The 144,179-nt window shown below is 39.6% G+C and overlaps 1 protein-coding gene across 4 annotated transcripts; it reads left to right on the top strand.

The window, feature by feature from the left end:
• Positions 1-53,890: 53,890 nt before the first annotated feature.
• LOC118236549 (protocadherin-19-like) lies at positions 53,891-117,566 on the top strand. 4 transcript variants are annotated; one of them, XM_035435030.1, is made up of 5 exons: positions 53,891-57,538; positions 61,881-61,995; positions 89,387-89,445; positions 90,896-91,068; positions 114,977-117,566. In XM_035435030.1, exons 1-5 carry the CDS (start codon positions 55,317-55,319, stop codon positions 115,525-115,527), a joined length of 3,120 nt encoding a protein of 1,039 aa, XP_035290921.1. In that variant the 5' UTR covers positions 53,891-55,316; the 3' UTR covers positions 115,528-117,566. The 4 variants fall into 4 exon arrangements, with proteins under 4 accessions (XP_035290921.1, XP_035290920.1, XP_035290919.1 ...); XM_035435029.1 differs by having other exon boundaries at positions 54,111-57,538; positions 61,863-61,995; XM_035435028.1 differs by having other exon boundaries at positions 54,113-57,538; positions 61,881-62,208.
• The last annotated feature ends 26,613 nt before the right edge of the window (positions 117,567-144,179 follow it).

Below are 144,179 nucleotides of genomic sequence, written 5' to 3'. Positions count from 1 at the left end.
CTCCAAATGGCACCAAACCTCTACAAATTGGAATATTGCGTATGTATTTTTCCCCCAGCCATATTCCACTTCCAGATGCTAATTCCATTGAGGGTGGTATAGCTATTGTGTATTATAAACTAATAAAGTTAAAACACAGAGTTTATCTTTTCCACTCATTGTTTGGTTACAGGAACACTGAATGGCTGAGTTGAGCAATCTCAGGATGTCGGAGTCACAACATGTAGCAGCAATTATTAAAGAAATAATTCTTTGAGTAGCAGGTCTTTGAGGAGAACTTGTTGGCACGATAATTATTTGAGTGCAATTCTGTGAGCTGCAGCAAGTGTAGCATGCAAAATGCAGTCCAGGCAATCAGGAGCACCTGAGACGTCTGACTGTCAGTTTAAAAAAGACACTCCATTAGTGACGTGTATCTGTGATAAGTTGAGTTTGAGAACATGTGGTGATTTGTGTATGCAATCAGTTGAATATGAGAACATGTGCTGAAGCCGACCAATGGTTAGCTGCAGCAAGTTTCCTGACCGAGCTTGCTCTGTGCATTTCATGCATGTCACTCATAAATTCTGTCTTCTGCGGAACTTACAAGAATGAAAGTAAATTTATGCTTTTCCTTACAAATTTTGCAGAGAAGACTAAGTAAAGCACATCTGTTCATTTGATGCTCATAACTCATTGAATTTTCATGAGTGTTACATGCCAATGGTATAAATCACACTCAGACGATTCAGTCAAAACCTTTGAGTATCAAAGGTGCTAGTGGGTGGCTCATAATGTTAGGACATTTTTATAGTGCATGGATTGGCCTTAATGGCATCACCTAGGGAAGAAAGGAGTTCAGTTGTCTGGGAATATAGCATCTCATTACTAACTAGCATTGATCGGGTGCCTGTTGCTCTCCTGTTGCGCTCTATGTGAAATGTCCTACTCCAACTTGTAGACTCTGGTGTGATGAGGAGTGATAGCTGACCATGTCTTTTGGATGATTGACAGAGGACGATGCAATGAGCACTCCCAAGGAATATGATTGGGCATTCATATTTGGGGAGGAAAAAAGCATACACAATAAATGCAACTTTTTCTTAATACAAACACAAGGTGTATGTTTATTGTTGTAACTATCCCAGCTGTGTTTATGAAGAAAGAAGAAAAAAAATGAATGCTCACATTTGATTGGGAGCTAAAGAGAAATCTTGATTGAATCTAGGTCTCTAATAGGCTTCTTTGAAACATCACAGACAGCTGCATATTCAGCAGTGTTAAATACATTATTTAGCACAACTTTTAACCATTTTATCAAGAATTGTAAATCTGTTATGAATCCTCTTCAACTATTTATGAATATAGTCCCATTTTTATTGAAGGGATGATGTATGACTGTCATTTTTTTTTTTTTTTAGATCATCAACTACAGGAAATGTGGTGGTGGGTGGAGACCAGAGGATGAGCTGAGAGACTTAATGCGGTGAAACAAAGAGACAGCAGACTGTTTTGCTGACAATAATAAATTCCTGTGTCCCAGTAGCCTGAAACACATTCCCATTAGCACTCACTGCACCAGATTGCTCAAACAGCACCAGATAGATCCTCTGCCCTGCTATCATCATTTGTGGCACTCAGAGGAATAAAATTGATGAGTCCATCTTCTGTTCATTATTGCAGTGATGGACCAGATTGCTGACTGCCCTCATAGGCAGCTTAATGACTCGGTGACACAAATCAGAACAACCCGTTCTTCAGACTCAACCGTTTATTACTGCCCCCCCACAATGCTCCCGGATGCACTTGGATAAAGTGTATCACTGCTTAATGCCTTAATCATGCTAATAAATGCAACTAAGGAGAACTCTTTTGTGTGGCACTCTGTATATGTATTTGTGTTGGTGGAATGTTGTATTTTTCAACAATGTCCTGTAGGGCAGTTGGGCAATCTGTTTCTCTCCAGTCCTCTCTCTGAACAGTTTATTTCTATGTACCCTCCCCCCCTCCCCCCCTAAATGTTCATATATCCATTTACTCTAACATTCCAGCACTATTTTCCACTTCCAATCTGAATTTCTAGACCTTTCACCTCTGACACCACCACGTCTAGGATCAAGGCTGTAGATGACACTGAGCAGGTTACTATATAGCTGAAGCATAATCCCAAATGTCTACTGTCTCATTTTTTAATGCAATTAAGTGGATTATACTGAAGTTAATTTAGCATATCTAAGGTTGCACATAAACTGGTATGCAGTCAAAACTACAAAAAAAAAAAAAAAAAAACTTGAAATACAGTATCACTCACTAAAATTTTTTACGAATAAATGCTCATACTATAATTTTGTCTGTGTTTTGTTTTCTCTTTTAGGTGGCATAGGTGACTTTCAGTGCAGGAAAAACCCTGGTAATCCCCTCTAAACACCTGTATTATTAGTCTAGTTATAACCGACGTATGAATAATAATAGTCAAAATATTTACGTCTTGTTTGTCAGCTCATATAACTGTATATGTTTAGTGTTTTGTTGTATTGGGTTTCTCTATTTAGTATTATAATCATAGGTCTGGTTATTTCTAGCGTCATTTCTTATTGTTAATATAATTTTTATAAAGAAATTAATCATTAATAATTATTTCTTATACATGCTTGATCGCTGTTCGTCTCTCAGACGGAATGATACGCTAACAAAGTCAGATAGAGACAAATGAATTCAATAAGTGTGGAGGGTGAATTCCCTCAAAGCAGCACATAATAATTTTACATGTTAAGGTTGATACAGGGTTATCTAGTTATTCTGGGTTCAGTATCCAGAGTGCTGAGCCACTAACAGGGCAACTGAAAGTGATTCCTAAACACTGGCTTTTAAAACATTGAATTTCAGCTGAGTAAACTATTCAGTAAATTAATTCCAATTCAATTTTAAGTTAAAGTTAATTAGACACATTATCAACCCAACAGTCCTGAAACACAAAGCTCAGTATTTCACATTTCTTTGTCATCTGTTCAGACATTTGTCTGTCTTCTGGAAATGGAATGAAAAAATGCACTACTATCTATGCAAACCAGGAAGCAACGTTGCTAATAATTAGAGCCTATTCCCTTTCGCTGTCTGCTGTGTGTTGGGCTGACATTGTAAATGTTCTACCTTTAATGGGGATGGCATCTCCTCCAAACTGGCTTAAAACGTCTGCCTACATTCAGCCTGCCATGGGTCCACACAATGACATGTCTCAGCTGATAATGGAGGGAACGGAGCCTTCCCATCGCATTCCCGAAATGCAGGACAGTGGCGCAATAAACCCGTTTACCTGAAATAAACCTGCTAATTAAGAGATGATTTGGACCAAGTGGCTTACAGCCCATCAAAACTTTGGGACTTAATTTCCTTTTGAAAGGATGGAAAGATGGTGCAAACATAATCCCCACATTGATGATGTAATCCCCATGTTGGAGATGCATACATTACAGCATGTATTTCAGATCTTCGACTTGCTGCTGTAATCCTGATGTGACTCTGCTGAAGTCTCACGACTGTTGTCTGGTCAGTTACACCTGATACATTCTGATTTGCCCTTGGCACAATGGCAGCTGATCTTCTCTGTAGCATATCTTGTTAATCAGGCTTTGAAAACAAACCTCTTTGAATCATTTAGCTCTTGCTGGGAAAGGGCTGATGTTTTCTAAGGTGAATTAAGGATCACTACTCTACACAGTCTACATATTGATAAGGGTTATAAGAATGTATTGCAAGGGGGATTTTGTGAAGTATTTCAGTTAAGGCTAACAGAATAATTACCATCAGTCTTGTTGAGAGTAATAAGCAAAGGTCTCCCTGTGCCAGTAATCTACCGAGAGATATCTGATTAGTCTAATTATTCTGTTGTTTATTAATCCCTGAATGGAAAGGTGACTTAAAATGTGGGAACCACAGAACACAAATGACCAGGGACTCTCCATTTAAGATTCCTCCTTCAGCAGTGAGTGGATTTATTCCTTGCTGGTGTTCTGGAGATCTCGCCTATACTGCATGGGTCAGGGCTATATCTGCCAAGCTAAATGATGGTTACTCATTTATAGGCCTGTTGGAGGAAAGCGGTGCTTTGGCCGTCTGGGGTTTCTTTTTCCACAAAGGTGTACTGCTGCTTATTTTGTTACCCACCGAGGATAAGGCAGACAGCACCTCCCACTGAGTAGCAGTGAGAGCGGGCAAAGCTGATTGTTTTACTGCATCAGCCAGCATCGGTCGGGGCTTAATGTACTCTCCAAAATGGGCGGTCCACAAGAGGACTTTCTGCCATACAATTTTGATACTTTTCAAACTGACCTCCAAACCACCTTTGATAGATAAGGATGGAAGCCCAGCAGAGTGGAAGGTGATAAATCAAAACAATCAATTAAAGTTTTTGGTAATTATGCAGCCCTGTAACCAGGGCTTGTTGATGCACTCATGCTCCTCTTTGTCGAATACCATTCCTCAACGAGGGTGCCCCGGTCAAAGGCTCTGTTTCTGAAGCCCCTGCACACCTATGCAAAACAACCCTGCATATAAAAGACTCAAGATCCCAGTGGCGTGTCACCTTAGTGCAGACTTCTCCTGTCTGGGTTTCTCTGCTGAAAAAAAAAAACCTGTTCCAAACAGCAGCTGCATTTTAATGGATTTTCTCTTAGAGGCAATGAGACTGGATATTGGTGCTTTGGACTTTAAGTGATATGCCAAACTTTCAACTTGATAAATGTTTGATGAAAAAAAAAAAAAAAAATCTGCATTGACTTTTTGTTCTTTTTCTGTATGGCAAATTGAAAACTGTTAGTTTTTCGGCAGCTACTAAAGACGACCCTGCAATCAAGTTCTGAGAAATTGAGTCCAGAGCCTTTGCTTTTATTGTTCATTTAGCTTCAATTAAATTCAAAATGAATATGCTAATACACACCCCTGTATTGTACTCGGAGGGATTACTCCTTAATTATTGCATTATCATTAAGTTCAATCTCCTGCAGATGATGTTGTTGTGTGCAAAGCATTCTAATGCACACTGTGCTTGCGGAATATCAATTCCCTCATCTTTTGATGGATTTGGCTTGCGCTGAAAATGGTCTGATCTCATCTGGTCAAATGAGACAACCGATTATTACATGATTGATAACACGCATTCTCTATAAATTGCTCAGTCAATCTAGACGACGTGAACTTCATGAAACTCACATTGTAACTGGACCATTATTGAAAGCTCTTTGGATTGTTTTATCATTTACAGCCACTTAAAACAAGAATAATACACAGGAGTAATGAAAAGCATGTCTTTTTGATCTTGGAAGATTGGGGTATCTTGAAAAGGCTTCTTGCAATACAGCTTCCATAGTATGCTAGTGATGTCTGTGAGTTGTGAACTCATTTCATTTGAAAAATTTCACTCTTGTTTTCCTTTCCTACAAACAAAACTGGAAAAAAAAATTGAAATACGATATATTATGCAAATGCAACACCAGCTATTTCGATGTTTTAATTCTAAATGATTCTGAAACAGAAAGAGCTATGATATAGAACTGTTTTTTAGTGAGTTGCACTTTAAGACTGAAGAGAAGAGCTGACCTGTTGACTGAAGGTTGGGAGAAGCTAATTCAATACACTAAACACACAAAATTGGGGGAGTTGTTGGGGGGGGGGGGGGGCATTCGATCGTATTTACATTGTTGAGACTGCAATTTCGGGTGGGTTTTACGGCAGATTTAACAGTAAAATCTGTAAGACTCATTTAGATTTCATTTTTTCTCTCCCTTCAGCTAAAGGGCATCTGCAATTCATATTTGAAGTTGCATGCGCTGCTCAAATAGGACAAGGGCTATTAAGCCTGGGAAGTCAGCAACACTTTAAAGCTGGCTCTGGAAAACTTTTAAATGAACTCAAAGATTGGGACATTAAATCTCCTTCTGTAATGCCTTAAGCCCCGGGGCACTGTGGGATGCTGGAGGTCGAGGCAGGTAAGCCGGCGGGGCAGATCATTACAGTGTCCACACGGCACATCTGGGTGCTGTTGAGGGACTCTGCTCTGACTCGCGCCACCAGAGGGCTTAAACTACCTGGCAACCCTGTGTATTTCCAGACTGCGCGCAGAGAGTATGACTGACAGCCGACTCATGATGCAATCTATTTATTTCTCCTTCCCTAATTTATCACCAGTGCAGCAGAAGAGGTAGAACGTACAGCCTCTGCCATCACGGGCCATTAGGATAGATCGACTTTGAACAGTGCCATGGGATAATCCGCCAGGATGTGGCACACAACATTCTTACGAAAACACCGCCAGATGACTAGGCTCTCACCATGTGAAACCAAGAAAGAATGAGTTCTTCTTTTGGGGAGCATAGGGGACTCTTCAAATCTTGCATATTCAAGCTTTTTTTTTCCCTAATCCACTCCTTAATACAATTCTTCAGCTCTCTTGGAAACATTTCCCTTCATATTTGGATTACATTCCTTCATGTACCTAATTTAAAGAAATCACAATCGATTTCAGTTATTTCCTACGGCTTTAAAACAAATCTAACAATGAAGGAGCTAAAGATTAACCGGTTATGAGGGAGGGATGTGGAAAGATTAAATCTGACAGTGAAAGGATAACAAATTGGACACTTTTCTGACAATGTAAGGTGCTCCAACAAATTGCATGGAGAGAATTTGGATGATTATGATTATCTCCTCACTGCGTTGAATGGAGAGAGACTTGCATTCACTGGCACCAGCAGTCATTGATACTGGCATGAAACTGTTAACTTAATCCCCTTGATTCAGTCAAAGATGATTAATGAGTCTGCTTTGGTGGCAGTGCCTGCTACAGGCTAATCTTTATTTTGTCTCATTTTGCTGTTATTATTAATTGTGTCAACTTCCCAGACACTCCAGGAATTCCTTTCATCTTGAAAACAGATGAATTATTGCAGGGGCAAGCCGACAATTCTTCCCATGCTAATTTTAGGCTGATCCACACATGTAGGGGCTCATCTTCAAAAGCTGTGTTGAAATTTTTTTTCATTTGATCACTATATTAATTTCAATTCTTGTGACATTATTAAATTAAATGGATATATAGCTATACAGTATTAAGTGGGCATATATACTGTATATACACACACATACATACACACTGTACACACACACACACAAACATACTGTATATATACATACATATAAACCAAATTGTTTTTTTTTTTTTTTTAAATAAACCAACTGAAAGGATGAGAACTTATAAGTACATGGGTTTTTTAATAGATGATGGTCTCACTTTTAAGTTTCATATAGATTCCCTTGTAAAAAAGGTTAGGCTTAAGTTGGATTTTTATTTTATAAACAAGTCCTGTTTTTCTATTGAGGTGAGACAGAGGCTAGTCTCAGCTACTTTCTTAGTGGTTATAGATTATGAAGACATTTTATATATGCGTGTACCTTTAGCGTCATTGCGTCGACTAGACATGGTGTATCATGGGGCACTGAGGTTTGTCACAAACTACAAATTTTTGACACATCACTGTATTCTTTATAGGAGAATGGACTGGCCCTCCTTGGCATTACGTAGGCTATGTCACTGGTATATTTTCATTTACAAGGCCATATTGAAATTGCTTCCATCTTACCTATGCATGTACATTGTCCAGCAGACAAATGGAAAATACTGGCTTCGCTCACAAAACAGTGTTTTATTGTCTGTGCCAAAGGCTCGTACTGACGCTGGCAAAAAAGCGTTCCAGTTCTCAGCTCCTTCAGCGTGGAATGAGCTCCAGAAAGAACTTAATTTACAAGAGCTTGTATCATTAAATTACTTTTAAAAAAGGCTTAATGTTATGGAGGAAAGTAAAATTTGTAATTGCTTTGACCATTAGTTGCACTACAGACTACTCATGTGTAACCAGATTGTGAAACTTTGAACATTGCTGTTTGTCTGCTTTTACAGTATGTTAAATGTTGAAATATTGTTGTGTCTGTAATCAACTGCTGCTTTTCCAGGTCTCTCTTGAAAAAGAGATTTCTAATCTCAATGAGACTAACCTGGTTAAATAAATGTTAAATAAATAATAATAATAATGATAATAATAATAATAATAATAATAATAATAATAATAATATATACAGTATATATAGTATATTCATGTATGCATTAAAATACATGCATATTTACACACACACACACACACAAATAAATACAAATGGAACAGCCCTCAATTAGCTATTGAAAATTGAAAGAATGTTATTTACTTCTGATTTATTTAATATTTTAAATGACAGATTGGTGAGTACTATTACCAGTAATTGTTTGCATTACCCTTTAAAGCTAAATACTAGACTAGGGATGCGCAATTATTCCTTGCTGCTGGGTTTGCTGGTTTATGTTCTGCCTCATTGCTTAATTGTGAATCAAAGTCATTATCTGAATTGAAAGTCAACTCACCCCATACTCCAGAAGCTAATCTGTCGCTAATTAAAAAGTAAATATGAAAGAACTACTGCCTTCTGGGAGTTCTTCAAAAGGTACAGCGAGATTATGAGCAGAGGGATGTTTTCAAGATATATATATATATATATATATATATATATATATATATAATTTATTTATAATTATTGTTATTATTAATATTATTATTATTTAATTTTTTTGTGGAACATTCTACACCACAGAGCAGGGGTATTCAAATCGGATACTTCAAATCAGAAATCTGATAGTCCAGTTAACTATCATTTTACATCAGTGAACTGACTTGATTGGCCAGAGATTTCACTCATGTGGCATTACAGGCAGTGCTGTAGCTGGGTGGGGAGGCAGAGGAGGTTGAAATTCTGAACCAAACTGAACAAACTTTGGAATGGACAAAATTGTTGACCAGAGGGGGTTGCAAATTAATTGTCCATTCAAACCTGAACCCCTAGGGAAAGTGAAGCTTCATGAATAAACCTAATAATGGGTGGAGAGACCACGTGTTGTCACTTAATGGCTTGTCTCAAGCAGTTATATCCTAAAAAGACTACAGTTAGTTATAATCAATCAGTGAGTCATTGATGAAATATGATGGCTCCATCAATTGTGTGGTTTATGAACTCGGGCTCTCCCATCACTATCACTTGCACCTGCTGCGAATGATTATTTTTCCTGGCTAGGAGGTTTTGGCACTTTGTTTAATTTGTTCTGTAAAAAAAGGGCACGCAGTTGGCACTGGATTATAACACTTCTGTATCATGCTGATGTTTGGCAGGGGAGCGGTGCCATATTCTTCCATCATACTGTGTTGGCCACTTATGTTTCTATGCAGCAGTGGGCCAGTTTACATCCACTTTTCTGCATTGTAAACACGCACAGAAAATAAACGGCATCGCTTGACAGTAGGTTGGCTCAAAATCACAAACAGACAGGAGCAGCAACAGACGCCCGTGCCAAGGCTACCCACACCCCATCCTACATATTGCCCTATCCCTAGTGAGTTGAAGGTTGAACCTACTTGTTCCCTGACAAGTTTAATCCCCACTTTAAACGTTTGTGTTTAAACACTAATCAGCGGTGATCAGTCTTTGAGGGATCAGAGTGGGCTTGGTCTAATTTATGTAAGCAGTGAGATTAAAGCTTAAGACAATCCGATCTTGCCATTTAAGTGATTCCTTTTTTCCCCAGTGGCCTGGTCTCTGTTTGAACTTCACACATATTTCCCTTGTTTTCCGCTGCTTGCTGTGGCAATTTAAAATGCACACCTTCTTTCATATCTGTAACTGATTCATTATTGAAGCTAGGTGACAGACCAGAAAACAAACCTTGTTATTAAATAATCACATTTTCGCTCCAGAGATGGCTTGTACATCTCACTTATAGATCGTAGATAACAGCTTACACACTGCAATCAAATAATTGTGATGAGACTGTAAATGAAATCAACATAAACTCAGCTACATACTTGTGAAAGCTCTGCAGAAGAGAAAGCCAGAAATACTTTTATTTATTTATTTATTTAAACAGTAAAACAAGGTTCTTTTTTCTGTGACATTTATGATATTTCATTATGTTATCAGCAGTGAGGGAAATATAAGGGGTTGATATCCTGGTTATATAATTGCACATAACCCTCACATTTAAAAATGAAAATAGAAAACAGGAGTGTTACATCAGATCACACAACTGAGTTTATTGATACCAAGGAAATTTAATTATAAGAAGCAGAACTACTAAGTATACTATTACTTATAATAATATAATAATAACTAATGCAGAGTACGCTATTTTCAAAGTACAAAATAAAACTGCAGATAAGATAAAAGACAAAAGACTGTAACATGTTTTATTCTATGTTTTGATTAAATTATAATAGGCAAAACTCTTTACATTCATTATTGAATTCCAAGAAAAACAGCACTTACTAGGGAGCAACTAGATATAAAACATTCTCACACATAATAAATCACATCTAAGGAATATGTATAATATTAATTAATTTCCACATTTCTTAATTACACATTTTCTATTTACATCTTGCATGCACTTTGGCATCTAACCTGTAAGATTATGTACTTACTGTTGTCTAAACCTGTAGGCTTATTTAAGTCACTCTGGATAACTGTCTGCTAAATACCTACATGCAGTATACATATAAATGTTCCCTTATCAGGCAGTGGCTGCTGTGTTTCATAGAACTCGGAAATACGGTCCATGTTTATATCTTTGTTCTGTAACAGTCATGCGGCTGTAGGATACTCTTTTTCTGTAACATTTTCAAATATGGTGCTGTAGGCCCATAGTTGTATGTATAATTATTGCTTGCATGAATCCATAGTGACAGAAGCAGCACGTGAGATTTAGGATTATAAAAGATTCTGGTATCATAGAAAAGACTATGGTGGTACCATTATGAACAAAAATCCAGCAACACAAGCATAGACAGATGAGGAACTTGTTATGAGTGAAGTATTATTTTGGCTTTGGATACCAGATAATAAAGGGGTACCAGAGAATAAATGAGCCCTCCTGGGTTCTTATCTGGTGACCAAGAAAGAATACATAAGCTATACAGAATTGCTGTGCATGTTTAAAAATCTGGAACCTGTTGAAAATTTGCCCTTGTCAAGGGGATGGAAACAGCAATAAAGTCTACCACTGAGAGCATCTCTATGATTACAAGTAGAGCAATAAAATCTGACAGTGATGGGATCTCCACCATTACAAGTACAGTTATAAAGTCAAACGCTGATGGGATCTCCATGATTACAAGTTGAGTGATAAAAGTCTTTACAATTACAGTCATAAAGTCTAACTCTGACGGGGTCTACACAATTACAATTATGGTCGTAAAGTTGAACACTGACAGGATCTCCAAGTAGAGTGATAAAGTCTAACACTGACGGGGCTCCACAATTGCAATTACAGTCATAAAGTCTAACACCGGCAGGATCTCCACAATTACAAGTACAATGAAGGGAACTCCACTGTAACGAGTACAGTGATAAAGTCGATCACAAATGAGATATTCACAATTACAAGGACAGTGATAACACAATTAGAAGTATTTTCTGTTTGTCTCATTGGAAACTTCAGTACTGAGGAGTCACAGAGGGACAGGAAGACAGTCTAATAGACATGTTGATACCGGAGGCAGTGTGGACTCATTGAACATGCCGGCATGAAGCATTCACACAAACAGAAGCCCAGAAGGGGATTTTATGAGGATTCACTAAGGCGTGAGACCCCCCTGTCATTTAGAAAGTGCCAAGATCCAGCCCCAGTCCAATATTATTTGAAGAGAATTTCTCCTCTAAAAGACACAAACTTAAATCATGAGTTTGTGAACCAGGCCCTTGGCATTCTCCATTTGACATACCTGTGTCTGCAGAGGAAGGAGCGTTCATTTTAAGGAGTAAACAGATCACTCTGCCTTGCCTTCAAAACTTTGCAGAGCAATAGAGAACCTACACTGTAAGAGCACCATTTTGGTGACAACACAATTGAAAATGCGCCTAGGCACGAGTGGAATTGCAAGTTTTGCTTTACGCAAACAGAATATTTTTCACCTGTGGCACGTTTGGTAGTTTTGTGGTCTGCAGTAGACCCATTTATGTCAACACGGTTTTGGCAGCACAATAGGGGGTGCTTCAATGGAAACATTTAAAACCAACCAAGATCTGCTTTTGACCTAAATCCAGGTGCATTGCGCTATTTTGGTGGTGTTATGAATGCCCCACACATGAATTAATGAACGCATAAAGTTGGATTTCAGTTTGACTATTTGAAGTGCAGGATGTGTGCAATGCAGTTATGCAGGCCAATGCTCGCTATTTAGGCGATACATTGGATATCTTGTGTTTATAGTAAGGCCTTTGTGAGATACAATACAATTGGATAGGGCAAACCTGTCCATGGTGCATACAATATTACATTGTTACTAAGTAGCCTGCCTGCTGTGGTTGACCTGACTGACTTTGGACCAATCAAACCTGAGAGTTCAGTCAAGCCATTGTATCGAGAATTGAGAGTTCAGCCAAGCCATATAATTTCCAAATAAATTGGCAAAATCCAATGGCTGTTACATTTATGGAGACTTTTTACTCAAACATGCTGAAGATGTCTCCTCTTAAGAATTGCCTTTCTGATCTTGTGCCAGAAAAAAAAAGTTAACACGGCTTTTTACAGACATTAAAAAACAGATGCAATTAACTTTGCTGCAAGGGCCACCAGCCATGAAAAATGATCTGTAGCAGGACATAAATATGTCTATTTAAATATTTTTTGTTTAGGCCAGCCAGTTTGGAATTTACATTTTTGGAGGCATTTCCAGCTTCAAGCAGAGGTCAGTGTGGGACAACTGGCCTTGGCACGTGTATAATATAGTGCCCAAAGGTATATATTACACTACTGGCTGGACTAAACAATTATTGACTACAACCATCAGCTCTGTTGTTAAAAGTAGTAGTACATTTAAATCTTGTAGAGGCATTCGATAGCTGTTGCACTGAAACTGGAAGCTGTAATAATCTGTCATGTTCTGACTCATCAAACTCTCTTTTAAGTTTCAAATTAACAAAATTTAGTTGAACACACCCTAATTTGCCAAAATTTTTAGTTACAGCTAGTGTTTGAAAATTGTGCCCTGACTGTGAAAATGGGGCACAAAGTCTATAACAAACGATAACCAGTAACTCATCCTTACATAAATAAAAGATGCTCAGTAAAAGGCTCTAAAAAGGGTTTAGAAATCATTTGCAGCTCAAATCTTTGAAACACGCCTCATTGGTGCTGGAGTTTGGAGGACCTTGTTAATCGATCAGACTGAAAAAGAAGACTCAGGAAATGTGTTTGTTGTGGCTACTGTCTTCTTTAAAAGAAATGAAATCAAAGGTTAAAACTGATAACCCTCCTCAAATGTGTTTACAATGAATGGCCTCCACCATAAACTAATGTGATAAGCGTGCAATGCACCAATATTGAACAGATAAACCATTGTCCTGGACAGTCACTTTTCAGTTTAAAGATTTTTTCACACGCTATAAATTTTGACAAAATCTTTATCACATGGTAGATTTTCAATAAGTGCTTTTCACAGCAAAGGGACCATTGGTTCACAGAGACAAAATGATTTAAGGCCAGAGATAATTTTCAACTCCTCCATCATTCGTCGATGGCAACCACTTTTTAATATAGTTTTTAAGTGATTCCTCATACACACATCTTTACCTTCCCAAGACTTAACTGGAATTTTTTAAATGATAAAGTTCCCATCAGAAACTGCCTGTTCTGATCATGCAGTGAAGATGATGGTGATGGAAATTAATTCATTTCATTGGCCCTATTGGCTTTAGCTGTGTACCCACAAATCCCTTCACATTTGACTAGGCTGTCTTAATGCAGTGAAAGTTTTTACTATATAAATTTGCCACAAGCCAAAGTGAAATGATGGTGACCAAAAAGGGGATGAAATGGTAATTCCTATATTATACAATAATCTCTGATATAGGGTAAAAAAAATGCCTTCTGGAGCTGAGCCAGAAAAAAAAAAACAAACAAACAAAAAACCATTACACTCAGAGTACAGTTCACTGTTATTTTAGTTTTCCCCTTCGACTTCAAATTATTTACTCTGAGAGGACAGAGAAGATTGCTTGCCCTTCCTCTTCTCTAGTAGAACATGAGAACACAGTAACTGATGGACCATGACTGCAAAAAGCAGCTTGGAGCAGTAACAATTAGGCCTATAGTTCACAAAAGAGTACATATTACAGAAAGAATGTGCACAAAAGGTTTTTCCAGGACACTAATGGTCCTACTGTTTTTTTGCATCCAGTGTAAACCTACTCAGATGTCCAGTTTAGATTAAATTGTACCTTTGCAAATAGCCATATGCCTTCCCTATATGTAGTACTTTAGAAGTAAACTTGCCATAGATTGCTTGGGGGCCTGTACCTCGTACAGCATACATTACAGGCTTTTCTGTCGTTGCATGCTTACACAAGATATATTGGCCAAATTTAATTGGAAAGCATTTATTGGTAGCTCACACTTCAAGCTATGCCCCCCAGCACACGCTGTTTCCTTTAAATCATGCTCCATACTATGGTTTTTCTGCACAAGTCTACAAGCCTCCGGCAGCATACACACAGAATTTTGTAAAACCAGGCATAAACCATAGGTAGAGAGGTTTCAGAATTGTGAAGAAACAAGCTTTGCCACCTTTGCTTTACTGGTCACACCCCTTAATGTTTGCCATCAATAGACATACTTTTTGTTTCATAATCCTGCCTATCCTACAGTATAAATTTGAGGAGCATCTAACATTGTGTACATTTGTCACTTGTCATGGACTACCTGAAATACAAACAAATAGTGCATATATCGTACAGTATTCTGGCCAAACCCCATATGTACGCCACACCACCAAAAAAAAAAAAGCGCTCCCTGCTGCACGTGGCCAACCCGCTGCACATCTTGTAGGAACTTAAAACTTCTTATGCTTATAGTAAACATCTGGGGTGACAACTTTTGCAAAGGAATAATCACTGGTGCATACATCGTGCTGGCTGCACCCTCCTAAAATGCATCTTATGCATTTCATCTCATTTTTAGAGATTCTGCTTCACCTGAAGCTCATATAGTATTCTTTGCACACACACAGTCAAAATGTCATCCTGTTTCCATAGGTCTATGTTGTCGTACTAGGCAGACCACCTGGCCTGGCGGCCATCTTACATGTGACAAATACGCGTTCCATTTCAAGCCATATCTCCTGATCTTATGTTCACATAAAGTTAACACTTTTGCACAGATGCTACTAATGTTACCTCTGAAAGGCACTGCACCTTAAATATATCAGGTCATAATGTGGGTGTGCAGAGTGTGCTGGCCACGTCCTCTATGAATCACCATTATGCATTTCATATGATTTTTAGACATTCTGCTTGATCTGAAGCTCATATAATCTTCAAACTTTGCACGCACTGTTTTTTTTTTTTTTTTTTTTTTTTTTTTTTTAATGTTTCAGTTGTATGTAGCCTCTTGTCTTATTATTTATTTATTTGCTCACCATAGCTCAATTCACCCCATAAGTATGGGCACATTTATCTCAAGAGCACAGGAAAAGAGCTGAGAGGTTAGTCAAAAACAGTCCTATCTCAGAGTTTGAATTATGTATAATAATACCATGGATTACTTATATCCTTAATTGATTTAAGGGTCAATTAAGGATCGGGGCGACATAGCTCAGGAGGTAAGAGCGGTTGTCTGGCGCTATATAAATGCAGTCCATTTACCATTTGATTTACAAACTAACAGGGCAAGGACTGGATACTGGAATTTAATATTGTTTTTACTAATTGTTGACACATTTCACCTGAGGAAATACATTGTGACAGCAAGGGTTTTACTAGTAAGGAATTTTAGCAAGTGTTGTCTTAGATAACAGATAATTTCTTTTTAAAGTAAAATTTAAAATCTTTCCAAAAGGTAACACTTAATAACTTACATAAATTTGTCCTTGACAATTCAAAGATGAATGCTTGCAGATGCAAAGGACATTCATATTCCTGCCTTCAGCAGTTAGGTGGCTTTATGCATGCCATTCTGCTTGCATTATATACAAGTGACTGTCATAGCAATCTCACGTGATGTTTCAAATCCAGTGTATTGTGCATTTGAGTCCAGTTCAGCACTTACGCTTTTAATACCTCTATTACTTCAATTGTCCTCCTCTTTCAGGTGACGATATGCATATGGACTTGACAGTTTCATATAGCATCCGCCTCTGTCAGGTTGGAGTGTTTAATTCCAAACAGGCACCGGTAATCCCTGCCATATCTCCTTGATGCCAAGCAAGCTGCTATTCCACGCAGGTCTGGAGGAGGATAGTCTTAACAAGCACAGTGGAACAGACACTTTAATTAAAAACTACAAGTTCCAGTTGGAGGTGGAGTCCAAAAATAATTTCAGTTACATAAATAAACAACGATTGCTGCCATTTATTTGTTGTGTCTTCATATACAAAAAAATTAACTCAATCAGCGGGGGTTGTCGTGGCCCTTGTATGCAATTACTAATTTGGTGTTTTCAATCAGTGCATTCCGCTCTCTCAATACTTGATTACTCACAGGTTTGGTGAGTAAAGTGAATAATAGTGTCTGATTCAGTAGGCTCATGCAATGTATTTAAACTGACACAATATGGTAAATCACATAAGTCAAGGAATTGTACATGGAAATAGGCCTTGCTACAGTTTTCCCATTTCAGATGTTCATTTATATATGTACCAAAGTATGCACTGGAAAATTTCAGGAGCTTCAGTCACAAAGACTGCTCAACTGGCTTGTGTTTCAATAGGAACAGTAAATAAATTGACATCTGCATTCAGATCATATGAGAAAGACATCAGTAAATAGGGTCGGAAATTGTGGTCGCAAGCGCACATTCGAAGACCGTGATGTTTGTGCATTAGTGTGAAATGTATGGAAAAACAGAAGAGCAACTCTTCCTCAGGTGACTCAGAATGTCAATGCAGGACATGATCAGACTGTGTCAGCAAGAACGGTCTGTCTACAAGTACATAGTAAGGGATATTATAGTAGGGTTGCAGTGCATAAACCCCTCATTACAAAGATCAATGAACATTTGAGATTTCAGTGCTGAAAAACCCATAGGCACTGGTCTACAGAGATATGGTCAGAGTAGTCATCCTCACCATATTCTCAACAAGTGGGTACGTGCATGTGCCATACACCAAGAGAACAGTAGAGGCCTGAATGCTTGACCCCTACAGCGAGTGGGTAAGGTGGCTCTGTTATGCTGTGTACAGCTGCACTCTTGGATGCAGGATTTATGAGTTGAGTTGGATAATTAGGCCTGCATTCTACAGGCTGAACTTTGTGTTTTGCTTTTAAATTTTCATTATGAATTTTGCCTGTTATCTTGGCAGAATGAGTCATACAGGCTCTCTATTGACTTAGCATCTTTCAATTATTATCTTGTCAGATCTCAGAAAAGAGAAAAACAAAACGAAGGGATATATTGCTATACATTGAACATATTGGATTCTCAAGAAACATGGTGATAAATAACATTCATGCAGTGAGTGTGCATCATGTACAGTGAATGTGTGACTATACTGTATCTACCTGTCTATTCTAACAAGAAAACTGTCTGTATCTGTCCAACCAAAAACCAACCAACCAAGATCTGTCGGCTACCTGTACTATATTTTCTCATCACCACTATTTGAACCTGTATCTCTACCTGGAAAAGCAATATAAAATTACAGTAGGCTAAAAGTAAATATACATTTAAGCAGATTATTCAACTGTCAATTCTATTAATTTCCCTAACTCAATATTTCACTCACTCACCACACGCACACACACACACATACAAGTGTGATGGTGGCAATGGGGTGCATTGCTCCTTAAAAACTTAAAAATAACACATCCACCCCACAATTATCTGAAAAACTGCAAGACCACAGTGTATAGAATCTTTTCAGCACTAAAACCTAAAACCCATGCATACCAGCATGTAGCTGCATTTGTAAATCAATTGAAAATGGGAAACATGTCTTTCATTGTTGGAGGTTATCATTATTTCCGTAGCAGCAGGTGTTTTTTTTTTATTCTTTATTTATGTGATTTGCTTTGTTGCTGTTTCAGATTGCAATCTTCGGTACATTTCTGTTTTGGCAAACCCTGTAGGGATTGATTCAGCATTGTTCAAACAACAGAGGCTGCAGTCCTGAACAGACTACTCCTGTCTCTACTCAACCTCTCCATGAGGCAGGAATTATCTTGAGTCCTCCCCTTGAGCCTGCTTAACTCCCCGGTACATTTACATGCAGGCAATTAACAGATACTCTTTTGCTGAGCGCCTAACATAAGTGTATACAAAAAGGTTTAGGCAATGAAAAGCTGGTGCCATGTCATTAGGGTCACAACCTATAGTAGCCATTAATACATAACTTAAATAGAAGTCGTAAACACATGGACCTACAATGTAAAGTTAAGTGCCATGTGGTGTTAGTGGGAAATTGATGATAATGTAGAGCTTCAAGGAGGAAATGGGGATGTTGTTTTAATGTAATGGCTAGGGAACTCAGCTGGTAACCTAAAGGCTGCAGATTCGATTCCCGGGGTGGACAGTGCTGTTGCACCCTTGAGCAAGGTAATTAACCTGAATTTCTTCAATGTATATCCAGCTGTATAAATGATTACTATATATAATGCAATGCAAATTGGATTAGTACTGCTAGACAACATCGGTGATGTCCGCACAGATAAAGCCTTTCTCCTTATGTGGGGGCATGTCTGTTTGGCTGTTCCCGGACGTATTCGTTACACACTACTACCCATCACGAAAAAAAAAGAAATTAATAAATAAAAAATAAAAAAACAACACAACACAACTCATGTGATGTTATATACCTAAAAGAAAGAAAATATGTTTTTAAGAATATTTCTAAGACATGCCAAAACACATATGAAAAAATAAAATACTGCCCAAAGCCAAAAACGAGAAACATTATAAAAATGTACCACCCAAAATAGATGTAATTTGCATCAAATAATGACATGTTGATCCGGATGGTAATATAATTATCAGAGGACCTTGGAGTTCGGTGAAAAACTTTTTTCACCAGAATTATTATTCATGTGCCCAGGCAAAAATCACTGACATGTTCATTCTGTTGTTCTGATATTTCAACATACTTAGCAAGTTACCTACCTACCAAGGGGTATTGCACATACACACATCATATTTATGTCATGTTTCTCGTGTTTAGTGGCATACCCATACATTTATGCTACCTAGTTTTTTTGAAGGTTTTTAATTGCATGTTTTTCATTATTATTGTGATTTACATTTTATTCCATTTGTGATGTTAATGTGACCTAAGTTGAACTGTAGTATATGAAACTAGCTTATATGAAACAAATAGTTATAAGTATTGCTATTGTTATCCAAATCACCAAACATTGATTGTAGTTAGAAAACACACCGATAAGTTCAAGCACACACTTTAAGGCATATTTAATTAGTGATACACTAATTGACCATTGTATCAGGTACACATACCATACACTGTAGGTGTACCTATACTGCCATACCGCAAATAAGTAATGAGTCATGATACATCAGTTTTAGCTCTACCATTGCACGCAGAATTTAGGTGATGAAGATGGCGTATAACATAACATATACACTACTCTGTACAAACCATGTCAGGCTGTATTGGCCTTATTCATGTAGACCTGCTTCAAGCAATAGGACAGCACAATCTTACTGTTTTTGGCTCTCTTATGTAGGTAGTTTATGGAGATGAACTGTTTAAATAGATATTTCCTATAAAACATCAATGGTAGGATTTTCTGATGGTGGAAATTAGGCCACAGAGTATTGAAATAGAGTATTGGTCTAAGGGCAATATGTCACAATTAACAATATTTGTAAAAAAAAAAAATAATAATAATGGTAGTTTAATGTTGGAAGCATTGTCTTGCAGTTTGACTATAGGAAAGAAATAGCCTTAGGCTCTTTGGCTACAAAGTCTCTGGGAATCCCAGGCCAGAACATTTTTGAGATTGTTGGATGAATGAATGAAAATAATAATGTAATTGGAAACATTTTTTGATAAGGAACAAAGGCCTACTGACTTTTTTTGGCTACTGAAGAAGCACTATTTACTTGTGGTAGTATTTTCCGATAGGGCAGCAAAAAGCAATAGTCACGTTTACACGCACTGTAGTGCTATTACTGTCTATACATATATATATATATATATATATAGTAAGATTAATCAATAGTTGGATTAAACCCATTTACATGTTTCCGCAAAAAGAGACGTTTTTGTAATACTCCCATTTACATGTAAATAACAGATAATTTGATTAAACTGCAGTAGCCCTATGCACACACCATTAAATGCAATCTATGAAAACATTATTTTTAAAATTGTTGCGTTGTCTTTCTTTGGTGAATTATTAAAAGGCATATAAACACCGTTTTATAAAATCGATATGGCACCATGAATATAGCCACGGCTAGGTGGTTTGCCAGGGATCTTTCATTGCTATCAAGGTTTTAGTTGAATATGATTTGAATCTGACGTGTGATTCCAAACATTTTTTATTAAACCACTACAACATGACTGCTTTTATTTATTTGTTTTTTAATGGCTCAAGTGTAGTGCATCTTACAAGTTGTATAAAACTGCATTGGGTTTATGATTAGACTGTTTACAAAACATGCATTTAACTTTTAAAATTTACAGAATGTTCAACTGGGTAGCATGTCCACTGATAGTCAGGGTGCTGTTAATACTTTCCGTCCACCATAGTCCCAGGCTTGCAAAACCTCCCTGTGTTTGATCAGCTTTTCAAGTAGGCTTAATATTGTCCGCTTTGACAATGAGAGCTGATCTATTCTTTTATGTCCAAAATGGGTCTCTATCTCTTGCAATTCAAACTCACAGATTCTTCCAGAACAGACTCCTTCCTCCTAAGAATTTCAATACATTTGCCATCCCAAGGGTAAGCCAACAATCTGCATTGAAGCAAATGTAAGCCGTCCCAAGCAGATTCAAAATTGCCTCCTTTAATTCTAATAGCACCCCACCCATAACCTCCTTCTCCCCATTATAATCGCATAAGATGTGCATGGAAATCAGAGAGAAAAAGTAGTTTTTCTTTCTTTGAAAGACCAGACAAATTTTTTTTTTCTGTGCATGAGAGATGAGAGATGGGTGTTCAAACCTGCCTTAGATGTCCTAAAAACGTTATGGCTGCTATAGCTATCTCAAGAAATTCTACAGTCGTTGCAGAAGCAAAATAGCACAAAATATTTTGGTGCTCACTACCTTCTTCAAAATAACCCCACAAGGGATTTTGTATTGAAATTAAATGTTATTGAAATTGCGGCCAACCGCTGTCTTGACATCATCCCAATTGTTCAATTCTGATTTGTCCAAGTTATGCCAGCAAAGAGATGCTAATTTTCTGAGTACTTGGCTAGACTGGTAAACCTAGTATGAACAGCCAGATTTTTACATGAATGTCTTGTATATATTGCGATATAAAACATTTTAGTTTTGTGAATGGGTGTTTTTTTTTTATTACCGTATAAAGGGGATGTGCCTTGTCAATTCCGATGTTACAAATATATTGGAATTCTGAAGGTCTCTAGGTTTGAAACTGATAAAGTACGTCTGACACATACAGTGTTTTGAGAGTACATATTTCATTAAATATTGCATCTCACAATATATGAGTAAATGTGTGCAGTGTACAGTTTTACTGTACAAATACCATTAAATATATGTTCATGCTGCTGAAGAAGATAACAACATCCTAAAAATAGCACACGATGATGCGTTTCTGTCAAATGAGAGTGATTACACATTTTCATGTATGATGTCATGAATGCAACAATGTAATCAAATAATAACATATAAGTCACTAGCTTTCCAGAAAATAATGTTAGTTTGCTATAATATGCTTTTAAAAATTGGATTAAAGCAAACTACTATTATTTTCTGGAAAGTTATTTTATTTTATTTGATTATATTGTTGCACTCATGACATGATACATGAAAAATAAGCTGTCAAAATATGTTTTTTGAAAGAATCGTCCAAACGGGTGTGATCTCCCTTGAAAGAGGCAGGAGATTCATTTTGCTGGGATGATGCAGCAAAATTATGAAGCTCTAATGGTTTGACTGGCAAAATCTTTAACCCAAAGCATTGAAAATGCTGCCTCCACAGATTCAAATGTAATTACTCTAAGCAAGGTAAAATGTGCTCACCCTGTGATATATCTGGCTGTCACATGAATAAGCAAAATTTCCCAGTCTCCACTAGAGAACGTTAGAAAATGCATTCATTACGGGAAAGAGGTGTGTGTGGGGGGTGGGGGGGGGGGGGGGTGGGATGGAAAGGAATGGAAAACATTAGAATGGAAAACATGGTGAGGTATAATTAAGCCTGATCATGCTGATCATTAGGACCAGCAGATCACTGCTGAGTGTAGGTGCAAGCAAAAAAAAAAAAAAAAATACAGAAAGTTCTGCTTCAGGATATCGGCCCTTATTCAGACAAACTGCAGGATTTTTAGTCCTTAATATTAAGCAATCAAGTTCATTTATAATTATTAGCAATTAGGTTAATCTATGATAATTATTTGCAGAACAAAAGTTTTTACAGTATATTTAAGGGAACATATTGGGTTATTGGGTTATGACTGGACTAGCACAAGTTCATTGAAGTTCCTACTAAAATACGCATTGTGGTTATGTGGAATAATGGCCAAACTTTGACCAAGCATACCCCTGATATATAGACTCCTCTGTAATTTTTTGCATTTCCTCAACCAAGAGGTCACAATTTAAAGGGTAGTTCTGACACTCAGCTTGCCTTCCAAAACATTCTGTTCCACAGCTGTAGACATATGTCACGAGAACAAATTCTTGTGAATGATTAAATACAAATGCCTATTTCATTCTGTGAGGTGAAGTTATTCAAGAGTTAAAATTGATCCATAAGAGGAAATGTTATTTTAGAAGAAATGCATTCTAGTACATTCCTGTCATTACTGAATACTTATCATATTGCTTTTTTTTGGCAAAGACTTGTGGCTTTCCTCCAGTCGCATTGTAAAATAATTTAAGGAGCACAGCTTCTCCAACTGCCTGTGGAAATGAAAACATGCTGGAAACTAGACAAAATAATATATTTCTGAAAGTCCTTTTGTTCCAAAACTAATTTGTCTGGGAAATAAGGTGTCTTGAGCAGTTAAAGCAATATCACTGAAACTGGCAAATACATAAAAACAAGTAACTGTACAATCCTAGACTGAAACACTATTTTCAAGGTACTTATTTTCAGTGTTTGAAAAGTGTTGTTACCCAGTGTTCAGCTGCTCCAGAAGTGTATGCAGTGTAATGGGGGGGTGGGGGTTAGTGATAGTCAGGCTTGAAATTCCAAGGGTTGAAATTCATAGACCCCAAGTTGTACAGTAACCCTGCAGGGGGGTCTGCATACGCCCCCGGAAGAAATTTTCTAAAAGAACAGCTTGAAATGATAATTTATGATGAATTCTAAAGGGGAACTACTACAAATTACTGATCCATAAGGCTGGGTGTTTGTCACAGAAAATATTGGCTGAAGTGGTGGCGCAGTCATGGAAATAACATAATTTTTTATAAAATATGGTCTAAAAAACTAATAGATCATATATGCAGCAGTAGGAAATGATTGAAATAACATGCATAACTGTAGGAAACAGTAACAAGTACTTGGATTTTTAAAAAAATCAGCAGGCAGCATCTTTTTTTGCCTCAATTTAACAGAACGTATTGAGCATTGTCTCAGTGTAAATCTACAGTGTAAGATTGCTTTTCAATTGTTAAATTTTAATTGTACAGCAATTTCTACTTATGCTTTGATGTGCTATATAAACATATTATTATTATTATTATTATTATTATTATTATTATTTTATTAATTGTGTTGCTAAAATAAAACAGGGTTGCTGTGTGTATTTCTTTAAAATTTGTTTTGGCATAATATGTTGTACATTATGAGGTTTGAATATCTGATGTTAACATAATGGGGGAATGAGCGCTGGACATCAATACTGTTGACAGGGGCTGTCAAAAATCTGATTGCACAACTGACAAGTGTGAGAATCTTGATCCCAGCCAGAGTACTGTAAACATTGTCATACTTTGTTTCTCCCAGTCTTTGGCAATAGGTTATTGTTAATATGCCTAGACCAAGACAAACAACACAGCATGTTAAGGTTGACAGTTACCATCCAAAACTTCCAGAAAATCAAGATACACATTAAATTGTGGGAACAGAAAAAAAAAAAAGTCCTGGAATCCATGGCACATGCAACTTCAATGACAAACACCCATCCTTACTAGTATATCCCAATCACATCATTAAATCCCCATCTCATCCAATTATTTTTCTCATCGTCAAGTTATACTATTTGGGGGGGGGGGGGGGGGGGTTATTTGGCCTGTTTTGTTATATTGGGGGGGTTGTAACCCCTGTATTTCTTCCCCCCAAAAAATTACATCCTTTTGTGGGTGACTCATCAAAGGCCTCACTGAGGTCCATTAGAATGTGGATTTTAAAAAGCCATCATTGCAGTATGTTAATAAATCATTCTTTACCTTGACAGGGGCCTTTTCCTGATTGGAGGGGCTTGAAAAGATTATAGCTGGACATAAATTTTTGTAATTGGGATGCAACCACACGCTCCAATATTTTGGCCATAATTGGGAGATTGGAGACAGGATGGTAATTACTGAGGGTATTTCAACTAAAGCTGGGATGTTTCGGGATGGGGGTGGTGACTGCAGCAGTCATAAAAGCAGTTGGACACCTGATCTAGAGATTAACTAAGTGAAATAGCATAGGACAGGAAGGCAGGCCTCAGTCAGTACAATAGGAATGGACCGAGTATGTTTGTATATATAGGTATGTATGTTCTAGTTTAACCCAAGAACAAACATGAGCATGATAGAATTGTCAATGCAGGCATATGCAGTAAACACTACAATGCTATTTCCTTACAGTGGCAGCAAACAAATTTCATAGTTATTTGCTGCATATTTTATGCAATTTTTATCCCTTTATGTACCACAGCAGAAGGCATGCCTTAATGTGATTGATTGTTTAGAGGCCTGTTCATAATGATCATTTTCTAGGATTCCATTTTCTCAGTTTTGACATCAACTGCTAATTCAAGAGAAGTACACTTGTCGCGTACACACAAATCAAGCATGTACAAGAACAAAAACAACAAGGACAAAAACAACAGCAGTGCAACCTGCAGACTTAATTAAACAATCCAAATAGGAGTCCAATTCATTGGTATAACAGAAAAATCTGAAAAACAAAAAATCTTAAATAAGAATATTAGCATTTACCATATTTATTTGATGTTTAAGTTGAATAAAATGTAATTCTGTAATTCCTCTCGATGATTGATTTCTCATTACTGAACAGAAGATTGTTTCTGTTATTTTTGTCCGCACAGCAGTAAGCTTGAGGTGTCCTTGATCATTTTTTTGTCTTATGAAGATGTTACACTTAATAATAGATAACCACATTAGTGCACTGAAGCTACACCTGTAAGCCTAGTGTTTTATATTGTATATTGCCTTCACTTTTAAATTGATGTGGATATCAAAGCAACAGCTGTGCAGCACAATAAAAATAGGAAATGTTATTGAACTAAACGTTGGCTGTTCTCTGAGAACAAATAGGTAATATTATTTCATAGAGAGAACTCTATGTAAAATAAAATCATGCTACAATAATAACAGCAAGGGTATGGCATGTAGGACTTGTGAAAGATATTGAATGCCAGAAGCACCATACTTAATTTTTAACCAATGTTCATAAATCACATCAAGTATGTCATACCAAGTTGCACATACCATTTTATTTTCCTTGCAAGGCTACTAATGCTCTCTCTCTCTCTCTCTCTCTCTCGCTCTCTCTCAATCTCAGCCACATGATTCTTGAGTTATTTTAAATAAAGTGCTGGCTCACAGCTACAGACTCATTTTGGAAGGTACATTTAATATGTTGGTAAACTACATGAAGCAAATGTGTTTATGTTTTCAGAAGTAAATTAATATAATAAGGGAAAGGAAACTTCGGAGAAAGTAGGGTCACAAAATTACTAAGTAGTGCATGCTAATAATCTTTCAACTTTAACATCACGTTCCATTTAGCACTGTGAACATTCAGCTAAAATATGCAATGTGTTTCTCCGGCTATTGATATTGGTCCCTAGCATTCGAACAGCAGTCGTATCCAGAAAAAAAAAAAAAAAAAAAAAAATTCATACCAGATAATTGGAAGAGACAATGAGCAGCATAGGAGAGGTCTGAGTCTCAGTTTAGAAAAGGTGCTTCATTAGTGATGCATGCATGTGATTGGTTTAGTGCAGGAATATGCGGTTGCCGAGGCCAACCAATGGTCGGCTGCAGCAAGAGATTTGTGACCGAACTTGCTCTGTGGATTTCATGCACGTTACTCATTCATACAATATGAAAGCCAAGACTTCATTTTATCAAAAACAAATAAAACCCTGTATTTTTTACTGAGCTGGCATGATTACAAGGTAAGCTGAAATCATGTAGCTACCTGTTTGACCAGAGTTGGTCTTGAGATGCAGAAAACACTGAAGTCTGAAGCCCTTTCTCCTTAGCCAGCACTATGGCTATTATCCGCTGGTTACAGTCGGCACTGGCTCAGTTGGGATTTCAACAGCCCAAAATGAAGTTTTGACATACTATATGGTTTCTATACAAATGTGCCATTTTGACTTCTGACTCAAAATGATAGAATGCATCAGATTATATATACAACATCCAACAGTTTTTGAAGCATTTTGAGATGCAGAAGGATGTTGATGCCAGTAATGACTTGGCTGAATATATTGATCTTCTGAGAGGGTCCTGACGCAAGACTGCTCTAATCGCTGTTGGTCAGGAGTTGAACCTGTCTCAGTTTATTGTGCCTGCAGACCCTGTATATCATCAGCTGGTCCACCTGAAAGAGCTAGGACACTAGATATAAACATTTATCCATGGTATCGTATCGCTTGATAGTAGACTTTTTGCTTCGCCTTTTCAATAACACATGATCATATATTGTGATCACATAAACAATTCCTATGTTTAAAAACCATAGGAATGTGTGTGTACTGTGTTAAAAATTCTAAAATTATAAACAGATCTTTTTCTTGAGGAAGAAAAAGTGTATATATTTTTAGTTCCGTTCATAAATACATATGGAGAATTATAGGTACCTAGGTGTTTTAAAAAATATATATTCACAAACATTCATGTGTATGTATCCACCATTAACGTGTTTATTTATTTTCATCTTTTCTATCACTGCAAGGATATAATTTGTTATAGGAATCAGATTGTAGATACAGTATACATTTGGTACTGTAATATAACTGCCCTTCAGAAATGGAGAACAAACCTAAGAAAAGATTTAAGATCAGGTTTCCTTTAAGTCATTTTCATGTTATGCAGTTAACATGAATAAAAAATTGATCAACTTTTAAAAATGTTGTGTTTTCGACAGCTCTGTCTCTGATTTGAACTTGGGGCTTGTTTCACGGAAGTTGCGTGAGATCTGCGAGATGCGATAAATTTCTCATTCTCATTTTGAATTGTTTCACATGGAAATCGCAATCGCAAGCCAAGAATGAATGTCTCAAAGTGCATTCATGTAGGCAGTCATAAAATCGGCAGTCATTCTCATCGCCCTGCCTCACTCTGGTTTCATATTGAACTTTTGTGTTTGTGTGCAACATTGTAAGCAAGGTTGCAAGGTGTTTCTGGGGAATGGAAAAATTTGTCTCACAGTCAGATTAAATTGGAAATGCATGCTGCAATATAAAAATGTTATTTGACCCATTAGGTCTCCCCAGTAGACTTTATTTAGCCTCCACTTCATATTAACGTTGGGCGTTTTGCAATTTGTAATATTCAAATAAAGCCCACGCACTGTCAGCCAGAAGCCATCCATCACTAATGTCACCTGTGACAAAGCAGTGACTCAAATCACATGTGCTCCTGGTGCAGCTGTTGTGCGTGGTCCCAGAGTATTTAACCACGGCATCTAATACTCTGTATTTAGCATCACATTCAGTATGTTTATCGAGTGGTACCCTTTCCTACACATATAAAAGTTTCACTTGATGTCTGTGTTGGGGCTTGAGAAACTGAATAAAATCAGTATTTGGTAATGTTGTGGCTTTCAGTACCCCAATGATGTGTATCATTGTAAATGCTGGGTGTTTGGTTAACCTTAGTGTTAAAATAAATTAAAATTCAGAGGATACATTTCTACACCACTGATAAATTAAAAATTAAATTATTCACAGTACTGTGTGAATTATGCTTTTTATTTAAATTTGTGCTTTGGACCGTTTACGTAGTTGCAAATTGCTTACGTGCCACACATCTGTTGATTTATATAGCACATCCAGGACGATCCCCAGGAGGCAAGCCTCTGTTTCAAAATAAAATGAATTTGAATCATCATTTATTTTCCCTATGACTGCCAAACTGTCATTCGCTCTGAGTGGACTCAGAACATAAAAACGCTCTGGGACCTAACCAGTCAAAACTATTTGATCTGTTTATGCCACGCAAAGCACATGAGTCAAAGGTGACACAGAGTCAATTCCTCATTTGATAGAAGCAATTAGTTATGATGCCAGCCTAACTACACCTTCAGCTTCATTTGTCAGCTTAATTGGTGATTAATTAAGTGTTCCAAGTGGTGGCAGTTTGGCAATAATGGAGATTGACACCTGCTTTTTCTCTGTAGCTGACTTTGGATGACTTGTGTGTTCACACGGGCAGGACTTCAAGGCTCAGTCTATTCATGCGTTTCTAAGCCATGCCCTCTAGATACTGCAAAAGCAACAGCGTAACTGAACATGCCACCACAGGGCCAAAGTTGCCTCTTCTGCTACATCATAGCTGCAAGTGCAAAACCATCCTTCAATCGCTCCTACAATGTTGTTGTTTTTTTGTTAATACTTTGTTGCTACTTCAAAACTACAATTTTTGTTGGAAGGGCTTAGTTATGTATTGTGTGCTTGTGTGTAGGTAGAGCCATGCCCTTGGGGAAACGTGGGCAGACAATCATCCATTCACCCGCCCCCCCCTCCCCACCCCCAATTTCTGACTACTGTCTACTGTGAACAGAGCAGCGACCTTGTTTGTAATGAAAGATTTAATGCTTGCTTCAACCGCAGCATGCTAAGCCATTCTGCGCCGGGTACATGCAGACCTCTGAAGTCCTAATGACAGCCTCTAGATTAAAGAACTCTGAGAGAGCACTGAGGACAACTGAAAACCAGACTCCACTGTCACTGGGCAGCAGGCTTTAATCAAACCCTGGCCAGATTACTCCATTATCCACTTTGTTGCAGGGGGAGCTTGGGCCAACTTTGGCGCACTGGTCGACATTAAAGAAGCAGGGAATCTGTTTTTGTGTGGCAGATTGGGCAGGATGAAAGGGTTAAATGTGACTGGATTAAACCCTACACCCGTTTCCACATTCTAATCTTCTTAGTACCCATTCCTAATATGCTTTAATATCACTCTCCTTGGAGTTAAATATCAGATCGGTCCCCTAGCTTTGACTATATCATATTTCATTTTCATCCGATGGCAGGATAGGATGTGTCATCAGGCAAGGTCGCAGCACTGTAGGAATTTCAGTCAAAACAGATAACTCAATAAAACGTCATTGGTTTTGCAGCAGTTAAAACAAATCACTTTCCAACACAATAAACTCAAGACATTTTTTAATCCACCGAGGCACATTGTACTAAAGCAATGGTACAGGAACTAAAGTATCTTAGGTGCATGTGGGTGTAGTATATCACTGTGACTACCTCTATCACAAACATTGGCTGTAATGAGAACTGGAAACAAACGTTATGTAATGTGTAATACCCCATTCTGTCCATTCCCAGCTGTTATGATTTCCTTCTGGAGAAATTTCCTTTGGCAGATAACCTGTGCTACAGTAATTTAGCAGTTTGTTGTGGAATCTTGAGAGCACACTTTATTTAGAGTAGTCCCGGTAATTGTACTTATATGTCTGGCCAAATGTGGAAGGAATGAAAATGATTCAAGTCATTATGAGACCACTTTTGATGATATGTCCACAGTGATGCGTCTCTACAAAACAGTTCATCTGCAGTAGCTTCACATAATTGCTATCAAGTCTTTATTATGATGGAATGGAACAGAAAATACAATTTATAAAACACATTTAAAAATCAACAGTGTAGCTGAATCAGCAATATATAGTTGATTGATAGCTTTTTCTATTACTGTATTTCTGTTGAGGATGTGGGTTGACATTTATAAGGAACATGAGCCCTGTAAACAGAACAGGGTTAGATCTGTTTTAATAACTGGGTATAGAAGTCTCCTACATTGAATTGGAACCACATCATGTTGCCCTCAGTGTGGCATAATTTAAAATTAATAATCCAACAGACAACTGTGATTTAATGTTTGTGTTGCCTGCAGCTCCTTCAGTCTCACTGAAGGCAAGTCACTGGAAAAACCACATGTGTAATTTTATATTGTGATCCTGACTCACAGCGGTCAACCTGTAAGAATATACCAGAAAAGGGATATCACATTAAATAAAGAGATCTTTTTTTCCCTCTCTTCTGCACAATGCTTCCCCAGTCTTGTTCAATTTACAATTTCAGAAGAGGGTGATGGACAATTTCTGTGGCAAAGGAATTCAATTTCATTGCCTTAATAGAGATTAAAAAAGGAAGATGAGATACTGGTAGTTTATAAGGAGGGGGATGTGAGATACAGTATAATCATACAGTATGCATTCATAAATCTGTGGATAAAAAGGAAGGACGATGTTATCAATTCTAAGACCTACATTTCCCAAAGCAACCTTCATAGCTGATAATGAAATGAGAATGTGGTGGGGTGTGAAAAAGATAACACATACTGTATATGGAGGTTTTGCTGAGGTCGGTCATCTGCGATGTTCCTGTATCACAGGTATTGGCATGGGAAGTGCAGCTCTTGTGCAACCTGAACTATGTGTTAAAAGGCACAGATGGACGTTAGGCCGGGGTGAGTTGTTTTCTCTCAGGTTATATTGGTCATTGCAATTTCACACTTAATGAGCTAGGCAGGGGCAAGAGCAGGAGCAGTAATTTTTGTTAGGTTTGACAACACACACACTAGTGTTATTTCTGCTAAACTGAAGGCATGCCAAAGTGGCACCATATAAAATCTAGCTGCTGAAAGCCAAGTGAAAATGTTTTGGTGTTGGTCTACACTCTCAGAAAAAAAGATACAAAAGCTTGTCACTGGGGTGGTACCCTATAGGCATGGGCAGAGTTTTTTTTTTGGGGGGGGGGGGATCTATGTAAATTCAACAGTCAGTTAAGTAGCAGGGCTATGGTTCTGTCATTGTTTTTAAGACAATGCAATACCTGGCTAAATAGCTGTAAATGCCTGGTTACATTATCACTGAGTTCGCTAAGCAGTTTGGAGTTTATATGTACAATACTTTTTAAAAAGTATTTTTGGGGTCACTATACCTGTAACTCTGGGAGCAGCCCTTATTGATCCTAGAAATGTTTTTCCAGCAAGGAAAATCTTCCATAAGTACACTTTGCTCTGCCCCTTTGTTCTAACAAGACATTTTACAACATCCTCCATCGGATACGTAGCCATCACCCAGCTTATTTGGCGAACTCCCTGAAGCAATGAATGAATGTCCTCTCCATCATCCTCAGTCCCAGCTTGCTCCTCCAGGTCAGACAGGTCACTCACCCCCACCACTACAACACTGTCCTCTGCTACGGAAAAACCACCCTCACTCACCTCACCACTCGCCAGAACAGCACCTACATATGCTGGTTTCACTCCTTTTCCCTTCTTTATATTTGCGTTCTTCTATGTCATTAGCCCTTCATACCGCCTAGACCTCTTAACCGTTTTCTTTTCACCAACCTTGCTAGATCCCGACATTTCCGGAAACTCGTCCATACGCAGCGGCTCTACACGAGCATCAGGTTGAGATGCCGCAACTTAGTGTGATGCCCCCGCCTCTCCCCCCCGATCGGTCCTTGCCTCTGTGGAAGCACTGGGCCCACTTACCTGCTCCTCACCTGAACGAGACAGCTCGGTAGCGCCTGCACTATTGTCAGCACCTTTCTCCTTTGCTCCTTCATGTCGACAACTTTTTGCGTCCAATATCTCCACATTTGAAAGACCGCAAACTATCTGTGCTTGCAAACATTACGTACAAATTTTCTCCGTGCTTGCCAGAGTCTGTCCGGAGTCTGATTGGTAGAATTAGGAAACATAAATACTTGTCTCCTAAATAAGAACACATGTTTTAGTGTCTTGCTTTTACAACCTATGGGGATCATTTTAATCAAGCTGGCAAATCTCCAAAACTGGGCGAGTTCCCTCTCCAACACTTAATTCTTAATGAACGGTGGTATATTTGAAATCACAACTGTCGTGGCTGGTGCAGAAAGCGGAGCTATCTGCGCTAGATTTCCTTTTATTTACCATTTAACTTTTTCTATCAAACGATTAACCAAAGTCTACTTCTTCAAAAACACAAAATTTGATCATTTCCTACCTCCGCCCCAACGACAAGTAGCACCGCTTCCGCTATCATGTCTCCCTCAGGCACACACCTGAACCCATGATGGAGTGACTATGCTTCCCGTCGGACTGAGACGCCATTCTGGCCTCAGGGGAGGCCAGAAAGCTCTAGCTAGCCACCCAAAAACTCAAACAATTGCACTAAACGTTTGAAATACTAAATTAACAATTAAATACACAAGTGTGAAAAAAGGGGGGGGAAACAAGAAAAGAGAAATAAAGAAAAAAGGAGAAAACTTCACCACCAGCACCCTCACCAGTGCCCTCACCTCAGTGAGAGAGAGAGAAAGAGAGAGAGGAGTAAAAACATGCAATCTGATGCAAAATACTGTATGTGTGGTGTAACGTCCATAGTACTGTTTTTTTCCCCACTACATCCCTTGGATATGCTCTAGGAATGTACATGTTTTCCTTTCCTAGTCTGTGTGAAAAATGCCTTCTGACAATCTTAGTCAGGTTTGGGAATTTGCTGAAGAGCCGGTCTTTTTGCTTCATGCACATCAAAGTCTGGCAAACATTCAACCTCAGAGAAGGTGCACTTGTGCAGGACAAATTAACCCGCTTCTGAAAGAAACAAATGTGAAACAAAGTCTGCCCAACACAAGCCTTTGCCGAATGTGCAATTAGCCCACACTAAACAGCAAGCCATGCCTTTCACATGCCATTTCCTTAATCCTTGCAGGGAGGGAAATTGGTCTCTGAAGGAAAGCCATCTCTCTATATCCCATAGTTTTACACCCTTAGATATCTGCAAAGGGAAATGGCACCTCCGTCCCGCTTCTTAAACCACCTTTAATTGCCAGAGGCACTATAGAAGGCTCATTTCCATTTCTATTCCTTTATTCTCTCCCGTTTACATGACATCCAACATGGTGCATGTTTTAGAAAGTGGCAGTAGGGGAAATACACCTACTTTATCCAATGGTGGAAGCCAAAATTGTATTCTGGGATACGTTGAGGGAATTAAGAGTCAGAGCAGGATGTGGATGTAGACAGCACACCCAGCAGAGACAAATTAATAACTGCCCTTCAGGAAAGAGAAAATTGGACTGTCCACCTTAGCGAAAGGCTGATCACTTGCATTTATTGAAGCAGCGATTGGGTTTCAGCGAAGATGCCAGGGTTTGCCGTTATCGCAAAGACCACACTGGGAATTTAAGACCAAGTTAAGCGCCCTGTGCCAGGATTCCTTATAAATAGTTTTAATGTGTTACATGCCAAGCCAGTTCTACACACACACACACACACACACACACACACACACAGAATAGCACTACTGAAACAGTACAGTTCAGTGTGTGTATATAGTACACTATAGACCCACTCAAAATCACAAGAAGTGGAAATTTGTTGCACAGGGCAATGTGTGTAAGTATCAATATGATGATGATGGGCACGTATCTTATACAACAGTTATTATGAAACAAATGTACTGTAATGACAGATGATAAATAACTTTACAGATCACACAGCCAAGCTTCAAAGGACAAAAGAAAAACAAAACATAGGTTCATTACCATAATTGAAGCTTTTTTTTTGTTCTTCAGTAACACAAACAAAATGTAAACACATGATGCTAGCAGATATGACAGATGGTATGTTTACTTGTTGCTCTCTTTTGTATGATCATGTCACCATTTCAATAAGGTATTCACTTTCTTGCAGTTTCATGCAGACAACAATGACAAACTCAGGAATGATGCAAATCAACATGCGTTTACACTCCCGCATCTCCCATAAGGAGTCTCTTCACCCACATTAAGAACTAAGACACAATCACGCGTTACATAAATCATGGTGTTCCATACAGTGGCCCTTCTATTAAAAATAAGACATTAAATAGATCCATGTTATCAAATTAAATAAAGATTTATGCAAAGCAAGTTATCCCCCCCCCCCGAAAACACCAAATGCCCAGTGTATACACATTTATAGTATGTGACGGCTGTCTACCTCTCACCGTGAACATGAGAGGTGAGAAAGATGTCACTATGCATTGTCAGCCATCAGAGGCTTCATAATATAGCAGCAATATTCACCTGTCTTATGCTTCCTGTTTATGAAGTAAAAAAATACATCCAAATTAAATTGTTACATTGGACATGAAAGCACGCAGTGCACATATTTGATAGTAGGCCTATGAATGGAACACTGAGGCACGTTGATCACGTTGATCACAGCTTGGAACAGCACAGTAATTTCCCTGGAGAATAAGGGCAAATTATCAATGATTGGCTAATTTGTTTTTACAACATGGAGTCTATTCTAGAGCTGAGACAATGATGTGTTGAAGTGTCATTTAGAAAACAAAAAATCCCAGAGATTTCTATCAGAGGGATATGACTAAATATGACTTTTAAAAAAAATTAACATACATATGAGAAAATTAGAGGACAAATCGTTCATGATCTTTAATTTCATTTAATTTAAAATGAGTATGAAGTACTCTTTTTGTGAAGTTATTCTTCATTCAGGCTCACTCCAAGTAGGGGGGGAAAGTGTAACCAAGTGTGCTCAGTCAAGAGCTGCCATTTATTCATGTTCAGCTGGCATCTGCTCTACCGCAGTCATTTTATCATTTCACTGAGAAGGGCTCTCTCTCTCTCTCTCTCTCTCTCTCTCTCTCTCTATGTCTTTGTCTCTCTCAATAGGTGGTCTGAATGCAAACACAATTGTTCAGAAGAGATCTGAATAATTACAGGGGATAAAGCATCACTAGCAGCGCATAAAAATATAGACATATTTAGATATTAGATGAGACAAATGAAATCTAACGAAAGAGAAATGAGAGCAATATGTTTCTGTGCTTTAAGTCGCAGCTCTAAATACACATTAGCTCATGAACGCTCACACAATTAATCATGCGGCTAAATATGGATTTATGGCCTTTTCTTCATCAGAGCCTTCTGTTGCTGCTGCTCTCGTTCCCTGTGGTGTTCAGTGTGTGTGGTCTTTGCTTGAATAGTGCTCGAACCCAGCGATCCCGCATATGTCCTCGACGATGATTTTGGGAGAGGGGAAGAAACAGTCAGGTGTGCAGGTGCGATCTGTCACGGTCTGCTAAAAAAAATGAATGAATAAATAATCTGTATAGTCCTATGGAAGCAAAGCATGCAGGACCTCCATTTCCAGGTTCCTATCTGATTGTGCGACACCCCGCCCTGTCTCCAACATTGTCGCTGTCTCATTCTGCCTGATAACCAATTATGCAGGCGCAGCTCTGAGTAAACACGAGAGCAGAGAGCTAATTAGCCGTACTGCAGGTGAGGCTGTGCTCCAAGCGCATAAGTCTATTAAGTTCCTCCCTTTTTTTGAGGCTAATCAAGCCTTGCATTTTCCTGCTTGATTTTTTTTTTTGCATTTCAGGGAGGCAGGAAGGACCAGATTGCATTACAAAGGCTACTGATTTTGTGTATAGGGGTAATCATATCTAATTCAAATCGGGTGCTCTGCAGTGATTGGGGACATTGTTTAGGTGCAGAGGGAAGGGATGGACTAATCGGAAGCATTAAAGAGGCTTTCAGACAGGCATTCTAGCAAGAACTACTGTAAGAGATGTAACAGCGTTTATGTCCTCTTTATTCAGAGTGATGCAAGACCAGGCTTGCACTGCTCGGGAAGCCAGTCTGATATCGCACTGACCCATTCCAATGGATGGATGTGGCTGAGAGCCTAGTATTGCACTGACTTGCTCCAGTGGATTTGGTAGAGCCTGATATCACTCTGACCCATTCAAATCCATGTGGCTGAGACCCTGATATCATACTGACCCATTCCAATAGATGGATGTGGCTGAGAGCCTAGTATCACACTGACATTCTCCAGTGGATGTGGCAGAGCCTGATATCACTCTGACCCATTCAAATGTATGTGGCTGAGACCCTGATATCACACTGACCCCTTCCAATGGATGTGGCTGAGAGCCTGATGTCAGAATGACCGATTTCAATGTGATGAGTTTGTTCAGAGGCAACGGTGACATTAATATAGTGAGAAAAGGGCATTCTCATTATAATAGTATTTGAAAGGGGCTTATTTAAAAAAAATATATATATACCATCAGTAATTTGAAATAACGTATACAAGACAAATGTGCATTAATATTATCCCTTTCTATAAAAAATACTACACAAAGAAATATGTTCAAGATGATTATAAAATTTCCATCAGATACATTGACCAATTATGTAGCTCAATTTTGTAGATATGAACTAATTCACATATGAAGGTGTCATGATTATTACTTGTTTAACACAAATGATAGTTAATTCTTCTTTTTTGTCTAATGTTGATGTTTCATTATTCCAAAAAGAGAAGTTTTTAAAAATATTGCATTAGTCGGCAAACTCGTCAAATAGTTTCTAAATGCTGTGTTTTCACACACACACACACACACACACATATATATATATATATATATATATATATACACACACACACACACACACAGCCTGTGAGAACTCTTGTCATTAGATGGTGAGATTAATTGCCAGGCTCATAGACAGTGAGCCTCTAAAGAGCTGAAAGAAACTTGTTACAGTCAAATGAATAAGTAATGACTCTTCCATTTCACTCAGTAAACTTTAAATTGCAGGTAATTGCTGAGAAGCTTATTTACTGTTCAGGGGGAGATTTAACAGCCGTTAATTACAGAGAAATGCACATGGAATGAGAAGTACTGGTAGTTAGTAGGAAATTGGCCTGAGGAACATAAAGGACAACATGTGCTAATTGAAATCTATGTGCATGAATACTCAAATTAATCATCCCCAAATAGCTTATGCACACTTTGGAGATACATAGGTTAATAGGTTAAACAGTATTAATTTGCTTCAAGAGATTCCAAAAACTTGAATAATAATTTATTTATTAACAAATACTCAACACTATGCTTTCTGGATCTTAAATAATAACTTCATTGTTTTTTAGACTTTGACCCATTTTTTTCCACCACGGTGATTGGTAACAATACTTCTGTCACATCTTTCTTTGCAGAGCTTTGGTCACCCCAACAACCGCTCCACTCTGGTCTGCAATGCAGTTTAACGAGCCTCCAACTGCCCATAAAATAGCCTCCATCAAAATAATAATTACATAGCCAGCTGCATTCATTAATGTAATTTTCCATCAGTTCATTACCCAAGCTTTTGGTGTTTCAGTTGACAACCTACCTTTTTTAGCAGAAGCATACATTGTTCTCAGTGAGAACTATGGCAAGCAGAGAAGTTTGTGACATGCCGCCAAGGAAGTTTCTGTACTGAACTCTCCCGATACACCCACCTGTGTGCATAAATACAGCCTCACGCAGTGTTGCAGCCATATTGCCATCTGCAATGGACTCAAAAGAGACAGAAATAATAATTCAAGCTACTGCTTTCCGAAGCAACTTTAGTGGTCTGCAACAAACATCCTCTGTATTTAGGCCCACAGGCTTAAAAGGCATGTGACCAGTATACGTCCACTGGCCTGGACCTTCGTCCTCTATTTTGCTTCTGACATTTAATGTGACCATGCGTGGTTGTTCACGTATTGCTTTACATGTCATTCAAATGCGTTGAAGTATAGGAATGTTCCATTTTGAAAGATGTGCAAATCGCAATGTTCAGGAAATTTTGACTGTGCGTTTACGTAACAGTCACATTGGCAGGTATCAGACTCATAGGATGTTCTTTCCACATGTGAATGTGGCCCAAAATGGATCTGAAAATATCAGATTCCATGTGAATATTTCCTGTTTACATGTTCATACATATTTCTGATCTGTGCCACGTGTGAGAAAACAAACTGGAGTCACTTTTCCAGGTGAAGAAAGGTAGCTTTCATGCATGCCTTGGTTCGGTAAATTACCATTTGTATATAAATTTTTATTCATACTAGTAGAAAAAAGTGTTATGTACTATCTTACTGTGTCCATGCAAATTCCCCTGTACTTAACAAAATAATCACATGCCATAGTTTTGCGCTTCATGCCGTACCATTGTGTCAGCACATTCCAGCGCACAGCACATGCGATGCAGGCAAGCTAGAAGCATTCAGACCACTTTTTGTTTCACAGCTGGGTAGCTGTGTTCACGCATGTTAGTTTCACTTTTTTTGGTTTGTTCTCACACTTTGAAATATCTGGAAAGCGTAATTCATAAAAGAAGACTCTGGAGCTCTGTGGTTTCATTTCAGGGTTTTATTGGATGGAAGAGTGCCAGGCTTTGTCATCCTGGCAGAACCTTGATATTCAAACTGCCTCAAAGTGCTGCTGCACAGAATCCCAAGTTTACCAATTTCTCACACAGACTAGTTTGCCCTCCTGTCTGCAAATGCGTTTTTCATTCCAAACTGTTATTCACACTGTCTCTCAGCGAAGCAACAAGAGCAATCTCTTCTTTGATACCCATAATAGTGCCATTAAAAGGGAATGATCTGAACTATAAATTAAAGCCATTCACCTACGCATCACTTTATTTTGTTGGACCAAATGTCTTGTTTTCTAGAGGGAAATAACAGGGTGAGACTATAAGAAAAGTATGACACTTTTTCTCTGGCAACTATTACAGCTTTAAAAAAAAAAAAGTAACCCACTGGACAACAAATTCTGATAATATTGTATGCATGCTACATACAGCAGGCCCTCTCGTCCTTGGTCCTGGGAACCCACTGTATACTGTTATAGCCAATATCTTAATTTGTTGTTGGAACCTTGGGCACTATTTTCCAGCAGGCACATGATGTGCTGTGAGCTGTCTCACTGGCAAAATGGTATGTTTGTTGTAGATTTTTAAGCATCTGAGTCATTTGGTAATTTTGTGACTCACCACCAAAATGGGAGGGGAGTCACTGCTGGGGGCGAGTCAGTCAATATCCCATAGGGCAGTGCAATTTTGATGCAGGTCATCACAATTGTGGGACAGTCAAGTCTACTATTTGCGCCTCTCGGCACCCGCCTTCTCAGAACGCGTCTATGAAATGAAGCGCAAGCCTTTGTAGTAGATCGGATTGCTACTTTTGGGAATTTCCCATGCAATGCACACTTGATCACAGCCAATTCAAAAGCCAATCAATAGTATTCTTGGAGCATATTCTGTACAATTTCACTTTGATATGAACTCCAGTAGTAGGGAAATGGCATGCTTTGGATCTATTGTTCTTTGACTTCTCTTTTTTCATCATTTTAATTCCTATATTTATTTTTATTTTCAATTGTTTATGGCTGCCCTCATCCTGAATTGTGGTCCCTGGGGTAATGTATTTCATTATTATTTTTTTTAACAACCCCTGTAATGAGATGAATAACAATAAACAAAACTTGAACAATCTTTTCACTTTAATTGACTGTAGTTAAAATGATAGTTACGGTACTGGCACAAGTTATGGATATACTGCCTTTATAAACAGAGTTTGATGATTAATGCAATATTTTGCAACACTATATTTTTGGCATAATAAATGTAATATGTAATACCAATGTAAAATGTAGAAATAATTAGTATTTCAATTGAACATGTAATAATCTGTTTTTTAATCCTATATATTAGTTCATACACTGTTTCCCTTAAAATTCTATTTGTGGGTGGTCAGGTCCGGGTATGTATTGGGGGGGAGGTGGATTGTTTGTACTGTTTATTAAATTGTATTGCAGATTATTACATTTTTGCTGCACAGCAGAGTTCACATTTTTGGTTTGGGCACTTTATTTATATTTTGCGTTAGGGCAATTTTATTTATTTATTTCTTTTTACTTTGACTATGTTTCCATATAAAAATGAAATCTGTACAGCACTTTTCGTGTGAAGTTGTACTGGCGACAGAAAGAATGAATAGAATGCAAAAGTAACTCAAACAAAAACAATTTTTGCAGTAATGGTCTCAGTTACAGACAAATCTTTATTCTATCAGAATAATATGATAATATAATCACATACACATTCTGAACATAAGTTAAGGGCTTTAAAGTCATTGGTGCCTCATATCAAAAATTCCCTTATTTCTAAACACATGATTTCCTCAATTTCAATTGAAGTAGGGAGAAATGTCAACCGTAACTGTTACTATAACAGTAATGTTATGGCAACCTATCTGTGGCACAGTTTCTCCCTCTTTCTCCTCTAGCCTTTTTTTAAAGAAGAATTTTTCTATACTCATCTCTGTCAAAAGAGAAACGTTACCATTTTCATTAGCTATTGAAGCTAATGTTAGCTGGTGAATGCTGATGCCACCTAAATGCTAGCTAAAATTAATCCAAATGATGTTGATAACTGCAGTTTTGGTTAGGGAAGAGGGCACATACTTTTGAAGAAACTACGCATAACAATGGCTAGATTTTACCGATTTTGAAAAATGTTAAATATTTTGTTGACTGGCACAGATACGATCACACGACTGTCCTTGTAATTATGCTCTCGTCCAGGCACTGTCCTCCCGGCTCTGCTCTACATGTGCCAGCTACAAGAGGGAGGGAGGAGGGCCAGCTCACGTAACAAGGGTCGGCTGCATGTCACTTTGACATTTTAAAGAAAAAATAACAAATACTTGGGGAGATGCCACTATTTGTATTTGTATCTGTATTTGTTCAACCAACGTAATTATTTGTAATTGTATTTGGATTCAAACCAGAAGCAGGAGTGGTGTAAACCGGACGTGGGCATGGTGTAAACCAGATTTTTACCATTCTAATCACTATCCCTGCGATTGTTGAGATATTGAAGAATTAAAGTTGTGGTTTTACAATTACATACAAAAAACTGGCCCATAATAAATGTTTCGGCAATATTTTAATTCTGATGGAAGAAAATTAGAACAAATGCAAACAAATTTCTTATTTATGAGATGCATTCCCACTCAATTTCTTGAAAAAAGTGACAGCCCAACTCCTGCAAAATAATGTCTTGTAAGAAACATCTGATTAGTATATCATTATCCTCATGTTCCATTGCAGCCGCAGACTACCAAAATTGGCAGTACGCTTTGCGCAATGAGCACGGCTCTTCATGGGAATAAAAAAAAGCAAACAAAACGTAAATTTCAATTATAGAAATATTTTATTACACTCAGATCAATTTTGGAAAGATTCATTATTGGCACTTCTTAAAAGAACTGATTTTATTTTCATTAAATATAACCCAATAACATCATAAATTACTTTATTATCTCAAAGATATGTGGCCACTAGAAGGCGCTGCCACTGCAGGCCTAAATCCACCGACCGGTGGAGGACCCTGGTGTCAATAGTGCCGAGGGGTGACGTAAAAAAAAATATTCCTTGACACAATCTCACGTGAAAGTGATCTCTGATGCGCCACAACACCCACCTGGTGAAAATGACAGCGTACTTACGCAGTGCGCAAGTCACGTCAAAAACAACGACTTGGATTAAAGCAACCGTGTATTACAGCAGCGATGACTAAATGGTTCCCTCCCTGCACAGTGGATGCCCAGGAATAAATTCCTTCATCGGTGGGAATGGTAGGCCGACTACAAATATAACATTACAGAGATTAAAAAACAAACATAAAAGAATACGAGTGTAATGAGCAATGCATCGCTTACAAATTGCCTAGCTAGTGCCGTACTTTCAGTCGAGGTCCATAAAACACTAAGCAACCGTCGATATATACAAGCAGGACAATAAATTTAAATGAAAGGAAAGAAATACTTCCAAGCAAAACAGCAGCTGTCAATTAATATGCTTCCTTTTCATTTGACAATAGGCCCACCCATCAGTTGATCCAGTCAAATGTACAGCTAAAAATATACCATCTCAAACCCTATTGATTGTTTCCTTATGGAATGCAATCCTCTCTGATTGTGAATATAAATTTGCACCAACCAGCAGCTCTTAACCCTTCCACTCTACCAGCGTACCAGCATGCTATTCAGAGAACAGAGGAAGTTGCCGCTGCTTACAACATCTGTTTTATATTAATGTCACTTACCGGTTGCACCGGTCTGCTATGCCAATCATTCAGTCATCTATTAGCAAGTCCTACAGACACACACACACACACACACACACACACACACACACACACACACACACATATCCATCATCTAAATCCATCCATCAATTCTTGAACCGGGTCACAGGTAGGCTGGAGCCTATCCCGATATGCAATGGAAAAGAGGCTGGAACACACCCTGAATGGATCACCAATCCATCGCAGGGTATATGTACCTATGCACGTGTGTGTATAGCCTGTCCAGGGTGTATTCCATGACCGCCGTAATATTATCCATAACAGCACATTTTATACATATCCCTCATTTCAGGGTGTCATAATGTTTAAGATCTTATATGCTGTAAATATGAGAGATTTCAGTATCTAGTCTTGATTATCAGCTTTTGATCTCCTTTGAAGTCTGTTATTGCCGTTTGCCAACATAAGGACTAGAGTTGTGCCAATGACGGTCAAGCAAGGCAATATAAAAATAAAAAAAAATACAATAAGTAAGAGACGTTGGCTAAACCTTAGGCTTACCAAAGTCTACCTTTTGGAAGCCAGAAATAGAACATCCTCTAATTGGGAGAGGAATGGCCAGATTTGGCTTCTTCACAAACGGGTTAACAGTTTAAAATATTATATTTAGTGCTTGGTTGTAAATACTTAGCATTTGATGACTGCCTTAAGTCTGTGACCCATAGACATGCTGGGTATCTTGCCTTGTCATGCTCTGCCAGGCCTGTATTGCAGTCATCTTCAGTTCCTGTTTGTTTCAGGGGCTTTTGTATGCAGTCTTCAGGAAGTTAAATGCTTGTTCAACTGGATTCAGGTCAGGTGATTGGCTTGACCACTCAAAAAAAACAAACAAAAAAAAAAAAAACTATTTGGCCCTGAAAAACTAATATGTTTGGATCATTGTTCTGCTGCAAGGTAAAGTGCAGTTCAGTTTTGAGGCATTTGGTTGGATCTGACCAGATGTTTCTGTAAACTTCAGAATTCATCCTGCTGCTGACATCACCAGTTAAACCATCAATAAAGTCAAGTGAACCAGTTCCAGTGGCAGCAATACATGCCCAAGCCGTAACACTACCTACTGAACACCAAGTTTCACAAATGAGGTGCTATGCTTTGGGCCATGAGCTATTCCCTTCTTTGTCCACACAAAGAGAGAGAGAGTAAGAGAGCGCACCCAAACAAACATGAAATAAAATAATCACCATCTTCACCCTTCCCCTTCATGGGTTCCAGGCAAAAACAATTAACTAAAATAACAAAGATAAAAGAAAGTAAAACAGAGCGACAACTATTTCAGTTCCCCGCTCTGTAGCTGGACTGCTTTCCAGCAGACCAGCTTCTCCAACTTTTCAGTGGCGGTTACATTTCTCTGTCTTATTAAAAGAAACAAAACTGAAATTAAACAAAACTCAAATAAAGAAACTCCCTCGTGTTAGCTCCCGGTCTTGGCCCTGAACTGTGGAGAGCAGCACACCTTAAAGCACGTGGGCTGATTAGCTAACGCAGCCCAGGTGCGTGCGCTCTCTCCACCAGTCAGCACAGCTGAAACCAATCCGCCTCACCGGCGGGCCGAATACCACACAGGGGTTTGCATCTTGTGGTGAACACTCTAAGGTTATCCTGGTGTAGTCTTCTCCTTAGGGTTGTTTTTCACACATCTATGCTTACATTCTTGGAGAATGCGCTTGATCTGTTTGACAGTTGAACCTTTTTCTTCACAATTGAAAGTATTATTTGGTCATCCACTACAGTGGTCTTCTATGGTCTACCAAGTCATTTGCTATTGCTGATATCACCAGTGCATTATAATAAACCAGTGCTTCTTATCGATGTAAAAACAAAATTGATTTTGCACTCTCAAAGTTTTGGCAATTTCTCTTATCGATTTATTTAGATTTTACAACCTCATGATGGCCTACTTTACTGGCGTTAACACTTATTTGGTCCTTGAATTAAGAAACAACAGCAACAGACTCCAAATGCAAATGCCACAACTTTTTAGCTTTCTTGTGCCTTAGTTAATGATGCATAGACAAACAGTTGGCCAAGAAAGAGCTGAGCAGCCAATTGATCCCCTTATAATGGGCAAACTATGTATAAAAAGGGCTGCAATTGCAACACGGTTCACCCCAAATGGATGTAAATACTCTCAAATTAAAGCTGACAGTCTGCACTTTCACCCCATTGTTTCATTTCAAATCCAATGTGCTGGAGTCAAAACAACAAATATTGTCTCACTATCAAAATACTTACAGTATGGGCTGCATTGCATATACTGATGGAGTTTTATCATACCACTTCATCCAAAGCGGACACTTTTCATTCATACTATGATCTCCTAATTCATCAACACTTTGTATTGGGGGTATATTCTAACTGCAGTTTCATAAACATTTCTTCCTCAAGTTGACCAATGATATTTGAACAGATATTTGGAAATTGTGAATAGAATAAGGGCATTAAAGAAAAATGAAACTGTAGCAATACGCCATGATAAAGGAAACAGAAATTTAATGCATTTCTCAACACACTGACAGATGCATTTATGAAATAAGAAATAACCATGCAAGATGAACAGATACAGACCAACACAATGTTCCCACCCCCCACCCCCCACCCCCCTTCAACGGATCATCAGTTCCCCCTCCAAGACAACGTCTCCAGGTTTATTTTTATATCGAGCTCCACTGGCTTGTGGGAACTCACCTACTACTGGGGGCAGTATTCCAGGGAGGTGCAAGTGTGTTCACATATATTTACTAATATCAAGTGTCATACAAATGCATTCAAGATTAACAGGTTAACAGGTTGGTATATTGTATATAGAAGGTCTCAGTAGAATGCTCCTGCACACAGTCTCTTGTCAAATCTCAAATATTATTGCAGACGTTTTTGTCCAAGACCTTCACCTGCTGTTACACTATATTTCTCTCTAAGCATCTGTGCTGCAAATTCGAGACCATACGAGTTATAACATTACGTTTTTACTATGTGCAGTGCCACCAAAAGTATGCAGGCCATTACACAATTTTCACATTGTGTTGCTTTCAAGCTTTCATTCATGACACCTTCATTTAGAAGCTAATATTTGTTATAAATACTATTTACTCCACACGTTAAAAAAAACAAAAAAAAAAACAAGTGAAATAAATATTTTCAGTAGGCACTTAAAGTGAAAGAAAACTGATATATTTTGATTTCATGAGTGTTAATCCCTCTGCTCTGGCAGCTCTAAATGACAGCAGATAATAAAAATCCCTTAACAGCTAAAACACTTTTTTAAGAGAGGATCATTGTTCAGCCAGTGAATTTGAAGGAAAGACACAAAAAAGAGACATATGTGCTTTTTCAGCAAGTCAGTCAGGAAAAGGTTTGAAAACGGATAAAAAAATTAAAAATAAATAAATAAATTTAGATTTTGCCAGTGATTACTGTTTGTTCAATAATCAAGAAGTGGAAGCTGCATAGTATTAAACTGAAATTGCAGTGAAGGTGCACTCATCAACAATATCAAGGGCCCTGCATAATACTGCTCTGCTGTTTGGAAGAGTGGGAAGAAAGAAGCCATTACTGAAAAGAGTTCACCAGAAAGCATGACAGTGATTAAAATGTGGGAAGTTATAATGTGGGGAAAGTTTTTTTTTTTTTTTTCCCAGATGAGACCGAAATAAAGCTTTTTGGTTCGAATGCGAGAGGCATTATTGCAAAACTAATGCTGCACACATCCTACTTAAGGCCATCCCAGCGAAGAAGCATTGTGGTGGCAGCATCATGCTATGGGAATGCCTCACTTCGGAAAGGGAACATTTCAGTCAGTAGGAAAATGCTCCAAAGCACAGAGCCAAACTTACCCTGGAGTGATTCAAGAATAAAAAGCCCAAACCTCAACCCCATGGAAAATCGGTGATTTAACTTGAAAATTGCAGCCCAGAAGCAATGTACAATTAAGCTGAGAGAGCAGGAGCAAATCTGACAACAAGAACACTGGATGAAAATCACCACCGATATATGAATGTGAGGGTCTTAATATTTGTTTCAGCAACATAATTTGTCTTCATATACACACACACATACACTTTTTAAAAATATGTGTTGATACAAAATTATTTTTTTGTTACATTTTCAGTCTGAGCATGCGAGTTGCGTAAAAAAATAAAAATAAATAATGGATAAAAATGTGAATGTATCATTTGTAATCCAGCAAAATGGGAAAACTGTCCATGCACACATACATGTGAGTGATAACATTTGTCTTTCTGGGTGATGTTGCTAGGAAGAGCATTGTGTCCGGATATTCTACCTCATCATTAGTAAACTCGCTCCAGCAAAGGCTGTGAGATCAGAATTCACTTCCCACATCCAGCTCCTCAGAAATCCCCTCCTCACCACCTCTGAGTGACTTCACTTGGTAGAGCTCTGTAGCTCAATGTTCCCTTCATTAAGGGGCCCCTATATCATTTTTTACCTAAAAGCCAAATTAACTACATGATTTTAAACATTATCATTCATCAAATGCATTTTCCAGTCATGTACCTATTATGTGTGATGAGAATATAGTTCAGTGATTGTATAGGTCCATTCCATTTGGATCATCTTCAACTTTTGCTTCAACAAGAAACATGGCTCTCCCATGTGGAATACACTCAAACAAGGAATTTCCAACAAAAGACACTAGGTGTCACCCTTGTAACTTTTAAGTCAGTTTACACTCAGAGAAGCCTGTTCCGCATCCCTTCTTTAAGAAAGCATTTCTGTACTTAATCTGTTCAGTGCCCACAGTGTTTTACTGTGGAGAAAAATGACATCACGTTAACCTGAGGCTTCAGCTGAGTATTTGAGAGAGGAACAGTCCATAGTCGGAACTTGTTGCACTCCATGCAATGAACCCACCATGTTCTGTGGACACACCGTGTTTGTTCATCTGAGTCATCATTGGATGATTTACTTGTCATTGACGAGAATTTGTTGAGGTGCACATATGAAATTCAGAATGCATTCATCTGGCTGCTCATAGCATCAAAACTATTGTGGCCACAAATATAAATTTCAATATAGTCAAAGAATGGAACACGTAAAGCTATTGATGCCTAAGCCTTTTTATGATTATGTAGGCAATTTTTATTTATTCATTCATTTTTTGATAATTCTTATATATGATTAAAATAGAATGGCGATCCTTGTGACGCAGAACAGGTCCTGTCTTTTTCTGAAGAAGCTTGTGAGCAGCTAATTTTCATTTCGACTGAGCAAACCTTCTGGTAGTGATAACGGCTCGCTCCGAGCACAATGCACCCCGAGAGCACCAGCGCTGCATGGAGCCTTGCAGAACAGTGTGGCATTGCTGCAAAAAACCTCTGCTGTGCAAACGCAGCAGGACATGGCAGCACAAGGTCAAGCAGATTGTTCTGTCTCACGGCTGCACAGCAAGACATCGCTCTCAAAGCTGTGGCTTTTCAGACTGAACTGAATCACCCGCCCCTCCAGAACTAATGGAGCACGGTAACTGACAGAGACAAGCAGTTACCCTTAAAGCAAATGGTGGAGTCACATCGCAGTCATCTGCCAGTAGACATTGCGCAACAAGGTTGCCAGTGTCATCACCTGTGTGATGCTAGCTTCGGCATGTTCCACAATTATAACAGCCATTTGGGTCCATAATTTTCTTTGATTAATTAAATCATAGAGGCATTTTACTGGCTGTGGAGTCTAATTGTGTGTTTAATTCAATGCGGTGGGCATTTATTACAGATATGCACTGACACAAGTTCATAAATGAAGCTTAAGAGAGTTAAAATAACTAACCACTAATCACTCCATTCATAACAAATGAATCCAGTATTTTTATTTAAACATTAAAAAGGGAGCTTAGAGAGACTTTCCTGAATGGATTGTACATTGATTGTAATTCCATGATGCACAATACCGTTTTATAGTTTGTTGTTTATTGCCTGTGGCCTTTAGTTTGGTAATCATTATAGAGGACAGAAAAAGACTGGCTTTAGCATCAACCAGGGAATCGGGGGGGGGGGGGGGGGGGGGGGGGGGTGGCAGTCAGTCAGGGTAATGGCATTCATCAGGCTCCAGTGACCTTCACTGGTTGAGTTGGCACCTGTAAGTCAGCCTGTTAGCCTGCTCATGAAGCGCCTTCCCCCAATTCATGTCTGTGTGAGTCCTACGGGCAAACTTCAGTCGGATAAAAAGTGGTAGCTGACATCACCTGGCTTCATCTATCTCCCAAATTTGGTTGCAGCAATGGATCCTGATATACAGTACTCTCAGGAACCATGGAAACACTACATTTATAAACAGAATTTGACGATGAATGCAGTATTCTTCTCTTTTTGACATAAATTAATGTGTATTTATACGTGTTTATATTTATATGTAATAAATGTAATATCAACATAAAACAAAAATGAAGATAAAAATATAATTTGTGTTAAACAAGTAACAATCATGACACATTCCTGTATGTATTAGTTCTTACCTACATAATTGAACAGTCTAATGTATCTTTCTGTTGGAAATTTTATAATCAGCTTGAACATGTTTTTTTTTTGGTCCAGTATTTTCTACATAAAATTGTACTACTCATGCAATACATTCATGGCTTGTATACTTTATTTAAAATTTCTGATGGTCACATAATGTCATTATCTCGTGGTTAAGAGGACAGCTGTTTCGAATACATTTTTTACAGACAAAAAGTGCTCTAAAAACAACAACATAAGACAGGGCACAGACAAGTTTTAAGAGTACTAAACTTCTTTAAGCACAGTGATTCCATTATTTGTGACAGTATGTGTGTGTGTGTATGTTTGTGTGTGCATACAGTTCCATGAAAGAGTGTTTGCCCTGATTTCCTCTATTATTGCATATTTGTCACACTGAGTGGATTCAGATCTTTAGAAAAAATATAATATCAGACACAAAAGCAAAGCACATTTTAAAAATGATTTAACACTCATATCACGGATGTAAAAAAGTAATTGCTCCCGTAAACTTAAACCCCTGAGGTCTACCTCATCATCGGTGATGAAAAAGGGGCGGGGGCACGGTATTTAATGTTTAATAACTTTGCTCTTATATCATGTGGAAACTTATTTTAAATTGCCCGGTGAAACTAAGTTCTGTGGCTACACAAACAGTCCCCTGCTTTGTTGCTAAACCAGTCTGAGATTTCTCTATCGACGAGCCAATTGGAGAGCAGTGTTTGTTGCAAGCTATCTTGGTACGAATCATTTACAACACAAAGGATCCGGCTATGTTTGTCTCACACTTTTCATTTTTGCTGGTGGCGGACCTGCTGAGGGACTAGGAAATGCAAGGAATGCCACACAGACACCCAGCTGCATTTTCTCAGTCACCCGCTTAGCCAGGAAATGTGAGATACAGACACACACAAGCAAGGCATTTTGTTTGCTATTCTTTTAGTATTTTATACAAGAAAAAGAAAACAGTTTCAAGCACACTAAAATTATCGGACCATATTCACTATGAAAATGTATACTTAGTGTAATAATCACGTTGTAAAAAAAAGAAAAAGTGCACATGGGAACGTTTCACACAAAATACTTCCGCTTTTTCTGTTTGCTCAGGAATGACGAAATAAGCATTTGTGTCGTGTTTATATTTTGTTTGAGTGATAATGAGACATCAGGTTGTATTTGAAACATTTTGAGACAGAGTACGTGGGTTGTTCTTGTGCTGCACTTGCTAGTTCAATTGATGGAACAGAAAATAGGCTCTCAATGTTAATTATTTGGTACATCACCTTTAGCAACAAAACAAATTCTTCTTATAATTTGGTATTAGTCTTTCACGATGCTGTGGAGAAATTTTTTTCCCACTCTTCTTGGCGTAACTGCTTTAATTCAGACAAATTGGTTTGTTTTCTAGCATGAATCGGTCATTTCAGGTTCTGCACAACATCTCTACTGGGATTAAGTCAGGATTTTGACTAGGCCACTGCAAAACTTGTTTCTTTTTATCCATTCAGATGTAGATTTCCTTTTGTGTTTTGGATCACTGTCTTGTTGCCTAACCCAACTGCAGGACAGATGATCGGACATTCTCCTTAAGAATGTTCTGGTACAGAGCAGAAATCATGGCTCCTTCAATAATTACAGTTGGCAGCAAAGCATCCTGACACCATCATAGTAGCACCGCCACCATTTGATTGCTGGTATGATGCTCTCACTGTGAAATGGTGTATTTGCTTTATGCCAGATCTGTGTCGTCCAAAAAGTTCCACTTTTGACTCTGTCCATTGAACATTATCCTAACAGGCTTGGGGATCATCCAGCTGCTTTTTGGCAAATGTGAGACAGGCATTGATATTTCTCTTGGTTAGCAGTGGTTTCCGCCTTGCTACTCTGTTTTTCTCGAATCTTTTGTGACTTCCTGGATGTTTTCACTCAGCCTTTGGAGAAATATAGGCAAGCTGGTACATTTTGTCTAAGGATATGTGACAAATATGCAGTAATTGTGGCAATAGGGAAGAGGGCACTATATAATATATATATATATATATAAATTACTGCACTTCTTAGGCATAGCCACTCCATTTCAGAGAATCATAATATTTGGGAGAAATTACTTCTCAGGTGTTTCTGATTCTTCAGGTGGGTTTATCTGCTTCCACAGTGCAGGTATAAGAGGGCTTTCAGTATCTAGTCTTGATTTGGTCTTTTCATTGCCTTTGGAGTGTGTTTTTTGCATTTATCAGCATGAGGACCAGAGTTGTGCCAATGGAAGTCAAGGAAGCAATTACGAGGCTGCTAAATAAAACAGTCAGAGACTTAGGCCAAACCCTAGGCTTACTAAAATCAACTGTTTGGTACATCAATTAGAAGAAACAGAGCACTGTTGAGCTCTGTAATCGCAAAGGGTATGGTAGGCCAAGGAAGACCTCAACAGTTGATGACCAAATAATTCTCACTATGATGAAGAAATACCCCCATTCATCTGTCTGACAAATTTGAAGCACTCTTCAGGAGGCATAGCCTGGATGTGTCCATTACTAATGTCCGCAGAAGAATTCACAAGGGGACAGAGGGGACACTGCAAGATGCAAACCACTGCACCCCTCAAAAAGTACACAAATTAATATTATAGGAAGAATAGGAAATAGCTGCAAAAACAGAATGGCCAAGTTACAGTTTGCAAAGAAGTACCTAAGTGAGCCTGCACAATTCTGGAAAAAGGTCTTGTGGATAGGTGAGAACAAGATTCATTTGCATCAGAGTGATGGCAAGAGCAAAGGATGGATGCTAAAAGGAACTGTCGAAGAACTAAAGCGCACCGCCCCCCGCCCCCCCCACCACCACCACCTCACCACCTCACCACTACCTGTAAAATATGGTGGTGGGCATGTTATGGTTTAGGCATGTGTGGCTGCCACAGGTCCTGGCTCAGTCTTCATTGATGCCATAACTGCTTATAGCAGCAGCAAAATGAATTCTGAACTGTACAAAATCATCATATCTGCTTACGTTCAAGCAAATGCCTCCAAAATCATTCGGCGGCTCACATCATCCTACAGCAAGACATGGTCCCCAACATACTGATAAAGGAACAAAACAGTTTTTCAAAACCAAAAAATGGGAAAATTCTTGACTGGCCAAGTCACTCGATCTGAATCCAATTAAACGTGCATTCCATATGCTAAAGAGAACACTTATGGCAACTAGTCCCCAAAATCAGCAGTAGCTGAAGAAGGATGCAGTGCATACCTGGCAGAGCATCACTAGAGAACATACTCAGCGCCTGTCTATGGATCGCAGACTTCAGGCAGTCATTGTATGCAAAGGACGGTCAGTCAAAGTGAAAAAGATTTCTGCATTTGGCATTAACTCCAGGTGTTTGGTCAATATGCATCTACAAACTCAAAGAAACCTCTTCTGCATGGCTATACTAACATACTAACACCCCTTAAAAAGTACACAAATGAATATTATAGGAAGAATACCTTAATAAATAAACAAACAAATAAATAAATAAATTTGCCTATTGCTGTGTAACGTATTGTGTGTATGATACTTTCACTTGGAGAAGCCCATATGCCATCTGGAAGCTGGTTTAGTCAATTCTGAGATGCCTACATAGTGCGGGGTAGGATTTACTTGAGTGCTTTTTTCACAGTTACACGGCATCACTTCCTTAGCCAAGAGCTCCCACTATGTGATTGGATATACAGTATTAGTACAACAACACCTGTGTGGTCGCATATTTAGGAATGGGGTGTACGATTCTGCCAAATTGTTTATAACAGTGAAAACACAGCAAAGAGAAGAGTCCTAAAAATTCACAATTGGACCATGTCCTTTTCACACCATTTACACCATAGAGGGAGTGAGAAAAAAGTGCTTGGGTTGTGAGATGAAGGCAAACAGATTTAGTCATCTTCAAGATATTATTTTTACATTATGCAGCTTTAATTTTAAACAAGACCAGGTCAAAACCTAGTACATGGCTGGACCTAACACACGTGATCCGGCCGACCAAAGGTGTAACTTCATCACTCACTTAGTCACAGACATTCACGTTTGTAGGGCTGGCCCCGCTGTTGCGATCAAGCCAAAAAATTTTAAATGACTTCTCTGCACTTCAGTTTTTATTTTGAATAACACATAAACAGATTCATTCATTTCTATTTAGCATCTTGTCCTTGTGCTCCATGGAAATGCATTCATGCGCATCTGGGCTGCTACCTTGGTTTTCACAACTTAATTAAAGCATCTGATCTCTCCAGTTAATAATCTTTGGTTCCTGTGAAAAATAAACCAGAAGAACGGCACACAAAAGAAAATAAAATTCTTGTTTGCAGTGCATTATTAACAACAGTCTTTTATTTCTGGAGAATCTTTACGAACAATGAGGATGTGGCTCTAAAACTGTGGGTCAGGACCCAGAGGGGGGCCATGAAAGGGGGCGAAGCAGGTAATGAAAAGTGAATATTGATGCAAAGAACGTTCACCTGACAGTCGGCATATTTTCAATCTTGAACAGTTCCCCAGGAAACAGATTTTCATATGTCAGTGTACATTGTAGTGGTCTAGCAATTGCTCGTGTAAGGCAAACATAAGCTTCCTATTTTAAAGCAATAAACGACGGGTATTTGTAAAATATGTATTCAGATTACCAGCTGACTGTCTTATGATGTATTTATTGAGCCCACCCGCTGTTTTTTTACATCACCATTTGAATTTTTGTGTATGCGCGCATAGTGCCTGCAACGCAATCTGGAAATACAAAACCTTGTTTAGTTCAATGGATAAATAAAAGTCCACGCATAAGAACGTTAAAGTGTATCTACGGACGAATGTTTTGTTTGTAACAGACTAAGTGAAATACACAGAGTTGATATTCTATTTTCTGTTCCGTCTCCGACGCCTGTAATGGAGTGAAAATCATCTAGAAATGACTCAAAGGAAGTTGGCTGTTCCGAGTTTCATCTGCAGCAGCAGGTGACCCCGCCCACTAGCCCATTTGTCCCTCGGGTGTAGCCTCCGATTGGCTGAGGGGGCTGCGGGTCCTGAGACGGCGCGGCAGCCGCTGAGCCAGCGCAAAGCTGTATACAGTTCGCGCTGGAAATGCGAGCTGAGTGCATGGTGGAGTCAGCTGCATTGAAGACAAGGGTTTATTTTGCACCTCATCCACAGACTGGATATTTTTTAATGATTTGTTTTTACCATCTGTTATAAAGGACTGTTTATACTATAGCTTCACAACTAAATTAACGTGCTTACTACAAATGGCCATCAGTCGGAATTGGATTTATTGAAAGTGCACTGGAACGCAAAGGTTCAAATATTTTGATTTTCAACATATGTGAAACAATTAAGAGAAGGGCGTTTTAAAGAATTCTGGAGTCAGAAAAAGCAGCTTCTTACATTCGGGAAATACTGGATAACCGTGGACAGTAAGCTTTAAGAAACATGTTCCTTCAGCAAGGTCTTGTATGTCTTGTAAGATTTCTGGTTGGATTTTTTTTTCTGGCTTGATACGGTAGTTTCCCCCCCTTACTTTTAATGCGGCTTCATCATAGGCTGCCAAATTAAAATTATCTTTTCAAATTGAGAAAATTAATCAATTAAACACCAGTGTGAAACTGGTATAACGGTTGCTTAAAAACTCAGTTGTCGTAGGCTATTTGGTTTATAATGGAATATTGTAATGCAACTAGTAACAACGGAAATATCTAATCGACCGATCTTGTTTAATGTATTTTACAGACTATAGCTTACACTAGATGTAGCGTTCGCCTGCAGTTCACCCGTAATTATTTCAGTTTTTTTTTTTATTGAACATCTTTTTTCGCCTTCGTAATGGTCAATGTCTGTCTCCACTGTTTTGCCAATAGGAATTATCTGCGGCTGTTGCACGGGGGATATCGTCTTCGGATTCACACCATGTTTCATCAGCGTTATTTTTGAATTCTAATTTAATCGGTTGAATTTAATTTATAATAATCCCGATGAATTAAATGAATCGGAATTCGACTGTAGCCTAGCCTACAGCAGCCTAAGTGCACCAGTTTACTGTGCGCGCCACTGTTCACTGAAGCTGTATATCAGGCATTTTTGTCTAACGGCACGTTTTGAGCATGTACTCTGTAACTTTTTACATGCTGAATACCCTAGTGCGATTTCCACTGTAATTATGAAAGACATCTATGTGCACACATGTAAACTGTACGCAAAAGTACTGTTGTAAATCAATAAGAGAAGAAAACAAATCAACAAGTATGTCCTCCAAGGAAATGTATTTTATACAACTAAGTCTAATAGCTCTTCTGTTCTGGACTGGGGCGGATGCTGTAATCAATCTGAAATACTCGGTGGACGAGGATCAAATGGCAGGGACAGAAATTGCAAACATAGCGAAGGACGCAAAAGAAGCAGGATTTGTGATTGATCCTCGGCAGCCTGCCTTACGAGTTATCTCCAACACAGCACCGCAGTTAGTGGACATCAACTCAGCGGGGTTTCTCATCAACAAACAAAAAATAGACCGGGATACGTTTTGCCGACAGACACCAACATGTTTTATTTCGTTGGAAGTGATGTCCAACTCGATGGAAATATGCATGATAAAACTAGAAATCAAGGACCTGAACGACAATGCACCCATTTTCACAAAAGATCACATTGACCTTAACATTTCGGAGACTGCCACTCCCGGCACCAAGATACCCCTAGAGGGGGCAAACGATCCGGATTCTGGAATTTTTGGTGTACAAAAATACGAAATCACCCCAAAAGACATGTTTGGGTTGGACATTAAGACAAGGGGAGACGGATCTAGATTTGCCGAACTCGTTTTGGAAAAGCCACTGGACAGGGAAACACAATCTCACTACAGTTATGTGATCACTGCTTTGGACGGAGGAGACCCACCAAAGTTTGACACAGTAACACTTAATATTAAAGTGATAGATTCAAACGACAACAACCCAGTTTTCGATCAGGCTGTGTACAATGTTAAGGTGTTGGAAAACTCTCCGAATAACACCATGGTCATTGACCTGAATGCCACAGATCCAGATGAAGGCACGAACGGTGAAATATTGTATTCATTTAACAGTTACGTCTCTGAAAAAACACGAGAACTCTTCAAAATTGACCCTCGAACTGGTGTAATATCAGTCAGTGGGGAACTGGATTTTGAGTCGACTAACGTTTATGAAATTGATGTACAAGCTAAAGATCTAGGTCCAAATTCTATCCCGGCTCACTGCAAAATAACAATAAATGTTATGGACGCAAACGATAATGTCCCGGTAATTAAGATGTTGTCTGCAAACAGCGAGATGGTCGAAGTGAGTGAAAACGCGCAGCTGGGATATGTCATAGCCCTCGTGAGGGTTTCAGACAGGGACTCGGGGGCTAATGGGAGGGTGCAACTGCGACTGCAGGGCAACGTACCTTTCCGACTCCAGGAGTATGAGAGCTTTTCCACAATACTCGTCGATGGGAGACTGGATAGAGAACAGAGGGACACGTACAATTTAACAATTCAAGCTGTGGACAGTGGCATTCCACCCTTAAAAACCACAAAATCACTTACTGTTAAAGTGACAGATGAGAATGATAACCCTCCACACTTTACTAAACCACATTATCAAGAAATGATCCTCGAAAACAACACGCCTGGGGCTTACTTGCTTTCTGTGTCGGCGAGGGACCCTGACCTGGGGCTAAATGGCACGGTGACCTACCAAATTGTCCCGTCTCAAGTTAGAGATATGCCGGTGTTCACATATGTGTCGATAAACCCCACTTCTGGTGATATTTATTCACAGCGATCGTTCAACCACGAGCTTACAAGGACTTTCGAATTCAAAGTTTTGGCTAAAGATGGAGGCAACCCATCTCTGACAAGTAATGCAACTGTACGGATTGTTGTTTTAGACGTGAACGACAATACGCCTGTCATGACCACACCGCCTTTAATAAATGGCACGGCTAAAGTGTCTATTCCAAGCAATGCTGGAGTGGGTTATTTAGTAACCCAGGTACAAGCCGACGACTACGATGAGGGTGAAAACGGAAGATTGACTTACTCCATATCAGAGGGAGATAGAGCTTACTTTGAAATAGACCAAGTGAATGGCGAAATTCGTACCACCAGGACGTTTGGAGAGAGCACGAAGTCTGTTTACGAGATAACTGTAGTAGCACACGACCACGGGAAAACGTCTTTAACAGCCTCCGCATTTATTGTGATCTACCTCTCAAAAGACATGAACGAGCAGGAGTCTATTGGACCGGTGAACTTATCTCTCATCTTCATCATTGCCCTGGGCTCTATCGCTGCTATCCTGTTTGTCACAATGATATTTGTGGCAGTCAAATGTAAAAGGGACAACAAAGAAATCCGAACATACAACTGCAGGTAAACAACACTTTGTTTCGCATTATTCACCAGTAGTCTACAATAGCTATATCACAAGGAGTGACTTTTTTATTGGCACGCTTCCATTAAATGGAAATATCTATACAGTGCACAGTGCCTGAATTGCTGAAGTAAACTGTCGCAAATTCAAATGTTTTTTTCCCTTCTCATTTGCCAATTTGGGTATATTACCTTGGGACATAAGACATATAGCCTATCATTATATGGAGAAAGTAAATGTTGTTTATTGCGTGTTTTAAACGTTGCCCCCTGGTCTCTTCTATAGATATATACTTTGCCAACAGTTGTTCTCGTTTTATGATTATGCTAAGCGACAGAATTGAAATCACTCAACAGTCAATTCCTGAAGACAGCCCTTTTATGAATGATTGTTCAGTTGATCATTTGTTCGTGCAACGGACATCCACGGAGCTAGCTGTTCAGTCTGTTGCAGCTGTTGAATGAATCCGGACTGCACCCACAAGGCGAATGCTCTGACTTTTTAAAACCTCAATTGAATCGGACCCCCCTCCCCGTCCCCCTTAAAAAAAAAAAAAAAAAAAAACGTACATACATCAGCTTTATTCTGTGGGCCTTGTATAGTTATTGCATTGAAGGCGTGGTATTTATTAATATGTATGTGCCCTTTTATTGTCTTTACGTAGAACTGAAATATTTTTTCTGTAGAATGCGTATATCTGAAATACTCCACAGTAAAATTTCCAGTTTAATTAAATTCTTAACAGATACCATTTGGTCCCACATTCCAGAGTGGGACCAAATGTTATCTGTTAAAAGTTGAATTAACGCCGTTGGAGTTGAATTACACTGGACATTTTACTGCGTACATTTTATAACCTAGCCTATTTTATACGCTCGTTAGGCTATATCTCGACATGACTGAATGGCAGCAGCAGTGTATTGCATGGGCGTCAACTGAGTGTAAGGTCGAAATTTGTAATTATAGATATACTATGTATTTCGGATTAGGAAATTTGATGTGTTTATTTTTACTATATGTCTTAAGTAGAAGAAAGTTCAGCAATCAGTACGACTTAGAGTCAGAATAGCGTTATGATCTGCAGACAGCTGAGCGGGTCGCATGTTAGGAGACCGTGCTTAATTGATATGAATCCGTAGGGCATAAGAGGACTAATTTATTGTTAAATCACCACTAAGACTTGACACACATTAAACCTGGGCACGACATTATTGGACATTACCTCTACCAATACAAAATATTTGTTTCATATTTTTAGTGTAGCTACTGTATTAACACCCCTGTAAAAGTCGGACAGATGCCATTGGATTAAGTCCAGCAACACTTGCACATGGTCACATTTTGAGGCTAGTCATTAATTATAATAGCCGTATGTTATATTTACAGCGGGTTATGTGTTGTGTTTTCTTCTTTTTTTTGGGGGGGGGGGGTAGGTGGGCCAAGCTCGTAGGAAATTATTTAATACCTTGTCATTTCATCTCCAATGCAGTAACATGGTTAAATAATATTTCATCAAAACGTGCTGGAATACAATAAACAAAATGTCCAGTGTTAATTCAACTCATGTTACAGAGTGCATATGAGTCCAATAGGGATCTTATATACTCTGTAACAGTTGATTTAACACTGACCATTTTACTGTGTATGTCACAGATGATGGAAGCAGACTAAATATGTCAAATGGGCAGTAGTGTATAATATAATATTGAAGGTAGGTGTGTAAAATTAGTAATGACATTTATGCTCTGCAAATATAAATAACCGTGGCAGCCAAGTGAGGCAGAATATTGTTTTCTTAATCTGTCATCTCCCCACCCCCAAAGGAAAATAAAAATAAAAAATTCTTCATTAATCTGTAACATAGGCTTCTGGGATGAGTTTCCTCAGCTACATTAACACTCACCATTTCCATATAAATTGCATTTGTGACTTTAACTTGAAACCATTTCCATATTTCAGTCCAGACATAACTTTTGTTGACATTCCTGGGATATGACATTATAATTGAACGCTTAAGCAGTGCAGAGGGCACACATTTGTCAACCTCTATGCGGGGCTGTGTGTGGGGGAGGAGGGGGGTGGTTGGGTGAATACCTTAAACACTAAAATACAATAGATTTGACATTAAGGTTTACATTCATTCATTTTTTTTCACACAAGTTGTGTGTATTTGGGAAAGCTGAGGAGACATATGAAGTGGGTGGAATTCACGTTGCCATTTCCTGTTGTATATCTTCCTTATGATTACTGCTCTTTGAGCCAGTGGGCATACCTACTACATTTTATATTGAAACTTATGCTGCCCAGAAACAGTGCTACAGTAATAAGAGATGTTACACTGGCATTTGGGTTATGTTGGTATTCAGTCCTCATATGCTTTTACATTAGCATACAGTATGTCTCATGTCACATGGCCTTTGAATAGGGAAGCCAGAATTGATACCGGAGATGAACCTTGAATTAACGTGCTGCACAGAGACTGTATTAAAATCTTAACAATTTGACGACGAAACCAAAAGCACAATCAACAGCTACTGCAAATGAGTTTCCTTAAAAAAAAAAAAAAAATTTTTTTTTAAAAAAAGAATATCAGCACAGGTGTGAATAGAATCTAGACAGATATAACATTAGCACACCCCCACTCGTAAATGCAAACCCTCATTTCTGATGAGTATTTTGGCTGGTGGTTTGAATCGACTGTCCAGCCAGCATGACGAGAGCTTGCTCTGCCGTGCCATTTTTCTGCAGCTTCTGCCTAACAGGCCGTGTGGGTTAACGCGTTCTAGTGCCTCTTTGCTGTAAGCTGCCTTGGGGCATTCAATGAACGATACTCTGGGCCCACTATTATTTGCCTGCCAGTTCCGAAACCTGGCTCTCCGACCGAGGAGGTATTCCCACAGTTCCCTGGGGGGAATGAAACGGGCTTTGTGGGTCACCTCGGTAGTCTATTGTCTTTGCGGGGAGTGCCATTTTGCCCTTCGGTAGAGGCCCACCTAATGTGCAACAGAGAGGGCATTCCCAGATGTGCAGTGTATGTTTCTCTGAGACATGCAGCTAGGTACACTGACGTGCAGTGATCCCACTAAATCATCTTCATTGAGGTGAGAAATCGCACTCACCAGTTGTTTAATCGCAGTTATTTAAGCAGATATCGGGCGCCGCGTCCATCAGCCGGAAAAGACGACAGATGAAGCAAACAAAACGAAGCCAGATTCTTTAGCTCCCTAATCCTTTTTTAAACAAACACGTTTGTTCCTTATAAAAAGCTTTACCTGCTGAGTGCTTTAATCTATATTGATGTACAGAGCACTTTCAGGTAGTAACCTCCTCAAACCCGCTTTACAATTTACTGTTTGCTGTCGGTTCCACTTAGGATTTTCCATGCCTGCTTTTGACTCAATCACCAAAGTAGGGAGAACAGAGCAGTAGCGGGTGTCTTCCCCTTTTGAACAAGGAAAACAAAACTATTTAGGGATATGCTTAAAAAAGGTCTGAACTGTTATTAGCAAGCACCTTTTTCTATTCCTTCACTGGAAAAAAGGGGGAGAAACAGCACACGCAGGCAGCATCCGGATGAACAGTGTTGTCTGGAGTGCGAGGAATGGATACTTCTGGGATTAAGGGTGTTACTTCTGCAGGGCACGAGTTTCTTTAGATGCATATATTAATTCAAGCGGGTAGGATTGCTTCTTTACTCTGGAGCTGAAAAGAAAACAAGCAGACCTTAACTGCACGTTGTGTATGGCTATGTAAATAGATGGCACTTAAAAAACTGGGGTCAGTTCAGATCGGAAAAAATGGTCCTTGCTTCCATTTGCAGCTCATAGACCATTTTGGAAAGCACGGCTTCATTTCTCTCGCGCTCAAGTAGAAGCATCCGCCCATAAAGAACCAAGATGTTTTTCATTTACAGGAACGAGAGCCAAAATGCAAAGTGCAAGTCGGAAGAAGCCACTGGGGGTGGTGAAATGAATTTGAATTTGTACTCTCCTTGCACTCACCCGAAGCCGGTGGTCTCTCATGCAGTGGGAGTAGAGGAAGGAGCAAATTTTGTGTGGGCCGCACTTTAAATATGATTGGATGTGTTGCTGACAGTTGCTTCGCATTGTTTGTGAACGTCTCGTGTTTCTTCATGGCATGGCTTGTTTGCATTGTGCTGGCTTGTACGTGGCGTGCAGAGTGAGGGGCATGCGGGGTGGGGGAGGGAAGCATAGGATGGAGTGTCGTCATTGGCGGCTGGAGGTCACCTGACCGCAGCGACCCTCCAATGCCCCCAATGACCAGTGGGAGCTGGCAGAGTGCTGCTATATTGAGTCTGTTCAGTTTCTTCTACTTGCGTAGGGTGGCAGAGTATTCCTATGGCAACCAGAAGAAATCCAGCAAGAAGAAGAAACTGAACAAGAATGACATCCGACTGGTGCCACGCGACACAGAGGAGACGCACAAGATGAACGTGGTGAGTTGCTCGTCGCTCACCTCCTCGCTCAACTACTTCGACTACCACCAGCAGAGCCTGCCGCTGGGCTGTCGGCGCTCCGAGAGCACCTTCCTCAACGTGGAGAACCAGAACGCCCGCAACGCCGCCCCTAACCATGGCTACCATCACACTTTCACCGGCCAGGGCCCGCAACAGCCCGACCTCATCATCAACGGCATGCCCCTTCCAGAGGTAAGCACCGACTTACGACCACAAGGGGGCATGGGTGGACGGGTTAGTGTGTGAGCGAGTTAGTTAGCAGGAATTTACCAAGCCTGTCATTGCTTACTACACAGTGTTGCATCAGCACGTCCAACATAAATATGATGGGTCCTTCCATGTTGCTGTGGCATCTGGGACACTCCCAGTCACTGTGAAAAGCATTGAGTTCTGACACCTCATGTCCCTGTGCTAGGTAGTACTGTGTCATGAGCAGCTTCAGTGATGTCGGCTTTCCGCTGACAAATATTGAAATTATTTGAGCCCCCTGTTGGAAACATTTCTTGTGAGTTTCTTTCTTCACTTTTTGAGATTCAGTGTCTTCAAGATATCACATCTTTTTAGCTGTGGAGGTTTGATGCAGGATCTGTGGTTACAGCTTAAAAAAAGCACTGGCAGGTTTATGGTGGAGGTATGACAAAATATATCATTTTGATTGCACTGTCTCACCCATTTTTGCATGTCAAGTGTCAGCAAGCCTGCTGGCGACACCTGCCAGATACCTCAACCCAGCCACAGCTGGCTCCACGTCAGATCAGGAGCGTACATTAAAAATAATCATCACTCAAACACCCAACGTGCAAACAAGCTAAAATAAGGTCTATTTTAGGCAGGCAAGAATTTTCCCTCATAGAGCGGTAGCCAACTGTTATGCGTGTCAGGTATATTTTTGAACGTAGGCCTCGAGGGCTGGTGAGAAGATGCTTCAGTTAAACGGCTATCAGAGCTGCTGCACTGTTCCATCAGAGTCCCTGGTCAGCCCGCTTCCCACTTCCTCAGTCCGATGTGGGTGGGTGCTTTTAGTGCCAAATGCACCATTTAGCAGGAACCACACAGATCCGATGCAATTGCATAAATCACAGAGCCAAGACAACGGAAATGTGAGCTGCCTATCAATCCATTGATTGGCTAATCCAGTAGTTCTCCTGCCCTTTTCGATCAGGTTGATCAATGAGATGCACTTTAAGCAGTGTTGATTTATTTTAGCTGGATGGGGACGTGTGTGTGTGTGTGTGTGTGTATTTGCAAGCACATTTCCTGTGTTTGTGTGTCTGTCTGTGAAACTGTCTCTCTGAATGTGTATATGTGTGTGTGCACGTGTGTGTGTCATTTCTCTATTGGCTGACACTAGACTGACCAGTTGTGATGTCAGTGTGTGCCATATCCTTTGCTTATTTTGTCTTCAGGTAGAACACAGGTTGAGCTATGCACTTTGAGGTGAACAGAAGGATACTCTGTGGACAGGGAGACAAAGCAATTACAGCATATGTTGTTAAACTGAAAAACTGAACGTTGCAGCCAGGCATGCCGGCCTAAACATCCAATAAAGAGGCCTTTGTTGTGGGATTAGAGGGCGTTTATTTGCCTCAGTTAATGAAAAAAATGGAAGAAAAAAAACAAATAAGGTAGCAGATTGATTTTGATTATCTCATATGTGAAGCTTAAGCTGTGGAATGGAGCACTGTGCCTTGAGTCCTCATATCTGGGTCCTGGCTTATGTTTGCGTGCCTAATCGTGGCTGTCGGAAATGTGAGGGGCTGCTTTGCATGCTGGCGCTGTCTCTCCACTCGCTGCGTGACGATGACAAACGCCCCTTTGACCACGGTCCCTGGGCCCAGGCAGCAGGCGGGCTGAGAGTGAGCGAGTGGGTGAGGGACATGTTCGTACGTCCCCCTAACAAAGGCTGAGCCTAGCCTGTGTCCATGGAGACAACAATGGGACTAGCTAAAGGAAGTCAGCAGTCAGTGCTGCTTCGGTAACATTTTGCCAGTTTTTTTTTTTTTACCCTTCCCCCTCTTCTTTCTGAACATTTATTTTCAAACAAAACGTTGCCCTGGTAATTGCACAGCTATTTATGTTTAGCAAAAACAACAGATAATTGTGCAGCCACACAGAGCATGCACAGGCTTGAAACGGTGGACTCCAAAGCTCCTCTGCTGATTGGTTATTAGAACTACTGGTATATCTCCCATACCAAGGGCACTTTCACAATTATACCCATGTTTAAATAAGGCTTTTAAGATCGGAGCAAAGTACTCAAAACATTAATATTCATAGATCTGAATTTCATGTTTTACATGGTAATTGTTACAGTGGATTAAACAAAGTAAGATTTATGCACTCTAGGTGAGCATATGGCATTGACTAAGATGCTGCCATTTATTATTAGAATTCTTTTAAAGAGATGTATTATTGTTTTAAGAAGGCAGGATTCACCATTCAGACATTTTTTAAACAATTCTTTCCCCAAAAGTATATGAAGAAAATGTGTGTTGTACAAATAGATATCCCTGGCAGTGGTTCTGGAGCAGAGACTTTTCCCTGGCAATGTCTAGGCAGTAGTGTTTAGCTCACTCTAATTATAGCACTGTTAAATTATCAGTTGGGGAGGCACTCAATTAAACAGTTAAGGAGACCTCTGGTTATATTGTTTTCTGTGTTTTTCATGTAAGCTTTTTAGACTACAAACTGATTCAAGGAATATATTTCTAGATAGAAATAACACATTTAGCTTTTCTGAATAGCATATTGTGCTACATATGTATTGTTCTATGCTCAATCATATATGTAAAAAGTCTTTTTTCTCTTGAGATACAGATTCTGAGGAGTTTTCAGTGTTAATTGGTGTCCACCTGTTCCAGATGCTTCCATGATGCAACACAAAAAAGGCGGAAACTCCACTGTAAACATATGGCACTTGTTTAATCCTGTTTAATTTGCATTTTCACTGCAGAATGAGAAGGTGTAGTTTGGTCTCTATTGCACAAATAATAATAATAAAAATTTCTGCCATCATTTACTGAATAACTGCATAGGCGAACATACTGTTGCTTGAGCTTGTCTTTAAATAACAGAGCTTGTCTGTAAATAAAAGACTTCAGAAATCCTGAAGCCTATTCAAATCCATAGTTGCACCATATCAGAAATTATTTGTTAATGAGTGCACATTTCAAATGGGAAATTTTGTATGTGGGTGTAATGGCGTAAAAATGTGCAGATCCCAAACTGTATTTGTACCAGGATGTGAGAAACAAATTCTTCAGTGTTTCCAATGCAGCCTAGATTTGGCTGTACAAATTACACTGATAGATGCAGGTGCAATAATGCCTTGTACCTCTGCATGCTGTGTTAAGAGACATCGATTGTGGCTGTCAAAACTTTGGCGCCATGCTAAGAAAAGCTTTTTTGTCCTGCCACACAGTGTCCCGTGGACTCAATTAAAAGTCATCTCAAGGGAAAAACAAAGAGCAATACATAAAAACATGTGCTTGGAAAAACATTAGGACAGATTAACTTATCTTTTTTATTATGAATGCAATTTTGATTGAATCTAGGGATGTTCTGAAAGAGTCAGATCATACCTGGCTAAGCTGTATCGTATGAACTTCTATGGAAGGGAAATTCCAAATGATGTTGACACCTGTGGTAATTTTATAACAAGGGCAGAATCTTCTACTGATGTGACCTGCATGCTGTAAACATGCCACGACTTAATCAGTGTGCTAATTGTGCTCAGAGCTTTGTCTCTGATTAGACAAATTATTCGTCTGTGTCTTAAGAGTTTTTTTTTTTTCTTGACCTTCTGACAGCACATAACAAAGACAAGTCTAAACTGTGGCAGTGCTTTTCATCTTTAGAAAATTTGTTTGATGACATGCGTGTCTGTTCTGTCCTTTATAACCACTTACGTACTGTATAGCACATAATGCAGAAAATGTAAATAAGTATGTGACTTGAGTTGCCTTCACAAGTTCATCTTTATTTAATATACTTGGCTTTACCTTTTTCTTGTTTAAACTTTCACCAACAAATTGCATGGTATTCAATGTAGACAGAAGAATCTGTGGCTCACCCATTTGTGTGAAAAGTGCTTTTTCGGAGTCACATATATTTGTTGGACTGAATGTTGATACTTTTTTTTAGTAATGAATCAATAAAAGTGGTATTTTTTTAGAGAGGTGTCATAGGCATTTGTTCACTGTTGTAATGTATTCTGCAAGGAGTATGTCACCAAAATACGTCCAAATTTGAAAATTATTAGAAATCTTTTTTTCTATGGAGAGCACAGATTACTATGTCCTTATTCTGTTGATATATGCAGGGCAAGCTGAAGTGTCGTAACCTAAAGTTCTGACACAAACTGACGAAAGGATGTCACCCACATCCCATCTGTAACGAGCTGCGATATCTGCCAACCCTGTGCAAGACCAAGGCAGGCAGAGAGAGGCAGAGAGAGAGAGAGAGAGAGAGAGAGAGAGAGAGAGAGAGAGATATTGTTTAGATTTACTGCTGTTTAAAGCCAATTTTCACTTTATTTACCATCTATTTACTATGGAGGGTGGAAAAGCAAGAAATATTAACAGCATTCCTAAGCATAGGTACGCATTCAATACAGATGCTGAACAGGAACAGCAGTTTTTAGCATTCTTTTTTAAAAATATTTTTGAGCATTAAAATGATTTTAGACTTCAGATTTTTAATGATAGCATCACAGCTATGGCTAATTATACCCATTGATAACTTAAATGCATGTTTATATCCAGATACGAATCAGATATGTTGCACTTTGGAATAATAGGAGTGCAATAAAAGGAATTGTACAATGCATGGTTCGCTCACCATGGCAACAACTGCAACAATATTATTTTCTTGCAGTACATTCCCTGCTTTTACTTGAGATAATGTAGCACATGAATAATTCATCCTCTGCCTGCCGCCCATGCCATACTAGGTTTTCAAGGTTTCAAGTAATGCACTTGTTAATAAAATAGGCATTTATAAGGTTAGCTCTGTAACAATGACAAGTAACTCCAAAATCATAATAAGTGCAATAACGTGTGTGTAAAATGACTAATATGATTATATTTGTAATAATGAGGATGATTGTAATGATGTTGGCAACCCAACTCCGGTCCTAGACTGCCGCAGGGCTGCTGATTTTTATTTTCACCGTAGAACCATTTCAGACCTAGAAAATCAGGTGAGGTGAGTTAATTGTGTAATCAGTTGTGTCATTAATTGATTAACAATGCTGAGTTTAACCCGTGCAAATCCAGGGCTTTTCGTACTGTGTTTAGTGTTGATTTCTAATCTGGTGCCACTATGAGGCGACTGACTTTTTTGTCTGTATCATAGGGCTGTGGTTGCTTTTGCTGCTATGGTTCATTTGCTGTCTGAGCAGAGCCTGGGGGTTGGGGGGGGGGGGGGGGGGGGGGGAGGGGGCGGCAAGGGGAAGATTATATTGTGGGCTGGGATGTAGTAATAAAAAAGGTGGAAAAGTAACCATGTATGAAACACTGTAAGAAAATCTTTAAAATGACATCTTCAATATATTCCATTGTTTTTGGCAAAATGCGATACAAGATGTCAATTGTATGTTTTTATTTGCATTAATATACATTTTGGGAATTCAAATAAGCCAGTAATGTCGTATGCCATGCTCCAGAGCTGACCTATACTGCTGAAACTACACCACTGTATGTCACATACGCACAGGTTGGGTATTTGAACTGTGTCTGAGGGGTGTGGTGGTGTCATATATGAAAGAAGGTCACATAAAACTGTACTCTCAGGAAACCTGATGCCGGAGGCTGTAAGAGAGAGAAAATAACTTGATTAAATGTTATTTTTTTCCCTCTCTTAGCCTCATCTCTCATTAGCACAGATTTAGCTGTCAGCTTTCAAAAACGCCCGCAGTTAAATTAATAGGATAGGAAAGGTCGGCCTAGATTCTTAAACAGAAGCTGGACCAGTTACCACTGCCACGGGGTATGAGAATTAAGGGTTCAGCTGCACTTGTCTTTTTCATCAATATTTAAGAAATTTCTTCTAGAGTGGCCACAGAGACACTGTGGATGGGACAGTCAATGTCACTCAGGTTGTCTGGCAGTGATGGAACCAATACTTGAGGGACATGCAATGCTTAACCTCACCATAATGTGCTTTGCGCTCAGCTCTGAGTCAAAATATAGGCTATTATCATGTCACCTTTTGCCCAAAATCTGTGTTCATTTCACCTACCAGCAGACTGCAAACAGAAAATGGACACCCTGAAAAAATAGAATAAGCTTTAATTTTGTGACTGTATGGACAGTACATTTCAGTTCTAATATATTGGGCCTCAAGTGTTTTCTAGAAGCAATAATGTGCTTTTCACTTTTCCCCCAAGGTGCTGTGTGCATCGGATATCATAATCTAATTTTCATTAAAACATTTTTTCCTTCTAAATTCTAGAGAGTGTCTGCTTAATGCACACACACACACCATTCTATGGGCTTCATAGAACTGGACATGCCGTTCCTAGGTGCTTTGGCTTGGGTTGTGCAGGCAGGAGGTTGCCTTTTGGGAAATTAACAATAAGAAAGACATTTTATATCCAACATGTGAAGGAAAAAAAAAAAAAAACTAAACAAAAAAAGCAAAGCCTCACCATCCCTTGAAACTGGTAGAAAAAAAAAATCTAATTATAGCTTTGAATTAGCATCATTATTTGAACGCACTTGGTAATAAAGCAGCAGAATTTAATTTTGCCCAAACGTAAGAGTAGAAGAGTTATTAATTAAAATTCATGAACAAAAACCGCGGGGAGGGCGGAGAACACACACAGTCCGTGATTAATTCTGCAGTCGCTCCACTTATGTTCACGATAAAGGAAAGAGCATGCCTTTGGCCACTCTGAAAATACCCTTTGGCCTTTGCAAAGAAACCAGTGGCCATCGGATTAGGCAGCTGTGGATTAGTGAGAGACAACAGTGACGCCCATCATCTTGAAATTTCAGCGGTTTATGGGATATGGATGCATGGCAGGAATATATATTTAATATTGAAATGCTAAACGAAGCATAAATTGGTGTGAAGCAAAGTAATATAAAGACATTTATCTGAATAATTCAATTTAATTAATGTGTCTCGTAAAATATAGCGGAAAATCTGTTTTCATAGTAACGTGTGCTTGTTTATATGGGAATTTGTAGCATAAACATTAGCTTGGAGAGCTCTGAATATGATTGTGAGTTTCAAAAGCAAGACCGAGCTGGTTTGGGGAGGAGGAGGAGGCTCCACCAACCCCCATCCCCCATCCCCCTTGAATACATGTGTTTTGGAAATTGTTTTCAGCATTCGGGGGCTGTCACAAATAAGCACGCTGACTATTATCTTTCTCCATTCAACGGCGTGCAGCTGGCAGTGTCACGCAGATAGTTGAGGATGCAGCACAGAATACTGTGTACCTTTCAGATTTGCTTGTTTCATCGGGATAGTGGTGAACTGGAACCCCTCTTTTCATTTTATTTGTGCTCTTCCTGCAAGCCCGAATGGCTTTGCTTTATAAGACAGGCAGCCAGTATTTATGGTGTGAGGGCCTGCTGAGGTAAACAAGGCTGTATCACAATTTATGCCTCCTGTGATCACACATGCTCCAAAGCTGAAAAATGTCATCACATTGTTTTCTTTTACTGCTAAAACATTTTCTTTCCCTGCGCTCAAAATTCCTATTTGAAGCGAATGGGAAATAATTTATACGCAGACAGTTTTTTGATTGCCCATTGTTTGTAAATCTCAAAGAAAAGAATGAGGAACATTCATTTTGAACAGCTGTTGAGGTCAGAAGTTCCCTGTCAGTTATTAAAACAGTCTGTTATTAAAACATGCTGAAACCTCTTGCACATGCTCATTTTAACAAAAAACTGCTATGGCCAGACAGCAGCTTTGTTATTGCTTTAAAGTGTCAACACAGCCCATCCAGTCTGAATGTGTATGCCATGGCAAGCACATGCGTGCAGTATGTTGAACGGCAACACTTTAACTCCAGCCTTTTACTTCATTGTATCCTGGAGAAGTTCAAAAGGTTCATGCACTCCGGGGGGAATGTGAACATTAGTCTTGCCCAGTATATTTCCAGCTGGAGTATAGTTCAGCCCTTGTATTTTCCGCTGCTTTACATACCACACCACAGTGAGTATCATTATGCCTTGCGTATTGCAGGTTGTCACATACAAATAATACCAGTCGACAATCTACCTGTTTTTCTTGTGGTTGGACACAATGGGCCCCATTTTCCTCCCTGCGCATGGCGTGTTACAAGCTGTTGCATTTGCAAAATTATATTTTCATCTTGGTTTGAGCCGCACCTGGGCCGTTTCATTTCCTGACTCGCCGTGCACTAAAGTGGGAGTGAGAGTCACATGACTAATCTTTTCATTTTAATTGACTGTAGTTAAAATGGTAGCTACAGTGCTGGTACAACTCATGGATATACTGCATTTAAAAACGGAGTTTGATGATTAATGCAGTGTTTTGCACCAATCTCTCTTTTTGGCATAATAAATGTTTGAATAATTAAATAATTAAATAATAATAATAATAATAAATGATAATTAAATACATATTGCAATAATTAGCATTCAAGTTAAACAAGTAATAATCATTACAAGTTCCTGTATGTATTAGTTCATACCAACATAATTCAGGAGTCTAATATATCTTAATGGTGTAAATTTCATAATCAGCTTGAACATGTATTGCTTTGGGCAATATTGTTCTTCAGAAAATGATAATATTTGTGCAAAGAAAAAATAATGATTTGTTGACTTGGATGAGTTGTGGCTTAATCGTGTTTTAAATACACTTATTTTGTCTATGTAGTCATGTCAATGAGTTGTACTCTTCTATATGCATGTTGTTTTTGCATTCTATATGTAAAAGTCACAACCATGCTGGGAATAGTCTGGCTGTTTTGTTGCTCAGCAATGTTTATGTAGAGCAATGCAAGTCAAACCTATTCCTATTGGGAACCGGGAGATAAATGACCAAAACAAGTGCATTTAAAACATGACGAAACCACAACCCACCCAGTCCAGTTCAGTTAAGCCATGGCATTGTTGTGAATTAATGATGGACTCGTGCGTTATAATTTTTCTTTCTTTCGTTTGAGCAACACCAAGTCATTTTACTGCTGTGAACAGGATCACTGGCATTGTATAATCTTCCCTGGTTTTATTTTATTTAATAAAACTTCAAGAGACTGCTGACATTATTTCTTAGTTATAGTAAAGTGTGTTTAAGCTATTTAGCTTCAAGCTTAATTAAAACTGGCCCATAATAAACATTTAGGCAATGTTTTGTTTAATTTCTGATGGAAGAAAATTTGAACAGATTTGCATGAATTTCTCTTACAAGATTCATGCAAATGCAATTTTTTAAAAAGGTGACAGCCCAACTCTACACCTCCCACGAACAGACATCTTGTGAGAAACATATGATGAGTATATCCTTATTCTCGTCTTCCATGGCAGTCATAGACGTGCAGGAATTTGCAGTATGCCATGCACAATGCGCACGGCTTTTAAAGGGAACGAAAGAGGTCATTTGATTGCCTATTAATGAATGTGGTTGCGCCGCACCCACTGATAATATATTCAGTATAATCCAGCCCATGTTCCAGGTGTGGCGTGTGCTTTGATCTGTCCGCTTCTAGCCTGTGATCACAAAAATACACTATATGACCAAAAAGTATCTGGACATCCCTTGTTTTTCATGGTTTGCGTTAGGCCTCTTAGTTCCAGCGAAGGCAAATCTTAATGCATACAATTACATTCTATACAATTTTGTGCTTCCCCAACAGTTTGGGGAAGGTCTTTTCCTGTTTCAGCATGACAATGCCCCCGAGCACACAGCGAGGTCCACATAGAAATGGTTTTGTCGAGAACGGTGTGGAATAACTTGAATGGCCTGCACAGAGCACTGATCTCAACCCCCTCCAGCACCTTTGAGATCAATTGGAAAGCCAACTGCAAGTCAGGCCTAATCACCCAATTGGCGCCAAACCTCACAACCACACTAATGCTGGCTGAGTGGAAATAAATCTCATTTTTAGTATAAAGACTTCCCAGAAGAGTGGAGGTTGTTATAGCAGCAGTGGGTGGACCAGCTCCATATTAGTGCCCAAAATATTGGATGAGATGTTGGATGTCAGGTGTCCACATACTTTTGGCCATGTAGTGTACTAACATTAACTTGCCTTTCATGCCCACGTGACACCATTGACTGCGCCCATGCACCAGTATTGATTTCCGGATAATAGTGCCCAGTGACTTTATTTCTTCTTTTGATTAAGTAGGTTCTGTTTAATTCATAAAATTGTTAATCAACTGCTGTTGAGGTCAAAGGGAACATGAAAAAGCAATAATTGGGAATGTCTGTACATTCCCCAACTAGTGAGCAGTGCTGGCGAATAGCTTAACTGCATGCACTTTGCTGGTAGTTTAACTACATTCAAATGTGTGTAATGGTTGTAGTTAATTACTTTTTTGTTTTGCGGTGTAGTTACCTACAAGAACTACCAACTACTTTTGGCCCTATTTTTTTATTTTTTTTTTCAAACCCCTTTGATCAAGTACCATCTCTCTCTTTACACTCTTATCCTGGTTGGTGACAAGTACTCTGCTCCACTGTAATTGCCAACTGCCAATCGCCACAGGTTGCTGGTTCTCCCCACTGAGCTGTATAGTGGCTCTCCTCGCATGCAAAATGAAGGCATTTCTCACACGCACGTAATGTCTGGGGAACACGGTAATGACCATTTTTTTATTATTGTTTTACAAAGTAGTTTGAAATACATTTTCTGAGTAATTAAATTAGTAGTTTTGCAAGCTACATTTCTCTTTAAGGTAGCTTTGCTGTAGTTGTGAGCTGCTTTCAGTGTGAAGTAATTGGTAATTTGTATACAGTAGCTACGCTTTCAGAGTTGATTCCCCAACACAGCTAAGTTTATACAGAAGCAAAATCAATATATATATATTTTTAAAGCCAATGTTTGTCAAGGGATTTCTGTTAGGAGCTCGGCTTTTGTCTTGTTTTTAATCCTGTTTTGCATTTTGATTGTTTCAGCCTTAAACAAAAAAATAAAATAAAACATTTGGTATTTCACTCCAATTTGTTTAGGATTAATGGTTTGAAAGTGGACCCAGGCATCTGTTTTGGACTTGCGTCTGATTTCCTGGAAGGTCACAACACTGACAATATTAGGAGCAGCATCATGAGTACATATCTTGTTTTGCCAGACAGGAGCAACTGCCCTTACAAATACTGGCTGAGGGAAGTGGTAACAATAATATGTGCCACTACTTTCAAAACACAGGCCGTTTCCATACTGACACCTTTGCTTCATAAACAAGTGGCATATCTGAAAATCTGTTTGGAGAGCCTGTCTGTTTTGGGTCCTTCAGCAGTCAGGCAGCCTTGCCTTGATCCAGGCGATGTCTGGTGGTGAAAATAGCTGGTGAGCACAGAAAGATGGAGAAGACAAGAGCGATCTTTCTGTGAGAAGGCAGCCATTTGCTACGTGGTCTCAAGCGACAAGAGAGCTGAGCAGTTTTATGCATTCTGTGGAGATCTCTGCATGCTCCTGGCCTGTACTGATGTAGATTTGACGCTTCCTTCAGTCGGGCAGGGATTAAGCATTGGCAGAGTCTGTACTCTGGTGTTTTAACGACACAGAAGTGCTGGGAGATGATTAACCCTGTACTCAGCTGACAGCACCATTAATAATAATGATACAGGATCATATCCAGCCCCCTGCCTCCGACCATATTCACACGTGCACCCCCCGGTGACGTGAGGCCTTGCACAACGGCTTTGCACTTCCTGGTATTTTCGTAAGAGTGTATGAGGTAGTAAAATGAGAGCTGTCTCAAGAGGGAGTCCTCGCTGGCTTCGCGACCAGGTTTCCTTTTTAGAAAACTTCACCAAGGGAGATGAGTAATTTAAATTGCTTTCTGCTTCCTTTTTGACAGTTCACCCTGATACAGGCTGAAATATAGCAGGAAACCTGGACGACATTCATGAGTCTCAACGTAATGCGTCTGATTTTTCTCTTTGTTCTTCTCTTCATCTCTCTCCCCTCTGCAGCTAACATCACGACAGCCAGAACAAACTCTGGTACTGGCACAGTCCCCCTGCCCTCATGTTCGGGAGGAGCTCTTTGCGGCTATTCGTATGTTTGCTGTGGAATGAAAATTGTGATTTTGCGACGTAACCCCGGCCTTTGGCCTGGAAAATCGTGGAACTAGGGACCAGAGCGGCGCCACAGTCTCTGGCTGGAAACCTTGTGCGGGGGGAGAGGGTGCCAGCTGCTGACTGTCCAAGTCAACAGACTGACAGCTGGATGAGGCCAGATTTAGAGGGGGTCGGGCAGGGTGAGCAGGGTTGGGTTTGGTTTGCCTTTTACCTGAACGTCTCAGGCCTGAACTATAGGGCTAGGGACAGGGATCGTTTCCAAAAATAGCTACCCATCGCCTTTTTCATGACGATCTGTGCAAAGCCCCAGCTTGCATGAACAACAACACGAAGATGATTTTTGGTTTAATTTGGAGGCCTAGCAATAATCCAAACTAAGTCTCTTAAAGCTGCAGCCTTCCTCTCCACCAGATTATGAGAGCATCTTTAAAAATATCATCTTTAAAAATGTCCTGCTTATCAGCTCTCTGTCCACACACTTCAGCGGATTATGCCCATCGGACATGGCAGGTTATTACATTCATTATCACAACATGATCTTGTATTATTATGTTAATCTGTGTGTGTGTGTGTGTGGGTCTGTGTGTGTGTGTGTGTGTGTGTGTGTGTGTGCATGCATGTTTGTTTTTAAAAAAAACAAACAAGCATATGTTTTTTTATTGAAATAATCTGTTTTTGTGGATTCGAGAATTAAGCACTTAAAAGTTTGCGCAATCAGGTATAGAATCAGGGCCAGATCTTGGGGAGATTTGCTGCCCCCTTTAACCTTTGACTTTGAATTATCAATTATTTTAATAAAGATTTAAGTTAATATTTTTTACCTTTTCTAATTTCTCACAATTTGTCTGCTCAGGAGGTTTAGCCAATCATAAAAATGCTCTGTTCAAAATAACAAATAAATAGTTTTACTAGATTCAAAACATACTAGGGAAAACATTAAAAAAAGAAAACCTTTTAGATATTACCTTGGTTTGTAAAGTGCTTGTTGCTTACTTTCTTGCTGAAGACCTGAGGTTCAGTGTGGTAGCTTTCAATGATTAACCGCGTTTCCACCGCAGGAACTAGGAATCTTTTGAGGAACTCAGTGCATTTCCACCGCAGGGATCAGGTTCTGAATTAAGTTCCGGGGACATTATTTTACCCCCCAAAATGTCCCTGCTCGGGGGGTAGTACTTTCCAAAAGTACAGGAACTTTGGGGGTGCGGCTTGCAGCGCTGAACATTTCTGATTGGTCGAGCACTCGCAGCATTTTATTTCAACCGCCATTTTTAAAAATCTGTAGCCGCAAACCAGCGGAAGAACTTAATTAATTTCTCAGTTATTTGGAGTCGGCATTACTACGGTGTGTCACTGTGTACACGATTTCTGCTCCTCTGTTGAGAAGGTACTCATGGCAGAAGTTATTCAGTGCCCAAACAGTGAAAAGTTAAAGGAAATGGCGACATATTTTGAGCGCAGATAGGGGTTGCCACAGTGTGTAGGTGCAATTGATGGATCACACATCCCCAGTCTTGAACCAGAGGAATACCACACAGAGTATTTCAACTGCAAGGGCTGGCATTCGATCATCCTGCAGGCTGTTGTGGATGGAAAGGGTCTCTTTTGGAATGTTTTTATTGTTCTTTGTGAGCGGAGGCGCAAGTCCGTCTCAGTCATCTCACGGTCAATCTCCACAATAGGTCGTTAAGGCTAGCATTTCGGGCGTTTTGAATCTTTGCTACTACTGCTCGTCTGTTTTCCAGTGTTGACTCTGTGACCCCATTTGCAAAGCAGTAAATCACGATCAACAGCAGCACGACTTGAACCTCCTCCATGTTCACTGTTGTTGCAGTGTCGCACAAAAAATGATGCCTGTTCGTCGCTTTATATGGCGTCGTCGTTGTTGGATAGTCACGCGCAAAAATGACGTGTAAAACAGCCGTCAGGTCAGCGTACTAATTTACCTAATCTTTACGGGTCTTTAGACCACGGTGAAAACTCAGACAACAATGGGCTGAAGGAACCTTTTAGTTCCTTGAAAAGTAGTTCCTGTGACAAAAAGTTCCGGGTACTTTGGGTGGAAACGCGGCTATTGATAGTGATGTACATCCAGTCCCTTTTATAGACAGCCATTCCACTGTGCTGCCATCTTGCACACACTCAGCCATACTTGAAAGTTTGAACATGTGGAGAAATACTTGCAAATATTGATTTTTGTTGTTATTTACCTGCAATAGGAAGTTGTGTTCCATGGTTCTTGTTATCTTTTTGAGAGGATAGGGTGGCGTTATAAATACTGTTACTTTATTATACATTCAGCAGCAAGAGAGTGTCCTGCACCTGCCTCCAAATACTTGGAATTGTCTACTTGTGCTAGTATTTACCAATAATATAAATTGTTTTCTATAGTTTCATGCTATCATTTGTGCTTTTGAGAGTAGATAATTGCTGGAAATTAGTCATGTTACAAGTGGATAATAAAGATGATACCATTGTTTAGCTAAGATGTGCTGTAGTGACTGTACATTGCTGCAGGAAACCCTGTATGCGGTTGCATTCTGTATATAGTTAGTTCATAATTAGGATATGATATAGTTATTGATGTGCATATAATGTAGCTCATCATTAACAGTAATAACCAAAGAGAGGAGGAGGTGGTAGGGTAAATCTCACTGAAAAAATGGAGCAAAATACAGTAGTGGCAGCAGTGTGATATTAACCTCTTGACCACAAGCATATAACTAGGCATGTACATAAATGGGAAAAGATTGAGTCAATAAACTTGAGTTAAAAAATAAAAATAAAAATCAATAAGCAATGCTGGCCTATACAGTTAGTTCAACATTGAGATAAAGTTGAGAAAAGAAAAAAATGAAAATGTGGGACTAAAAGGCTGTAATTCTTGCATGGATCACCAAAGATGGATGTTAATACCCTCACATTAGAGCTGACAGTGCACTTTAACACCATATTCGTAGTTTCATTTCAGATCTAGTTTGTTGGTGTTCAGAGCCATAACAAGAAAATGTGTCACTGCCCAGATATTTATGGACCACATATAATATATATGTATATAATAGTATGTAATATCCTGAATATCCTTATTCAGAATATCCTATATCCTGAATGAAATCTTGTCCCCCAAAAAATCTGTGAACCGGGACTGTATAGAATTCAGATTTGGATAGGAGAAGAAGATTTCAGAGCTCATTTTTTATATACATGCATGTTCACATTGCTCGAAAACATGCATGTCAGCCCTTCAGCTAGAGTCATGAATAATGCAGCCAGGTTCTTGCCATACAGTTAAATGTCAAAGGAGACATTATAAAATGCATGAACTCGAATTAGTGCATCAGCATTATTTCATTTGAAAAATATGTATGTTTTGAACCCGCATTCAAATTCAGTAATCATCGCTTTAGCCTTCCTACTTTTAAAGGAATAATGCATATCAGTATGATTATTCTTGGAAATAACGTGCCTTGAGAGTTTCTCTCAGATGGCTTACATTTGAAATAGGAGCAGTGAATATTATTTAGTGAGCATCCTTGCAGTAATCTGTATTTCTGGAGGATATGAGAAATCCGATGTACAGCAAGCAAAGGCATTTTAGCAATATATGCATAGAAGAAACAATTTTAAGGCTCATTTTAGTCACTGCTTACTAACTGTTCTGCAGGCAGGTTCTTAGGGGTTTTTTAGGGTTGCCATCTCTTTCTAATGATTGTTTTAAACAGTGAGAAAGCGAGAGAAAGCCCCTTGTTTCTTTGAGACAGAGAGAGAGAGAGAGAGAGAGAGAGAGAGAGAGACCTCGGTGAAATTTCAAAATTCAGATCAGTCCATATTTTATTGCACTCGCATGCTTTTCCCTCTTGATTCATCCGTGGATTTACTTTGGTTCTCTCTTGTTGGATCAAACTACATTTTCTTAATTTAGGACTCATTCATAGCAATCAATGTAATTTTGGAATTAAGCCCAACTCTTAACAGGATGAAAGAAACAGAAATCAATAATCATCATAACAGTTGTGAGCCAGATGTCCTCTGCATAAAGAGTATTTGAAGTGTACAAGAGCTAAATGTAGCTCTTTCACAATGTGGCCCCAGTGTTATATTGGAATTCTCATTACATTACATTAGGAGCCACCAAAGCATGTTTGCAGTCTGGAAGCGGCGCATTAAATCTCTGGGGACCAAGCGACTACTTGAGTGTGTTATACAAGAGAGAATGAATATGATCTTGAACTTGTGGGAATAAGCGTCTCGTAGGACAATGCACTGCATTGCAGTGCTCTCCACAGTTCCACTCGTGCCTGTGGTTTATGAATGTCATTAATAATGGATACAGCCACACGTATCCATTCATGAGCTCATTGCCTCCTTCAGGAAAACATGTCACACGGCAATTTGTCGATCCCAGCGGGGTTTGCCACCCCGTCCATTATAAACATGTGACTTTAATTGCATTTCTGTTTTTTTTTTTTTTCCTGACAAAAAAAGGAGGAAATGAAAAGAAAGGGCATACGTAGTGCGAGGTTCACCGTTCCCTGGCTGGTCTGAGCATCTCGTTCTCTTCCCCTCCTCTAGAATTTCTGATGCAGCCTGCATCCTCTCGTAATTGTTTAGTCCGACCTTTGGTACTGTACCACTAATTATCAGTCGTGGAGGCGCTGTAAACCAGGCTGGTAATTATCTCTGACTTATTTGAAGAGACTGTTGCGGCATTCCTGGCAGGCTGGTCAAAGCAGCCATCAGCACGGGCGATCTGAAGCTATTTTCACGGAGGCCAGGTTAATTATGGTGATCAGTGACTTTTCTTCCCGGCCTCATTTCGCGAGGAGAGCAACAGGTGGCAGTCAAATGCATGACCCCTGGCGAGCCCTATCAATGCCACTAATGCCACATAAAAGAGTCTCTGACTCATATACCAGTCAACCGGCACCGTCGACTTGAACGATATGTGCTTCTCCTGTGACTAGATGAGGTCTGGGGCTGTGTGGTAGCAGATTTTCTGATGCTGGTTATCGTGAACAACAATGCTGTCATCTCTGGCGCAGTTTCACATGTGTAACCCGATGTTTCATGCATCAGGATGCAGCGAAGATTGTTTGCACATCACATTTAGCATAACGTTGAAGACAAAGTGAAAAGGCGTGTGTACAAAAAGCTGTCTGTCACAGTACAATTGCTGTAATTTTTGTTTTGTCAATACATGGACATTTACCCTGAAACAATATAAAATATTGCATAATAAGTGCATGTTTGTTTAGTGTCTGATGTCTTACATTTGACATTGCCTTAAAGTTATAATAGGAAAGGATGTTTTTAAAAGCCCACACATGAATTACTACAGTGGCAACCAACCCTGTTCCCAGAGAACTACCTTGTCGGTTTTCATTTCAACCCTAATTTGGCACACCTGACTCTAATTAGAAGCACAACAAAATCGCTATCTGTTGAATGAGGTGTGCTTTGTTAGTTTTGGAATGAAAACCTGCAGGACGGTAGATCTCGAGGAACGGGTTGGTTACCATTGAATTAGTAGGTAGGGGTGGATGTCGAAGAACTGTTTTGGCAGCCATGTTATACAAATACAGCCTCTTTTTTGCTTTTGACCGGCATATCTTCAGAAAGGTTTGTAGAAGTAGATCGTATTAAGTAAGTTTTAGCAATTTGATACCGTATGTTATTGTGTGGTTTGTAATAGGTGGTGCAATTACAGCTCTAAGATCTTCTTCTTTTTTTTAGGGCTTATGATGAAGGGCTTTTATTTGGGCAAAAGTATTACGAGAAGATTAAGTAAACAGACTCCCAACACCACCATCATCCATGCTTTATTACTGAAATAGTCTGATGCACTGAATTCAGTTAGGTCAGTGCCCACGCTGGACATGCATCAGTGTTACTGCCTGCAAGAAAAACCCAGATGACTTTGTTGAGCAACATATTTCAGGGTCTGATTTCAAGAGCAACAAGGTGGGCGGACTGCTGCGCCACAAGTGATTTTAGTATTATTATTATTTTTATTTTGTGAATGCGAATGCCTCAACTGAATACCGTAGGAAACACAGCTTGTGACAACATCATTAGTGTCTGTTGGGGTTTGACTTGACTTTGCCCCACATCTTTAATTGCTTCAGAGGCCTAGGTTTCCCTTTAGCAAAAAAATAAAATAAATAAATACCTGTTTGCCCCTAAAGATGCACTAATGCAAATTAATGAAGGTTGGGCGGATAATCCCTGTGTATTTCAGCTGCTCTAGTCCCAGATGAAAGGGAGGGTCAAGCCTATTGCATCTGGCTCAGCTCATCTCAAGCTGCTCCTGTTTCCCTGTGCAGTGGAGCATACATTATGTGTGTGTGTGTGTGCGCGTGTGTGTGGGTCTGTGTGTCCAGGTTTTCGGAACAGTTTGTGCGCATACTTGTGTGTGTGTGACTGACTAGCTTTAGTGTAAGTATCACTTCACTAAAGTTGAGGGTGTTTTGATTTGGTTGATGAAAACAATAATTACTGGTCTTTTTGATCCTGCGGATGTGCCCATGATTTACTAGGCAGTAATCCGCTAAAGCCAATCCTGGTTTTGACAGCTGCTTAAAAAGACTGTCTAGTATTTATTGAGGACAGATGTGCCTCGCATTTTTAAATCAGCATGTTCATAGCTAACTAGATCGACTTTACTGGATCATGATTTACACCGACTGGCTAACCTCATTGAGGTCATAAGGAGGTTAGAGTCACCATCTGTTCATTACGTTGTATGTAATTTTACAGGACGCCTAAATAACACATACATAATGATTACCTTTAACAGTATTTATCTTTAAGAACAAAGTCCATAGTAGGTCTTGAAGACAGAAGGCAGCTGCTTCTTGATTCAGATGTAGGGCCCAAACCGTGCTACTGTAGCTGTGGTTTCCAGCCATGGAGTGTAATAAACACTGTTCAGATCAGCGGTGCTGGTGTCTGATGAGACACGATGAGGTTCTACCGCAATCCTCCTTGTTCTGGCATTGTGCTGCTAAAGTGGAGCCTCATCTGTTGCCAGTTGTCAGAAGCAGGGGATGTCAGTAACAAGGCAGACTTAATCCATCTCCCCCCTGGTGAGACCATTTTGATCCGTTTTGGGAAGCTGGTAGGGACATCCGCACAGAATCTGCAATCAAGTGCCTACAGCCTGGTAAGGTGGCGCAGCACCATGATGGGTTGGTCTGGATGGGGTCCAGGCCACACTCGCAACTATTTTGACAGATTGCCATTCAGTAGAAGACTGAACCTATTAGCACTCAACCCTCTGAAGGTGATGAATGAGTGACGTGGCTGTTTGTTTTTAGAATTTTTAACAATTTATGTATAATAAATACTGTGATGTTTAACACTTTCTTCTAGATTCAATCTGCCTTTGTTCTTAACTCTTAAAGTAGAAACCAGTACTGCTTTGTCAATGCAAAGGCTTGTATTTTTTGGTGATTCATTTCAAATACTGAGTTGAACCCAGACCTTTATCTGATTCTTTTGGGCTTGACGCTGCACATTTAATGGAATCTGAAATGAATCTGGACTTAATGGATTTTATCACATTTGTTTTCATTTATTAACAGCTTCTGGTTCTTGCTACAAGATCAGTGAAAAAGATCAGCCTGTACTGAAGCCTAATGTTCTTGCTGTTAATTCACTCAGAAGGAGGTCTCTGATTATAGCTCTGCTTTGTAAAGCTTATTTGTGGGAGACTCATCTGCATGCTAATCTGCCTGTATTGATAAATCCGACTGCTTTTCCACCAGCCTTGGGCCATGTGGACTATTGGCAGTTGCTGTCCAACCACCTCAGGTGATACCATGGGGATGTCAATGATTTTGGGTGAATACTGAATAATGGAATGGTATTTTTTCTGATGCCTGAATTAGGGTGAATCCCTTTGGGAATGCCCAGGAAAGTAACTGCTCTTTGTTTTTGTTTTTTTGTTTTTTTCAGAGGCTTCTAGGCAATAATATGATTGATCTTTTGGAAATTCTATACATGTGTGGCCTCTCTCTCTCTCTCCCTCTAAATGTAAATTAACTGAAATGTAATGCCATTGCATTATTTGGGATTTCTCTGAAACAGGGAAGCAGATACTGTAAGCTGTAAAATGTAAAATTTTAAAGTACAAACTATGTGTAGCCAATTTGTCTGTGGTTGTTGGCATTCGACCTCTCCCTGTTTGATTGATGTCTGAGTTCTTTACCGAGCCGCAGCAGCCATATGTAGATAACCTGTGGTTCTCAGTGGATACAAGTGATTTCCATGCACCACAAAGACCAGTGGACAAAAAGGTGTTAGTTTTGTACATTCTTGGCTGACACAGAATTATTTGGTGGCTCAGTGATAATCCAGAAGCAAACACAGCAAGGACTAGCTGGAAGTGCTGGACTTAATATACACACTCTGACTCCTTTGATTAAAAGCCCAGCCTTCATCTTGAAAGTAGCAGGTATCCCTTGCATTGATGACCTAATTTTATACCTATTTAATTTGCATTATCATATGCATAATTAATTACATCCTTGCCGAATGCTTGGTCGCAGGGGTGGATGATGTGCTGGAAGAAAACATATCCCAGTGTTTCTGGACCTTTTGTTGGAAAGCACAATATGTGCACGACAATGTTTTCTATTTAACAGCTTTAATTGTACTTATGTATGCAATAAAATGGTCTGTGTTAATCAGCTCTTACAGGCTACATATGGTCCCTGTTGGACTTATATGTACTCTGTTTGAGCTGAATTAACATTGGACATTTTATTGCGTTAGTACAATTATAGCAGTGTACGTGCCTTAAATGAAAGTGGGTAGATCTTACGTGGCATTTCTTATAATCTATGGCCAAAATCCTATTGATGTTCAGTGGAAGTGGGAATTGAATTGATTTTGTGGTTCCCCACAGGATGTGAGACATTAAAAAACAAAAGAGGAATCATAGCTATAAAAGCGTAATTTATGCTTTTTACCAGGTTGTGCATTTTTGACCTCAGGATAATTCAATCCAAGGCCTGGCAAGCCATCCCAGCTGTTGAAATAATTCACTGCAGTTCTACAATTGATTCACATTTCATCAAATTGTGTTTGCGGGGGCCTGCCAGGTGATGCAGTGTTAGAATGTGGAGAATGCGGCGTGCTATTTGTCATTTAGAACCCACCGTGATTGATCGCTTGTAATTTGTGTTTGTTTGCAACCAGTTGACATAAAATGTTAACACTGTTACCATTTCCACCGTCATTTTCCTAGTGGGACAGAAATAGAAACCTCAACCTTTTGCACAACTGAGGGCAGGCCTGAGGGACTCTTACCCATTTCATTCTTCGGGCCACTTCAGACCATATTTCTCTAAAGTAAAGTGAATCTATTACTTGGAAGGATCCATGCATATTCAGTAATCTACCGACCTTACTGGAATGAAAAAAATGTTTTCAGTCTTCTGGAGTGGTATTTATGCAGTGCCACAGAGGAACTTTCAGTGGTCTGTGTCGTTGCTTGAATATCCAGTACTAGAATGGAAAACATAAAGTAGCAGCCCGAAAAAGGAGACATGCGTGGGGATGCAGACAGCACAGGAAGCGCATGGACAAGTGCATTTCCCCCAGATGCAGGTCAAGCAGAGCGGCTTATCCACCACATACGGGAGTGGCACACACAGGCGATCTCCCACATCCTGACTGCCCGATTTATTAGCCTTTCACTTTGCAAGGGAAATCCTGAGATTCGAGTGACAGCGCTCCCTGTCCTGGCTGGAACCATGCACGAATTCTGATTTGAAAGATTCACATGGGAAAGGCTTGGCTCTTCAATTCCCCTCATCTCAAAATATTTTACCCTATTCTCATACTGTACTGGCTTCAAACTGGCTTTGGATTGAAAGAGCATGATTTGTCCTTATTATTTTTTACATTGCCTTCTGAACTCAAGGGACCCCATGAATAAGACTTAAGATGACAATAACCAGACTGAAATGATGACATGACCAGAAACAATCTCTCATATGCAAAGGACTGTAATTCAAAATACATCCTCTATTTCATAAATCTACATCTCTCTTCAAACTTACGGTGTGATGAGAGTTCTTCCCACACTTAATGAATGTCACTGTGACAGCTGTTGCGCATAAGTGGCTTGCCAATGGCTGAATTAGGAAGAGCAAAATAGCTTGAAGTGCTCCTTTCAAAATGCATTTTTATGGCAAACACGCTATTCCAAGCCAACGTGAATTGCTCGATTTGCCTTTGTTGTCAAATTAACTTTTAGGCTGTTTAAAATAAATGAAGAGGAGAATTAAAAGGCCCTTTATCTCTGGTGCAGAAAAAATAAGAATACTTCAGTTTTGTAATTAATAATTCACTATTGTAGCGTGCTGATTAAATTATTTTTTTAATTTAATGCGTCCCACCATGTGTAATTGTATCGGTTTAATTGTATCAGTTGGTACATCTCTCTCTGCATAGCTTCTCCACAAATCACCACAGCGTTGGCACCTTCAGCTTGTGATTCACACTTGAGCAGACTGCTGCCTTCCTGCTCACATTACCTGCGCAATGAATACACTTGCGACTGGGACTGCAGAACCAATTTTCGTGCTGGGAGGAAGGCAATTCAAATCACTCGGGCAAGTACAGTAAATGAGGCAACAGCTCTTCCTCCTTCAGCCACTGTGCTTTTGAGAGTACAACTGCACAGGGGCCCTCGTCAGCCCCCACACCCGTGTTCGTTGCAAACCCATCGTGTGTACAATGTGAGGATCTGCGTGTGTGCTCAAGGGAGGTAGGTTGGAGGCAAGGTGCCACTTAATGAGTTTATGCCGTTTTGGTGGCTCACTCCTTACAATGCAGCCCTGCATACATTTAAATTTTGTGACTCACTCCTTACAATGCAGGCCCAGTGTCAAAACACAATGGCGTGCAGTGAAGAGCAATTATTTTTATGTAAAATATATGATGTCATGTCTGTCTTATGATCCGCCTCTCACAAGCCACACTTTAGGAAACGCTGCCTTAAAAATTCTTCTCCTTCCTTCCTTTCACAATGAAATGCCAAAGCAATCACTGGGAGTGCGGGGCCCGATTAAGCCACCGTATATGGTAATTCAAGCAATGGCCACACCTAGTCTTGAAATGGCATGCATGCATACTCTGATTGGGGAACAGAATGGGGGACTGTGATACTTTTTCCAGAGTCCGCTGCCCTTTTGAGGCAAAATCCTTAAATGGTAGCAGTCCTACTGTGCATGTGCAAAGGGTCCCATCTTCTTTCTACTTGAAATCAACTGTTCCTGTTTCTTTGAATATTGACTGGGGGCAAACGCATGTAGAGATCGGCCTTTGATCGAGCAGGGAAATGGAGTCTCGCGGCCAGTTGTGCTCTGAGAAGTCTTGCTGCACGCCCCAGCCCCTACACACTATGGTAATGAAGCCTTTTCTCTCTAAACTAAGTACAGCTGGATTCAGAGTGGAATTCAGGGCGCATTTGTTCCCTGTCTCTTTAATCAAGTTTTTCCCTCCTGTTCCCTCGCTATGCCCATTCATTAAGCTCTTTCTGGCCGCCAGTGTGTAGCAAAGGAAGCGCCATAATGAGTCCTCATAGGGACCAAATTGAGGCGCAGGTGTCATGTTCAATGAAAAAAGGAGATATATATTTCTATTTATATATCCTGTAGGAGTGCAGAAATAATTGCCAACACCAGTTACTTTTGATATTTACGGAGTCAGGTCGGTGGAGAACAAAGGAATGGGCTGCTACATCGAGAGGCACGGGCAGAAGAAGCATTGCCATGGAAAGGGTGCTACGTGTTAATTAGAAGTGATTTCCTTGAGCTTTCTACCTTCACAACAAGTGAGTTACGGCTTAATTAGTGCGGGGTGAAACCTTTGGCATTAACCTGCAGCATGCTCGGACTGCACCATTGCACTGGAAAAGGGTGGCCCTCCCTGCTTTCACACTTAATGAACGGAAATAGCAAGTAATTTTGACATGATGATAATTAATGAATGGTTTAGGGTAAATGCTAAAAGTTGCCTTCTAAGCGTAATAGAAAAATTGTTTTTTTTGTCCATGTACCGAACAGGATATTTTGACAAGAGTATGTCAGATATGCCTTATTTCCTTTGTATTAACAGGCCAGACCCTGGGACATGAAACAACTGTTGTCTGAAAAAAAGGGGGTGGGGGAACATTGTGTAATACTGTGGAATTATCTTCTAAGAGGCCTAAAACAAATTGCAGAGTGGGAAACGGAACGCTGGTGTTCATTTTCAAAGCATTAGCTACATTTTTTTTCCCACAGTGGGTTGTTGGTAATAATTTTCAAGTGATAAAGATCAATCCACCACTGTCACATAAATGGTAAATGCACTTATTGCCCTGGCTTTAAGGGAGATGAGAGTACACAGGAAGTCATATCCCAGAGCACTTAAACGACCACAGGTTTTCCTGCCAGTGTAGAGGTTGTTGTTACATTCAAGGTCATGTGGACAGGTTGTCCGTTGGTGGAATACAGAGTGATCTCACTTGAAGTTAAATGAAGGAACATATGAAATATATTTAGTGAGCTCCATTATATTATATATTTGGCTCTGCTCTCCACAAGATTTGTAATCAAACTATTCACATGCGATTAAAGTGCAGATTCTCAGCTTGTATTCCTACACATTTTGGTATGAAAATCGTCGTACATCACTAGTCGTCTATCTGAACGACTGTCACTAGCGCAAACATAATGACATCAAACGGGGTTAGATGAAACAGAATAGGTGACCTGGGGATGTTCTAATCACTACACGTCAAAATTTGATCGGCTGATGCATTTTCACTCGTTTTTTTAAATCCAGTATGAAATTGAGTGTAGCAGGCAAATCGTTGCTAGCCCTCAAGGGGCTGGAACAGCAAGAATCATTCAGGAAATTCCTTGCCAGGCATCTTTGGAAATCGCACAGTTATGAAATATGCTCCAATAACATGATAAGGAATCAATTCAAAATTTCCTAATAAACTGGCTATTTATGAACTCCAAGGTAGATAATTATTTCATTTATAAACACAGATTTAATCCTAGAAATTATATTTCTGCAATTTTTGTTGGGTTAGCACAGCCCTGACGATCTGCCAGTGCGTATACTGTATATGTGTGTATAAACCTATATACACACTCTGTACTCCAGCACATTATATTTGAAATTAAACAATGGCTAGGAGGTTAAAACGCTGTGACTGTCAGCTTAGATTTGGGCATTTACATCCATACCGGGTGATCAGTGTAGGAATTGCAGGCTTTTTATACATAGTTCCTCCCATTGTTAGTTTGCATACCTGAAGCCACAGTCATATCACTCGGCAGAATAGCTGGTTATATATGTGAAGTTGAAGTTGTAGCATTTTCTAGACTTTTTGGATCAAAAAAAAAAAAAAAAAAGATGGCCTATGGGAGAAATGAATGGCATTTTCCTAATTCCTTCAAAACTATGTATAACATTTGGATGTTTGTATGTTAAAAAGGAATGCTTTTCACCAGTTTTTACTATATAAAACTTTATGGCCGATACAATAATTGCAATAATTTCTGCAAATCACCTAACTTCTGTGTGAAATGGTAGAGCTAAAACAGGTGTATCATGACTTTGAACTAACTTACATTTCTGCAGTAGGCTTTGGTAGTATATGCATACCTATATGGTATGTGTACTTGATAAAGTGGGGCATAAACATCACTAATTAAATATGCCTTGAAGTGCGTGCTTGATGCTAGTCAGTTATCGGTGTGTTTAATAGCACGATTAATAGAACACAACCATGCTCTCATCCTGTCTGGACTTTCCTTCTCAGACGGGATTCTCCTGTTAATGCATCCGAGAGCACAACAACAGTCTGGCATTTTGTAAGAAGATATGGTGTGATAACGATACGGTACGTTGTCATTAGCCAGCGATAGTAATAAGCTTTGTTTTGCCTGCCAGGTGGGCGTTCCCATGACTGAGTGATGTCGTGTGGAGACTATGAATAGGAAGACAGAGCTCTTTTTGGCTGGCAGCTGATTGGACAACCCTTATGTATAACATTAGCTTTAAAGTATTTCTCCAGCAATGAGAATCCACATCAGTCCGCATTCATTTTAAATTACTTTTTATATGAACTCTGGCTAATAGGGATGCCTTCTGTGCAATACTCTGACAATTCATTTTGATGCATTTATACTTGATCAAACTTATTGGTGGTTTTGTCGTTTGCGTTTTTGATCATTGCAAGTGTCCCTTCAGTAATGTGTGCAGTAAGTCCCTGCAGCAAGTGTCTCTACATTGTTTATTGCCTCTACAGCAATGGAGAAAGAGAAGTTGTTTGGAATAAAATTATTTTCTTTCTTTTCCTGGCCTTCCTGGCCAGCAGTATGGCAGAAGAGAATCAGACAGTTGCATGGGACAATAGGCAGGGGTTTCCCTGACCACATATTACCTTTCTTATCATTTGTAGAACTCTTTTGTCAATGATAGGATGATGTAAACCCCACATCGGCCAATTTACTCCGTTTCGGAAAAGACAAATATGCAGTGAGCAAAAAGGGGTCATCTAAGTTTTCACTTATGAATCTGACAAGGTACTGCCGCCTACTTTCTCCCCTGTTTAATTTCGTTCTATACTTTTCTTTCCACTCCCACATCCTTTATCAGTGTTGTAAAAGAGACAGTTTAAAAGTTGACTGCGGTATGCCTTTGAACAGATCAGACGGATCTGTGGTATGCAGATCGCTTTTTTATCTGGAATTGTGAAGTTAAAAATTCCCTGCCGTGTCAGCCCTTTTTGGCTCACCATCGTTCAGTTTCTCTTTACTTATGCATATTAAAACATCCTGAAAAATTAATAAATCGGTATATTTTTACACAATTTCAACCTTACACTGTGTATGATTTACTGACCTCCCTGATTTTGAAGGCTTAGGTCTGACGGCGTTGTTTATTTCTGGGTGGTGGTGGGGTGGGGGGGTTGAATTGAAGGTTAAAATCAGTGCTGTGCATGTGCTTTAATGCAAATTCTTCTTTTGTGCCTTTTGTGTAGAATGATATTTCCATTGCAAAAGCAACATGATTTTCCTTTCCGCCTAATTAAATGCCACTCTCTCTCTCTTTCTCTCCCACTCAGACGGAAAATTATTCCATTGACTCCAGCTACATGAACAGTAGAGCACACCTCATTAAAAGGTATGTCTTGATTAGAAAATCTGAATTGTTCATTTGTTGCAGCACAAAAATCTCCTCTATGCCGGCAGGCAGGTGAACCCACGCATTATGTAAAATAACTGCTTGGGACGTATTTGTCATACAATATGTGCACGACTAATCAGTTCTTTTTTGCACAACATAAACATTTTATTATATATCAAATACAATCAATTACGTTTAGTTTTTTACGACATCCTATTAAAAGATCAATCGGGACGGAATGAACATTTCAATACCAGTATGCCAGAGTGCACCTGGAGCCTTTGCAAGGACAAACGCATTAATGTCAGCCTTCATCGGTGCAGATATGGTATCTGGGCTGTGTTTGCAAAGCTGGAGGACTAGTCCAGATTCCTCTGTTTGAGCTGGAGATGGGGAGCGGTGGAGGAGCCGGCCTGAACGTGCTCGCCGGGCCACCCGCAGTTTTCCGCTGCTGATGAGACCTGCTGGAGGGCTGTAATTTGTGGCACAGCTGCAGCGAAACGTGCCGGCCTTCCTTTGCGCCAGGCAGACGTGTGCTTTTTAAAAGCCCGTTCCTGCAATTTTCCTTCCGAAAAAAAACAAGATTGCCCGTGTTTATGTAAACAGCCCTGAGCCGCCTCTGAAAACAGCTTCCCCCCGCCGAGGCCCGGGCCCGGGCCCGTGTTTTGGGACAGGTGCAATTTTATTGATAACATCAGAAAGCTGGCATTGCCTCTGCCTCGGTCCTAGCCATCGTATGGCCAAATAAAGGCAAGGCAGTGAAATCTGTTCTTGTTCGGCATGTGGTCTGCAAAGCAACATGCTCGTGCTCACATTTATATTGTATTGTATTTCTCCACTCCTTTGAGAAAGAGGTTGTATTTGGGTAGGCGGCGGTGGTGGCAGGGGTTTGGGTTGAGGGAGTTGCATTCAAATTAAAGGAACGGCTTTTTTATTGCCTGTTGGTGCTGAGCAAGACATTAGTGCAGTCCAACGCTTTGCTCCCCAGATTTACTTCTGTAGCTGTCAGCACATGCAGAGCATTACACTGGAATGGCGACTGTGGCCGTCCCTGTACAGAATGCACCCAATCGCAAGCTGTCCTTCTTACACGGTTAACATGTTCCTCCTCCAATCACAGATGGTGGCATTTTGGTCCAGACTGTAAAACGAGCTACATAGCTGAATCTCCAAGTCAGGAGTCGCTCACGTTCCCCGGGTTTGATCAAGGGGTGGTGGAGAGCATGCAGTCAGTCAGGGCGTTGCTTTAGCTGCATTACTCCAACCTGTAATCAATCAGACGGCCGTGGCAACCCTGGCTGGGCAGGGGAGGAGTTAAAGTAAAGGGTCCAGGGATGGGAGGGAAAAGGACAGGGAAAGACAGAAGCAGCGGACATTATCTGATAGAACCTGATGTGACAGTAAATCAGCGTTTCTCCCCTTCCTTCCCCTCTCCCGAACGCTCCAGCACGTCGACGTTCAAGGACTTGGAGGGGAACAGCCTCAAGGACAGCGGCCACGAGGAGAGCGACCAGACCGACAGCGAGCACGACGTCCAGCGAGCCCTGTACGCTGACACCGCTGTCAACGACGTGCTGAATATGAGCGTGCAGCCCAACGCCAGCCAGGTGCCAGATCAAGGTAAGATGACCTTTCCTGTTCACGCACACAATAAGAAAATCGCAGCTGCCTGTTCAGCCATCTTACGCCACCCTCCGATTCTGCATCTGCGCCCTGTGAGATATTAAGCATAACAGGGCCAACAGTCTGTCCAAATAACTTCCAAATATGATTGGACAACTTCAGGAAGGAAAAAAAAATGACAATGTATAATCATTATCTGTGATTTCCAAATATGGTACTCGCGTTTGGATACAGCCCTTCTTTATGCTGTTTCAGCTAAACAGAGATTGCTGTATGCTTGTTTGTGTCAGCAAACACAAACAATATGGAATTTTTTTGGCATTTTGCAAATGCTTTTATCCAGAGCAACTTAGACTGTTTTACATTATATCCATTTATACAGTTGGATATGTGCTGAAGCAATTCAGGTTAAGTACCTTGCTCAAGGGAACAATGGCACTGCCTGAGGATCAAACCTTTATTTTCCAGTTTAGTTGGTACCAAACTGCTGCCATAATAGCAAGTATTTTAAGTAGATGCAGTAGGACACGGCTTTATTCAGTTAAAGAAGCACATTATGGGTCCAAACACTGACTTCTAGTTTCAGCTCATTTTATTGGGATTCTGCTTACACAAGCTTTTGAATTCTATGGGAAATCTATATTCCATACTGCTTCCCCTTACCTTTTTTTTTCACTGTCTACATTTTAATCCTGCGGCTCCTAAGACAGAGAAGCTTAATGAGCGCAGGTAAAGAAGAAAATTAATTTTCACTTTTTTCCCTTCTAACTCTGCCCCCCGGCTAAGAAATACTTTATCAAATTCATTTCTAAAATAATTTATGAAAACAAATGCCACACTCTTGAAAGTGTGTATTGGCTTGAAAACCAATTAGGCACTTGGATCATGTGCCCCTGTGGCAAATCTAGCTGTCTAATTACCTGGTCATTTTTTTTCTCCAAGACATATCACTACAAAGTGGGAAAAAGTTTCTAAAAGAGCATTTGGCTCCCTTCTCACAGCTACTGTTCAAAACTTCAAGCACATGAATTACCATGCATTGCTGAAGAGCGATACAATCTTTATTTGAACTACTGTTTTGAAGTTATGTTTAATGCGTAAACCTGCAAGGCTCAGGCAAGGAGGTTTTCTGTGAGATACAAGCATGATTTCATACTGGGGTTTCCCAAATGTTGAATTTCAGAATCTGTCATTTGCTGCATGCAGAAATTATTTAAACAGCTGCATTTTTAAAAATCTGACAATGAGACCCAGGGAAATATACACAACACAAGAAACAAAATTCTATCAAAGTAAAATACAGTAAATAAAAAAAAATACATTTAAAAATTTCATATCAAAGACTTTGGGTCTGGTAGGTTTATGCAATGTCTGTGGACAGCCCCACTCCCATTCCAGCCTCTACTTTTTACCTACTGCTGTATCAAAGGGAGGAGCAATTTATTTTCAAAGGGAGGAGCAATTTTATTTTTGAATGGAAGAGATTGGCTTTTGGCCATAGCTGTAGTGAGAGTTGTTTGTATATATGAAACTAATTTGTAAAAGACAAATTAGTTTCATAGCCATTACAGAGTGACCAGACTGATTATGCGTGAGAAGTGCAAGATGAAACGATCAGAGTTGGATGGAAATGACCTCCCGCCCTGGGCTCAGTGATTGCTTTAGTCTTTAGAAGTAACACACTAATAAAACACTTGCAATGCCTTTAACTCCAATGCATCCATCCATCCATCATTTTTCTAAACCACTCGTTGCTGGTCAGGGTCATGGGGGCGTGCTAGAGTCTATCCCAGCATGCAGTGGGCGAGAGGCAGGAATACACCCTGGAGAGGTTGCATATCCATAGCAGTGCCCACACACCATTCACTCTCACATTCATTACTACCAAGAATTTTTCGAGTCTCCAGTTAGCCCACTGCATGTCTTTGGACTGTGGGAGGAAGCCAGAATAGCCGATGGAAACCCACACAGACACAGGGAGAACATGCATACTCTATACAAACTCCTATTCCCTGCACCACCGTGCTGGCCCCTTCAACTCAATTTGAAAATACGTTTCAGGCAGCAGATGTTGAATACTAACAATGAAAAAAATGGTGCGTGATGTGAATTACTGTGTGTGTGTGTGTGTGTGTGTGTGTGTATTTTCAGAGATGTGCGCATCTGATACATCGGGGCATATGATATGGCATATGATGATTGTAGGGTCTGCTGTCAGAATTACTGTCCATTCAAAAACGGAAAATGAGACAATGCAGCTGATGTGCATTAATTATTATAAATCAGCAGGCATTCATCATTAGCATCATTCGCTGTCTGCTGGGGATACTTCAGAACCGAGGTTTGCTTCTCTGGAAACAGCAGCAGATTTTTAAACGGAGCAGTTGCCAAAGGACATGAAAACAAGCTGCTGTTATAAGGTCTTCCTTCTGCTGCTATTTGCAGTTTTTGTGCGTGTAAGGAAACAAACAATCAGGAGAAGCAGGTAATACCCCCTCTCATCCATGCCCCAGGGCCTCTTTACAATGTAAATGTTGTTCTGACAGAGTCATGCAGAAGTGCTGTGTGCACAGAGGACATTTTGTTGCCTCTACTCATAGAAGCCTCCTCCCATCATTAAACCCATCATTAAACATTCAGAGCAGTTCACATCTCGGAAGCCCTCTCATGTTTTGTTCCTTCGTAAGAAGCAGACATGTTTGCTTGCTATTTTCTCCATGCTTCCCTTTTTATTTTGACCATGTCCTCTACATTTTTTTTCCCCACTCTGTCTTCAATATCACAAATCTAGCTCTGCAGCATAGCGTGAGTCATACCACCTGCCCATTAGATATGTCAAATCACAGTCCTTGTGGATGATTGTCGAGAAGCCTGTGACTTTCTGGCCTTGGAGTGCTTTGCTGTGAAGATGTGACACTAATGCAAGGGGTGGGAGAGGCTGACAGAATGAATCACATATCCATTGTATGTTAGTGCCCTGACAGATTTTTGACGGTGGACTGTAGAAAGGGGTACCAATAGCATTTCTCATTTCCACTGATTGCCCCACATCCTCCCATGTCCAGAAGATTAGTTGTGCTCATAGCCTCTTCGGAAATGGGAAGAAAAAAGTTATTGAGGATGAGTTGAATTACATAAGATAGATATATAAGACATAATGTTTCAACAGCAGTGAAGTGATTCATAAAATTAAGTAAAGCTTTTTTCTTCTTCTTCTTTTGTAGTGAAGTGATATTCCATTTGTGAGAATGTGAAATCAGATTAATTTCACAAAAGCCGAATGGATAAGTTACTCACTGTATCTCATCTTCCTGTTATGGGATTCATGCCAATAAAAGCTTGTTAGCTAAATCCTTGAGATAATGGTTAGAATGTTCAACACACTAGCTTAAGCACTGTGAAAGCCCATTACTGCTGTTGGAGACCATGGTGTCAGGAGCCATGGGGTGTTTTAACAAATGGGCTCCCATCTGTTGAGCAGCGTAGCTAGCTCAGGGTCGGGTTCTAGTACAGTATGTGCGGTTTGCCAAATCTCAAGTCTCAAGACGCATGTGCTCGGATGTCTCTCCTATGCCTTATTTGCATTTGATTTGCTGTACTTTTTTTGGGTTCAGCTTCGGGGGGCCCATTCTAAGTGGTGATTTTTTTTTGGAGATGGGTCGTCAGTAGAGCACAAGAGTCGAAAGCCATCGTAGAGGACACAGAGAAGCTCGATTAACATCAGCTGGGTAGGAGCTTTGCTAGACCCTCCCCAACCACCATCCCCCCCCCCCCTCCACCCCCACCGTTCCCTCGCTGCCTCTTTAATCAGCGGCCCCAGTCCTTCCCTTATTCCCTGCGCATATCGGGCTGCGTCTCCCGCGCTTCTGCCGCCCCGCGCACCGCGCCCCATTACAGCTCATAATCGCTGGGGCCTCGCTGCCCTTAATTGATTCCGAGTGCCTTCCATTTCCTCTCCCATGGCTGAATATCTAATCCATAAATACACACTTCTGAACGCCGCGCGATTCGCGCCGCCACTTCTCATCTGGAATTAGGGAGCCGATAAGGCGGCTTGGCGCGTCGGCGCCACAAACGCGCCCCAGATTCCACGTGGCGGCGTCTTCGGTCTGAAGCCCTTGTGATCTGCTAATGAAAATGCTGACAGGTGTCAACAGCAGGAGAGCGAGAGGAAGGAGGCTGCAATGACAGTCCTTCAGACAGCGCGGTTGAAGTCTCATAAACAAATCGAAAGGTCAAAAAGAAAAAAAAAGTACAGGAAATGAAATGATCGTCTTTCTGACAGATGTCTTGTTTATATACTTATTTATTTTTTTATGCTCTCTCCAGCTTTTAAAGGTGTCCCTGGCAGCTCTTGGTGCTCATGCTTGGCTGCGGTCGAGGCTGAAATAAATGTGAAAATGTTAATCACTGAACTTGGTCACAGCATTGCCGCATAAATAAACCTCTCTCCGGACCATCTGATCTGCTAGAAATAACACTTTCCCCAGTATCATTTTTGTGTATTGATTTGCTGTGTCTGATCTGATACCTGATCTAAAAGTGGAACATAATATGCATCCTGCATTTAAGTTATAGATTAAAATTAATATGCTTATTCCCTGATAATGAAGTGAAGGCAACTTACTATATCCTTGCGAATGCAATAATGCCATCACTCACTTATTAAAGAGGTCAATAGGAGACCTCTGTTGGTGCACTTCTTGATTAAATCTAATTCTTGTCTGAGGATATTTTTCCAGGCTCACGGCTCTGTAAAAATGCTGATATACGGTATTTGATTGGCACTCTTTGAGATGGGGTCAGCATGAAAATGACGTGTGCAGTAGGGAATTTCATTAAAAATGATTTATTTAACTCAGACATTTTCCCACGTCTGCACAAGTGTCGTCAGCTTGATAGTTTATCTTCAGTTTATGCGTGGCTATTTATCCATTATTAGAAGTGTTTGATTTAGGGTGGGTGTATGGTTCTGTCGTCAAAATCCACACACTTAAAATCTGCCTTTCCGTTTTTGTTGAAAAACTCAGGGTTATCAATCTTTTATTACCTTTCACTTTATTTCTCATGGCTCATGCCTATATATTGTTTCATTTTCCAACCCTTCTAATTCATAATGCTTTAGTATCAGATAAAATTACTTTAGATATTTAGTGGTACTGATGGAAGGAATATAGGGACCCTCCTTTCTTTTATTTTTTTAGATAGATACTCTGCCCCCTTTATATATTTTCCCTGTTGTATTCAGACAGGGAAAGCAGAGAGGGTTACTGACAGGGATGGAATCACTCTCACAGTACATAACTTTCCATGGCCGGGATTCGAACCCCCAGCCAAACAGGAGGATTTGTATATCGGCTGTGAGTCCAAAACCCTACGGGCTGCCCACACTTCTACCTTGACCCACACATTCTACGCAAACAGGAAGTGCAGCCAGTGCCCACGTGTTTGACTGAGATGGTAATGCACAGTTATGCAGCATTGCCATTTCACTTCACCAAAAGGGCATCAGCCCTCCTACATCCACTTGAAGGGCCAACTGCAAATAACCATTTAGAAGGGATTTAAACCTCTAGAGCTTGAGACCACTGAACTCTATTAGTACTGTAATAGCAGCCTTTCCAGTTCTACCATAGTTCATTGCATTTACTGTGTATGATGTCTGAAATATATCAGAGGGGAAGTACAGAGAAACAGGTTATTGGGCTGGCAATGGGTCCTCCATTTTGGCTCTCTCCTGATAAATATATTTTGAAGAAGTCAAAATCTCGTTGGTCCAAATCAGCAGGTACAAGTAGTTCATTTATGAACACGACAAATTGTTAGATTTGTAGATTATTTTTTGCTTCATGTTCAGCAGGAATGCTGCAAGGTCAAGCCCCTCCAAACACCATGCAAGATAGAAGAGAGATGGGTGGAACTAAGGCTTAAATGAAGGAATAAAGAAGTCCCCTTGACTTCTTGTCTGGGGAAAAAAAAATGGATTAATGCTTTAACCCTCCTGTTGTTTTTGGATCAATATGACCTGAAAGTGAAAAAAGGCAGAACTCAAAGGTTTACCACTTTGATCTTCAATGACTTTTCCAAAAATCTATCAATGATCTTCTGATTTGCCTGCACAAAAAATGTTACACATAGGTGCTTTGGGTCAGTATGGCCCATGTAAGACTTTGAAGGAAGTGTTTGGGTCAGTGCACTCACATTACATTTTTTCTCAATGCTACACACACACACACATATATATAATGGACAAGACCCTTTGTGCCTGCAGAGGATGCTATGTTAGGGCAAGTATCTGAGATATCATGTGTTACTCACAAACAGTTTTTGGCTTGTGAGTGGCACTATTTTGAACCAATCAGTGTTATTTTGTAACTGTCTGAGCAACCTTCTGAGCAAAGTGTCAAGTATGTGAAAATAGGCCAAAGAGCTGATGTTCGGACCTCTACCCCACAGAATATCGTCTACTTTACATTTTACTACACATGTGACTGAACCTAAAGCCTGTTGGTGGCTCTAGAAGCACCAATAATGTGTTTGCATAGTTGCAAAATTTTGTTTGGCATATCAAAAATGTCATTTGATATCTTTTGATAAAAAGTGCCAGACTTGTTTTAAATTTACTTGTGAATTTACTGACTGTTCACAGCACACTTTGGTTGTAGATGGCCCTATACATCAAAATAATGTCTGTCTTTTGGAATTGAGTATTTGGCTATATACATTACAGGTGGATGAACAAGTATGTTATTTTTTTAGGCTCTACACCCAATAGCCTGCCTCCTGTGGCAGAATAAACAAAGACAAAATAGGCCCGATGAGATTCTAGGTTTAATTTTTTAGTCAAAGCCAGAAGTTGGGCACAACTGACTTATCGTAATGAGCTACGATAAATCAGCAATACTAATGTAATGATCAAAATAATTGTATGATTGTCAGGTGAATGTCATAAGCTACTGTACATTAGATTGGGGTGATGTTTGCTTGATAGCAAGCCACATTTTCAAGCCACCTGCGTATTTGCGTGTGTATAATATGAGCAACAACAAAAAAAAAACATCTATCAAAACGGTTGCGTAAACATTTGAACTATAATTATTTTGGAATGTTCAGCCATATTGTTGATTGAGTGTACATCAGTCAGAGACAGTAAATGATTCTGTGACCAAATAACATTGAATCCCATTGCTTCTAGTCTGTAGATTTCACATGAATGCAGTTGATTTTCTTGTAAAATGATGTGGTTGGTCCCTGGTGGCACCAGGCTGTTCTGGCCCTGATCAACTGTGCAGACTGCTTAGGGTCAAAAGGGCACCCTGAACCACATGCATTCAGCTCTCAAACATGGGCAGACTCCATCATGGAGAAGCCTTGACTGCAGTCTGGCATATTCAGCAATGTGACAATTATGTGTGAATTTAAATTTAATTCAATATTACTCCATATTAAAAGTTATAGTTTGGCACAGAAAAATGGCATTGTTTAGTAAGTGCTGTTTTGCAGTTTATTAATCCCCAAATGGAAATAATTTTATTTTCATCAGCAACTAACAACACATGAAAAAACACTGAAATGAGCCAAAACAAACAAACAAAAAAAGTAGTCTGTACAGATATGCCAGATGATGCTATGTAATCATTTAATCCATACCCTGCATGTTCTGGCTGCCTACGGTCTTGAAAACGACAAAAGACATGAATATGATGCTGACTTAGAATCATTAAAAATCCTTATTGCCACAAATCCCTTAGAGGGGAAAGAAATGACTCCCTAAAGTGTTAATTTGCTCTGCTGCGACAGAGTACCGAATGGATGTCATTTTACTGTGGCTGACTGTGGAAAAGACTGAATTGCCTGTTAGAAGGTTGTGATGGAATATTGTGTCCATTGGCTGAGCGACCATGGCTGACATTGCCTTGCGTGTGCCTTCTCCCGAGACTGTCCTATCATGGGGATGCAGGACAGTGTTTGTAATTTGCCAGAATTCTCCGCTGAACTAATTTGCTCAAAATACTCGAATGCAGGTCAGTGTAATAGTATGGAGGTTTCCTCACACTGACATGCCGACTCTCTGGACGGCCAGTGTCAGGGTCCCAAGCCCCTGCCTGTCTGCAAGCAACCCTGTTCACCATACTCCCATTCCCCAGGTAACTGACATGACAGCAGTTCTCTACCCCCTCCCATTCCCTCCCCCCACCCCACCCCCTAGACTTCAGAGTCTGGCAGCTTTCCGACAGCGAGCAACAGCAAAACACCTTTCGCTTCAGCTCTCTCTGAGGATATTTACTCTCTTAAGCTTGTACTTGTATTTACTCTCTTAAGCTTGGAAAGCACTTTGAGCTGCATTTTAATGTATGAAAGGTATTATATAAATAAAGCTATTATTATTATTATTATTATTATTATTATTACTACTACTACTACATAGCATTTATTAAACAATGACACATCCTTGGCCAAGCTGTTATTTTTAATAGTCGTCATATATGCATGTAATTTTACTTCACTGGAAATGCAATAGATGCGTTACACGCATCATACAAACGTTCAGGCTCACGCACTGGAGTCACGGAGAGCTTTCCTGAATGTGGCGTTTCATGGCAATATTCAATTGCTCTTCCTTTGAAGGGGAAGATTAAGCCCGCACGCCGCGCTGTTTAAGGAAAATCAGCCGCCTTCTGACAAGTACATTGTAGTCTGCAGTTTTCTGCCCAGAATACAAACAGGCATTTGTCACTGCAGCTGGGGAGGGAGCGAGGCTCCCTCACTGCGGCAAAGTGCGCGCGTTTCTTTTCCCGAACCCTACCCACGGACCGTACGCAGGGTGTGAACCGAGACACAGACTGAGACGAGCTTGTGTACCTCATGATCGAATCCCGCGAGTAACAACATCTTTTTTGCATTTTTATTTATTTATTTTTTGCTGCATTTAGTTTTTTTTTTTTTTGTTCTGTCACCTCTGCCCTGGGGCTTCATGCCTTATTTGTTACGAATTGCAGCGCTACCAATTAAAATTTGCTACATTAAATTCAACTCAAACTTTAATGTCCTGTCTCTGAGCTGTAATTACAGCGGCAACAAAAGGTTACCACCCTGGGTAGCTGGCATTTTCATATCCAGCTTCACTCATGTATATTCATACGGAATTATTTCTTTAAAGCCAATTTATTCGAAGTAGGGGACTTTTATTTGCATGGAAAGTGTTCCGTGACCTGCAGAAGATGGCAGACATTTTCTCTGCGGGATGAGCTGAGAGGTGGTGACGGAACTATGTACGGAGCCCTCTAGGAGCACGGCACCTGCCTTATCAGTGCCCCCTATGCCTCCAGTCTCTGCTGTATTCAGACATGCTCTCCATTTTGAATGTGGAAGCAGATTTCTTTGTCCGCTCACCACATATTATATGGTTGCGCTTGCGCTGAAATAAAGGTACAGTGGTACTTTTTTGTTCTTCACAGAACAAAATCTACCTTGAAAGTGCAGTAATGTTCTACTTGGGTACAAACAAAAAAAGGTACAAATTAATTATGCATTTCTGGCTAGGGGGATAATTTTATGTACCGTAGGGTACCACCCCAGTCACAAGCGTTTGCTCCTTTATAGGCACTCTTTCATACATTTTTTTCTGAGTGAAAGGAATGGATGTAGGCAGATCATTAAACGTTGATGAAAGATTCAAATCAAAAATGAGGGCTATCATGAAATTCCTTCGGACCGCTGAGACTTAGGAGGCTCCCTGGGTCGTTAATGGTAGATCAGGCTCCAACTCCCCCAACTCCGCGCCGCACCTCCCTCTTTTTACCTCTCCTAGGCAGAAAGGAACATTTTGTCCCGGTTTTATGCAAGCACGAAGAAAGCATAAGGCGTTCTCTGCATTGTGCTTGGCAATGCCCCCCTCCCTCCCTTCTCTCTTTCCTTTAGTTTCCTATTCGCTCCCTATGACTTCCTGCTTGTTGCAGACAACAGAAACTCATCTGCTTCACCCAGGGCAGCCAATTAACCTTTATGTTTTCGACCCGTCCCCCAACCCCCATGAAAAAAAAAGATTTTTAAAAATAACAGAAGACTGGGGCTGTAAAGTTTAATGGTGGACAGGAAAGCTTCAGCAGGAAAGCATTAATGATAGTGGTTGTCTCATGCATTACTCTTTAAGCCAAAGACAAGACTACAAAACATGGAAGGGAGCAAACCAATTGTCCCAAAAACACAAGACCCTGCCTTCTGCAGTAGACGGCAGCCATACTGCTGTTAATCATTAATGATAAAAATCTGTTGTCTTGTTTGTGCACATCCACTGCTATTGTTTAACACCAACCAAAGTACCAAAGTAAATTAACTTCATAAATAGCCTGAAATAAGCCCTGTTCGATCCGGACCTTAAATGTCCCGTAGCACCAGGATATTTTTATACTAAATACGATTTTCCTTTGGGTGGTTTCCATCCAAATCCCCCTCAGTATGAACCCTGCTGCTAACAAACCATTCAGCAGCATCTAATTGACACAAACCCCCAGAGCCTGCAGTGGCCCCTGCCTGACCTGCAGAGGGGGGTCTTTCCTGGCTTGCGCAGAGTGTTGATGGGTGCCGGGAAAAGAGCACCACCCCCACCTCCGATCCTAGTTCCACCTCCTGCTTCCACAGCTGATCTGCAAGCGGGGGGTGGCGCTAAGCTTCGGCTGGCTTCTGTCACTTTCTCTCCAGTCTGCCACGCTCCAAGGTTGGCCAGTTAAGGGCAATTAATGTCACACGTCCCTGGCTAGGAGATCCAGTCGCAAAGGGCACACGCCGGGGGATGCGATCCTGGGTCAGAACATTTTACAATGATTAGTGTTAAAACTCCAGGCTGGGTGAGATGATCTGATCTTAGGTCTGTTCCAGAGGGCAGAAAGCACCTGTGGGAGTGCTCAGGGCTCGGCATGTCCATCTCAATAGCACAAGGTCAGCGTCCCCTGAGAGTTTGATCCCTTCGGGGTAGCGTGTTCCCAGTCAGGTGTGATGCCAGGCCTTATGCGAGACAGCAAAAAAAAAAAAAAAAAAAAAGAAAGTCCGGGTGCCACAGTTACATCCCCACTGCTGTGAGGGATTCTACATGCATGGATGACTGCCTGCATTTCAACAGCCTTCATTGTCCTATTTCCACAGATAGATTGTCGAAGGCATAAGAAATGAAATAGAGAAGGAAACGAGTGAAATGAGGAAAAGGGAATGTGTCTACCTTAGCATCATGATAAAACAGAATATGGAGCACTGGAGCCAAGGCTGACACAGAATGTACTGTACATGTCTGAATGACAAGGCACAGTACATTAATTATGTAGTGGTTCTGTATGAGCTGTCAGGAGCATTTCAGAGGGTGATGTGGTCTATTCGGTGCTGCACTTGTACTTCTCTTCACCCAAAGTAGTCATCTGTAAAGATTTTAAACTACGCATTTAAATATTTTATGCTCATGCAGGACAGCGACCCATGTGAATCGTAAAATTTTAAATAGTGTGTAATTTTATAGATTTTGTTGTGAACAAATGTATTCTATTATTATTATTGAAAAGTCATATACATATATATATATACATATATATATATATATATATTAGGTATCTAAGCCATGTTATAGATAACTTGCTGTTGTCTTTGTCACTTTGTCACAGTGCTCTGTGATGAAACATATGCATATAATACTGTTTTAAACATTCAAGTTTCACTGTAATGGAAAATGGTCTCTTGAAGGCTAATCACAAACTACCTATACCTTATGTGATGTTTGTTTGCATTTTAAGGACTAACAAATATCATAGTACAGTTTAATAGTACAAACCCATCCATCCTTACTGCTGAACAGTGTCACAGAGGGGCTAGAGCCTATCCCAGCATACATTTGGTGAAAGGCAAGGAAATAGTCTGGACATGGGGAGAACATGAAAAAGGTCCTCGGCCAGGATTTGAACTTGGTACTTTTTGCTGTGAGGTTATGGCACAACTCACTGCACCACCGTGCTGCCAAAGTCCAGACCACACATAACATTATTTGACAAGCTTTCTTGCTTATAGGTTGCTATATTGCTATATTGCAAATAAGTTGTGGGACCAAAGTTCCAGGATTGGTTCCTCTTCGGCTGAACAAAATTACGCTGGGGTTTACAATGATACATTGGTGAAACAAGCCTCGCTACAGTATTGCAGTTTAAATTGGATTATTTTTCCCTTTTTTTGGTAGGCTGTAAAGCACTTTGTTTTTGTTTGGTGCCCAGCTGCTGGAACAAGAGGCATTGATTCGTTGAGCTCAGGTTACAATACATCCGGAAGGTTCCTATCAGACTAGCAGATGTATTGAAATTATTTATTAAAGATAAAACACAGGATACATTCAACATTAAAAACAAAACAAAGAAAACATAATAGTAGAATAATAGCAGTATAATGAGAAACTAAAATGAGTTTCAGTCCAGGGCATATTGTAGTATATCTCTTGGCTCATTTATGTAGCATATAGTGTACATGCATTGATACATTGATACAGTATATACACATGCACACACATCAGACAAGGATGTATATGTAGCTGTGCCTCCTTCATAATTCTCTCGTGGTTTAATATGAGTGTGTGTCAGGTGAAATTTGCTAAGAATTCTGGAAAAAAAGAGTCTCTCACTTTTTTAAAGACCTCAGTAAAGCTTCACTCCCACTTTGCACTTTTATCGTTCTGAGATTGCTTCATCAGCACATTGCTTCATCAGCACAAATTCAAAAATATTTAGTATAAAAGTATTAATCTGGCTAAATACAAATGGTTGCTGACATTAGTGAATATCTTTCCTACAATAATGGGTTTTATAGCCAGGAAGACTGGTCTTGGGGTTTCACATGTGGGAGTTTCTTATTGCTTGTTGTCAGTGAAAGATAACTAATAACTACACATTAGAGTGTCATATTGGTCAACCTGAAGTAAAACTGCTGGCCAGGAGATTAGAGAGAGTATATGTATGTGTACACCAATGTCCCAAACACAACTATTTTCTTCCCTGAAACTATTTAAGGTCTGTTTTGTCCCCCTACTTCTCATAGATTCTGGGGATTAGCTGTGAATTAGGTAGATTGCTCAGTCAAGCTTAAATACAGATTGTTTTTGTTAGAGCATACTGAGATTTCCTCAACAATGAAAGGCTTCGATGAAGCACATCACCTTCAAAGCATGCAGATGACATCCACTGATTGTGTGTGTGTGTGTGTGTGAGAGAGAGAGAGAGAGAGAGAGAGAGAGAATTAGTAGCCTTGCAAGGACTTATACAGTTAGCTCGAAACATTTTGGGACAAAGACATATTTTTTCTTGATTGTACTCCACAATTTTGTCAAACTATTCATGTGTGATTATACTACATTGTCAGTTTTAATTCAATTCAATGGCATTTTCATACATTGTGGTTTCACCATATAGAAATTACAGCAATTGTATACATAGCCCCCCATTCCAGGGCACCATAATATTTGGGACAAATTGCTTCACAGGTCTTTCTGGTTAGTCAGGTGTGTTCAATTGCTTCCTTTATGCAGGCATAAGAGAGCTTTCAGTATCTAGTCTTCATTAAAGGATTTTGATTGCCTTTGGGGTCTGTTGCTGGCTTTTATCAACATGAGGGTCAGAGTCGTGCCAATGAAAGTCGAGGAAGCCATTATGTGGTTGAGAAAAAAACAGTCAGAGACATATGCCAAACCATTGGCTTTCTAAAACCAACTGTTTGGAACATCATTAAGTAGAGAGCACTGGTGAGCTCAGTAATTGCATATGACCTAGTGGACCAAGGAAGGTCTCTTCAGTTGATGACTGAAGAATTCTCACCATAATGAAGAAATACTCTCAAACACCTGTCCAAAAGATTAGAAACTCTCTTCAGGTAGCAGGCGTGAATGTGTCACTGACTACTGTCCACAGAAGACTTCACAAGCAGTACTACAGAGGCTACACTGCAAGATACAAACCACTAGGTAACCACAAAAACAGGATGGACAGGTTTCTGCTTGATAAAAAGTATGTACCTTAAAGAGCCTGTGGAGTTCTGGAAAAAGGACTTGTGGACCGATAAGACCAAGAGTGATGGCAAGAGCAAAGTGTGGAGGCCAAAAGAAACTGCCTAAGATCCAAAGCACCCCACGGCTGCCACAAGTACTGGCTCACTTGTCTTCATTGATGATGTAACTGCTGATAGCAGCAGCAGAATAAATTCATCCAAAGTCTTGAGCGGCACTTCATCCTACAGCAAAACAATGATTCTGAGCATACTGCTAAAGCAACAAAGGAGTGTTTAAAAGCCAAAAACTGGAAAATTCTTGACTAGCTAGGTCATTCACCTGATTAATCTAATTGAACATGTGTTTCATATGTTGAAGAGAAAACTTAAAGCAACATGCCACTAAAACAAGCAGGAGCTGAAGATGGGTGTACAGGCCTGGCAAAGCATCACCAGAGAAGGGGTGGTGGGGGGGGAGCTATGTATAAAAAGTGCTGTAATGTCTATATGGTGAAACCAGAGTGTATATTGCATATACTGTATGATTACAAATCTAAAATTGTGGAATACAGAGCCAAATCTAGAAAAAAAAGTAATTGTCCCAAACATGGAAGTCACTGTAAATGTATATGCATGTGTATGTGTTCTTGGTTGTATGACTGAGTTTGTCTGCACATGGGTGTGCTCCTGGGTGAGTGTGCATCCATCCATGTGTGTACATGGGTGTGTGTGTGTGTGTGTGTATGCAAGCGTGCATGTATGTGAATGTGTTATTTGTGCAAGTGTGAATAAATCTGCATGTTTGTGTTTCTGTCTTGTGAATCTGTGTGTGTGTGTGTGTGTGTGTGTTATGTGTGTAAGTGTGAAGAAGTATGCATGTTTGTGTTTCTGTCTTGTGAATCAATGCTTTTGTGCGTGTGTGTGTGTGTGTGTGTGTGTGTGTGTGTGTAATCCCATCTAAGCAGAGAATGGGCAGTGGGTCAGGTTACGGTTGGATCTCTCCCCAAGATGCCGGGTGGGCGCGGGGGAAAACATACCTCTCTTCCAGCTCCCTCTGTTTTCTTCCATGCTTAATGAGAGCGTCTGGGATTTCCAAGACCCAGGAAAGGGAGAATAAATCACAAGTCTCCAGAGCTCTACGAGCTTGGCCTGACCCGCACGGCATGCCCTGCCAAGTCGGCCTTCTGCAGTCAAAGCAGCCCCCACAATACGGTGTCCATCTGCGACATCTTTGCCGTTTCCCCTCTGCTGAGCCTGGCTCCTCCTGCATTGCTGCCATGCATCAAAGTCACCCGTCCCGCCTGCGAAATGCCCAGGCTGGATGCTCATTGCTCACGCTGCTGCATAGCATGCTAATTGCCAGATAACTCTACCTGCTGGAACAGGCCTCAGTGGGTGGACTAATGTTCACTCATGACAGCTGTTTTTTTTTTTTTTTCAGGTCAGTACGTTTGACTTTGATGGATTTCCGCTTACTAGCTACAGCATGGAGCCTACCTAAAAGCGCAAGTCCCTGTATTTTTTTTTTTTTTGTATTTATGGTGGTAGTGCAACAAATGGCACCATTTTAAGACATTGACCTTAGCAAAGGATAGGCTAAATTTATGGGGTTGTTTGGAAAACACTGTGGTTAGAATTATGTTTTATGTGAACAGTTTATCAACATCTGATGCATGAGTTGACGTAATGTCTTATTTTGTTTACATTACGTAAATATTTTTAATGTTATAGAACAATAGCACTTTGGGATTCATCATTCCTGGTCTTAGCCCTTAGACAAGAAAGTTATGCCTGTAGCTATTTTGCCGTCTTTGCTGAGAAACCTTCTGCGTAGCTCACGGTTTCCGTATTAACGGTAAAAATTGAGTTCTGATCTAATGCGGGAAAAGCTCCTTTTCCAGCCCCTGATAGCAGCACTTTGGATACGCAGAATTCACCTTCATCATCATGACAACAGGGTATATTCATTACCAGCATATCAAGTAGGCTGTGGGATTGTATTGACTCTGCATGAACTAAATTGTTCTCGTTGATGACAGGGTGATTTATAACACAACATCATGAACATGTTTGCCTCTGTGGTAAGTCATTAAACAGACGCTGGTTGTGCCAATTTAAAAGCGGCAGCAATGTTTATTACCACCAATTCCAGAATTCATGCTTTAACTGGAACCCTCGGCATACCAGTAGGAGGTGAAGGTTCACTAAAAGTGACATGATTTACAGTCTGGCTTTTACTGTAATTAAGGAATGCAGTGCCTGTCAGGGAAAAATTGGCTCGCTGTTGACCGGTGATTTCAGTTAGATTGTCGGACTGCGTTAGGAAGCTAAACACCATGACGCGCTTTCACTGGAGCGAGGTCCTGTCAGACACCACCCTTCCGCACATCCTCACCGTGAATCACTTCCTGATAAAGTGACCGGTACTAATGCTACCAAATGGAAGCTGTCTGCTGGCAGCTCATTCACCATCCGTAAGACTTTGTTCGCGAGGTTGTCTGGTTACACTAATTTCCTCTAAAATTAATAACTGTGAGAGGCCCGTCTTACACTATCAAGTCAGTATAAAAAATTTAATGGATGGAAATGATTTCGGGTAAGAGATGCTTTTTAAAGAAAAGGTCAGATAGATGAGAAGATGGGATTAAGGAAGAGGGAGTGAGGGATGGAGTTGGAGTTGGGGGTGGGGGGGTTGGGCGAACACGTCAGTGGGGATTGATTGTCCATCCGGCTGGTCTGGGATGCTTCTATGGTGTTTGTAGAAACGAGACCATCACACTCCATCTTGCAGCCCTTGAGGACTCTGAGCCCCGGGCTGATTTATGGGGCGGGAGTGGGGTGACTTGCCTGCCTGGGCTGACGGCCTATTCCACGCTTGCTCCCAGGCTTGTAGTGCCCCAGAACATGGCTGCTGCTCCTGTCCAGTAGGAGATATGGGGCACATCACGTGCGCTCCTCCCCTCGGGAGCAAAGTGCCTCATTTCTTCAGCAGCCTCCGGGTCTTGTCTGGTTCCATTCAGAGAAGCCTATCAGGTCCCAATGCCACAGAGAAGATATGATTTATCAGGACATCGCTGCACAATGAGGGTGGCTTTAAGGAACCCTCAATAATCACACAGCAGAGCTGATAAAGTGAAAATAGATATTGGGTGCAATGAGAAAACAATCTGAACTTTGGTAGTGAGGAACTTTCTGACGCCTTGCAGTGGTGCACCAGGGCGTCATCTTTACACCAAATTCTTACCAAAAATCAACATTCTTAATTGAAATTACTGTAATGAAAATGCAGCATGGTGATGGTTTACAGCAAATGCCTCTGCCACCAGCTTTAAAGATGTGAAATCACTGCAGTATCGTGAGACACATTGGATGTGCTGCCCCTAGGACAGAAACTGGGGGAAAACCTGGGCTGTTTGATCATTTTATTCCCCCTTGCAGGCTGCCACACAGTCTTTTATCAACTACTTACAGAGTCATGGACATAAAACAACAAACAGGCAACAAAGAAAAATGATGCTCTGGGTAAACTCATTAGATATTGAGTAAATAAACATTTCTGAATTTACCACTCCAATGTTGAATTATCCGCCTCCCTCTTTCCCTCCTATATATCTGCTTATGCTTTTTCCTTTTTCTCTTAGGTTCTCTTTGATTGACCCCCTATTCTTAAAGAATGTCATTTTTATTTAATTTCAGCAGACCATTCGTACGGGATAACATAATCCCTTATTATTATTATTATTATTATTATTATTATTATTATTAGAGGGAAGTATTCTTTAATTCAGTCCACTAGAACTCAATACCATATTTGAGAGTTTTATGGGCCTAGGACTCAGTGTTTTCACACAATCCTTGTCCATCCTTGTGCAATCTAACGAAAAAGGGGTCAGAATAGGCTCCGACATCTCATGTCTTGAGAGGCAAAACTTTTATGTGAGTGTATTTCAGGCAATAAAGGAAATAGACCAAGGGCCGAATATAATCAGTTGACAATAGGCTGGTGATATGCTTGATTGATCGCCTGATATCACCAGAATGGAAGCGGTCTGGCTGAGACCAGTGTGAACTCAGCCGGAATGCTTGCACTCACACGATATCAGCTGATCAGTCAAGCATATCGCCAGCATATTGCAAAGTGATTAAATCCAGTCCAAAGAAAACTAGACACACAGGATGTTTTTTTTTTTCTTTTTTCTTTTTTTTCAGTTCGGAGATTAATAAAGGCACACGTGGGCATGTTAGTACATTCCTACTTTTATATGTGCATGCAGATTGGAGAGACCCCTCATTGAACATGATATGATCTTGCTGCAGTGTTTGAAAACAACCTTGAAGTTTCCTTCAGCATGATGGAGTGCTGCACAATCTTGGATCTTGTGCGTGCCACGGTATCGTGGGGTCAGGTGTGGGTCAGGAGCCAGGGAAGATTTTCAAACAAGCAGTGGTCGGGAGACAGGGAAGATTCTTGGAAACAAGTAGGGTCAAAACACAAGCAACTTCCAGTAACAACTCCAGTAACAACTGAAATGTGATTGGAGCAAACCAAATACCATGTTCTACCTCTCTTCCTAATATGGGCATTTTGTTAACAAGTTTCTTGTGTAAATGCGAGAGCTCAAGATATGACCTGGTGCACGACTAATAAAAATGGATGTGGTGGTTCTGTAACAAAAACATAGTGACTTGCTTTGCTTATGTCGAAGAAGATTCTTCCCATGAAGAGGACATCGCTAATGATCAAGAGGAAGATATGCAGCCTGTGAGTTCAACTGCTCTGGATGAAGCTTACTTTCTCCAGTATGAAAGGTGTTTCACTTATACATTGCAGCTTTCCATTAAAGATGGCCTGAAATCAACCGATCACCCCAACAAAGCCATCTCTGAAGCCTTAAACATCGTTTCCCACAACTGTAAATTATATTTTACACAGAATTTCTTGAAGGGTAGAGCCTTCAGCCAACTAAAAATGCTTCCCTCTGTTCTCAATGCTGATCGTGAGAAGTTGGATGAGTTTACCATCACAAAGCTTTCTACCTCGGAAAAATTGTTACAGATGCTGTGGTTATCGTAACACCCTTTGAAATAGCTACTGATTGTGTTCAAGGATTGGTTGTTGTCACTTCCAGCTACATTATTCTATGGGTCAGTGGACTCAATAACCACCTCAGTCATTGGTCCACCTGTTACAATGGAAAGCTTATCAAAGTTCTCAAGGAGGCAACTGTGAAGTGCCTGGCTGTGTGTGAGCAGAAACATCTCCAACACGTTGCCTCAGTCCTTGACCCACGCTTCAAAGTTGCATGGTGCAGTGAAACAGAAAAGCACTCTGAAATCAGAGGTCGAAGATGCTGCTGTAGAATTCATCACAGCAGAGGATGTCCTTCCTACTGACCAAGCTGTGCAGAAATGTCCCACAAACAGGCTGTTTGGTTTCATGGACCCGCCAAGCACATCCCAAGCGGACTTTCCTCCCATGACTACAGAAATGGAACAGTACCTCAGCTCCCCACATCTCCCACCATCCAGCTATTCAGCTATTCTGGAAAGCACACAGTAGTGAATTTCCAGTACTGAGCACACTTACATCTGAATATGTGGATGTTGACTGATGACCTTTTTGAAACGCTGATGTTTTCAAAATTTTATAAACAAAGTGAGCCCCCTCAATGATGAGCAAATGACATATCAGCTGAATAATGGTCACATTTTGTTGTGAAAGTTTACTGCGAATTGAATCCTATTTTAAAAAGGTAAATGAGACCAGTAAACTTTGTTGATTGTTTTTCATATTGCAGCAATTAAAGGCATAGAAACTATTTAAAAATGCATTAAGTAATTTTAAATCCTTCAGATAAGTCATTGATGTAGTGATTTCAAAAATATTTGCAAATTCATTCTAATATTCAAAAGCAGTTTTTTTTTTTTTCCAATTGACCGTTTTCTATTTACCTTTATATACTGCTTTGACTAAAAGTAATTGAAATATTTGAAATAATATTTTGACACAGGTCTGTTATATCCAGAGTCGTCTATTATGAATATTATTAATGAAATATCCAATGCAAAGCAAGGCTGTGGTTTTTTCTGCTTTATCAGGAATTCCAGACTTTTCATGCCAGAGTGGTTGCGAATATGGCATTTAAAAAAAATATATATCAGATCTCTCTGGCAGAGTCTCTGCAACAGCCTCCATGTTCCCGACAAGGACAAATTAGCAACGAGATAGAACAAATTGCATTTACAGAGATATTGATATGGGATAAGTATTATCTAAGGACCTCTGAGTTTGACTAAAAACCAGTAGGTGGGCCTAATGCTGACTGGAATTTTTTACTCTCCCGATCTGTAAAATTTATGGGCAAGGATGATTCTTATGGGATTAAAATTACAAGAGTAATAGATAATAAATACAATTGCAGGGCCTCCTGGTGTACAACTAGTCTTCTGCGAATAGAGCATACATCTCTGGGGATTTTTAAGACGGGAAATATACTACCATATTGACAGAACAGCCTAGTGCTACTTGGTTTTCAGAATATATAACATACATATTGTATAACCTTATAACCCACCAACCAACCCACTTGTTTTGCAAAGAGCCTAGTGTCAAGTTCTAAATTTTTCCATCTAAACCTACATATTCTGGTAGGCTCTTATCCCTGCAGGATAGCAGGAACATTTGAACCAGTTTTATCATTGTACTTTTTTGTTTTTCTTTTTTGTGAAGAAGCACATCTGTTTTTCAGGGATAACAAGGCCAAACATAATGTCTGCCAAAAGGGACCAGTAGTCTAGCAGAGGCTCAGTGGACTTTGGGATCGGTCTGGTGAAATAAACAATCCACCCTGTCCTGTTCAGGGACTCCTCTTCTTTATTCACTGTGTTATTAACACAAAACCATTAAACACTCACCACAGAGGAATTGTGGAAGATGGCACACATCTGAAAGCATGGCTTTGTGGGTGTCAATGACAGTGACAGGTAATTCTCAGAATGGTAACTATGACTTGGCACCTTACTTTGATAAAATGATTAAAGCTGGTTACAGCTGATATACTTTAGTTTTGGTGACTTCCGTTTTCTACAGAGATAGAGGGGAGCAGAACAGGGGGACCTTACTGCTAGCCAATTTGCAATGATGTTATTCCTGGCAACTATAATCATTGAGAGTGGTGGATCATCAGGGGAAGTCCCTGCATCCAGAGCAGTGATATATAATGTGCAAACCCAGGGCATGTCTGACTGTACATATTAATAGTGTTCCCCAAAGAAGTGAAATTCCCTGAAACCCCTTGGATTTCATGTATATTGAATGTTGGCAGGCTTGGATCCTCATTTACAGTGTTTTATGTTGTTTAATTTGAATTTAAAACAGAAGGAAAACATATCATCCGAGTCTTGTTTTTGAAGAACGTGGAACTGTAATTAGTAATGGTAATTACATGGAATGGGAATAAAATCCTGGATAAACAATGTTTGATGGAAAGCGTAATGTTTTGTACTGAAATTCATGATTGACTCGACTAACATGTTTATTTCATTTATGGCTTTCAGTTTTCAGGTAATACATACAATCTGTCATAAACAGAGACAATGTTGTGTGAAACTAATGACAATTTTGATGTCAGTTACAGCTCAGTTGTTGCCCCAGGAGAACTGTGACAGATTTCCACTCAACCTTCAGAAGCGCACATCCTCACATATTCCTCTCGGTGTAAATAAAGATTTAAGATTTTTGGAATTGAGTATTATATCTTCTCAGACAAGCCCAGATTTAATTTTCGATAGGGTTTTATTTAGCAGGCTCATATTGAACGACTGGATGCTGATAAATCCATCTTATGTGACATCCTGTGCGTCTTAATTAGACTGAAGAATTCTTCAAGGGCTTCTATGTGACTCTAGGTGTGCTACCTTCTGTGCGGATTACATATGTTGCCATGGTGATATAATTGACATGTACTGAAGAAAGGTATTTGTGATACTTATTTGATGTAGGGGTCTGGCAATTTGTGACATTTACTGCAGTATTTTCAGTGGCTTTTATTTTATTTATAATTCTACATTAATTCTGTTTCCACTTTCTTGAGTCACTCTGTCAGATACATCTTTTGTGAATGTTTCCTTGTGTGTCTGTGGTGTGTGTGTGTGGCACTGATCTGTCTTGCAGAGAGCAAAGTAAGCTGACAGTTCATCCTAACTGCCACCACCCATATAAAAATATGAGAAATTCACAGCATATCATATCACAAAAGAAAAAATTAATCATATCTCTTGGCCTAAGAACCACTACTGTAGTGTATCCTGGATACAGAGCATCATGCCCTGGTCATATGTCTGTCATCACCTCCTGCAATGATATATGATGGATTGGCGAGACTGGCTCACATGCCTGCAGTCTCATCAGTCATACTCATCATACTGATTGAATCGGTTTGAGCTGGGTGTTGCTGGCAGCCACACCCCTGAAATGGACGCCTTCAATCTCTAATCAATATCAATCCAACGACATGACAAATCATGCCCCTCAGAATTCGGAGAGTGTAAGAAGAGGATAAAAAAAGGAAAGGGAAAAAATTATTAATTTTAATTGGGTGATATAACAAGGCCAGAATACCAGAAGCACATTGGGGTCACTGGGGTCAGTACTGCTTTTCCCATAAGCCATTTTTGCCATCATTAGCATATTGTGTCGAGCGGCCCACCACAAAACATGGGGTGCAGAATTTTCCTCCACATACCACAGCTGTGTGCGTTTTCAAGGGACAGAAGCGAAAAGTAGCAGCTTTCTTATAGTTCTCCTCACAGTCCTTGCCTACATGTAAACAATGCTTGTATAGCACAATGTCTACTATCTTAATTTGGTCCTTTGTTAATTCACCTCATTTGAAACAATGCCTGTTTGGGGACAGCTGTGCTTGCTTTGAATGCTGCGCATTATAATTAATGTCTAAAACCACGTATGACCACTCTGTGATCGTCTCTGACTTGGTTAGGAGTGCACTGTCGACACAGCTGTGTAGAAATGCATCTCTTTTGTCCTTGTTTAGAGGTTGTTTGTCCAGATGGCCAGAAATAAAATATTTATGGAATCAAAAGTCTCTTTGAAAAAAGTTGTTTTGGAAATGGTGTCGAAGGAGAAGTACAAAATGTAGGTCTTGAAAGTAATGGTGAAGGGGAGGAAATATGACAGCCCTATGCTTGGCACTGAAGTGTTTTTGCTGTTACAGTGATGCTGAAATCAGTTTTAAACTGTCTACCATGACACAAACTGGGGAAAAGGACAGTTGTATGTAGTAATGGATTCAGACAAATTTTGTTTTCATAACAATGTTAAACATCATTTTGCATTTATAACTGCCATACAGCAGTGAGCCAGGCAGCAATCCCCATATTTTTCTTGTGTCTTTCATTCTGAAATATCCAGATTCGCTATTTAAGCCATCTTTCTATCTCCGTAAAAAAAAAAAGTCCAGGTCACTTAAAAATACCAACGTTTGAGCTAGAAATTGGCTTTTAGTATTTCACAACACTGCCTTTAATTGCTATACTTGGTTATTTTTGTTTTATTTATTTATTTTACTGTTCACAAGTAACAAGGCATGATTAGGCGTCAGAATGTTCCGTGTCGCGACGGACACTTTAAACTTGATAAATAGAAAGAAAATTGGTTTACCAGAATGAAGAGGGCCTGTTCACACTGTTCACACTTTCAACTTCCAACACATTTTTCAAATTCCAAGAAAGCAGTGTTGGACACGAGATAGAGCATTTGTTCAGTTGAAATAAGTAACAGCTGCCGTTTGTTTTATTTGTGAGCAGGACTGTTAAGGTTTCTCAGTATTTTCTTCCCCTTGGTTTTGAACAAACCCCATTTGTGTCCCCGTTTCCCCTGCAGACTCCGGTGAGACCTTCCACTGCCAGGAGGAGTGCCGCATCCTGGGTCACTCCGACCGGTGCTGGATGCCTCGGGTGCCTGTCCGGGTCAAGTCCCCGGAACACGGCCGCAACGTCATCGCCCTGCCCATCGAGCCCCCCACCGTGGACGTCCCGCACTACGAGGACTGCGGCGGCAAAAGGACTTTTGCCACCTTCGGCAAGGATGGGCCCGAGGAGGCGGAGCGGAATGAGGGCAAGTGCAGGAGGACAGCCGAGCCCCAGGCGTGCAGCCCCAAGGCCAACGGGACGGTCCGGGAAGCGGGCAACGGGCGGGAGGCGGTGAGCCCCGTCAAGTCTCCCGTGCACTTAAAGAGCCCCCTCTCCAAGCCCACCTCCGCCTACGGCACCCTGAAGCGGCGGGACGCCGAGAGGATGGCCAAGCATGCCCTGATGCGGCAGCCCGAGGGGAAGGACAGCGAGCCGGCCAATCGGGAGGTCAGCCAGAGCCTGCACGACTGCCCGGGAAAGGAGTCGCCTGCCACCCGCCGCCTGAAGGACATTGTGCTGTAAGCCAGGCCCGGGGGTCAGGGAGTGCTAGCGGGGCAACGGCCGGAGGGGGGAGGGGCGTGTGTATAAAACAACAGACTTACTCCGATTTCGAATATGTGATGTGCAACGGCATGAGAGAGCACATCGGGAGCACAGCACATATAAGGAAGGATTTTTATCAGTGAACGAAATGTGCTTTGCTGGACATCTGTGGAAGAGGGGAAAAAAAAAAACAGTTTCTCATCCACCGAACTAAGTGACGGGACAGCAGGGCCACTGGTTACTATGTAACATGCCAATCAGACAATCTGCAGTAGGAAACAAAAACGGATATAAGTAGAGTCATGCCTGTTTTTATTTTTCTATCTTTTTTTTCATATGGGCTTTTTTTGTGGTTACATTCAGCAGCCGGATTATTCTACAGTTTTTTGAATGCACTATCCCTCCTGTGACCCTCCACTACGTAGTGGGCAACTGAATCTGTACAGACATTTCTCCGGATCTTGTGGGCCAATTTCCTGTGTATGCCTCCACGAAAAGAAGGGAAAACAAATTGTTCTGCTGCCATTTTGTTCTCCTTTTTCCTATTCTCCTTTTGTCTGAATCTCCCTCCATGTACTTGAATATATTATAGCATTCCATAAGTGTGAGGTCGAAAATGACAGGATATTTTTCTTTGTTTAACTACTGGTGAAACCGATGGAACATTAAGCATCAATTGATGTCTTCTCAAAACAGCAAGTGGCAAAGTGGTCTTTCTAACTAAACTGAAATTATAAGACTGAATCCTGCTTTCAAATCTCCTGTGCCCATTCCTGATTGTAGGCAGTGCGGCAGAGTTTCCTATGCTGTCATTATATGGTGTTGTACTTTCTTTTGGAAATCTGAGTATGGGGGCTAGGATATAGAAGGGACAGTCACTCACAGACATGTCTTGCTGTGTGGAGCTCGTTTAAGTTTTCATGATTATGATTTATAATAACCTGTTGTTATGTGACAATCCCTTTAATGTTTCTTTTCAAGAGAAAAATAAAGCATAGATATTTGTGTTCTACTGAAGGTGAAGTAGCATTTGTTACACAAACATGTAAAAGAATAAAAATACATATGCCAAAATCTATTTTATACATAATTTAAAATGTATTATGAGAAAATGTGATGCTGTCTGGTTAATTTGTCAGTAAGTTATACTTGAAATTAACAGGCTATTTGATTTGTTATTTTTGTATCTTGATTTACCTTTTGCAGACTGAACTTGGACATTTTGTTTAATATGTTACCCCTGGCAACTGTTGACTTGCAGTCTATCTTGTTGTAAAAGAGTTTTTTATTGGTCAGTTCTTGTGCCATCGATTTTCTGTGAGCTGTGTGGGCAAATAGAAAAAAAAAAAAAAAAAAAAAAAAAATCAGCACCAACAGTAGTGTCAGTTAAAAGAGCTTAGAGTGAGATCAGAAGAAACCAAAAAATCAAAACAAACAAAAACAACAAAAAAAAAAAAAAAAACAAGCAAAAAAAAAAAAAAAACAAAAACAACAGTTGACATCATGATAACAGAGGTGATTGTTTAGTCTTAATATTTAAGTGGAAAAAATGGTTCAAACCAGCTTTGTAAGCTGGGGAGATGGTTCCATAGAACTCTGAAAGTCTGTTTTTGGCAGGATTTATTCTTGGTTGAGCAATGTGGCATGGATATACAAAATGATTGTTAGCCAAGATCAACAGCTTACCTGGAATGCAAAATAATTCAAATTAATTTTAGTTGAAAAAAGTTGAATCCATCCTATGGAAGTTGATGATGCCAAAGCAGATGTTACAGATTCTTGTTTTGGAAAGGTCTGGCTTAAATCCTAAATACATCCTATGAAATTATACAACAAAACCGCACCTGATTGTTTGATATGGTTGCTTTTGCAGTTTACCATATCTATGAAAAGGACAGTTCATAGGATGGAACTTAACTTGAATGTTTGCAGGTCTCACAGACAACTTCTGGTAACATTACAATCTGAACAATCACTGAATGTATGCAGCAGCTTATTATTAAACTAAATGTTCTCCACTTTCGTCTTATTTTACTTCTTGTGTCTGTCAATGCCGGCTGTCTTCATCACATAGTGACCTGTATCATATTAACCTTTGGTATGCAAAAGGAAAAAGCTAAATGTGTGAGAGACTAGAGGCTGGTAGAAAAGCAAGTACTGTGAAATGTTGTAATAACATTTTAAACCGCCAAAAAATAATAAATAAATAAATTGAAGTTAGTTCATGGAAGGGAGGCCATTGTTAATATCGATGTAGAAGAAAGACTGAAATTTCTCTGTGATAAATTTATCAGGCATCTTCTCCATGATACATTTTTTATCCATGATAAATATTCTATGACATCACTTTTTGATCACCAAGTAAATACATTCTCTGAATTAAATGGAAACTCCATGAAACAGAAGACAGGATTACATATATTATGTGCTGTCAAAGAGGCCTCTCTAGCCAAATAACTTTTCATTAATTTGAAATGTCAAAAGATGTTTTCACACTGCGTGGCGTACACACTGTTCAAGTGTAATGAAGTATCATTGATGTCTTTGTCTATCACATTTAACCTGTTACTATTGGCCTTACAAATGCAAAAGTGAATAATTCATGATCTAACCCCACTTTGTTTTCTTTGAATGTTACTGACCTTGCACATGAATAAATAGCAGGTGAATGAATAAGCACATTTGCAGAACATTATTGAAAAAGAAGTGCCTTCAAATTTCACAGTTCAGCCAGACTCTGGGCAACGACGACTCTTGTTGCATTATTATTCCTGCAATTAGGTGTCTGAAGGTGGAGAGGGGGAGTTCTACTTTCGAACACAGGAGAAATTATTCTCAAACAAAGAGCCCTGTAAGTGCTAGGATGTTTTGCCAATGCTTGTTCGCTCAATACCCCCAAGTTCTCCCACGAGTCACAGGCAGCGGAATGAGCCACACTAATGGGGAAATGTGGGTCTCTGAGGAAATTCATTGGAGCCACTGGTCCTAGAAAAAAAGTAAAGAAAAAAAATGAAAAGTGAAACCCATAAGCAGCTGCCACACAGCTGCCCTTTCTGATATGCAGAGGGGACCTCTTTTTTATTTTATTTTTTCTTTTCAAATTAATTTTTCAGCTCTTACGCCTTCTGGTTGAGAAAACATGAAAGTTTGCCCGTCTGTACACACTCTGTCAATCTATAAAGAGGATCTTGTTTCCTCCAGCCAGGGCTGCACACATAATCTATAGTGCACTGACTCCAATGACATTGGAAGGGTGAGTCATTTAGCTAGAACAGTATTTGTATCCTGCAGATTGAGAATGCAGGCTCTTCTCAGCCCCAAGGCTGAGCACCAGTCCCCAAGGTTATTGTGAAATGAGAATTTCAGAAAGAAATACAGAAATATTGAAATACACAGTATTTTTTTTTTTTTCATTTTCAGCCTACTACAATCATATATATATATATATATATATATATATATATACAGAATAGCCAGGTTACAGCTTGCTAAAAACATACTTAAGAGTCTGAAGAATTCTGCGAAAAGATTCACTTGTATCAAAGTGATGGTAAGAGTATGGAGGCCAAACGTGGTGGGCGTGTTGTGGTTTGGGCATTAATTGCTGATACAGGGACTGACTTACTTGTCTTCATTGAGCAGAATGAATTCTGAAGTGCATAGAAGCATTAGGCATCTAGCCCCCAAAATGAGCAGGAGTTGAAGATGGGCACAGAATTTAAGCAGCCATTGCATGTATATATATTTGTGGAATTGATGGAGGCTTGCACCATGACTTCCTTTAGTGGAGAGTTGAACCTCTTGTCATTTAAAACTGTAGTTTTATCGTGAACTGAGTTTTAAAATTTACTGCCCTGTGCCCTCTGCCATCTTTGGTGGGAAGGAGAAGTGTTATGTAAGTACAGACCCTTACGTAAGAAGTGTGGCCTTCCTTAAGAAAACCGAGATTGACCCCTCAATAATTTCCAGTTTGCTCGCATCCATGCTGACGTTGACTAACAAAATTAGGTTGTGACAATGCAGTGATTCTATGGGCCTCTTAGGAAGGTAGTGTGGCACCACAACAATGACCTATGCAACTTCCCTTTGGAAAGTTTTATTCCAGGTTTTACTTCTATCGGAAATGAAAATGATTGTCCAATATACAGTAGCAGATATTGTGCAAATTGTGCAGTTTCCATCAAACTCCATTGTACAGGAGTCCTTAAATATAAAGCAGTAATTTTGGCCAGGCCTCGATACAGATTCCATGTGTGCGAACTGTGATCATCTTTCCAGATTTGAATTTTTATGAGACTGTTTTTTGAAATGTGTCAGGCAAACAAGAAAGTATAATTCACAAAGAAATGACAAAGCTCTTAAAAAAGAAGTCCTTGCAAATAATTTCTGCTCTTATACATTTTGGGAGTTAGAGAAAATGATGCAAAAGGGCTTCAGAAGGGTCATGATGCTCATTCCTGTTTGCCATTATATTTTTATGTGGGTCAAGGGTGTGAAGGTTTATGAGCCAGACTGGATTGGTTGTTGCATTACCCCTGTGAAATGGCACCCTATCCCTTAATTGTGAGTGACACAAAGCATCCACATAACCCGCTAACCGCTCGGTTAGCAAACCACTCCTAACAGGATTGATTTGGAGCTGAGACTGTGTCAGTGTCACAATCTGATTTGAGGAATGACAACACAGTTCAACCCTGTTCTGTTCTCTTGAGATCTTGGCCTTTTACGTCCAGATTAAAATCAAACTTTTCTGTTTCTGAGTGTATGCGAAAACAAACTAAAATCCAGGGTAATTCTCTGTCTGTTAATCTGTTAATCTTGATGCTCCACAGTAAAGCCAAGCGAGCAATGCTTATTTTAGTCCACACCTTTCCATCTCAGATCTTGAGGCAATACCTTTGCATTAAGATTGTGATCTCCATGCTTGCAATATTATATCATCCAATGACAATTCAAGGTACAACGGGGCTATATTAGGTGGTGTTTCAGTGCAATTCAGTCCAAATGTGTGGATTTGGAAGAATGCTTTGGATCACTGTCCTGTTGGAAGATCCAACCATGACCCAGTTTTAGCCTCCGGACAGAGGCATCCAGATTTTTGTCAAAATCCTCTGGCACCTGGCAAAGTTCATGATGCCATGTGTCCTAATAAGGCCTTGAACAAGAAAAGTCTCATAACATCGCATACCCATCACCACTTCACAGTGGAGTTAGGTCCTTTTCTGCATGACCATTCTTCCTTTATACCAAACCCACCTCTATTGTTTTTGGCCAAAAAGCACTATTGCTGCATATCCAACAGAACCTGATTCCAGTCAAAGCCCTCCAAATAGCTTGTTAGCAGGCACCACAGGTCCAGTTGTTTTGAACTTTTAAATCATTGCCTTAGTAGTGGAGCAGGGTATTTTCTGGCATATAGCTATTATTTATAGCCAATCCAGGATTATTAAAGTCAAAACCTTTAATTTTTCAAATTGTTTTTGAGGATTCTCTGACATTCCTCATGTTCATGGATGACTAACGGAATTTGCCATGAGTGTTACCTCATATTTATACCCCAGTAAAACAGGAAGTAACCAGCTCCTAAAGACTCAGATGAACCTAAAAAAGTACAATATAACTGGAAATACATTTTGTTTATACGTATTGCTAGGGGTGCCAATAATCGTTACAAGTTTATGGAAAAAAAAAAAAAACATTTCTTGAACTAATTTTTTCTTTGAACAACTTTGCTTTAATTAAAAGTTAGACTTCTCTTATATTATGAATGCAAGATCAAGCAGAAAAATAACAATGACATTTTTGCTTAACTTCACCAAGCATGCCAACAATTCTGGAGGGCACTCTATATTATTTATTATTCATACTTGTACTTGACATTTTTTCATTTTATTCCTTTGCCTTAGTTTCACCTACTGTTAATGCAATATAAAAATTTACGTTAGGGTGTTCCTGTTTTATACTGTGTATCAATAAAGCTCAACAGTGACAGATCCCTGATGAATTTTTATTGAGTGAGCACACCCAAAGTATTAAGGGGTGGAGAAGGTGGAAGGGGTCAGAGAGCAATGTGACAGGAAAGCAAGACTGGAAGATGCTGTTATTCTCCTCCAAACAGTAAATGCTTTGAGAGCAGAGAAACCCCCATAACAAATATGAAATGGCCCATGGCTTTTCAGCACCTCCCATATATTCTGTGGACATACAGAGCCACATTTCTTTCATCCATCTGAAGGATATGAATTATTGAATGGCTGATTGGGACAACTAAACTCTGTCAAATGGGTCTGTCTCAGGTGAGTGTTGGAGGGAAAGAAAAAGTGCAGCAATCAAGCAATCACACAGGCAAGTCTGAATAGCGCACCAGCAGATAAGAGTTCTTTGCACGACCAAGAAGCGAAATGTGTGAAAACCCTCCCTTCCCTTCCTTTGCAGAGTTTATTTTAAGAACGGCACCAGTGATGTCTGGAGAAATGACCAGCAGCGCTTCCTCCCATGTAACAGTAATTCAAAGGGATGGGTCGTGGTCCACTGCATGATCAAGAATTTGCAAAGAATAACTAAAATTATGATTGCATGTCAATTCAAAGCCAGTTCATAGCATTTCTCAAGTGAGAACAGAGGCAGGACTCACACACAATTAGGTCGTTGACAATATTTTATTTTAAACTGTTTTATCCCTTTTTACATCACTGAAAATAATTAATGGGGCTGCATTTCTTAGTTCTTCTTCTGTTTTAAACCACAGATCACCAGTGAGCTGGCACAGTGCTCAGCTTCTTTAATTGGGGTGAGAAACTGAGGTACTTTAATCACTGAATCCTTGACAGATATGTTGAGATGACCAATTAGCACCTGGGAACATATTAACACCTTGGAATATATTTAAGCACCTCTTTGCAGACCTCTGTCATATGTTTGCTTGTGAAAATAATGTGCAATATTATCACTTTGTGTATTCCATTTTCCCATCTTTATTGAGTAAATTGTCGTTGAAGTTCAAATATGTACCAACATTACATTCTCTTCAATAACGCTGCCAGTTGCAAGACTAAGATTCTGAAATGCAGACTCTTGTCATGAGCAGTGTTTAAACAAAGGATATGAAGACACTGGCATCTGAGAGCGGTGATTCAGCTGTTAATATAAATACAATCCACCTCCAACTTAGCTACAACATCACAGATGATTGATGTCATATCAACTTAAATATTGAAACAGCAGCATTCTCAACATTGTTTCCCCTTGTCTGTTATCATGTCATCTAAGCTCATTTCAACCAGAAGTGCTATTTGGTGTTGAGTGCATGAAAATCCATAAAAATACCTGGAAAACTGTATGTGTTGCTAAATGTCAGGATGCCCCACATATTGTTCTGAAAACATACCAGAATGCTAATTTCAGAGCTTTGAAGGACTGCCTGTCAGAACAATATCACATTTGACACATATATTGAAAATAATGGGATCCCCGGGTGGCCACTCTTGAGTGAATAGAAAAATAAATAAATTAATAAGCATTGCACTGTTGATCCCAAGTTTGGAGATAATTGCATGGCATTTAAATTCACATCGGATTTTTTCAAATATTGTTGCATTATTTAAATGCCTCATTATTTGTGAAGCGCATTAATCACTTGAGCTTAGGTTTATTTTATGTTATAGTTTTGTGGTACTCCCAGGGGTTTGCATGGGAATATTTCTGGACACAAGCATAACAATCGACTGAACTTACTGTGGCATTTCTTCTTGTTAATTAACAACCTCATTATCTACAAGAAAGGATTTTTAGGCAGTCATGTTTATTGTGCAGCCAATAATATTGTCTGTATGGAAGAACAGAATTTATTTTGACTGACAGAAATGCTAGATGTGTGCGCTATTTGGTTTCCCACTCTAGTAACTGTATATAATCCAACCAGACCTCAAGTACACATGACAGGAACACTCACGGTGATCATTCACAAAACCATAACCTCAATCTATCCCTATGTGCTGAGCAGAGAGGTCAAACACAAATCTAATTTCCTTTAAGCTAAAGTTAATTGTGTTCTGCCACTGTTCTCACAGTTGGTTAATGGCATAGCCCTAATTACTGATGGTTCAACCACAGAACTCAGCCTGTGTTTGAAGAAAGTACTTTTACAGACTGCACCGTTTGAGAAATTCACCTCACTGGAATGCTTATTCACATAACACATTGCATAAAATAATTGTCCCCAATGGACATTTTGCTAAATCTGCCAATAACATCTGATCAAAGCACTCTGATGAAAGTAGCCAGCTGCAGGATACTTGGATACACAGTCAAAATTGACATATCAAGAAGTGTGCATGAGATGCTAGTTCAGCCAATAGAACACATTTTTTAACACTTAGTGATCACTGTTTTGTGTGATAGCTAGCTTGCTTGATAAGTAATAATTCAGACAGTTCCGCTTTTGGCAATTTCACTGTTGAACATTGCCTAGCTTGCTAATGGTACCAGTGTCACAGACTGAGTCAAGAGAAAGTGTAACATTAGTGAAGACTGCACCAAAATTTGTATTGCGATTTGGTGCAGTAGGTACCGGTCGTAGCAGAACCATCGAGCCAGGGTGCTACAGAGTTTCGGTACCCAATCCTATGCGTGACTCAATATAACAAAAGTTCTTGTATATTTGCAACTTAAAATACAGATTGTAAACTAGATAGGGTAGACAGATAGATACATTGATAGATAGAATACTTCATTATCCCCATGGGAAATTTTTTTCTAGCAGTAAACAACATTCACATTTACAAACTTTTATACCAACTAACATACACATTATTTACACTACAGAATGGGGGAAATGGATGAATAAATACAGATAAAAATGACAAATATTTAGGCCCTATCTATATGTCTGCCCCACTACTGTACTCTAGGTTTGTCGGTCAGATAAGGTTTAGCCAAATAAGTACTGTCATGGAGTGAAACCATGACCTGTGGACATTTACAGTTTTGAGCATGCGCACATGGTCGAATGCATTTAAACCCCTGTTCATGTCCTTTTTAATTGCGGGAAACTTAACAACCATATAAAGTAACGTGAAGAAAGGAGGGGAAAATGTACTTACCATCGTCTGTGTGTGTTCTGAAAGTGAATTGTAAATGAATGAGAACGAGAAAATATGGCAAAAACAGAAAAGAAACAATGTTCGTTTTACCGCGAATTTAAAATACTTTTTTTTTTTTAAACGACCGCAATGGTAGCGGTTCCGTTGTTTGTCGTAAATTTGTGGGGGGGGGGGGGGGAGTTAAATTATTGAAGGTAAAATGTAACATTCACGTTAAACATTGTTTTATTTTGCATTATATTAAAAGTTAGCAAACACCAACCAAACATACAGCCGGTTTTTCTGGAAGCCTTCCAAGGAAGCGCGGGCCATACCATAGGGCTTTTTCATGGGGGTGTTTGGGACACGTCATGTGTGAAATCCCAAGGGGGGAAGATGTATGCATTTGCTTTTGTTTTCTGTAATGGGCAATTCATTATTCACATTCATTTGTTTATGCATAGTAATTATTTATTGTTTGTTCTTCAAATGTAAATGTAAAATAAGACATAATGATAAAGGGAATAAACTTTTTTTTTTTTTGTAATACGATTGCCGGGAGAGGGGCTTGGGCTATAAGCCAGAGGAGAAGTCCTCCTGGGGCGGAATTTTTATTTTCTGTGTGCTGAATGGTCATGCTAGACACGCAGCTTATTTCAACAAGTAGGGCCTACTAGGCATAGCCTACTGTGTTTTGTTTACTCGTTTTTGTTTTGTTTGTGGTATTTGTTGTATATATATTTTGTCGTGTCATCACCTGTACATATTTTGCACCGGTTCTGGGTTTGAAGCACGTCTCCTGTAAATAAACCTGGGTGAACAGAAGTTGTCTCCTGCCACTCTTTTGCTGCTCCAACCGCCGCCGGACTCCCTCAGAAGTACAATAGTATAATTTAATTTAAAATGTAAAATAACAGAAAATCTTCTTTGTGAAAACAATTTCCTGAACATAATAATAATAATAATAATAAAAATAATAATAATAAATTTATTTATGATATGTTTTTCTTACAGCAAATGTTGTGTAGTCATCAAAACGTTTTTATGTGTAATACTATTTCCATTATAAATGGTTGGCATTTCATACTTTCATGTGACACAAACGTCACATTTTTCTAAAATGAGAAAACACATGGCTAAGTTACATGAAACAATTTAGGGAACATTGGGTAGCATTGCTCTGGAATAGAGCTTGTTCAATTTGTATGAGCTAAGATAATCAATACTGTTTTAAATAACTTGGCCTCATTTTGGTATCAATACTTCTAACAGCAAGTCTAGACTTTGTAAGTTTTATCGAATGACTTATAGACAGTGTTTTGTATGTGTGGCACTTGGCACTTTTGAATGTTGAAAATGTTTTTTGTTGAGATTAATTATTCACTGTATTTATTATAATGAAGTAAAAGTATTTTCATTCAGTGTGGCAGACAGTGAAACCCCACGTTTACATGTCTGAGTGAGTCTTACACTCATCAATATCTGATCAAAGAAATATTGGACATGCCCCACGAGAGAGCAATCACAGCTCCTCATCAATTAAACCCAGAGAAGTTCAGGAAAATGGCAGATCAATGCTTCTGACAGATATCTCCATAACAATGTTGGCAGAATATTTTTTTAGAAGTGAAACGCATTCAATCAGGACTTAATCTTTGAAAATGAGGAAAACACCAAGTGAAATGCCTGTTTTGCAATGTTTGTCTCTTTATTTTGAGGCCAGTAACCTCATTTCGCAATTATGAGCAATTGCCTGTGCTAGACAGCCAGCAGAGCACAAGTATGACAAAGGGGTAAATAGACCAATGCTAGATTCATATTATACCATTTATTCACCATAAATATTAATTTTCATATTGTGCCAGTACTTATTTCCTTGAGTACAGTGGTCTCATGTTGCATGTGTCATAGAAAAATAGTTACAAGCAAAAAATAACACTCTACTGCACAAATTTTGGTTTCACATTGAAAACATTATTCTACCCTATTTGGTCCTCCAAACAGTGAATAATGTGGCTGCAACTCAATATATACAGAATGCAGACATGGTGAAGACATTTACTTGTTGTTTGACCAAATATTAGAATGGCAAGACACATGATCTGAGTGGCAGTTCTGTGGGTGACAACACCTTGTCAATCAGAGAGGTCAGAAGAAAATGGGCCGAGTCCTTCAAGATAACAGAAAGCCCATGAATACTAAAAACCTCTGTTGTAAACAGAGGTCTGCAGAAGGGCACCTCTTTATGCAACATGCATCAAACCTTGAAACAGATGGGCTGCAGCAGCAGAAGACCAAAGTAAGTTCAGCCACGAACAGGAAGATGAGGCTACAGTGGGCATATGGTCACCAAAACTGGACGACTGAAAATTGGAAAACCGTCATCTGGTCAGACACGTTTCGATTTCTGCTTTAGAGTCAGATTTTGGCATAACCAGAATGAATCAATCAATCAAGTGTGAGGAATGTTTTCTTGCCATGCTACACATCAGGTCCCTTAATACCAACTGAGCATCTTTTGAATGCCATAGCATTGGTGCTGACTATGTGCATCCCTTTATGGCCAGTCTACCCTTTTTCCTAATGGATACTTCCAGCAGGACACTGTGCCATGTCACAAAGCAGGCATCGTGTCCAGATGTTTCCATAAATATGACAGTGATTTCTGTTTACTCAAATTGCCTTTGCATTCCCCAGGACTCAATATAATAAAGTACCTTTGAGACAAGGAGGAATGGAAGGTTTGCAGCATGAATGTGTGGCTGAAAAATCCACAGGAACTGCATGATGCTATTAGTTCTACCTGGTACTAGATAAGTGTACCTCATAAAATGGCCTACAGAGTATATTGCCTAGAGTGAGTGTGTGTATGCATGAAGGGAGTGCGTTTGTGTGTGTGTGTGTGTGTGTGTGCTCCAAACAAGCTGTATGTAAAACTAATTTTCTACCCTTAATCCCAACATTTCACTACCACTAAAACCTGTTTCTGTAGTCCACTGCCTTCAAGTTCACTGCAATCACTATCTGAGGGAACAGTCCTAAACAGCCCAATTGGCCTCCTATCTTCCAGAGAAAAATTGTGTCCACTTTTTGTGAATAACAGTTGATATGTGGACGAAACTGACCAAGACTGTCATTTTACATTAAATTACATATCCTACAAGGAGCATGATGTTACCCTGAAAGGCAACCCTTGCAGCACAACATAGCCTGGAGGCAACAAAAAGAAAACTTCCTTTTTCCAGTATACAGCTAAACAAATAATATGAAAAATCTGTCATGCATCTTTAAAGGTTCATACACAAGAACATATTTAATATTGTAAAGTTATTTTCATCTAAACTGACTACATACTGAACATTAACCCACCATTTCACCAGACCATGTGCTCCTTCCTCAAAAAAGTCTCTCCCCCAGTTATTCCATCAGGCCCATTTTAGCATCTATTTGGCAGATTGATTGTAGACATGTCATCTAACACTATGATGTATAAAAATAAAACACTTGGGGGAGGGGTGTTAGGAGCAAATGGTTTTTCTGTTTTTTTTTAGGGCAACGCTGTGCAGTAGAGGCATGATATTAATAATTTTATGAAAAATAATCAGGTAATATACACACATATAATCCCTGAAGGCACAACATTGCTATACAAGCTTCCTTGGTGCTATCTGAAGTATATTTTCTTAAATAGAATGAGCCTGGGGATTGCTACACTTCATAATTAAAAAAAAAACCTGAATACCTGTTTTCTGTGTCAGTTCCTGAACAGTGTCTGGAACCTTGGTTGGTTGTTAAAAAAAAAAAAAAATTAAACGTTCCCCATGCCTGCTGTGCATTGTGCACTGTAGGTAAGCAGGTCAAGCTGCCTGTCTTAAGGAGCAAAAGGTTATTGTAGTTAGGTTCTCACATGAGCTAGCCTCTGACTTTATTCAGAATAAATGTCCCAGAATACTGGCCATTGATATACCATATTTAATCTTATGTTGCGTTAATTATTGCACGTCAATTATTGCATGGTGTCTTCCCCCACTCTTTGGTTACAACATATACTGTAACCTCAAACCACATACATTTTCTTTCAGTTTCTGTTCAGCCTTTTTATCACCTTTACTGTGATGAGTAATATCATTCCCATTCTCTGTAGTATGCATGCTATAAATGTCTAGGGACTGTACCATACAATTTGACAAATGAAACTTCAAAGGACGCGTTTCATGTTTTTGCATTACCCCAGTTATCTGGGTTATGAAACGGTTACTGTCTTATTTTTCTTTTACACAACAAAAATATATTGCTCAATTGTTCACACTTGTTATTCTGATTTTGATTACATTACTGAACAAACGCCTGGTGCCTGTAGGGTGTTTTGTGAGAACATTCATATTTGTCACTACATAAAGTGGAGTGAACTCTGTTTCATATCTCCTGAGAGATTTTGCAAGACTGCCGGACAGCTTAGCCAAAGGAACAAACTTCAATATTAGCCTACAAGAATAATTCTAGATATTTTGGAGAGAATACAGATGAAGCTGCTAACCTAATCTCAGGGTTATTGGACAGCAGTGTTCAATGCATTCTCATCACCAGCTTTGAGAGGCTTTACAAACTCAAATGAAAGAGGTCTTATAACAGTAACATGCTGTTGGGAGTGTTTGCAGAGAGTTTTGTTTCTTGAAACTGGAGATCAGTGCAAAAACTCAGAACTGCAAATAATAAATCAAACCTCTGTCAGAACATGACAAATTGCTAAATGAATCACTCACTTGGAAGGTTGCATAATGGGTTGAATTAATAAGAAAACTGCTTTGATTAATCTGGAGCAAAAAGTAAAAAAGTTTAAAAAAAACTAAACAAAAATCAGCATAGAGGATTAATATGCATGACGTAATTATTCTGATTATCCCTGCCATAAGAATACAATGAAAAGGAGACTGGGGTTCAGCTTTTGCAATTATGCATGCAGCATCAATGCAACCTGTGCCCTGCACTGAACCCAGATCCTCCACCTCTGTCTGCAAAGCAATGCAAAGCTCCTGTATTGTGGTACAGGGAGAGATGGTTTCCCTCAGCAGGGTAACCTCAGCCTCTTTGCTCAAGCAGTGATTCCACTGCTTGACCACAATCTGCCTGGATGTGGTCCTTCCTGCTGCAGTTCATCAGCTGAGAGACAATTCAAGAAGCGGTCAGCTGACATCATGAATTTTGGATAACACACATGCTAGCCTTCAGTCGCTCCAAATTGATGGAGAATGTTTCCCATTAGGGGGAAGGGGGATTTTTCCTGATTTTAATAATGTTGACAGACATTCAAGTGCACTGGGAACCCAACCTATAAATATTTTCAAGGTGAACTGTGAATATTTCAAGAACACTAACAGATTTCATGTGAAAAAATGATTTAAATTGACGGTGGCTTCAGGCAAAGGGAATGTGGACATGATGGGGACAGAGTGAGTGAATGTGGCACAGAATGATTTAACTGCCCCAACCCCGTCGTTTCACATTACTGACCATTCCAATGCACAGAGTGAAAACAGACAAATATATTGATATGCATACTTTAAACAGGCATATAACATGGAATGTACAGTTCAGTTATTTACAAGAGAATGTATGCATTTTGGATATGCATGAGTTTAAGGCACAGTAGAAAGGTGAGGGCCAGGTGAGAACAATGCATCTCATTGAATAACAGTGCGCATGCACGAATATTTTGTACAGCGTGCATATAATCTTGACACAAATATTAGAATTCATCCATTTCTTTTTATTTAGAATTGTTCCTACAATGCAAACAAATTTAGAGCTGCCTCAGACCAGGCAAAATATATATACAGAAAATGATACAACCTGCTAATAACTCAATCATTACAAAACTAGGTTAAATAATATTCATATGAGAACAGAAAAGACCAATAATTTGGTATACAGTAATGGATTTTTATACATTTAACACGTCTTTCCCCTCTGATAGATTTTTTTTTTTTTTTTAAACTGTGTTTAATAGGCTCTTTGTCCTATTTAATAGAAAAAGCATGCGTTTTAAGGGCTGAACCTTAACCTATATGTACTGTAGGCTACACAACAACTACAAAGTGCCTATTTAATTGGCAGGTAATGTTACAAATAATAAGTAATATATATATATATATATATATATATATATATATATATATATATATGTCTGTGTGTGTGTGTTTATGAGATATAAGAGATTACTTTTGGATTCCCTTGCAAAACTTATTTCTTTTTTTCTCACCCATGTCCCTTTAGGAAAAGAGGACTGAGACATGTTTGCAGAAAGTGATCAATCAGTTCCGCTTACTTTATGTAATTCATTGGAGCCACAGCTGAGGGGTCATACAAACTAATCACATCCCATTCCACCCCATATTCAGGTCCTCTCCACCACTGGCTTCCTAGCTACTGGGATGTTTCAGAGGGAAAGATGACCTGGAGTATCCCAACCGTCCACCAGCCATGCAATACCGTAAATTCTAAATGGTATCTTTCAGCTGATGCCTGAACACATTATATTTCCATACAGAATAGAGCAGCATAAATCAGTTAAGAGGGGGTTCCAAGGTATTGCCGGAATGCCCAACACAACTGGAGCTATAGGCTGCACCCATGTGCACATCAAAGCACCATCGTTGCATTCCATTCCCTATATAAATTTTAAAAAACTATATTCCATCAACTGAACTGCGATGCTCATTGAAATATACTGAACATCATTGTCTACTGACTAGGGTGTACCCATGACATCATTTTGCAGAACAGAACAGTGGGAATGTGCTTAGTTGCAGGAGCTGTTGGAAGAGGCTGACTTCTTGGTAAGCATTTTTTTATTTTCTTCAATATATCATATTAATTCGGCTTTGAAACCTTTTCGTCTTTTCAGGTGACAGAGGTTACTGCTTGAAACTCTGATGACCCCACTAGCCAACCCAGACAGCAGCGCAATAACAGCATCCATGCCTGCACCCGGGCTGTGATTGAGCGTACCAATGGTCTGCTGAAAAGCTGTTGGATGTGTTTGTACACAGTGAGCAGTATTTAGAATGATCCGAATACATAAACACACACACGTGGGCAAGAATGAATTTGGCTGGCATGCACAGTCAATAAATCGCTTTGTAATTTTGCCTGAGAACTTATTCTGCACAAAGTAAGATCATTTCTACCAACATTAGTGAATGAGACCCAATGACTTTTTTAAGCACTGTGACTACTGGCTGCCAAACACAGGCTGTGATATGGCAGAGAAGGGAACTGCCCGAGTGACAGAAAAAATTAGGCTGACAAGGAAAAGGGTCAAGGACAGGATTTTCACAGGGAAAATGTGAAAATGTGGGGACACACATTGCCACCCCCCCCCCCCCCCACCCCACCCCCAACCCCCCCAACCCCCCACAAAAAGAAAGTGATGACCTTCCCCAAACACTCAGAAAGGCAGCTTCACTGACTTTCATGAAAATAACAAAGAACGCATCTTTCCAGACACCTCGATGTTTCTATGGAGGAAAAAAAAAAAAAAAAAAAAACCCCTAACAGAGATACTGATCGATTGTAACTCTGCATATCTGGCAGTGTGGGCTACATCTTCGCCTATGTTACAAACTGGCTCTTACCATATCTTAGACTGCACACAAAATCAAAGATAAAAAACAAGTCAAAACAATAAAAAGTATAATGCATTTGCATAGAGTCTGTAAATAAGATATACCAGGGGTGTAAAGCTCTGTACAAATGAATGGTGGAAATGTGGAAAGCGTGGTGTAGGGATGAGTGAAAAAAGAAACCACACAATAAAAAAGAAAATAGCTAAATCTGACTGCAGGCCAGACGCAAGAAGAAATGTGGGTCAAAAAGAAGCCCTCTTATACCCCAAGACAGCGACACCCACAGGTGTAGCTAATTTTCACCGAGGAACCACTCAACTCTCACTACCAGCACCTGCAAAGAGTAAACCAAAGTCCAACAGGCAGCCAGACGGTCTGTCACACCATGTTAAATTAACTTTAGTAAGTTGCTTTGGCTAAAATGGTCTGCTAAATGAATAAATTGTATGGGAGAGGGAGAAAGGGAAGGTTTCATTGCCAATCTTGATAATCTGTGAAGCATGTTGACTAGAAGGCAGAAATTTGGATTCAGAAGCAGAAGTATAATGAAGAGGGTAATTCAAATGCAAACATTCATTTCATGTATTCATTTTCAATGCAATTTCATTAGATGTAATTGCTTTTGTTTGCACAGATCAGTTTTTAGGAGCATTAACAGCAGTACCTTGAGGGATTTCTGTAACATAAAAGAACAATGCCACACATAAGAATTTTGTTCCCTGAAACTCTGAATCACAGTTTGGGGAATGCTGGCTGTGACATCATGTTGGGCAGTTTCAATTATCTGAGGATGATTATCTCACCTGTGGCCCAGCATTTTAAATGAATATAGATGAATATAGGCATTCTGATTTGAAAGAAAACAGTCAGTATTTTCCCTGGAGCTTTTATATCTGATTATTCCATCATTTCAAGGCAACATTTTAAATTGAGTGGTACTTTCTCCAAGCCTTTAGTTTTATGCTGGGTGATACTATTCAATAGAAAGTTTATCAATCAGTCAATGGGCATGCTAGCTTGAAAGCCATGGCAAATGGAAGGAGACCACATGTTGAGTTTTATCAAAAAAGGAATATGAAATTAATGTATTAATGAAATAAACATACCTGAGTGGAGTGGGGAAGTCTATGTTGTCAATGGTGTGCACAGACGTATGGAAGTAAGTGAGTGTGTACATGTGAAGTGCAGATAGACAAACCAGATATAGATATAGATATAACAAACCAGGGAGAAAATGTGCCCAAGGCTCCAACACAGGCATGAAACAAAGAGAGAGAGAGAGAGCCCTGACAATGGGGTAGATGGAGTTCCTATCACTTATCATAACTGCTCCGCCTACTGATCAGGCAACATTACAAAATCAGGGTCTCCCATTCCCCAAATAACTGGTTACATTTTAACAAAACTAAAGCTAAAAAATATAGCTTCTCCAACGACAGGACACTGCTGCAAGTTCTCCCTGGAGCTTGACCATTGTCTCACCACAACCCCCAGCAACTCTGGCACCCTATTCCATCTCCAGTCCTCCCGTCTATATCCAGTGAGCTCCTTTCTTACCTGTCCACCATCGCTAATGCCTCCCTTGCCTGTATCCATGTTCCCTCTCACTTTAAGATGGCTCATAAGGTTACCCCAATTCTTAAGAAACCTACCTTACACCTCTTTGATGTCAAGAACTATTGGCCCGTATCGCTTATACTTCTTTTGTCAAAAACCCTTGACCATCAGAACAACCTGGTTGACCCTCTCTAGTCTGGCTTTTGAAACAGGCACTCAACCGGGACTGCCCTCCAGGCTGTGACGAAGCCTTATCCTTCTCTGTCCTGATCCTCCTAGACCTATCTGCAGCATTTGACATGATCAACTACCTACTACTGTGCTCCACACTGGCTTGAGATGGGAATTTCTGGGACTGCTCTCTCTTAGTTCGCTTCCTATCTTGCAGATGGGTCCTATCAGGTCACCTGGATGGGGTCTGTCTCTGCACCTCATCCCATTGTTACAGGAGTTCCACAGGGATCTGTACTGGGGCCTCTGCTGTTTGCCATTTACATAAAAACTCTTGGTTCAGTCAATAATTCAACCTCAACAAGACTGAACTGCTGTTCATCCCTCAGAAGACCTTCCTACACCGGGAGCTTTCCTGTCGATGGTACCACAGTGACTGCCTATCACTCTGCAAAGAGTCTGGGAGTGTTCCTGGATAACCACCTGGACTTTAAGGAGGACATCACATCCACATCAAGGTCCTGCAGATTCCTCCGATACAACATAAGGAGGATTCAACCATACCTGAACTACCATACACCCAGCCACTCATCCAGGCTATGGTAATCTCCAATATAGATTACTGCATCTTCATGGGATTATTTCAAAAACACTGATAAATATTTTGTAAAAATACTGAAAGGTTTGATGAATTACTGTACCGATTCTTACAAAATGTTTCCTACTAGTACAAGCTTCGCAGTTGTACAAATATACCAGGATGATTGGACCAAGTCTGTCTAATGCATGCTAAATTCTAATTGGGTGATGCCAGCCATGTTTTTTTGCAGAGTCACATATGTTTTGTCTGTAACTTTAAACAAGACAAGTTATTTGGCCATTTGGTACATGAGTTATGGGCATGTTCACATTGACCACATTGAACAGAACAAAATTTTGCAAGCATCCTGGGTTTGACGTGAAAAATATGTCTCAAGTTCTGTAATGATAGCACTGTGTGCTTTAACCCCTAATTAAAAGAGAAGACATATCTGTGAATATGTAAGTGTCAAACTGGCACCCATGTTAGCAAACATGATTTTCTAAAGGTTCTAGAAACTGGATTAAAATTTTATTATTATTGTCAAGACAAACATTTTAAATGTTCCAAAACAATTAAGCCTTTTTTTCCTCACCTCTCACAGTCACCTCCTCTGCTGAGCCCACTCACAAAATAGTATGTGAAGGAGGAAAAACACTGATAGGAGAGCAGACTGGCTGGGATGTAGTTTTGGAGCCAGAAATACATTCATTGTTCCCTGCCCCAGGCTGTTGCCCTCTGTCTATTTTTTTTATTTTTTATTATTTTTTTTTTTAAGATGACAATTACAAAACAAAGCACAGCATTGCAACCAAAACCAAATGAGAGTTTTATTTCATTTAGTGTTCTACACATTTTAGCTTTTTCACCCAAATGGATATTCCCATTGAGATCTGCGAGAGACCATTTTAGTGATGATCATGACTTCTGAGCTTCTGTCAATTGGACATATCCAAAAGCATTCTCATTCTGCCACAAAATGGAAGAAAGCCCAGTTTCTCATTCAAAAGAGAACACCTTGTAAAAATGAGTATTGTTGCTCTTGGAAATTAATCTCCCCATTTATGGTTTAACCTCTTCCGACCTAGGACATAATAGGCCAATTCTCACCTGTTTTTACTAGTGTCAAACAAAGCTCTATCTCTCAAAACTATTAAGGGTACAAATATGGTTCACCACTTTTATTAAGCCAGAGAACTACACCGCGTTTGTCTAAGCAGTCAGAATTCACATAAATTCAGTTTCTGATAATTGCAGCAATTTATGTGCCGAAAATGTAAAAAAAAAAAAAAAAAAAAACACATTCACTGCATGTTGTTTTATATGTCATGTCATAGTTTGGAATGAGATGGTGTGAGTTTCATTAAGAAATTGAAAGAAATATTAAGAATGCAATCAATTGTCATAAGCACAATTTGAATTCAGTTTCCCCAAGCTAAGCTTTTAATGGATAAAGACTAGACTAATTTGAAGTAGTTAGCTAAAATTTGGCATTTGAAAACAGCATTCAGCTAATGTCAGTGAGCTAACTAACTAGTCAGCTAACTACAGCTGTTCACTGAATGGCAATAGCTGAAAGAAACAAATACCTTTTTACTACGTAACATTTTATTTAAATCATAGGACAAAATACAACCAAATTCAGCCAGTATTGGATCATAGTTAGCTAGTTAATAATGAAGGCAAACTACATAATGGCAGTTAGATAATTGTCCTGAGAGAGTGCAAAACCAAAAAAAAAGACTGCAAAGAAAATTAAAAGACTGAATTGGCTAACAAGCTAGAATGCTACGAAACTTGGGAATTTCTGTCTCTGTCCCCTAATGGTAACAAAGATTTTCAATAGGAGTAAATCCAATCCGATCGAAATCCAATCTTGTCATTGGCAGATGTAGCTAAATATCCAATGGGGAGACTTATTGATAGTGGTACTAGAGCAAGAAATCGACAGGAATACAAAGCAAAAAAATGCTGAATCATCCAAATTTGTGGTTTTATTGTGTGGTCATGTGTTTTGTGAATTCTGTCTGTTTGTATGCGGTCAGACTGTACAGATGTTAATGTCTTAATGGCTAAGAGTTTAGGTTCATTCTGGTTACTTCTGTTTAGCCCATTTTTGGAACTAGAACTACCATGGATTTTATTTGTGGGGCCATTACTGTGATAAGAGCACCACTTTACCATGATTCATGTCATCTCTGGATTTCCAATATGCATAGATGGCAAGAGACCCCCCAAGCATGTTTTGCCTCCCCACATTATAAAATAAGGAACCATAGTCACCAAAACATTGGCATCATGAAATCATAAATTGACATTATAAATGTTTATAGAGATAGAACTGTGAGTTTCAACACATTCAAACGGTACTAGACGGTATTATGTGACTAGATTAAAAATTTCATTGTAAAAAAAAAAAATGGAATGAATGCAAATGAACCCATGCATATAATTTTTGCCACACCAGTTAACTGAAGATTCATTTTGTGCACATTGCCCAATCACATTACAATGTGTCATGCCAAGAAACGGCTCTTCCAAAAAGCTATACAGACATACGTCTGTTACATATGAGCTCTACAGACCGATGCTCCTCTTTAAATGTTCCTTCACTGGTATCTTTTATGACAAGCTTGCTTTGACCTTGAAGTCAGACAGACACACACACACACACACACACACACACACACGGATAACAATAAAATTATTATCATTTTACAAACCAGTACAAAAATACATTCAATTAAATAAATGAAATAATATAGCAGTGTGCAAATGATGTACATGCTCCACTGCCTGAATTTCTTTACCTTCCCAGAGTCTAATGAGGTCAATAGTGGAAGAATCTCGGAAAGAGAACGAGACTAGCAGTTGATCATTGGTGCTCTGGCAGGCTGGTAGCTAATGATAATATCCAACCTATTGTTCGGCTTGTAAGTGTAAAGGTGGCTCCAGGCACTATAATATAAATTAATCTAGAAATCCGATAAGTCTACACAAGCAAAAATAATAAACAAAAAAATAGATGGTACTGGATGACCGTATAAGAGTGATAAGAATTGAGATAGTAAAGACATATATATATATTCAGCAATATCATTCAATCCCTCCTCGTGATTTGAATATCTAGAGTAATTACTATGTTAATCATTTAGATATAAATTCACAGAATGACACTTGTCTTTTCAGCATGACTATCCACAGACCATGGAAAATAAAAAGGTGGATCTGAAGGCTTGTATTCAATTTGATATTTGGCAGACTCGCTGGAAATAAGAGAGAAAAAAAATAGGAGGTTTCTGACTATTTACTGGCATTTGGTTAAGAAATTATTCATCTGTTTTCTCTTTTATGTGGTCATTTTCCCATTTGCCAAGCAAACATTTCATGTGAGCTAATTCATCTCCACCCGCTTAATGAAAGGGAAATGTTGTAATCCTTCATCAAAATAAACCTGCCTAATGATAGCTTTTCTCAAAGCCAGGGAATTGGTGAATGAAAACAATTCGGCTCTGGGAAAGATTTTGGCAAAGGGCCAGGATCTATGATATACTCAGGGGCTGTAAGCATTTTTATTTGGTAGAGGAGGGGGTGTATTTTGGCTAGCTTACCTCATTCTTAAAATGTGTTGCTCATTGGAGCCGTGACTTGATGCACTCGGGATTTATTGGCCTTGAGGATATTGCTTCTTTTGAGGGATTAAAAAGTCACTTATTGCCACGGGTGGAGAACCGGTGAGGTGTGAAAATCATCGATAGGCCATCTCACCATGGACACTCCCTTTCTTTCATTTGATAATTTATTTGTCAATTCCCATTTCAGCCATTATCAAAAGTCCAGCCCATTCATTGCTAATTGTCAAAAGACACATTCCATTTTTACAGAAAACCTACATTTAAAAAAACCTCTGACTGACTCATGTCCATCACTACATACCTGGGCTGCTCTAATCCCTTTTTTGAAGGGTTTATTGTTGGAATCGCACGCTCAAAGCACCTAGACACAAGTAAATTATTCTGTCCTTTGCCTTTCTGTGTGAATAACTGCACATTTTTGACTGGGCTACAATGCACAAAGTGTTTTTGATTTCTGAGCTGGACTTTCACTGAAAAATGACAAAAAAAAAACAAAAAAAACTCAGTGTCATTCAGACAACTGCTTTCATTGCTCGCGGTGAAGAAAGGAATAGTTCACACTCGTAACAAGGGCCGGGGGCCAGATCAGATCCCTGCACTCTGATAACTTGAGTTTACTTTTACAGGCTTTGCATCTGCATTAACACAGAGTTATTCTGCTCAGGATGACATGTGGACGGTTGCCAGGAGCAAATAAATCAAGCTTATGCCGGTCTTCAAAGTGTCAGTTCCGATTCTGTACTGTGCATTGCATATCAATGAGTAAGGATTCTTCAGCCATGTTTAACTGGCTTCCTTCTTAGGACAACGAAAGGCTTGGGCCCTGACCCTGCATGGGAGAACTCATTTTCAAAAAATGCATCTTAAATACAAGTTCAACACTAACAAGATTCTGATTTTTCAATACTCCCTTGATTGCTGAGCCTGGCTACTTGTGATCTACAGGGCAATGCAGTGGGGATGAGATGTGGAAAGAGAGAAGTTTTAGAGAATTTTGCAGTGTTCAGAATAATGCACTGCTGCCTTACCTTATGAACAGACATCTGATTAAGAACATATGGAACAGATGAACGTTGTAATGTGGCAAAAGGAGTGCCACGTGTGTGGTGTGGATGATACTTCAGTATCATTTATCATTGTTTTTAAAGCACAAAATACATATTATGGAACTGAAATTAGTGTTCTATCAATAGCAGATGTTCAATTCCAAGTCAGCAACATTTCACACTCCCTGACATTAAATTTATTATAGCCAGCTCTCTCCCAGCTGTATCATAGCCCCTAAAAGTGTTTCAGTTGTATGACTTAATACTCACAGAACAAACCACAAAATCAATGTGAAAATTAATAACACTGCAGGTGAAGTTTTAGTTTTTGGAAGTGTGATGTCAACACTTCAACAAACTTTGTTTCCTCACTAATATTTAATTAGCACATATCAAAATGAATGTTCTGTTAACAAGTTTTGCTAATATAATTGCTTGTTTTATAATAAGTAACCTTAGTAGCGGGGTCAACTATGAGCATTATCATCCTGTTTCAACACTGAGAAGCAGTGCAAGGGAAAGCATTAATGACTTATGTTCTTCTAATAAAAAAAATATGTTCTGGGTCAAAAGATAAAAATGTTTCTAAAATGTTTGAGAGAGAGAAAGAGAGAGAGAGAGAGAGAGAGAGAGAGAGAGATATTAAATCAATCTTGTCATGTCCTGAGCAAACAGAATCAATATGTTGTTATTGTGCTGAAAACCGTCCGTCAGCCTGCATTGCGACTGAGGTCTTGACAATCTGAGCTCCCTTTCTAAGGGAGCAGCACTAGCTTTACTTTAATGGGGAAAAAATAACAAAAAAGGGAAGACAAACAAAAAAGGAGCAAAAAGCCAATTAAAGTGTAAGATACCTCGGTTTCATCCACTCAGTGAGTTCATTTCCTTCAATCAAATGTATTTGCTTATATTCCTCTATTAAACTTTTATGAAAGCACAGAGTTTCTCAGAGCTTCTGGATGAAAAAACAAGTGCCATTTCACAAGCAGGTTTTTTTATTTATTTATATTTCTCTATCTCTCATCTACAAAGCTGTAAGTAGAAGGCAGGGTGACTGAGTGAGAACCACAGCATAACTATATGGGAGATTATTACTCTGTGTGTATGACCTGGACATCCATGTTGGTCATACAGTATGAATATATGGGAGACCTGGAAATCCAGGTTTGCCTTCAGAAGCTGCCTGCCGTTGTCCTTGCAGTGACATATTGCGTCTGATTTCATTTAAAGGGGCCAGGTCATCTTGGTGAGCTTCCATTCAGACGGACAGGGGGAAAAAAAAGTGGACTGCTGCTGGGCCATTTCAATGAAAAAGGGATCTAAGTGGATGTATGCTGACAAGGAAGAAGGCAGAAAAGGACAGAATAATGAAAGACGGACAAATGATCCGAGGAAGGATTATATGCACGGCTATAAAATGCACAAAAATAAAAGTTAGTTCATACGATGATTAAAGCGCCAGAGCAGAGATTCTCTCCTTCCTGGGGCAAGTGCTCTGAAAGGCTTTTCTGATGTCGCGCCGGCTTTTATGAGAAACGCGCTGGCCCTTGCTGCATTTGGCGGTCTTTGAAGCGGCTGTGGCGGGCTGCGAGGGACAATGCCGAGAGTCTGTTCCCTCATTAGAGGCTGGAATTTGGGGAGAGAACAATGAGCCGCTCAACCTGTTCCCTTTTTTTACTGTCAATCAGAAAAGCCGCCCTTTCACGAGGGGGGTTTGTATCAATTAAAAGGCTCTCTCGGAGCTTCGCTCCTTTAAATGGGACTGAATAATTTAAACATCTGGGATCAGTTCCCATTATCAGGGCTGACATCATGGCTGCGGTCAGAGAAGAGGCTGCCTTTTTGTGCTCGTGTCCTTTTCAAACCAGCGCCATGGTCAGTTCAAGCACTGATGAGAGGGAGGTCAACGGTGATGTGGATGACATGGATTAGGTCCATCAGTGAATAACGCTTGAACAAAAGCTGAAAGGAGGTTAAAAAAAAAGTATTTCTGAAAAAAAAGCAGGATTACAAAAGAGTCCCTTTAATAAACCTGACACAGTAAAGCGAAGAACATTACAATCCACTGACAACCTAGATATTACTATTCCTCAAATGTTTGCAGTCTAACTGCACCACAGAGAATATCAGTAACAGCATAATCGCTTCAGACAAATGATAAATGTATCATTTGTGATAATTGAGTTTGGGTCAGCCAGAAGCACACAGAAAAACACTGGAGTGTTGAAATGAGGACAGAAAACAAACAATGAAACACCATACAGGCACCTTTCACAGCATTTGTATACCCAGTCTTCCATGGGTTGAAAAAGGAAAAAAGGCAGTGCTCTTGTGTATAGCAGTGAGAGGATTTGGAGAGCACCTCTAACCTTGCAATTACTACTGGGCCCACTTATGGACTTCCGATGATTAATTGAAGACTTATTAACTTTGCTCAGAGACAAACAAAGACAATGATAATTTGACTGGAGAGTCTACAAGGGTACTTTACATCTGGAGTTTTAAAGCAATTATGGCTAATTTCCAGTTCTCTTTTTTTAAAATAGTTTTCGGAAACCAGATTTAATTTGACCTTGACCTTCCCTCAGCAATTCTTTTCAAAGGACTCAGCACATTCCTCTAGGGTATTCCATAAAAAAAAAAAAATCAATTAATTAATTAATAATCCATCACAAACTAATAGGAAGCTTCTGGTGAGCAGGCTTTAGAGTGATAGCCTTTTTTTAACAAAGCACCTGCTTCCCTGAACCCCATTAGATTTGTTTTCGCATAGCTTACAAAAGGAAGACTCACTATTTGATATATTTAGACATTTTTTCAAAACTGACTGCTGTACCAGAGGTAATTAGTAAAGATATTCAGATTACAATTTCCACTAACATTTTGAAATGTACAAAGTTCATGTATACAAATTAGGAGTTGTGCTTTTATGTGCTATACGTTCATGTATGCTATGAATGTACATATAATATGTAGGTGTTGTTACGTCCTAGTGTTTTTTGTGCTTCGTGCTTTGTTGTTGCCACATTTGTTTCAGTCTCCTCTACGGGCGAAGATAATGACGTCACAGTCCTGTCGCCGAGATGCGGATTCGAAGATGCGCCTGAGGGAGGACCACGCCATCGCTTGGCAACCAGTCTAAAGGATGCCTTTCGTGAGGACACTGGGACCAGCGTGGAACAGTGTTACAAAAAAAATGCCAGACTATATACTGATTATGTGCATCTTTTTTAGTCTTGGTCTACAGCTCGGAGTTACTGCCTACAGTCCATTTTGTCTGCAATTTGCTAATCTTGACAACACAATCTTTGCTTAATAAATTTTCCATAACTTGTTAAGTTGCTAATAGTAGCCTTCATGTTCCCTTTTAGTGATAATAGTTTACACAGAAATCAGACCCGGCTCTGCTCCACCTATACCCTGGCTTTATTCCAATCATTATAATATATTGATGAACCTGATGGCAATGTAAATAACGGTAACATTAAGGCCAGTTCAGATCAATGATTCGCAACGAGACGAAACGGTTTTAAAATGTTGCAGAGAAAATTTCAGCGGTGTGAACTGATTAGTTGCAGAGCGTCTGAAGCCGTTGCTTGGGGTCTCAAAAGACCCACCTTGTCAAATCGCCAAGTGCAGTTTTAGAACGTTTACAATCATACGTCTTGGAATTTTGCAAGTTGCATCCAGTCTCGTTGCAAATCATTGATCTGAACTAGCCTTTAGATAGCTACATTGCAAGGTAGCATTGCATTCGAGAGACGGTTTGCGAGGTCGGTACTGGTCGGTAGCGTTAGCTAGCATTTTTTCTAATTGTTAGCTGACATTAGATTATGTTAATTACATTAACTAGCTAACTAATGCAACGTTACCTGATATGAGAGATGGATACTGTGCGCAACATTGTCTAAACTAATGTTGCCATTCTTGACATGGTCCGGTAGCTAGCGTTAGCTGTGCAAATAGCTATGTAATTTAGTAACGTTACATTGTCATCAAATGTAATACGAAATCTACATCAACAAATAATATGACCTCTCATGTTACACAAAAACTTTTTAGGGTTCCATAACCCCCCCCTTCTCTGTTATTGTAACGCTAGCAGACACCGGAAAAAAACAGTACGCTGCTCACACACAAGTGAGTTGAAGAGTGAGGCGAGCCTGTTGCGTTAGCTCCGTCTACCCTCTCTGGTGGACCAACCACTGATGGGTGATGTAAAACGCATCACTAACTATGCGCCGCTTGTGATTTTATCCCGGGAATGTTGCCACAGACACCCAGTTCTTTAATCATAAATTATTATAATAATATGAATATAAATTTATATAATAATAGGCTCAATCACCACTGTGTTGCCTAATTTGGCGATAGATAGTGACTTAACAGATATTTATTTTAATGAAAATCTTCAAGATTATTACTTTAAGCAGAAGTACATGTGTTATGTATTACATATTGTGTTATGCTTTGGCAATACAAATATCACATTTGTCATGCCAATAAAGATACATTATATTGAAGAGAGAGCGGGGGGGGGGGGGGGGGGGGGGGGGGAGAGAGAGAGAGAGAGATGATATCAATCTTGTCATGTCCTAAGAGAGAGATTTAGGACTTGTACAGATCAGCTTCAGCTTTGTGAAGCTTCATCTATATTAAATCACTTGCCTTCCTCCACCTTCATGCAGCAGCTGTCAACAGGGTATAGACATTGCTTTCAAGTTTTACTTTGTACAATGCCTGTCAACTTTGAGAAGGGGTGTGCTTGCTCAGTTATGCTATTCATTTTCTTAAAAAGCGTATTGCTAACCTGGATTCATTCAACCAGTTTGGTGCTAAAAATAAAATATTTTCTGAAGCTGTCTCCAGTGTTTTCTATTTCCTAAGCTATTTAATAATAAAGAGATTTCTTCTTACTTTTTAAGGAAAGGATGAAT

The sequence above is a fragment of the Anguilla anguilla genome, chromosome 9 (assembly GCF_013347855.1).
Source record: "Anguilla anguilla isolate fAngAng1 chromosome 9, fAngAng1.pri, whole genome shotgun sequence".
Classification (NCBI taxonomy): Eukaryota; Metazoa; Chordata; class Actinopteri; order Anguilliformes; family Anguillidae; genus Anguilla; species Anguilla anguilla.
This window is presented reverse-complemented; position numbering and strand designations above follow the sequence as displayed.

What these genes read in the sequence shown, in the direction of transcription:
- LOC118236549 (XM_035435027.1), top strand. Translation starts at nt 55,317, where the DNA reads ATGTGCACACATGTAAACTGTACGCAAAAGTACTGTTGTAAATCAATA. An exon ending in ATCCGAACATACAACTGCAG is followed by an intron (nt 57,539 to 61,862) that starts GTAAACAACACT and finishes GAGTCTGTTCAG; the next exon opens with TTTCTTCTACTTGCGTAGGG. An exon ending in AGAGCACACCTCATTAAAAG is followed by an intron (nt 89,446 to 90,895) that starts GTATGTCTTGAT and finishes CGAACGCTCCAG; the next exon opens with CACGTCGACGTTCAAGGACT.